At 41.3% G+C, this 144179-nt stretch overlaps 1 protein-coding gene across 2 annotated transcripts; it reads left to right on the top strand.

The window, feature by feature from the left end:
- The first annotated feature begins 52782 nt into the window (after positions 1–52782).
- Positions 52783–116892, top strand: LOC126198923 (septin-2). 2 transcript variants are annotated; one of them, XM_049935556.1, is made up of 9 exons: positions 52783–52855; positions 53098–53215; positions 72662–72804; positions 72877–73070; positions 73157–73268; positions 73350–73542; positions 93341–93468; positions 103576–103749; positions 114446–116892. In XM_049935556.1, the coding sequence occupies exons 1-9, from the start codon at positions 52814–52816 to the stop codon at positions 114623–114625; spliced, it is 1284 nt and encodes a 427-aa protein (XP_049791513.1). In that variant the 5' UTR covers positions 52783–52813; the 3' UTR covers positions 114626–116892. The 2 variants fall into 2 exon arrangements, with proteins under 2 accessions (XP_049791513.1, XP_049791514.1); XM_049935557.1 differs by having other exon boundaries at positions 52793–52837.
- Positions 116893–144179: the final 27287 nt, after the last annotated feature.

The raw sequence follows: 144179 nt of genomic DNA on the forward strand, positions 1-144179 counted from the left end.
AGGTAGATTTCCTGCAGCATTTTTAGGATTTGCATCGCTGTGCTTTGTGGACTGATATTTGAATTCTGAGGTTCACGTACCTCAAATTTAAAAACTTACGAAACTTCAATAGCCGTTTGGTCTCGCTGTCAGTACAGGACAAGCACTCGACTGAGAGGCCGGCCGCGGTGGTCTCGCGGTTCTAGGCGCGCAGTCCGGAACCGTGCGACTGCTACGGTCGCAGGTTCGAATCCTGCCTCGGGCATGGCTGTGTGTGATGTCCTTAGGTTAGTTAGGTTTAAGTAGTTCTAAGTTCTAGGGGACTGATGACCACAGCAGTTGAGTCCCATAGTGCTCAGAGCCATTTGAACCATTTGAACTCGACTGAGACACCAATGTCGCTCGTGCAAATGGGAGCTTTGGAAGACGGAACGGTACGAAATCTCATCCAGAAAGTTATGTCCGTAGCGTTAATATACACTGAGGTGACAAAAGTCATGGGATATCGCTACGCGCACACCCCGTTGTCAGAAAAGTTCCAGGACAGGATTTTTTTATTTTTATTTATGAGTTTGAAATACTAAAAAGGAACAAATGTTTTTCTGTTACACGGTAAGTGTACTTTCTTGAAATAACCTTGGCCATGTTTCCGCGCAAACTCGCTATGCACTTTAAAGAAGTCGTGTTTTCGAGTGGCAGAAACGGTTTCGTGAAGGCACAGATTCAACGCAGGACGATCCCGGAGCTGGTCGGCCGTCAACAGCACATACCGACGCAAACGTGGAGCACGTAAGGCAGTTACTGCAGGGAGACCGTCATGTAACTGCGCGTGCGATATCACAAGAACCTAATTTGAATCGTGATGTGCCTCACAAGATTTTACGCGAAGATTTAGGGAATGGAAATATAATGCAAAATTTGTCCCTCACACGCTCACAGACGAACAGAAACAGAAAAGTCGAAAAATTTCTGCTGAACTACTGCATACCCCCACACCCAAATCCACGTTTCCGTCAAAGTTGATGATGATGAAGTCCCACAATCATTCACAGAGCGAAGGGGAACGAGGCGGGAGACCCGCACCGCCGTACTCATCAAGGTCCTAGTGGAGGTGGTTTGCCATTGCCTTCCTCCGACCGTAATGGGGATGAATGCTGACGACGAAGACGACACAAAACCCAGTCAGCTTGTGGCAGGTGAAAATCCCTGACCCCGCCGGGAATCGAACCCGGGACCCCGTGCTCGGGGAGCGAGAACGCTACCGCGGGACCACAAGCGGCGGCCTCTGTCAAAGTTAAAGGGGATAAAAGTTGGTACTACCAGTATGACCCTTACATGAAGCGCCACAGTGCTCAATGGCAGAATCCTGGATCACCAGCCTCGAAAAATAAGTAAGACGATAGCCTTAGAGAACAAATACAATGTTGATCGCATTCTCTGACAGTAAAGGATTAGTTCACTACGAGTATGTTCCTTCAGGTGAAGCAATGAACCAGACTCTTTACTGCGAGGTCTTGAAACGTTTGCGTCATGCAATTCGACGTCGTCACCCTGATCTGTGGAATTCTCAAGACTGGTTTTTATAGAATGACTACGCACGACCCCACATTGCTTTATCTACACGTTCTGTTATTGCCATCCAGCATCTGCTATATTCGGCCGACCTCTCGTCTTGCGATTTTTTCCTGTTTCTGCGAGTGAAAAGCGATGGAAAGGAACGCTTGATCAGGATATTGCAAAAAGCCAACCGGCTGTGACAAATGAGCTTACAAGCATCGCAGATGAAAATTTCCATGCTTGCCTTTAAGACGTCCATAAACGTTGGCAATTACGTACAGATAGCCAAGGTGGCTACTTGGATAGGAGCTGGGATCATTACTTGGTAACTGCACATTTCTATTTTTTTAAGACTTATCTGGAACTTTTGTGACAAAGGGGTTTACGGATACCGATAGTATCGCGTATACAGGGTATAAAAGGATAGTGAACTGGCGAAACTGTCATTTGTATTCGGGACAATGCGAAACGGTTTCTGACGTGATTTGGCCGCACGAAGAGCAATGGTAGTCGGAGCTACACGCATGGGACATTCCATTTCAGAAATCGTAGGGGAATTTAATACTCCGAGATCCACAGCGTCAACTGTGTGCCGAAAACACCAAACTTCAGGCATTACCTCTCAACGCGGACAGCGCAGTGTCAGACGGGTTCACTTAACGACCGAGAGCAGCGGCATCTGCGTAGAGTTGTCATTGGTAACTGACAAACAACAATGCGTGAAATAACCGCAAAAATCAATGTTGGGGGGGGGGGGGATACGACGAAAGTATCCGTTAGAGAAGTGCGGCGAAATTTGGCGTTAATACGCTATGGCAGCAGGCGACCGACGCGAATGCCTTAACTAACATCACGAGATCGCTGCAGCGCCTCCCCTGGACTCGTGACCACAGCGGTTGGACTCTTGACGACTGGAAAAACGTATTCTGGTCAGATGAGTTCCGATTTCTATAAAGCCACGGAGCCAAGTTGTGAACAAGGCGCTGTGCAGATTAGCAGCGGCTTCACAATGCTGTGGGCTGTGTTCACATGGAATAATGGACTAGGTCCTCTGGTCCAGTTGAACTGACCATTGAATGGATATGGTTACGTTCGGTTACTTGGACATTATTTGCTGGTTGCCCTTCATGGATTTCATGTTCCCAAAACAACACTGCGATTCATATGGATGACAATGTGCCATGTTACCTGGCCACATGATTCTGGTGAACTTAAGCGAACGATTTTGCCCCTCACATCAGCAGATATGAATCCCACCAAATATTTATGGGATATAATATTAAGATCAGTTCGTACACGAAATCCTGCACCGGCAACACTTCCGCAATTATGCACGGCTACAGGGGCAACATGTCTCGATATTCCTTCATAGGACTTGGAAAGAATTGCCGAGTCCAAGCGACGACGCGTTGCTGCACTACGCCGGACAAAAGAACGCCATGAGGTACCCCGTGGCTTCTGCCACCTCACCTCACCTCAGTGTATGCTTGGTCGTCTATTACGCCACTTTGCTGCAGTGGCCTACTAGCCACCGGTCTACGTTATGGCGACTTAACGATCTCGGGCTGCGTGGTGAGGAATTATTGACGAGGCGCCCCGTAAGCAGGTGGGACGGGGACGGGTCAGGTGACGCAGCAGGCGAAGCCCGCGCGCTGCCGACACGTCAGGTGGCGTGGCGTGGCGGCCTTTCCGCTTCCGGCTCTCGCCAGCGCTGCGCACCCAGCCTGCCAGTCCAGCCATTCAGCGCGCCGTATCGCCCACGCGACCCGCCCGCGGCGCTGCAAGGCCGGTAGCCGCCGCAACCTGGCGGCGCGGCGCCGTCCGCTAGCCGACTGCTTGCCGCGCTCTGCCCCGTGCACCGACTGCAATTTGAGCTCCCCAAGCATTTCTGTTACTTTAGTAAGCTATGGCGATCTGTTACCCTCCCTAGACCACGGGTTTACAACCAAATTTTCTCGAGGACCCCCTCATCGGGCACGATTGGTACCTTGTCGTATCAAGTACCTAAAAAAGCCAAATTAAGAGCTTTTTACACGTTTTCTATTTTTGGCACTTACAAAAAACATTGATATACTCATTATTGAAAAAATATTGAGCTTAAAACTTTTTCAATTTAGCCATCATTGTTACTGTTAAATTTTTATTATTGCTCAAGATCTTTCTCTTCAAACGTGGGTGTTTAGTATAACAAACCCCTTAAAAAAAATTGAGTATGACCTGAAAGTGACAGGAAAAATTAAAACTGAGTGTTTGGTCTTGAGATTGCACTGAGTAGACGTGTGTGAAAAATAAGAAAACACTAATTTCATACAAGGTATTTCTTATTTGAAAAAATACAGTTACAACAGAGTACTCCGTCAGTATACAGTTAGTTTCAATTGTCAGTTCTTAATGAGATGAGTCGATTATTTCTGAGATATTAGGTTCCAAACTTTAAACTTTCACTCTGAAATCCGACCGCATGTTGAGCCGATTCCTATATTTATTTTTCATGAAAAATATGGAAGAAAATGCTTGCTCACACCGATATGTGGTCGCAAATGGAAGGATTTTTTCCATTGCCTTATCTCCAAGTTTCTTATAGTCCTTGCGTGCTGATCCCCAAAAGTCTGTAATTTTATCACCGATGAAAATGTTTACCATCGTACCACAGCTGGACACATCCACAAGTTGATCTCGCTCTTCTTCAGTGAGGCCTTGGATTTTGACTATTTCTTCACAGCTGAAGGGACTTCAGATCCATCTGTCGTCAGGGTCAGGTTCAGGGAAATACTCTCTAAAAGTGGTGGCTGGGCTGCGTAGATGCTCGGCTACATTGATCTTGATCTGGTCAGGCAAACTCTCCTCTGATGACTCCAAGAATTGTTTTAAAGTAGGAAAGTTAGTTAGTGACTAGTTTTCTATCCTTGACGCCCAGATCTGACACTTTTTGACCATAGCACTAATCTTACCTTAACTTTAAACATGTCTACATTTTTTCCTTGTAAACTCAAGTTTAACACATTCAGAAACACATGAGCTAAGTAGGCAAGTGGGCAAAGCCAAGTGAGAAAATCCGCGTACTTTGTGTCAAGAAGCAAGACACGAACCTCGTCTCTAAGTTCAAAAAATCTTGACAAGATCCGACCTCGAGAAAGCCATCTTACTTCCGTATGAATAAGAAGTTACTCATGCTCACTGCCGATCTCTCTACACTCTAGGAAGACGCTAGACGCAGAAGTTAGCTTTCGCTAAAGCTCTGCTCATGCAGGAAGCAGCCAAAACAAAAAATCTGTTATCCTACGAAATATATTTAATATATATTTTTTATTCTAATAGCATCTTGAGGACCCTTGTGGCATAGCTCGTTGGGAACCACTGCCCTAGACTGATAGCCGCTCCAGTCTGTGTCCGGCATATGTCAACAATACCGTACTCAATTACGATATTATTGCACTTGGTCGCTATCGGAAACACGAGGTGACGCTACAGTAAACAAGTACAGTGGTGACTCAGGAAAACGTATTGCACTATCAGCGGTTTCACGTCAGTTGCACATATACCAACAAGCCCGATTAGGCGCTGACTCACAATAGGCCGGCGGAAGAGCCCTCCCTCACTTCCAGGTTAAATAATACTGTGATCGACTAATACATGACGATTTACATCTATTGTCCAATTAAAATTACTTTATAGTCGGCACTTCACGCGCTGTTTATAGTCGGCACTTCACGCGCTGGACCTAGTTTCCTCCAATCAGAGCGATCAACGTCACGCCCGAGCCGTTCACCATTGCCTAATAGCCACAACGACTGGTCAGATGACTTTCAATTCCTTTTCTGGCATTCCTTATTGATGTGTTTGGACCCCAAATTATGGGTCCGGCACTTTTATTTCGTATTTCATGACACATGATAACCACGCCACAAACAAAAAACACATACAACGATGCTAATGAAATACGCACGTTTCATACGTACCTCAAACGAACACTACTGGATACTTGCGCACAAGACGCGATTCAGTGTCACACGTAATCATAAACACGGAGATAGCCTTACATTAGATAAGATTCGCACGACGCTGCGTGATTCCGAATTTTCGAAGGGTGCAATTCACCGTTGCGACTAGGTCACAACAGTCATGGATGTAACTATGTAACTCAGCATTTTGGTATATCCCAATGGTTAGCGTATTAACCTGACGTGTAAAAAGATGGTAGGTTCGAATCTCGTCAAATAATACATTTATTATTTTTAAATCTAGTCAAATGAACTTCCAGCATGCTGTAGTAGCCGTGGATCAGCAACTTCTCTTGATCAGTAGAATGAAAAACCAGTCCAAAGTTACCAATTTTACTTCTTTATTCACCCGATGACTAGTTTCGGGCCGAGACCTATCGTCAAATCATCGTAACATAGTCGAAAATGGCATTTCCGAAGAAGAGAGAACCATGTCAAAAATGTGCAACTAACAGTCACAGCGCAAACGCGTTGTAACTGTTCGTTGCACATTTTTGACAACTTTGGACATGTTTTTCGTTCTGCTAATCAAAAGAGTTATTTTTATTCAATTAATTGGTTTAAATATAATTTTTTTATTTCTAATTCTTTGCGTCGTAGTCTTCATCATTATACCGACTTTTTTATTTGCTCTTATTTTGCTTCCTATCGTTCTTTTTTCGTTTGGAATCTGCCTGTGTAGCCTGTAATCTGTAACCAAGTGCCAACCAGGACTGCTCATGGGTAGGTAAAAAGGCAGCTCCCGTATCTAGTGAGTGGATAGTTTTAGGTAACCAATGAGAGGGAGAAATCACAGTTTGCTTTTACCGCTGAAGCTGAACTTGTCCCGTCTTGACTTTGCTTGTAAAGGTTAGCTTTAATTTCCGTGAACAAAGCAATCGTGATTTTAGTTCTGCCGCAGACTGATGACCGCTGTTTTCTCGGATGCATCCACATCACGAGATTGTGTTTAGCTTAGGACACGAGTTTAAAGTCAAGTCTACAAAACGAGTCGCCTGTCCCAGTTCAGTGATTTGTATTTAAAATCAGCTGTCGACAAAGCGTCTCGTATTTCCGACACACATCGCGGCGGCCGCTTCCAACACTGCTTCGCGTTGCACTATTAACAGCATTTCCGAAGCGTCCCGAACGGTAGCCGGCAGCAGATGTTGCAACACTGTATCGTCACGTGACAGACGTCAACTATCAAGTAATTTTAAGCGGGATGTACATCTACACTCATACTCTGCAAAGTACTCTGGGTCGCGAAGTACTTGGCAGACCTTACTTTCCACAGTACCAGTCGCGGTCTCTTCGCGTATGAAGCACGGGAAGAATGATTGCTTCTGAGCATGCAGTAATTCTTATAATCTTATCCTCACGAACCCTATGTGAGCACATTCCTACAGTCATCGTTTAAGGCTGGTTCTTGGAACTCTGTTAATACAATTACTCGGGATAGTTTACATCTATCTTCAAGAGTCTTCCAGTTCAGTTCCTTCGGCATCTCTGTAACACTTTCCCACGGCTCAAACAAACCTGTGACCATTCATGCCGCCCTTCTCTGTATAAGTACAATATCCCCTGTTAGACCTATCAGGTATGGGTCCCACATGCTTACGCAATATTCTAGAACCGATCGCACAAGTGATTTGTAAGCCTCCTTTGTAGACTGAATGGACTTCCCCAGTATTCTACCAATACAGTGAAGTCTACCACCTGTTTGACCCATGACAGAGTAGGTGATCACTCCATTTCATATCCCTGAAAAGTGTTTTACGTAAGGTATTTGTATCAGTTGACCTATTACAACAGTGACTCACTATTATAGGATACTACGTTTTTTTCGTTTTGTGAAGTGCACAAATTTACACTTCTGAACATTTACAGCGAGTTGGCAAATTTTGCACCACTTTGCTATATTATGAAGCTCTGACTGAAGAGAAGCTATGACTGAATATTTACACGATTTCTTTCATTACTGGTAACTCCATCATATGCAAAACTCTTATGTTACTATTGTCTGCAAGGTCATTGATACATATAACATGAACAGCAAGGGCCCCAACACACTCCTCTTGGGAACACCCGAAGTTACTTCTACATCTGACGATGACTGTCCATCCAAGATAAAATGATGCGTCCCCCTACCGAAAAATCCTGAATCCAGTCACAAATTTCACTTGGTATACCATATGATCGTACTTTTGACAGTAAGCATAGATGTGCTACTGAGTCGTATGCTTTTCGGAAACTGAGAAGTACTGCATCTACTTGACTGCTTTGATAAAAAGCTTTCAGTGTGTCATACGAGAAAAGTGCGAGTTGGGTTTCACATGATCGACGTCTTCGAAATCCATGCTGGTTGGCATGGAAGAGGTCATTCTGTTCGAGATACCTCGATAGGTTTGAGCTCAGAATATTTTCTAAGATTCTACAACAAATCGCTGTCAAGGATATTGGACAGTAGTTTTGTGTATCACTTCTTGTACCCATCTTGTAGATGGGAGATACCTGTGCCTTCTTCCAACTACTGAGCAATATTTTTCTTCCCCGAGGGATCTACGACAGACTGTAATCAGAAGAGGGGCTAACTCAGCCGCAAATTCAACAAACAATTTGATAGGAAACTTCCTGGCAGATTAAAACTGGGTGCCCGACCGAGACTCGAACTCGGGACCTTTACCTTTCGCGGGCAAGTGCTCTACCATCTGAGCTACCGAAGCACGACTCACGCCCGGTCTCACAGCTTTACTTCTGCCAGTATCTCGTCTCCTACCTTCCAAACTTTACAGAAGCTCTCCTGCGAACCTTGCAGAACTAGCACTCCTGAAAGAAGGGATATTGCGGAGAGCTTCTGGCTTTTGCTTAAAGCGGAGAGCAAATTACCCTAAGTATACTCATCTAGTGTTTGATACTGAGAGCACTTAGCGACTTTCAGCAAACTTTGAACATAATTTCAAAGCATGAGTACACGCATCACGAGCTCAAGAATCATCAGTTAGGGGCTGGATACTTACGACGGGGAACTTCAGGATGCGGAAGAACAAAACGAAGAGACAGAAATGCCAGAATTTAAGAGTGTCACTGAAGCTTCCTTACAGTTCTGGAAAATTTTGTACAAGTCTTTTTCTCTTGAATGTTACAACTGAGCACGATAATAAAGAATCTGCTTACTGTCACTGTAAAGAACTCTCTCTCTCTCTCTCTCTCTCTCTCTCTCTCTCTCTCTCTCTCCTGCGCGTGCGTGCGTGTGTTTTTCTTTCTCTGCAGCGGAGTACTGGCTGTTTTGAAACTAAACTGTGTGCCGGACCAGGACTCTAACCCGAACTTTGCCATTCGTAGGCAGCGGTCAAGCGTACTGACAAGGGAACCTCCCCATCGCACCCCCCTCAGATTTAGTTATAATTTGGCACAGTGGATAGGGCTTGAGAAACTGAACACAGATCAATCGAGAAAACAGGAAGAAGTTGTGTGGAACTATGAAAAAACAAGCAAAATATACAAACTGAGTAGTCCACGGGCAACATAGGCGATATCAAGGATGATGTAAGCACAGGAGCGCCGTGGTCCCGTGGTTAGCGTGAGCAGCTGCGGAACGATAGGTCCTTGGTTCAACTCTTCCCTCGGGAGAAAATTTTAAATTTTTATTTTCAGACAATTATCAGAGTTCAGGCACTCACACATAATCAACTTCGCTCTCCAAAATTCCAGGACATGTTCAGATTTGCTTGGACAGATGCAGGATTTCACGGTCTACGCACGGAAAAATTTGAAAGCGTTAAAAACATATGTTTTGACAGAGCACAGAGAAAACTGTGCGACTGTGAAACTGTTGCATTCATTTGTTGCAGTTTATGTGACACACTCTTATGTTTTCATCATTTTTTTGGGAGTGATTATCACATCCACAAGAAAACCTAAATCGGGCAAGGTAGAAGAATCTTTTTACCTACTCGCCAAGTGTGCAAGTTAGGTGGGTCGACAACATATTCCTGTCATGTGACGCACATGCCGTCACCAGTGTCGTATAGAATATATCAGACGTGTTTTCCTAGATCAAATGTTTTCGGTTCCCATTGGAGAGGCACGTCCTTTCGTCTACTAATCGCACGGTTTTGCGGTGCGGTCGCAAAACACAGACACTAAACTTATTACAGTGAACAGAGACGTCAATGAACGAACGGACAGATCATAACTTTGCAAAAATAAAGTAAGCAAACTTTTTACTCGAGGGAAGACTTGAACCAAGGACCTCTCGCTCCGCAGCTGCTCACACTAACCACGGGACCACGGCGCTCCTGTGCTCCGATTGTCCTTGATATTACCTATGTTGCCTATGGACTACTCAGTTTGTATATTTTGCTTATTTTTCTCATAGTTCCACACAACTTCTTCCTGTTTTCTCGATTGATCTGTATTCCGTTTTTCAAGGTCTATCCACTGTGCCAAATTATAACTAAATCTGAGGGGGGGTGCGATGGGGAGGTTCCCTTGTGAGCTATCCAGGCACGGCTGAAACGCAGGGTTGTCGGTCACGCCTGGGTAGCTCAATCGGAAAGAGCACTGCCCGCGAAACTTAAGGTCCGGGGTTAGTGTCCCGATCTCCCATATAGTTCTAATATGCAAGGAAGTTTCAGCTCATTTTGTTTTGTTATTATTTTACCCATAAAGTTTATTTATTGACCTTAATTTAATAATGTTTAAACAGCTGTTCATAAAATACACTGACTGAAAAAAAAAAGCGCAGCATCAAGGAGGAGGTTCAAATGGCTCTGAGCACTATGGGACTTAACATCTGTGGTCATTAGTCCCCTAGAACTTACAACTACTTAAACCTAACTAACCTAAGGACATCACACACATCCATGCCCGAGGCAGGATTCGAACCTGCGACCGTAGCGGTCCCGCGGTTCCGGACTGGGCGCCTAGAACCGCGAGACCACCGCGGCCGGCCAAGAAGGAGGTGTGGAACATAAATGGTAGATGGTAGGCGTGTTATACGTCTGAAGGACGATGGCTATTCAATTTCGCACCAGTCGCTGAAGAGTGGCCGCTAGTAACGCCACTACGAGGAGGCAGACCAGGGCTGCTTTAAATACACGCGTCGTGGTGTTAGGTACCTTTGAGACTGGGCGTGGTGAGCTGATGTTAGTCAAGAATACCTTTCAGGTGACAAAGACGCCATTATCAACATGTCACTGAGTTTGAACGAGGTCCTTTAATAGGGCTACGAGAAGCTGGCGCAATACTGCGATACCGCAGAAAGACTTGGAAGGAATGTAAACAATGTACCTACGGGTTGGCAGCGGTGGTCACGAGAATGTACGCACGCAGAAAGACTGGGCTCCTAACTTGTGGCAGTACCAAAAGGGCTCTGGTGCATCGTACTGCATTTGCAGTAGCAATTTGGGCATCAGTTGGCTTCACAATGGCACAACGGACTGTTACAAATTGGAAGACGCCCTGTACCGTGCACTCCACTGACCCCAAACCACCGTCATTTGCGACCTCAGCAGTGTTAAGCTAGAGCTCACTGTAGGGCAGGAAGGGGGTCTGTTGTGTCCTCTGATGCAAGCTGGTTCTGCCGCTGTGGCGGTGATGGCTGTGTATTGGTTACAAGAACGCCAATAGAGGGACTGCAACCAACCTGTCTACGTGCTAGACTCACTGGACCTACACCTGGAGTTGTGGTCTGGGGTGCGGTTTCGTACGACAGCAGGAGCACTCTCTTTGATATCCCACGCACCCTGACTGCAAATTTTTGCGTCAATATGGTTATTCGACCTACTGTGCTGCCATTCATGGACAGCATTCCAGGGGTGTTTTCCGAGAGGATAACGCTCGCCAACATACCGCTGTTGTAACGCAACATGCTCTGAAGTGTGTCGACATGTTGCCTCCGCCTGCTACACCACCAGATCTGTCTCCAATCGAGCGCCTATGCGACAAGAACTCCAACGTCACCGTCAGGCAGCGTTAACCGTCCCTGTATTGGCCGACGATGTGCAACAGGCATGGAATCCCACACCAAAAACATCAACCGATACCTGTACAACACAATGGATGCACATTTGCGTCCTTGCATTCAACATTCTGTCGGTTACAACGGTTATTAATGTACCAGATTACAACGGTTATTAATGTACCAGCATTGCATGTTTGCAATGGTTCATCTCGCACGTACATCAACCTATGATCCTGCAACGTTAATCACTTAACTATCTTTTCTAGAGAAAATTTATTCCCAAAATTTCGTCGCCCTGCATTAATTATTTTTTGGTGTTGTGGTTTTTTTCCCGTCAGTGTATCTCGATTCTGAATAGAACAATTATTAGGTCTACCGCATACAAACACTTGAATTCATCAGGTTACCTTCCATTCAGAAGGCTGTTGCACTCAGCGACTGTTATATTGACTTGTAAATAATAGATTTCAGCTATCAGTCGCCCTTCTTAATTTTTTTTAAATTTTATTGGCAGATCTAGATTTCAGCTAGAAACTGGTCCCATTATCAATGCACTATCTTTTTTTATTAATGCATGTAATGGCTGTTGGTCGCGCTTCATCCACAATTCACTGAATGTGCCAGATTACAAATACAAAGTTCTGGATTTCGATGTCCGGTTAGTCCTAGGACTTCTGAATTGTGACTTCTCGCTTCTTTCAGCCCTGGCAATGGTTAATGTGAAACGCTCCTAATTGCATCGAGATTGAAAGTCAACTGCAGATCCTTCTGTAACTGGCTAGATAAGCAAATGTCTGAGGAAGACGACGGCGTACCTCCTCTAGTACAATCATACCTATAGTGAAGCACTGCAGTGTTCTAAGCGACGTTCGAGTTGACGGCAGCTTTATTACCGTAGGACTCGTCGTTTTCTCCAAGTATGGATCCATCGTGAGTTTCGTCAGAAGTGCCTCCCACATGGATTAATGGTTCTAGACAATCCAATACGCTGCCTCCACTGTTTTCCGCCAACAGCTGTGAACTACTGCTCCCTCCGGTACGACTCGCCGGTAACGCTAGCGTCCACCTATATTAGCTCGACTTGGTAGAGGAACACAAGCGTTCCTCAACCAGTAACAACTCCCAAACCTTTCCGTCAGGGCTTCGTCGTCGTATCGATGCGGAACACCTCAAGTCTGTTTTCCCGAAATACCCTAAACAAACCGATTCGCTGAACTGATGACGAACACACCAACCTGGCTGCCTCTGCATTATACATACAGCGAGCTGTTCGATTGTAGCCAGTCGATTTGGCCACACGCCATCTGGTCGTCGACGGCGCCGGACACACTGCGACGGTTATTCGCAGTGCTCTCATTTGCCCAATCGCGGAGGCACGCTTGAATTCCGCTGTTTCAGTAAGACTGAAGAACCCGCCCCCCCCCCTCCCCCGCCGCTCCCGCGCCCTAATCGCGCACCGAGAACACCACTTCTTGGAACGCAGGAAAATTTCTTCCCTTACCAGTGAGCTCCTTGCGTACCGAGACAGCCCTTTAGTACCCGTATCGGTTTACGGAACGGTTTCCTATGTGCGAGAATTTCCCGCAACGTGCTGGGTAAAACGCGTGCGACGGCGCGCTCCCCACTTGAACAACGCTAAACGCAGCAGACCGTTTTCCTAGGGTGCGGGCAACGCAGTGGCGCTAGTGGAAACGCTTGCATGCTACGGGAGGAGTTCGTCCCACACCACACGTCGCAGCGATTTGCTTTGTTCGGGGAGTGGGGAAAGTCGAACCGAGCAGCAGCGGCAGAATAGCTGATTCTTCCCATCTAATTACTGAAACAATTCGCTGACGGCTTCTCTGCTTCAGACGATCAGCAGCGTATCGAGTTGGTATCCTAACACCATATTTCGTGGAACACGGTTGACACCGAGCTTGAAAAACTAAATGTTAAAGGGGTTAACTTGGACAGAAATTGCAAGAAAAATGAATGAGACATGTAAACAGAAATGTCTTTGATAATGTCCAATGTAATACATTTGTACTGAGCCTTTAACAAATCATTATGAGTTAGGAGTTGTTATTGTGGTCAGTAGTGTGAAAGACGATTAGAATTCGGCCCGTCGAAGCGCTCTGTAAATCGGCTCCTCTCACAGTGAATTCCTCAGCTCTGGCGTAACCACTGACACGAACCAAGGGTATCATTGGTTTCTGACGTCTGATTTATAAGGCTGCGGGAAGTTGCACTCCTCCGCATCGTCGAGCACCTGTTTTGTTACTCAAATGTTATACGCTCGTTCTTCTTCACGATGTAAGAACATCTGTGAGACTGCTTTGCGCTTCCTGAGTACTCCTTTCAATAATATACAGTCTTCCTCCTCTTCCCTAACTTCCGTGTACTTCCGGAGAGCCAAAATTGACAGGTTTTTAGATCGATCACTGCGCTGCAAGTTCTCCCTTTGCTGCCTTCAGTACTACTGCCACGGCCGCGCGGGATTAGTCGAGCGGTCTAAGGCGCTGCAGTCATGGACTGTGCGGCTGGTCCCGGCGGAGGTTCGAGTCCTCCCTCGGGCATGGGTGTGTGTGTGTTTGTCCTTAGGATAATTTAGGTTAAGTAGTGTGTAAGCTTAGGGACTGATGACCTTAGCAGTTAAGTCCCATAAGGTATCACACACATTTGAACATTTTTTACTACTGTCACGCCGCACGTGCTTGGAACTCGCGTAGCGCCAATGAACCACACAACACTGTAGCACCCTACGACTTCCATCAAACCGAAAAAAATAAATTCAAACCTTTCCGAAACTTTTTGCCCCTGTGACCCCCACAAAAATGTAGAATAGAAAAAGTTTGTCGCTTACTACATTTCGGATATTGGTCTGCTAAAAGTTCGGTGTCATACATGAGACTTTAATTTATTACTTCACTGTTACTGACTTCGTTGGCCAGAAAGCTCGCACGTTATGGACATGTACTACTGAAGCCAACTATAAAATTGTGTTGTTGTACGATAGAGAGTTTAGCGGACACGGCGTGATACATGTTTCGCAGCGCGAAAAATCTACTTTTCTTTTGAAAGCTTAAACATTCCTCTATTTCAATACCACAAAATTTTCATTGAACTAAAACAAGGTGTGAGGAGGTAGTTCTCGTGTCAGTCTATCACGTACAGTTGTCAAATTGTAAGAAAACATCACTTTCCTTTTTTGTGCGTTCTGCTGCGGCACGCACCGTCCCTAGGAAAACGTTCCACGCACCGTCCTGAGGCCCGCATCATCTGTCAGCGAAAGACGCAATCGTATTCCGCAGCATGCTGCTATAAATTTCCGCACCTGGAAAAGCGTAGCGTCAGTCACGCCGCCTTCCGCTAATACCGCGTAATGCCGCTTCTAGCTTTGATAATGCCGTCAATTCGTCGAGGAATAGAGTACAAGTTTTTTCAGTCACACACTGATGACTACATACCGCAGAACTACCGGAGCGCGGGAATGACTACTGCTACGTGCGACCGGATGTTCCAAATAATCCCAGACATCTGACATCGGGTGAACCAGCGGGCCAGTCGAGGTGTCACAGGATGCGGGAGCGTTCCCGTAACAAGGTATGTAAGCCCTATGGCCACGGCTGTCATGAGCTGGAAAGATGGGATTGACCAGTTCAAACCCATCATTGAAAAAGCAACACTTGGTCAACAAGAACGCTGAAATTATCATTCTCCTTTGACGTACACGCTAATTGGAACGAGCTGGCTAAAGTGAAGATACGAAGAACACCTTCAGTCCATCACGGAACCACCTCCGGCCTGAATTCACTACACACGCTGTACGTTAAACGCCTCACGCTGTGATCACTGTGTACACTCGACGCCTTGCATCATTTGAAAATTGCGACTCGCTGTTCCTCTGGAAACATTTCATATATAATGAGCAGCTCATTATGAAGTGCAATCGCGAAGGAGAATATGCAAGATCAAACACTATGGAGAAAAGCGCAATGACATTTCCATGTTACATAATTATAAGAACAGCAAAGAATTCAGCACAATGTCAGAATGAAGTCTGAAATGTTGTCCATAGTGAAAGTTTTAAATGTGAGCATTTGCAAGGTTCTCATCATAAACAAATTGCGACTTAAGTCTACATAATGAAAGAAGATTATGAGCATAATATCTGTGTTTCTATTTTACGTAACCAAGGGTTTCGTACTACAACCTATCATAAGAAAGGCCTATAAAACTCATTTTCGTACTACAATGTCAACCACTCTAATTTCGAAATTGGACAAATCTATTAAATGCTCTGCTTTAGTTTTAAACTCTGACAAATCCCACTGAAACACGTACAGACAACTCCTAAATTTATTCACAAAAAATCTAGCACTGTTATTCTCTCAGTGACAAAAAATAAACTTTTAAGGCATCATAATCATCACCGGAAAAAAAAAATCAGTATATACACATATTCTGCAGATATACATGTGTTTGGTTTCTCCTGTGAAAATTGGAGTTGTCGGACAACGAGCTCCATTATTCAGAAAGAATACACGTCAGTAAACGGAGGGCACCTTCTCGGGCAACGCCGCCCCACACCCCCGGAATGTGGAGGACAATTGATTCAATATAGAACTCACACACACTATTCGACGTGATTTCCCGAGATTCTGATAAATATCTTGTTTAGCCAATTATAGTATTACGTCACTTGTAATGCCACAACGAAGCATAGCCAAGGTGCAGCAGTTGATTAAGTGAACGCTCATGCCATTTGTTGGATAGTTGCGCAAACAAAAGCACAGGTGCTTCCGCTTGGCGGCAGTCAAATGAAATAGCGCTACGAGTAAGACAGTATCTGAATAGTGCTGCGCTCGGACGACGAAATAATGAAGCATTAAACTAGGATAATATTATTACGTCTAGTAAAAATATTAATTTAATATATATGTATATAATGACTGTAATTGAATATAATAATGTTATGGTATGTCCATTTGTAAACAGAGAACTTGGCATAGTGTAAATTAATGTTCAAATCTGAGGGAAATCCCCGAGAATGCGGACAATGCAGGTTGGGGCGTGAATTTGGCAATAGAGAGAGATGTGTTCTGGAACTGTTCAGATGCAGAACAGAGATTACACGACGCGAAAGTGACGGTTTTAGTACGGTACGGTAACGTTGCTTATAGACAGTTAAAACTGAGCTTACAACAAACACGAACTGGATTTATGGTGTGTCAGCAAGTCAAATGCACAATAACGCTTGCAGGATGCAACATTTCGACGGAGACGGCTTGTGAGCGATATCGTTGCTGTTCCCGTTCAAAAAGCACATGGCACGCCTTGTGGAAGTCTGCGTAATTTACGACGGACTGCAGCGACCAGCAGCAAGGTATGAATTGGCCAGTGTCTGCAGCTAATGTTGCAATGTGATCTTACTACCATATGAGATCCATTGATGACCTCACGCCAGCACAAGCAACGAACTAGTAGTTATCGTACGACAGTGTTTATATGAACAGTGCATTTTATACCGCCGCCATAACAAGTACATTTATCCGTAGCGAACCAGTTTGTGTATTTATCAAGTCAAGTTCTCCGCAGTGTAATGTCTGAGTGAAGTAATAAGTTTGTGATTCAAAGTGGATTCCACGAGTGTCATCAATTATTTACAGAAAATAGTTCATTATTATCCCAAATCCATCACTATGTGTGCAGGAATACCACTTAAAGGCTATATTACGTATCGGCGTATTAATGCAACAAGAGGATATAATCGGAGTTAACGCCGAAAATTTCCGACAAACGCCGGATTATACAACTGACAGAAGACGCCAGGTACTGTGCTACATTAATTACAGTTCAACTCGATGTGGTGGCTTTTCAGTACATTATCAACGTAAAAACTCATGCAGTTTCATTAGAACAAAATTATTCTAAAGTAATGTTTTTTAACATCTCTAGTAACCATCAGTTCTATAGTATTCATTGATTATTCAATTAAAGAGTTTATTGCCACCACAGTACTCATTGTACCTTCAGTACAATGCAAATTCAGTAACATTAAAATCATTACTGACAGTTGGTGTAGATCAATCTAACTTACAGCAAGTTCAAGTGTTTATCATATGTGTGTGTATACTGTATTACGTAAATGTTGTTCGCCTGCTAGGCGTGATTAACGTACACCAGTGAGTGCATTCTGTTCAGTCACTTCAAAGAGGTTATTTTTGTTAATGAAAATCAGAATTTATTTAACATTCGATTTCTTGTACGCCATCGCCAATATTTATTCAGTAATTCCGTGTAGTAGTCTGAACTACATAGCAAAGCTATTCAGGCTTATTACACGCGATAGCCGCTTTCCATACGTCCGATGCCGCACGGTCTAAAAATATTACAGTACATTCGGATAGTGGCATTGCACACTGACAGCTCTCGGGCAACACTAGGGCTTTAGCAACTACTGTATACAATGGCACTTTTAGAGTTTTGCTCTCTCACCCCGCCATCAGCCTAAATTTCTGTGGATGTCCATGTCAGAAAGTCACTCGAATTTGTTTACAGCAAAACCTAAGTAACTGAAGCAGTTTTGTTCTGTCACCGATGGGCGCCCCATTGAAGGTTAAGATCTGATAAGGTATTCAATTTGTATTTGTGGCGTCTGAGGGTGAAGGAATTTTAAAAAAACAGGTCACAAGAAAGATTAGCGGGATGCTTCTCCATGCAAATCGTTGCCGCCGTCCGTCGTCTTTAATATGCTTAGCGAGAGCAAGAATGCAGTACACTGGATCTGCGCCAATATTATCAGTTTCGTTTTTCGCCCGATTCCTGGCGGCAGCGTGAAAGAATGGGTGTTGTAAATCTCCGGAGGTGACCTCATTCCTCGTATCTTGTCTTTACGATCCTTTGGAAGTATTGCACCACTAATGTAACCAAAGCCGCTTCTGTCTTCAGGAGCAACACAGCGTGCACTAGAGCCGCATCAAAATACGGCGTATCCCGTGCTTAACCTACAACGCCAACGATGCGCCTTTCCCTGACTGGCGGCAACATACATACAGGCCGTGAAAACCTGATGGCGTCACACGCAGCGGACAGCGCGTTATGCTTATGTCTTCACTTGAAGCACGTTAGCAACTGAAATGAATTACTGAAAACCGAGTAGTGACGTTCAAAACCGAACGCAAATGTGTGCAGAGAAGTATCCGCAAGCCACAATACACCCACAAGATTACCATAAACAGACACGGTTTGCATTGTCTACGTGTGTATCTCGTAACAACGGGCAGCTGCGACAAAGTGTGGAATCATTCTCTAGGTCCAGTCACGAGGAATAAGAAACACTGAAATACCACTTCGCTGAGGCAAAACAGGAGAACATGCGTCACACATTTAGAACATGAAGCTTTCGTAATAGCTGTTCCTGTATTCTCATTATACCACGGATCGTGGCTAGCGTGAGCGATGCGATGCGCTAAATCCATTAGACCCAGAGAGAAACTTAGTGATATCCTTGTTTGGTAAATTTGTAAAATACGGATATCTTTAGAGGCTTAACTGGAGAATAATCTGCGTACACACTGTCCCGTTCCATTTACGTATTGGTCGACGGAAAGAAAGACAGTCTTTATGGTTCTCCAAGTGCCCTAATCTTGGTTATTCTCATTAGAGATGGGCAAAGTCGTTCATCCTTGCTAACTACTTCGCCGGTGATCGCCCATTTTTATGAACCGTTCATTTTTACTCGTTCACTGTTCATTGTACTTGCTGTATGGTTCTTATGAAAAACTGAAAATTAGTAGCATACGTGCCTGAAGATGGAAGGCGCCAAGAGGGGGCACTTGCCTCCCCCTGGAGTACAAAGTTTTTATTCAAAACAGAACTCTCAGACACTTGTAATTTTCGTGATTCTGCAAAACATCTCGTTTAGCCAACTGTAGCGGTATGTGGCTGATCGCAATGAAATAATATAAGGTGGCGCACGAAAAACCGGCCCGAGTACAGACTGCTCGCGAATTACCCAAGATTTGTTGACCGCTACAAGTAGAATAGATAAAGATAGGCAGTGAAGAAATAACAAATAAGCTAATGCAAACAACTTCGAAACAATAGATGACGACTGGTAAGCGACAACGGGGCGTCTAGTACTCGGGGCCGATTTTTTGTGCGCCACCCTATACCACTGAAATAATATTGGAGGAGTTATCATATTCTCTTTACAAAAGGTGACACCATACACTCGATTACGAAGCACGGGCTTCATTCGATTGTTAGTCGGTCTGCCTTCCATAACAATGAACATGCTCTTTTGCCGGCCGGCCGAAGTGGCCGCGTGGTTCTGGCGCTGCAGTCTGGAACCGCGAGACCGCTACGGTCGCAGGTTCGAATCCTGCCTCGGGCATGGATGTGTGTGATGTCCTTAGGTTAGTTAGTTAGGTTTAACTAGTTCTAAGTTCTAGGGGACTAATGACCTCAGCAGTTGAGTCCCATAGTGCTCAGAGCCATTTGAACCATTTTGCTCTTTTGCCTTGAATCAAAAACAGGCGGAAAATGGCCATTCGCGTGTGCTGTGCCGACGTCCTCTGCATGTGTAATAACAAAAAATCTTGCCTTTTTACAAGTATTTCTTCTGCTGTTTATCGAAATAGTGAAGGAAGCTGATATGCCGTTTGTTACCTGAATTGATGTATATATTATATACTACGTAATTTTTATGTAATTTACGTAATTATAAGATACATTTTAATTACCGGTCGTAGACGCTGAACAGAATACTAAAAGAACCAGAAGTTAAGAGTTCAAAAAACGTTTGAAACAGATCTAGAATGGGCGTGCAAAGCGAACGAAACGAGCAACAACTCGATACTGAATTACGAGCAGTCGGCAGAGGAACTGCGACGAGTGATCACGCGAAGGAGGACGAGTCCGGCCGAGCGAGACCGAGACAGACGGGAACGAGACCGACCGTTTCCCGCTCCCGGGAACTGTAAGTAGAAAGCCGCGATCGAAGTGAACTACGAAAGACCGTCCCTTAGAATTACTTCCTGGCTCGTTCCGTTCATCTCGGTGAACCGTTCCTTTGGACCCGTTAGTTCGCAAACGACCCATCTCTAATTCTCATGATACCTCAGCGAGATATAGAATAGTGATAGCATGGCGGAGAAATAAGTTTTTTTCGGATACTGTGTCCCTAAATTACCCCAACAGGTTTACACAATAAGTACGTTGTTTTCTCCCAAGGGTTACAATTTGAGCTCCCCAAGCATTTCTGTTACTTTAGTAAGCTATAGCGATCTGTTACGACCCATCAACGCGTTTCTGAATCCATTTCTGTCTACTGTCATGCCTGCTTGATAATTGCTCCAAATATTGGAACCAACTCATACGAATATTTGCATGCACGTAACTGCCATTACTCTTCTGAGGCGATGGGTGTTTTCAGAACTTTAATTCCCAGAGCACATAACATCGCTCGCGAGGGCAGTCTGCAGGATGAGCTTCGATACTGTAATGGAATTCCTGAAGCAAACGAGTACGGTTCACGAGACATACGTTAAGTCACTACTGATAAAACCGGGGAGATGACAGAGATTCAACTCCATGGCTACGTTACCATATGTGGGAAGCCCGTCATCAAAAATAGGTCATAACCCCACGAAGCACAAAATGAAAGTGATTTTTCGCCTTCACAGAAGGTAGCAAACATTTTCTGGGTTTCGCAAAAGATGCAGCAATGCTCCGTACGGCTGAGGTTTACAAGATCCCTTGCAACTGTCATATATCGGACAAACAACAAGCACTGTCCATGAAAGATTCATGGAACACCAAAAGTACACACGGCATGTACAGCCCAATACATCGGCTGTGGCGGCGTGCTATATCGACACCCGACAATTAATGGCAGTGGTTCCCGACCTATAGCCGGGTCGGCCTAAGCTTATCGCTGACATTTACTACGGGTTGGGCGCGGCAGCTTCGCGGTCCTACCTCAACCAGTAACGTCACGCGATTCCGTAAACGTCTCCACGGCAACGCCTCAGTGTTGTCACAACTCTGTGACTGCTACTGCCTGCAGCCGCTGGCGCTTCGCAATTGACAGCTGGCAACATCGCTGTGTGCTGTTAGGAACCATGTAACACCGTATGCCGTCTGGGCTAGAAGGTGATTACCCATAAGGGATAAAACGAAACGTTGTGACGGGCAAAACCAAAAGGCTTCAATTGTGTTTCACGAAACTAAATTATTTTTAAAAGATCACTGTAATACTAATTACATAAATTGCCAATAACTACTTTTTTATTTCAAATACTAGTATTAACGCATCAGACCACACCATATCTCTTGAAAATGGTGTCGCTGAATTATAGGTATCTCCCACAACAGACCAGACATTGCTTCATTATTCGCTTCGCAAAATTAGCGAACTAAATCGCATTATTATTATTATTATTATTATTATTATTATTATTAGTGGCAGTAGTCAGACACAACGCGTTGGCGGCCTGAAGTCCCAATTTCTACTATTTCAGAAGTGAAGAGTCTAGCAATGAAGTAATTTACAAACAGCAAGAACAGTGCACACATTTTAACTTGGTGATTTTAAATGGTGATGTAAGTGTCGCTAGAATAGGGTGACCAAACGTCCCGGAAAACCGGGATTGTCCCGGTTTTCATCCCTGTGTTCCGGTGTACCGAAAATTTATTTCGGGACGCTCAAAAGTCCCGGAATTCAGTTTTTAAATACATTTCGTGAAACTTTCTCAAATTTTTGGGATTTCGCTATATTAAAGGAAACACAACACAAGAAATTAATGTATTTTAACTTATTTGTCTAAAACCTCCATTGTCCCATACTAGTAATCACAGTATCAGTATTGATACACTCAGGCAATAATTTACTTTGAGCGGTACTTTGGCCAACAAGTAGCAAGTTCTATTATTGTAACAGAGCTATGAAACCGTCCGATTGTCGCGCCACTTACACACTCATTGTCAGAACAGTGTAGTAGTTGATGTTTCGTCAGACAAACTGCAACAGTTTTTTTCTCATATTAGTGGTATAATTGCTGCAGTACTGTCAAACGCAATGCCGAAACGTGCCTGCAAGTTCAGTGACTGTTATTCCAAGGAATGGAATTTCATTAAGAGAGGTCGTTTTGATTACGAAGCAGAGTGTTCCGTATGTAACTGTTTTATTAGTGTAAGTCATGGTGGACGTTCCGACATAGTTGATCACTTCACGTCAAAGAAACATATTAACAGATACAGTGCACTGAGCTGCAGTAAAACTCTACAAAATTATTTTGTGAAACATCAGTCAAGTGAAGAGACGAAAATTCGAGCAGCCGAGCTTACACTAGCCTAACACACGGTAAAACATCACCAAACTTACAGATATAGTGACTGTACTAATAAGCTTAACAGCATTATGTTTGACGATTCTTCCATTGCAAAAAAGTTTAGTTCAGCAAGAACTAAAGTGTCAGCCTTAGTGAAAGGAGTTATTGCTCCCCAGAGTGTAAAGGAAAGCCTTGAATACATCAAAAAGTCTTCTTTCTACGGGATAGCCACTGATGCCAGCAATCATAAGGCCACTAAAATATTTCCGTTTGTTGTTCAGTTTTTTGATATTAATCAGGGATTTCAGACCAAACTTTTGAAGGTGAGTTCCCTACCTAATGAAACATCTGACGTAATTTCAAGATTTTGTATGAATACTATCGAAATGTTTGATCTTGAGAAAAATAAATGTGTCGCATTTTGTGGAGACAACACCAACACAAACTTTGGTGGTTTAAAAAGACAAGGCAAATGCAACGTATTTACCAAATTAAAGGCAACATTGCATGAAAACATTGAAGGCATAGGGTGCCCTGCACATGTTTTACACAATAGCGTGCAGACATCTGCTGACAGTTTAAGCTGTGATGTTGACACTATCGTCATGAAGTTATACTCACACTTTTACATATATACTGTTAGAACAGAGAGGCTTAAGGAGCTCTGTGATTATGTGGGAAATGAATATATCAATGTAATGTGTCACTTGAAAACTCGCTGGTTATCACTGTTTCCAGCAGTTGAAAGAGTAATCCGGCTGTTTGAACCGTTAAAAGATTTTTTCCTAAATGAGGACAAAGCCCCCAAAATATTGGTTCAGTTTTTCAGTAACCCCTTAAGTGAAGCCTACTTATGGTTGATTCACAGTCAGCTTAGCACTTTGCAGCATGGGATAATGGAAATTGAGGGAAGTACGAAAAGTGTAATAGAGGTAAAGGGTGAAGTTACTAAGAGGAGAGAACAGCAGTTCATTTCTTTTAATGTTAAATCTGTCCTTAAAAGAGCAGAAGTATCAGAAGCAGCGGAAAGGAGTTTTAGAGAAGAAGTTAACAAGTTTTATGACACTTTTGTAGAATATCTCAGCAAGTGGAGCGCCTCATATTTACCCTCATCGCCGGTGTTTGATTGGATGTTACTGAAGAGAGTGCCAAAATGGGAAAGTGTTGAAGAGACAGTTTCTTATTTGAAGAGTAAAGAGATTGAAATCGATGGTTCCATTCTCTTTGATCAGTTCGGCATACTGACAAATTTTGTTGAAGGAAGTCTTCACAAGTGTAATGATGAAAAAAAAAAACACCATTGGAATGTCATGAGAAGTGGGTGAGTTTTTTTAAAAGCTGTGACTGTCTTCAGCACTACTCTGAGTTTGTAATAATTGCAAGGTATTTATTTGCAATCCCAGCCCATAATGCCAATGTGGAAAGAATATTTTCGTTCATGAATATCCAGTGGACTGACGAAAGAAACAGAATGGAGTTGGACTCTCCTGAAGCAATCCTGCAGATCCTGTACAACTACAAAATGTATTGTGCCGAGTTTTATCACTGTGTCTCAAAGAACAAAGACATGATCAAGAAGGCTGGAGGCAGTGAAAAATACCCTTTTCTCCAAGGACAGTCAATTCCATTTACAAGTGCTCGGTAATATTAAAGCTCAAGTTAATATTAATTGATTAAAAGTTGAATGGTTGTAAAATTTTGTAAAATCGTAATACATTTCTTTATTACTGTATACGTTTATAAAATGTCATTAATTATACAGATAATCTAGATTACATCAGTCTTTTGTATCCTCTTATTAGTTATAATAATCGGGTTAACAAAATGTATCAACAAAACATTAATATTTAGAATTAAGAAACCTGGGTACATGTGGAATGAGGTGTCCATTGGCACCCGGGTGAATGTGCCCCGGTTTTCACCGAAAATAATTTGGTCATCCTACGCTAGAAGAGGGGCGGTGCCGAGGAAGGATGTTTTGCGGACAGTCAGCTTTATTTTCTGAGGAGGAATTGGGGGTAGCACTCATGATGCGCTGAGGATTGCTTTAGTCCCCTTTAAAAAACAAGTTATTAGAAATAAGCAGTACCATTTGCTCACTGACTGCATTAGTTCGTGATTTAATAAAATAAAAGCAAAATATCATTTATCTTCAGCATTCTAAAAATAAAAATTTTGACAGAAAATACTTTTTAGTTCTAAAATCTAGTTCGGCGCTTATGTAGACGATAATGTGTGTTGAGGAAGTGGCGGGGGGGGGGGGGGCAGGGTACTGGTAATATCCGATTTCACTCAGCGGTAGTGGGAGGCTGTGTATCACAGCTCTATGCGGTGCGGCAATGTCGATATTCTAGCGTCGACCTAATCTTTTTGGGATTCGGTGGTGAAGGAAATAGAAGAAATCCTTTTGGCGTAGAATATAATTAACCGAAGTAATAGTTTCATCTCTGACAAAGCATGGGATCCGCCGCTGTCTTCAATGAACTCTCAAGCCCGTCGCTACAGTGCAGCAACCAATGATACATCAATATCCCAGGACTGATCCATCAACTGGTCACAGGTTCAGTTTATGCAACTTTATTACTAGATCTGCTTCCTGTACCAGTCATAACTGGACATGCTACGTCAAAAATACATAGGTGAGTCGTTTAAAGTTTTTCAGGTAATATATAAATACCATTGTTCACAGTAAGGACACACAATGATCCGCCAAACCATTATGACCATCTGCGTAATAACTTGTCTGTCCGTCTTCGGAACGAAATACATCACTGACTCTGCGTAGCAGGGATCCGACAGCTCGTTGGTAGGTATGTGGCATTAGATGTCAACGCACAGGTCATGTAATTTTCCTAAATAACGGGCCGCTGATTTGCATACATGGTATTGGCGCCCGATAGTGACCCAGATGGGTTCCACAGGATTTACACCAGGCGAATTTAGTTGCCGAGACATCAACGCGATTTCAGTATAATTCTCCTCAAACCACTGTAGCACGGTTCTGGCTCCGAGACACGGACAATTGTGTTGCTGAAAGATGACGTCGACATTGGAGAAGACATCAAGCATGATGGGATGCAGGTGGTTGGCAGCTGCCAGCAAGCACACGAGAATGTGTCCCACAGCATACTGCTGCTCGCACCAGCTTGCGTCCGTGACACGCTGCATGTTTCGAGCCGCCGTTGACCTAACGGCGTTTGTGAAAATGACGATAGACCAAGTGTTGCAAAAATGACTTTCACCCGAAGAGCAGACACGTTTCTACTGATCGACAATCGAAGAATCCCGGTGGTCCCGTGCCCACTGCAATCGTAATTGACGATGTCGTTGGGGCCGGCCAGGGTGGCCGAGCGGTTCTAGGCGCTACAGTCTGGAACCGCGCGACCGCTACGGTCGCAGATTCGAATCCTGCCTCGGGCATGGATGTGTGTGATGTCCTTAGGTTAGTTAGGTTTAGGTAGTTCTAAGTTCTAGGGCACTGATGAGCTCAGAAGTTGAATGCCATAGTGCTCAGAGCCATTTGAACCATTTGATGTCGTTGGGTCAACAAGTGAACACGTAGGGGTGGTCTGTTGCGGAGTTCCATGTTCAACAATGTACGATGAAGAGTGTGTTCCGAAATGCTTGTGCGTGCACCTGCTGTTCCCACAGAGATGTCACACATCACCATCTGCCCTGCCTTACAGAGCAGACATACCTACGAATCCCACGTTCTGTGAAGAGTCGTGGAAGTGTCCTTCCTCTTCCCATGGATGCTCACTACAGTAGCACGTGCACATTCCTCTAGCTTCGCCATTTTCGAGATACTCTTTCACAGGCTCTGCTTAACAATAATCTGCCCTTTGTCAACGTCACTTATCTCAATGGATTTCCCCATTTGCAACCCATATCTTCCTTAGAGTGATCCCTTGTCCGCGTCTGCTCCGCTTCCATAGCTTTGTTAATTTAAGCCCGCAGCGGCACCAGGCGGCATCCAATGTCGCGGTGGGCAGTGGTCGTAATGTTTTGGCTTATCACTGTATATAGCACATTAAACCAATACTATTTTATCAGACCACTTTGGTCACTCTTCAAAAAATGTTAACGAATTATAATGGGTGCTGTTTCAAGTCCTGTGCAATTCTGCATTTGAATAATTCTGGTGGCAGACGCTGCGCTTCTAGAGGCAGTGTGTTCAACTTTTTTAGGGTACTCATAGGTCCTTGCCGCCGAACATTATCTCTTGTGGCTGTGTATACGTGGCCTAATGAACAGCGGGTTTAAAAGGCCGGTGCGAGCGTTGTAGCTTCTTCCTCCGAGTTGTGGTGTAACCCTCTACGTGGTCTTGGTTGCCCCGCGTTGGAGTACGCTGCCGTCGTGTGGGGGGAAGCTGCTTCAGCCCACACCAAGGGTCTCCAGACGATTGCAGAGTTTTTTTTTCCCTACCCTACAGCTCGACCTGCACCTCCCATACGACTACTCTATTTCACCAGCTTCACGTGGACGCCGGCATCGCCCCTCCTGAACGAGCGCTTCCGTCAAACTGACCGTCTTTTCTGACAACATATTCATCCGACAACTAGGAAATCGGGTGCATCTTTGGGTGATCCCGTGATGGCTAGACTTTTTGTGGGCGTGGAGGCATGTGCAGCATCTGAGGAAAACTTCTTGAACGACTCCATACAGTGATGCCCTTCCACAATCTGATGTCTCAAATGAACGTCATACGCTCCCAGGACCGCAGGAACAGCACCGCACTGCTTAGCCCACTTAGCATCATTCCCGAGGGGGCTTGCCCTCCCTTCCTGCCTCCTTAACTACTTCCCTTCCTTCCTTCCTTCCTTCCTGAGTGTAGTTTCTGTCAGTCGGTTCTATCCGAAGATGGGCGAAGATATACGGCCGAAATATCAGGGGAAGAAATAATGTATCAGTGGCGGCATGCCCGAAATCTAATGGGACATTGGAACAATACTCTGAAATTTTTCGCACAAGTCTTGAATGGTATTTCCTGCACTGTACTTTCCCAGAACCCTTCCAACAAATCCAAGTCTCCCATTCGCCAAATTAATGCGACTGTTTTTACATGATGGCCCCATTTCATGCCGCCTCTTGCATGGAAAGGTTCTCAGCGGTGGGATCCACTTTTTGAAAGCATCTATACGGTGATGTAGTTTAAAGTCCCACATATCACTGCTTGCAGCCATTCACCCCGGTGGACTGTCATTTGCGAGTAATCGACGGATATATATATATAATTTCTACTCCATTGTGACTTCATTTAAACCACTGTATTGACTTTTTCATTTGGTCTCATTTTTCTTCCCATCGTATTTTTTCCACTTGGAATCGTTGTTCAAGTGATTGTAATTGTTTTTATGTATTAATTTCGATTTAATTTCTTCCGTTCTATCACCTATTTCTTCCGTGTTACTGGATTAATTATTTCATTCCTCATTTTGTCTGAATTTCGTTTTACTCGTAATTCCTTCTTTCGATTAAATTTTCATCTGCATTATTTTGACAATAGTGCAATAAAGAGTTCACGTTTTAAATGTTTGTATGACGATTACAGTCCAAAAAATGTACTGTCTTGTAACGAAATACACATACCTGACACCACTTCACAGTCAATATAAACATTCTGTCGCCTTTCGTTTTTTAACCAACAGATCGGCATTTTCAAATGTTTAAATATTATGATAAATAAATTAAAATAATTAAATTCAAATGAACAAAGATTCCATATGGATTGCGAATGACCAGAAAAAAAATCAAAGCAACTGAAAAAGTTAATACAGTTATTAAAATGTGAGAAAGGAACAGAAATAAATTACAATTACCACAATTAATTGAATAGAAATAACAACGAAAGATTCGAACCCACAACATTCTGCATGTCAACCATTACGCTACACAACCAGTCCCCAAAACGGTTTTTTTCTAAGCTGTAGTGCATCATGTGAAATTCCGAATTTGTTTCGCCCAGTAGTCACCAAAGGGGGCCCACCAGCGTGAACGGTGCCTCGTGTGATACCTAGGACTTCAACCTACATCACGATACACATCGTTTCCAAAAGTCGATCCCACCGCTGGGGACCTCTCCTGGTCAGTATTATGCCTAACTAAATACCTACACTATGCGACGTGATAAAGATGCTCACTACTGATCTTGTAGTCGGCTACTACACCGTTCTTTTACCCTGGTAGACACATTATCTTAAATTTACCCTCATTTAAAGAGAGCCATCATTCAAGACACCACGTGCGACTTTCGACCATTTGCTTACCATCGTCCAACGACGACGGTTCCCTGTAGACAAAAACAAGTCAGCGAACAGCCTAGTGCTGATGATTCTGTCTGATAAGCTGTTTGTGGGTATTGGGAACATGTGAGCTCCTACTAAGCATCCTTGGGGCTCACGCGATGTTAATATTGTTTCTGTGAAACATTCGCCGTTCACTACACCGTACTGGTGCCTATTAATCAAATATTCATCGAGCCAATAACATTTTTCTGAAGAAAAATGGTTCAAATGGCTCTGAGCACTATGGGACTCAACTGCTGAGGTCATTAGTCCCCTAGAACTTAGAACTAGTTAAACCTAACTAACCTAAGGACACCACACACATCCATGCCCGAGGCAGGATTCGAACCTGCGACCGCAGCGGTCTCGCGGTTCCAGACTGCAGCGCCAGAACCGCGCGGCCACTTCGGCCGGCTTTTTCTGAAGATACTCCGTGTGTTCCTGTATTGGTTAACAGCACATTTCTTCACGGTAAAATCTATCAAGAAACTCTGATGACCAGTCCTCGGTGATTACGAGCTACCGTCGCTGAAAACTCAGCAAACTTCCAGCCCGACAGCAACAATTAAGTTCTTGAGCAACCTTCGATGGAAACTCAGCAAACTTTGCACCAGACAGTAATAATTAAGTCACGCACAATAGCAGTGGAAAAATTGATGTCGAGAATCTTGCTGAAATTACGGTACTTGGTAAGGCTCGAAAGAATAACTTGCAAACATCTACTCTGCTTGCAATGTGTTAGCCCTGAAAATTTACTCGTGGGATTAAGAAGCGCCGGTCGTCATGTGACCAAGGACGCAGTCTGTCGGACAATTCCTCTACTACTCACAATAGCTGAGACGCGGGTTCGCTTTTAGTTCGCAGGCACTGCCGTAAGAACCGATCGCCGCCTCCACCGAAAAGAGCGGAAAAAAGAGAATAGAAGCAGATAAGCGCGGCGCGTAGTGTCCGGTCGGCGAAGAGCCCATTAAAAGGTTGAGTCTCGTTGCACGCTGGTACAGCCACGTGTGACGTCACTGTGCACGCTGTATCGACGACAGCAGCGGCCGTTTACCGACCTTTGTGATCGTTCGAGACGCTAAACTGCGGCAGCCATTTTTGCAGGCGAATTAAAGGAGCGGCTCGCTATATCTTCAACTGGCATATTCAGTGCAATTCTGGAAGCTATTGGTGTCTTTATTTTCTATGGAAGTATGAATGTGCCAACCTTTTCATAAAAAAAACCCACAATAGGCTACTAAAAGGGTTTTAGCTGTTGTCCAAGTATGGTCAACGTGGCTCAGTCAGTTAATTGCAGATGTAAGGTGTCAGAGGTCCCGTGTCCAAAACTACCGAGAAAATTACTTTTCTTTTTCAAAAACGAGAAAACTGGCGCCAAGCGGCAGCGTTGTACGGAGATTTTCAATGTCTGTCATCAGGGATGATATAGGTGACAGCCTGACTCATTGGCCGTGAGCGATCGGGGAAGTCATTAGCAACACCTAATGTTAAATTTGACTTCTCGTTTCGTTTCTGTGTAGAAGATATGTGTAGCATTTTTCCTGAAAATAGGTGACCTAAGAGCTTTTTTTTTTTAAATGCCAGTTACTCATTGCAATCCTAAAATGACCGATGACAATGTATGTAACCAAAGTAGTCTTATAAACGAAAACTAACGTCTCCTCTTAGACGTAGAAGGGCACATCATGCCAGAGATTATTTTTCCAGGTAGTTTAATATCTTCGTCCTATTTTAGGGCGAAGTCAACATGTACAGAATTCTTCAATTCAGTACACATCAACATTTAGAAACTGCGATTGAAGTACTGTTGCAAATTTGAAATGTGTTTGAAGTGTCAGATGGGTAACGTTAACAAATCTTTGCAGTTTACTGATACAAAGAACTATTTGCAAATATTGTCAGCTTAGTACAATCACTTGAAATCGGCATTTGGGAAAAATGCTCCTTGGTCACCTATTTTCAGCAAAAATGCTGTACCTATCATGTAAACAGAAACGAAATGAGAAGTTAAATTTAACATTAAATGTGACTAATAACTTCCCTGAATACATCAGCCCGGCACCTATCTTTCTCCCTGGTGAGATCGAAAATCTCAGTGTATTTTTGGTAGTTTCGAACACGGGACCTCTGTCATCGTACATCTGCAATTAACTGAGCTCCAGTGGCTATGCTGTGACAAAAAGCCAATTTTACCATTTACATAACCTACTGTGGGGTCTTTTTCCCAATGTTAGCAGGTACATACTTCCCAAGAAAATACCGACATCAATAGCTTTCAAAATTGCAGAGACTGTACCAGTTGAGGATATAATGAGTCCCTTCTTTAATTCGTCTGTAAAAATGGTTTCCGCAGTTTGGCGTCTCGAAAGATCACGAAAGTTGTCTTCGATACAGTGTGTATATATCACATCATAATGACGTCACGGGTGACTGTGCCAAGAATGGACAAGGAAACAAGTCGTATCCTTTCCAGAGGAACCATCCCGGCAGTGGTCTCATCGGTTTAGGCGAATCACGGAGAAACGAAGTCTGGCTTTCCGGATAGAGCTTTGAGCCTCGCGCCTTGTGAATGCATGTCCACTGACGCCTCGCTAAGGTAGCTTAATTTGAGATCAACTGCCCGCTGTAATTTCTGGAGATATATATAGCTCCAGAAAAACTTCGCACAGCCTCCTGAAAAATCGAATCTGTATTATGTATGCCGGCCAAGTGTTTTCAAACAAACAGGTTTACAAACTGTAATACCGAAGTAAACAGAGATGCATTTTTAATCTTCTGGTTAACAGGTCAATTTTATACTACAACTGTACAGCAATTTTTTCGCGAAGAAAGTATCACTTATTACATTTTAAAAGTGGAACAACACACATTGTTGAACATGAAGCTGTTACGTAAGCCAACTCTGGTATTTTTCACTACACATAGTGAAACCTACACAAGAGACTTAGCAAGCTGCCACTGGTCTCTTGAGTTCATCACAAATGTGCCTTGACGAAACAGGGACAAGTTTACGACTACAGATCCGAAGGTTTGTGGTTCGACATGCTCCCTCCCCTCCTTCCCCCGTTGATCCTAGTATTCTTCCTGTAAATAATTACCTCTTATAAGAAGCGTCTGCAACTAGCTGGGTGGCCCAGTTACCAAGTCAGTGGGATTCTATGCCTAATAAAGCACTGTGATCTCTGCTTTTAGGGCTGTATTTTTTTAATTACTTCGTAAATTACATTTCGGTATATGACCTAATTGACACGTGTCTATATTGTTCATTCCTGATTTGCGCTTTATTTCAGTGGGGTATTTCCGACACTATCGAAACTTTCAAGACAAACACGCTTAAGATTAAGCACTTACTTTCGTAGTAAGACATTCCAATGACGCGTTAACACTGGTAACCACTGCGACGTGCAGTCAAAGAACAATATTCTGATGCTACTAATTTTATCACTGGCTTATTAACATTTGTTGGCAGTCATTCAAGTGTGTGCTTCACTCTCGTGCAAAATTAGCACTACGACACAAAGCTTTTCGCAGTGTATCGCTAACAGCTGTAAATGAGAGGGTTAATTTAAATTAAATTCATATTTCCAACACAGCTGACAGTTTTTGGAATTAATATTTCCGCTATTTTTAATTTAGTCATGAATACCACAGAGTTGCTGAACTCATCCAAATGTAATGTTTACAGCGAAAAAAACTGAATAACGAGACGGGGTAGGGGAGAAGAGGTGCTCAAATGCGTGTCGATATTCTCTAAACCCTGGCCTGTGAAGTTAATGACAAGTAATTTCTTTCATTCTAGTGCCTGATTTGAACCCACAATTAGCATTCTTTCTTTGAAAAACATATTTTAAATTAGAAAAAACTCTTCTAAAAGCCTGTTTGGCTCCCCTCTTACGATCGATTTCAAGCAGAGCAATCACTATTCCAAAGATTTCTTTACATTTCATTGCTCTACCAACCATGGTAATTCTGGAAGCGATATGTCCTTGTCTTCAGACAACCTGGGGACAGATGCACACACAGTTATGACGATCTATAGGCTAACGTGGAATCCGAACCACGGTGCAATTTATTATTCCGTCAAACACAAGGCGTTGGCACGGTACAAGGCGTTGGAGATGTTAATGGCTGGTGGAGCAGACTAGATATCGATACATGAGCCGTTGGATATACACTCTAAAAAAAAAAAAAAAAAAGGCGCATCACGAAGGAAATATCCGGATGGAACGGAAACTGATACATGTGATGTACATGTACAAACAAGTGACTGAGATTTTAGAAAAAGAAAAATGGAGTTATCCAAGAGTAAGAGCTTCAGAAACTGATCAAGTTAACAACGCCTTGGTCCGTTTCTGACCAGTATGGAAGCAATTATTCGGTTTGTCAATGATTGATAGAGTTGCTGGATGCCCTCCTGAGGGATTTCGTGCGAAATTCTGTCCAATTGGTGCGTTTGATCGTCACAATACAGAACTGGTTGGAGGGCTCTGTCCATAGTGATCCAAATGTTCTCAATTGGGGACAGGTCCAGCGACCTTGCTGGCCAAGGCAGGGTTCGACAAGGACGATGACAGGCAGTAGAAACTCTCGCCTTGTGCGCGTGGGTGTTATCTTGCTGAAATGTACGCCCAGGATGGCAATGAAGGGCACCAAAACGGGGCGTACAATATTGTCGACGTACCGCTGTGCTGTAAGGGTCGCGGGTGACTACCAAATGGGTGCTGCTACGGAATAAAATGGCACCCCAGATGATCACCCTTGCTTGTTGGGATTTACGGCGGGCGACATCCCACCGCTGTCCGGGCGTCTCCAGACACGTTTTCACTGGTCATCGGGGCTCAGTTCGAAGTGAGACACATCATTAAAGACAATTCTACTCCAGTCTATGGGATTCCAGGCCGAGTCTTTTCAGAGAAGGGCCCCTTTGGTTGTCATCCACGGCACCCTTACAGCGCAACGGTACGTCGACGATATTCTACGTCCCGTTTCCTTGCCCTTCGTGGCCAGCCTTCCTGGGCTTACATTTCAGCAAGATAATACCCGCCCGCACAAGGAAAGAGCTTCTACTGCTTGTCTCTGTGCTCGCCAAACCCTACCTTGGCCAGCAAGGCCGCCACGTCTCTCAACTGAGAAGTTTTGGAGCACTGTGGACAGGGCGCTCCAACCAGCTCGGGATTCTGACGATCCAACGCGCCAACTGGACAGAATTTGGCGCGGTATCCCGCTCTAGGACACGCAACAACTCTCCGAGTCAATTTGAAGTAGAATAACAGCTTCCATGAGGGCCAGAGCTTTACTAACACGCTAATCGCCTGCTCAAATTGTAAAGCTCTTTCTCTTGAGTAAGTCAACCAATTTCTCTGAAGCTTTTGTTATTTATCTGTACATGTGCATCACGCCTACCGATTTCCGTTCTATTCGGACAATTCCTTCACGGGGCGCGTTCTCTTTCTTAGATTGTATAATCTGATATCTATCCCCATACCAAACCCACAGAGTAAGAGTTGACTGAAGATATGAATTCCAATCTCAAAACGTGTATGTAAGTAACATGGCAAAAAAGGAAAGACTGTATGGGCGTTCTGCGGCCTCCTGGATAGTTGCGTCAGTAAACCGAAGCATGACATTTTCTCGCTTACACAACGCACTTCCAGAGAAGGTGTCAGACAGTACATGTAAAACGTTCGTGATTATACGCGCGATTGACCACAGGGTTTTTCTTGCCGTTCGCCTCCTTTCATTTTTATAAACATATTAAGCTATAGGTTCCACAGCCAACTCTACGAGCTGGTTCACAGGGCGGAGGAACACCGACAGGCATCAGGCTCTTCCAGCCTGTTAAGGAGGATCAGCAAGTCTAGCTAAAGGATGACGACGCCCACCCAAGCACGGCGGTGCACCATCAAAATCTTCACAGTTGATAAATGTCTCACATACGGTTTTCAACTTAAGCCTGCCTCACTGAAAACTGTTATTTTGTGAATGACTGTTTATCAGATTAGTTCATATACTTATGTAGAAAGCAATAAACAGACTTCTCCGATATTATACGTTCAATAAGTAATACGACACGTTTTTTCTTCGCTAATATCGGTTGCAAGAATGCGGAATTTTTTTCTGGCACATCGTAGAATATTCTCGCTTCAGCCCCATGGTTTCACGGAGTTCCGATAGGTGGCGGAGCTACATGTAGCCTTCAAAATGGCGTCTGTAACCAATGTGCGTTTCCAAGCAGAGAGCTTTAACTGAGTTTCTTTTGGCGGAAATGCAGATAACCGCAGATATTCACAGGTATGTTCGGAGTGTTCAAGGAGACGTGACAACGGAAACAAGTACGACGAGTCGTTGGGCGAGCCGTCTGTCATCACCTTCCGCGTACCTGTCGGGCGCACACACCTGTCACTTCCGCAGTATTGGAACGTTCGGACACACTCACTCGAGGTGATCGACGGATCACAATCGAACAACTTGCTGCACAGCTGGACGTCTCTGCTGGCAGTGCTGACACACTCGTCCGTGAGGTGGTGGGGTACTCAAACATGTGTGGCCGCTGGGTTCAACGCCGCCTAACTGACCACCATAAAGAGCAACGAAGAACCATCTGTGAGGAACTGCTTGCAAGTTATCGCAGGTAAAGAAATATGAACCCATCATCCTGAACCGCAAACAAAATGGCAATCCGTGGAGTGGCGGTTGCACACCACTTCCCTTCCCAAGTTCAAAGACGCACCCTCAGCCGGTAACGTCATGGCGAAGGTCTTCTTGAGCTCTGAAGGGATATTCTGTCTGATGTCCTCTCTCAAAGTGCAACGATCAATTCTGAAGTGTAATGGGCTACCTTCAGGAAACTGAAGAAGCGACTTCAGCCTGTCCGTCGCCACAAAAATGGAAGCGAACTTCTCCATGACAATGCAAGGCCTCGCACAAGTCTGCGCACACAAGAGCAGCTCATGAAACTTCAATGGACTTTTCTTCCTCGTCCATCCTACAGCCTGGATCTCGCACCTTCCGACTTACATGTGTTTGGCCCAATGAACGATGCACTCCGCGGAAAGCAGTACGTGGATGATGCGGAGGATTTGATGCGGCAAGACACTGGCTCCGACATCGAGCAGTAGTGTGGTACCACGCGGGCATACAGTACCTCGTGTTAGGTGAATTAAGACCGTAGCACTGAACGGAGATTATGTTGAAAAATAGGGTTGTGTAGCCAAAAGAGTGAGGAATAACACGATGTGTTGCAATCCTGAATAAAACCAACCTGCTTTCATATTTTAACTTCCCGCATGGCACCTTCGGTTACGTCGAATGTGCCAGGTATTCCCCGCGGCTAGATTTACGCACAACTAAGGGACGCCAAGATAAATAAAGACACTTTTCATTGCGCAAGCAAAGACCGTGAGCTATCTCTTTATCTATAGAGATAAATTGAAAGGTGCAACTCCGGATACGATTTACAACATTCTCGTAGATACATATCAACACAGTGGAAACTAATCTTTAAAAAGATAAAAAAATGGAAGAATTTAGTACGTCTGAAAAACCAAATTATGCATAATCGAAGTAGAACCACTTGATGAGGTATTTGATTTTCAAAACTAAGCTACAGAAGTAAGATGGTAAGTTTGCAGTCCAGGTGTACGAGGTGTGAGAGAAAAGTAATAAGACAAATTCTTTTATCTACCATAGTAGTTGTTTTTTGTTTTTGTTTTTTTCCAACCAACAATATCGTCCTCTTCAAAGTTCTTCACTTCGGCATCTATACACCGGCAGAGTCTTAGTTACCACTCTTGGTAGCAGCGCTGAAAGGCTTCAGTTGGTAGGGTGTTCAACATGTCAGTCACATTGTTGTGAATGTTCTCCAGAGTCCCAAAATGTACATACTTTTAAAACATTTTTCAATTTCGGAAAAGAAAAAAGTTACAAGGACTCAGGTCTCAGATGAAGAGGGGGCCGTGTGACAACAGGAATGCCTTCTGAGGTCAAAAATTTCGTGATCAAAGCGGCCGTGTGACATGGGGCGTTGTCATGATGGAGCATCCACTTGTCTGCAATGTCCGATCTCACTCGATTCACACTGTCCCTGCTTCTTTCACGGTCTGCTTTGTAAAACACTTGGCTGACAGTCTGTCCTGGAGGTACAAGATCTGTATGCACCATACCCCTACTGTCAAAAAGTAAATAAACTTTGTTTTGATATCCGTTAGCGAGTTTCATCATCAACGTGTTCTCGTCCTTCCAAAAATACTTTGTGCCAGCGAAAAACTTGTTCTCTTGATAAGGAATTTTCCCCATTGGCCTGCTTCAACTTTTGAAAGGTTACACTAATGGATTCCTCGAGTTTAACACAAAACCTGATCGCATAACGTTGTTCTAAATTCCGCTGTTCCATTTTCGTAACAAACAACAAAAACACTACTCACTGGTGGCTCTCTAAAAATTATTTTATGGCTGCATGGAGACAAAACTCCGATTGAGCATCTGGATGGGATGAACACACCCGTCTACCCAAGCAGAACAACACAGCGTTGCCCGATCGCTCTCAGCGTTGTCAGTCTCATTACCATTCTCTACATCTCGTATGACAAGTTTTGGCTTATGATAGTGACACATGGACTTTTAGTGTGAAACTATTCAAATTAAGGGTCTCCAGAGAGCGCATCGAGAGTTGCATGTTGGAACTGATGGGAGACGGGGAGGGGGAGAGAGGGGGAGGGAGAGAGAGAGAGAGAGAGAGAGAGAGAGAGAGAGAGAGAGAGAACAAACAAACGGATCAGGGACAAAATGGTTCAAATGGCTCTGAGCACTATGGGACTTAGGTTCTGAGGTCATCAGTCCCCTAGAACTTAGAACTACTTAAACCTAACTAACCTAAGGACATCACACACATCCATGCCCGAGGCAGGACTCGAACCTGCGACAGTAGCAGTCGCGCGGTTCCAGACTGAAGAGCCTAGAACCGCAGGGTCACTGCGGCCAGCGATCAGGGACAGATACAGAAGTAACTTCAGGCGTGTGTTGGGATCCTTCCTATTCATGTAATGTACTCGCACGCACTTTTAAAATTAACCTCAGTTTTTTGCAAATGACGCAGTTATCTATGACGAAGTATCGTCTGAAAAGCTGCACAAATACTCCATGAGACCTTGATAAGATTTCGAAGTTGTTCAGAGATTGGCAACTTGCTTTAAATGTCCGGCAAAGTGCAACTGTGTGATTCACATAGACTCAATCGTAGGTGAAGCAGGTGGTAGACTTCAGTTCATTAGTAAGATACTGGGAGAATGCACAGAGTCTTACAAAATTCGTGTGACATACATCCAACAATATTGTTTTAGTGTGCGTGCCTCATTCCAAATACAAATAACAGGGGATATTGCAGATACTAATACCCAACGAAGGGCAGCACGAATGGTGAATGTTTTGTTACATTCCGTACGTGACGGAACAGGAACAAGTCCTAATAACTGGTGAAATTAATAATAGCCGCTGTCACACACTTCACAGTGATTTGGAACGTCTATATACTGGACTGAAAGACTTACACTGATGACTCAAAACATTATGACTACTGCCCACCGCGACGTTGAATGCCACCTGGTGGTGTTGTGGCCACGTGACGCAGTAAGGAAAGAATGTGGGCAGAAAGGAGAGGGTTGGGCAGTCATTATAGCGAAGATTCGGGCCGCAAATGCGGAAATCCACTGATATAAGCGGTGTTCACAAAGGGCACGTTACTGTGGCGCTGCGGCTGGAAACGAGAATCTCTGAAACGGTGAAGGTGGCCGGATCACGTCTCATCACGAAACACAGAGGTCGAAGGATCCCCCATTGTATAAACGACGATAGGACGCGATCTGTGGCAGATCTGACGACGGAGTACAATGCTGGTGCGGATACAAGTGCTTCGGAGCACACCATCCAGCGGCCACTGCTGAACATGGGGAGCTCCGCATTGCAAGACCCCTACGTGAGCCAACGAAATCTCCAGTTACGACTGCAGCGGGCACAGCTTCGTGTATTTTCATCGTTGATCGATAGAAACTTGTCGCCCGTCGAATGAATCGCATTTCTTATTACACCAGGTCGATGGTTGGGTCCTTACACAATTTCATCCAAGTGAAGGGTGGCACAAAACATGCACCGTGCCAGGGACGCAGGCCATTGAGGCCAGAATTATGCTTTGGGGTACACTGAGTTGGGCTTCCATGGCGCCTGTGGTGGAAATCGCAGGCATCGTGACAGCAGTGAACTGCGTCAACATTACTGCGGACCACCTGAGTCGCTTCATCCTTGAAGTCTCCCACTACGGCGATGACATCTCTCAGCAGAATAACTGTCCGCGGTGCAAGGGCACAATCGTGCTACAGTGGTTTGATGGACATGGTTGTGAACTCAGACTGATGTCTTGGGCAGCAAATGTGCTTGATCTGTATCCACTGGAACATACTGGACGCCAGCTGCGCGCCCAAACCACCATCCCGTAATTTGTGGGAATTTGTTGACCTGTTTGAAGACATCTCTTACCACACTCTTACCACATACTTCTCGAAGATATCGAATTGTCCCCAATGTCCGGGATGATCGGAAATGGGTCTTAATCCTCCGAGTCCAGATTAATAAGAGTTTTCGAAGCGGAGAAAACATATGGATATATAAAATAAACTGTTGCTATCTTCACTTAATGCGTTTGTTAACAAAGTTACAATCCGGGAAAAAGACGAAGTGTTAAGCCTGGAAAGGCCTTAGTGCATTCTGGAAATAATGATGCCCAGAACGCCTTTGTACCTCATATAGTGTGACTAGCGAACCCGGCAATGCTTCGCAACTGCTGAACGTTTATGGGAGTTCGATATACATCCTAATCTCCTTCCCTCCTCCTCCTCTCTGCCAATCTCCTACTCCTCTATCTCTTCGTCTATCCCCCCCCCCCTCTCTCTCTGTCCTTTTCCTCTCACCCACACCCTCTCTTACCCTCTCTCTGACGCTGAGTCTTATTAATTCTGAGAGCAAAGAAACCTTCATTGGGAATTGAGATAGCTTAAAACGGATGGGTAAAATATACGAAATCAGTATGTCGTTGTAAACCTGTTTTACTGTCATTGTAATAGTACATTACAAACTGCGCGCATATCTTGGCGAACTCTGAGCCATTGTGCGGAGCAGGCTTTCGAACACGTGAAGACATTGCCACAGCCCTGACACGTGAGATCGACGATTCGCTCATGGTGACGCCACGGGTATTCGGCGTCTTCCACAGCGTTGGCAGTGTGTGGCGGCTTCGTTGGGAGACAACTGCGAGGGACTACAAGGCGCCAGAGGTCCGCGTTCCTGCCTTGTACTGTTACTACTGAGTACTGTTGCAATTGACAGCAAAAAATGTGTGAAACGAGTAAATTTGTTTCGTCTTAACCTCGTACTGTATCTTTATGGCCATGTGTTGTTCATCCATCTTCCTACACGTAAAGTTTACGTACGAACTAACGCCAATAGCTGCCATGACTTTTGCAATGACCCTCGTATATTACATATATATTTATACAGGGTGTTTCAAAAATGACCGGTATATTTGAAACGGCAATACAAACTAAACGAGCAGCGATAGAAATACACCGTTTATTGCAATATGCTTGGGACAACAGTACATTTTCAGGCAGACAAACTTTCGAAATTACAGTAGTTACAATTGTCAACAACAGATGGCGCTGCGGTCTGGGAAACTCTATAGTACGATATTTTCCACATATCCACCACGCGTAGCAATAATATGGCGTAGTCTCTGAATGAAATTACCCGAAACCTTTGACAACGTGTCTGGCGGAATGGCTTCACATGCAGATGAGATGTACTGCTTCAGCTGTTCAATTGTTTCTGGATTCTGGCGGTACACCTGGTCTTTCAAGTGTCCCCACAGAAAGAAGTCACAGGGGTTCATGTCTGGCGAATATGGAGGCCAATCCACGCCGCCTCCTGTATGTTTCGGATAGCCCAAAGCAATCACACGATCATCGAAATATTCATTCAGGAAATTAAAGACGTCGGCCGTGCGATGTGGCCGGGCACCATCTTGCATAAACCACGAGGTGTTCGCAGTGTCGTCTACGGCAGTTTGTACCGCCACAAATTCACGAAGAATGTCCAGATAGCGTGATGCAGTAATCGTTTCGGATCTGAAAAATGGGCCAATGATTCCTTTGGAAGAAATGGCGGCCCAGACCAGTACTTTTTGAGGATGCAGGGACGATGGGACTGCAACATGGGGCTTTTCGGTTCCCCATATGCGCCAGTTCTGTTTATTGACGAAGCCGTCCAGGTAAAAATAAGCTTCGTCAGTAAACCAAATGCTGCCCACATGCATATCGCCGTCATCAATCTTGTGCACTATATCGTTAGCGAATGTCTCTCGTGCAGCAACGGTAGCGGCGCTGAGGGGTTGCCGCGTTTGAATTTTGTATGGATAGAGGTGTAAACTCTGGCGCATGAGACGATACGTGGACGTTGGCGTCATTTGGACCGCAGCTGCAACACGGCGAACGGAAACCCGAGGCCGCTGTTGGATCACCTGCTGCACTAGCTGCGCGTTGCCCTCTGTGGTTGCCGTACGCGGTCGCCCTACCTTTCCAGCACGTTCATCCGTCACGTTCCCAGTCCGTTGAAATTTTGCAAACAGATCCTTTATTGTATCGCTTTTCGGTACTTTGGTTACATTAAACCTCCGTTGAAAACTTCGTCTTGTTGCAACAACACTGTGTTCTAGGCGGTGGAATTCCAACACCAGAAAAATCCTCTGTTCTAAGGAATAAACCATGTTGTCCACAGCACACTTGCACGTTGTGAACAGCACACGCTTACAGCAGAAAGACGACGTACAGAATGGCGCACCCACAGACTGCGTTGTCGTCTATATCTTTCACATCACTTGCAGCGCCATCTGTTGTTGAAAATTGTAACTACTGTAATTTCGAAAGTTTGTCCGCCTGAAAATGTACTGTTGTCCCAAGCATATTGCAACAAACGGTGTATTTCTATCGCTGCTCGTTTAGTTTTTATTGCCGTTTCAAATATACCGGTCATTTTTGAAACACCCTGTATATTATCTATTTTAGAAATATATAGCCTGCGACCGTCCGAATGTTGATCATAGCACAGTATAAAGTCTGAAGTAAATTTGTTACGAACTAGTTGAGATTTTTGGCGACGTTAAGCGCGACTTGTCTTTATACAGACTGATAGTACAGAATACGAGTAGAGGAGCCAAAACATTGTGAACATTACCCACTGCGAGACTGAATACCGACTGTGGCGTTGTTGACACGTCACGCGGCGAGGAAAGTATGTAAGCGGAGCACAGACGAATGGCGATTCTTTCTTGGGTCATTCCATGGTTACGGATGTAACATCTGAAAAATTTACGCCAAACTATTAACATGAAAATAAAAAAAAAAAAAACCAGACCGACTTGAATATGACGCTATATACAGCAAAGGTTCGATGAAGCTATCTGTGTTGTTTGCTCACTACACAAGGGAACAGAAAGTGTCACACGCGCAACAAAACCTTCACTTGTCACGGCGACAGGGGCAGCAAATGGAGAATTCCACTGACCTAAGCTACCGACGAAATTCGTCTGCCGTTCGAGTGCTACGATCATGAGCATCGATGAGAAGTGGTCGAAGGGCAGTGAAACCACGAGCAGGCGACAGAGTGCTGTTGGACGTCCACGCTTCGTCGCAGAACGTGGACGCCGGAGGTACGCCCGCTCTGTATACTGAGGTGACAAAAGTCGTGGGACAGCGACGTGCACATACACAGATGGCGGCAGTATCGCGAACACTAGGCGTGAAAGCGCAGTGCATTGGCGGAGCTGTCATTTGTACTCAGGTGGTTCATGTGAGAGGGTGTCCGACGTGATTAAGGTCGCACAGCTGGAATTAACAGACTTTGAACGTGGAATGGTAGTTGGTGCTAGACGCATTGGTCATTCCATTTTGGAAATCGTTACAGAATTCAATATTCCGAGATATGCAGTGTCAACATCGTGCAGAGAATACCGCAGTTCAGGCATTACCTGTCACTACAGAAAACGCAATGGCTGACGGCCTTCACTTAACGACCGAGAGCAGCGGCGTTTGCGTAGCGTTTTCAGTGCTAACAGACAAGCAAAGCTGCGTGAAATAACCGCAGAAATCAGTGTGGGTCATAAGACATATGTATCCAAGAGGGCAATGCTGCGAAATCTGGCGTTAATGGCCTATGACGGGAGACAACCGACGCGAGTTGCTAACAGTACGACATCGCCTGCACCGCCTCTGTTGTGCTCGTGACCGTATCGGTTGGACCCTAGACGACTGGAAAACAGTGGCTTGGTGAGAGGAGTTCCGATTTCAGTTGGTAGGAGTTGATGGTAAGGTTCAAGTATGGCACAGACCCCACGAAACCACGGATCCAATTTGCCATAAAGGAACTGTGCAAGCTGGTGTTGGCCCCATAATGGTGTGGGCTGCGTGTTTACATGGAATGGACTGGACCCCCTGATCCAACTGAACCGATCATTGACTGGAAATGGTTATGTCTGGCTACCTCGAGACCATTTGCAGCCATTCATGGAATTTTTATGGATGACAATGCACCACATTACAGGGTCATAATTGTTCGCAATTGGTTTGAAGAACATTGTGAGCAATTCGAGCGAATGGTGGGACATAATCGAGTGGTCAGTTCGTGCACCGCTAACTCTTTCACAACAACGGACCACTACAGAGCAGCACGGCTCAATATTTCTGCATGGTCTTCCAGCAACGACTTGTGGCGTCGATGCCACGCCGAGTTGCTGCCTACTCTCGGCAAAGGGAGGTACGGCACGATACTACAAAGTATCCCGTGACTTCTATCACCCCAGCGTAGAGCAGGATAGGCGGCGATCTGCACTAGATCTGACCACAGAGTACAAGGGGACCCAACAACATTGTCAATTACGATTGCAGCGGGCACGGGATCATTGAGTTAGGCTGTGGAACATCGGAAATGTGTCGTCTGATCGCACGAATCGCGTTTCTTGTCACAGCAGGTCGATGGTCGCGCTAGAACAGGCCACTATCCGGGCGAGCGGCTGCTCGAAACATGGAGCTCACCACAGACGCAAGCCGCTGAGGATAGGAAGTATTATGCTGTGGGGCACATTCACCTGGGCTGACAAAGCACCGATAGTAGTAATCGCAGACACCATGCAGCTGTGTACTACGCGTCCCTTAACGGTTCTGCCCACGCACCAACCGACCGACCAATTGGACGTGTTTTGGCCGACCGACTGACGAACTTATCGTTGTAGGACGTCGGGCGATTAGGACCACCCAATAGCTTCCCCCTCCACCTCCACTCCACCCAACAAATTATGTCGCGTCGCGTCGTGTGAGGGGGGGGGGAGAGTGGGGGTGGAGGGGGGGGGCGAGGGGGCGCGCTGCCGTGCCAACAGCCCGACAAGTTCATGTTTTGTCACTGCGCAGGATTAAATACTGTACTGATGTACATGAGAGGGTGCGAGGCGGACGAAACTTTAAGGGCGGAGTTTAGCACTAGAGACGCATTTGAACAAAAGTCCGACGACATTCTGCATTTCGGGTTTTACCTTTCACTTCGTATACTTATCGGAATGAAATCTAAAAACCGAATGATCGACATTCCCTGGACGCTAATGCATAAAATCTACTTGCTTCATTGTTGTAAGCGTTCAAGAAAGTCCAGCCTACACTACTGGCCATTAAAATTGCTACACCACGAAGATGACGTGCTACAGGGGCGAAATTTAACCGACAGCAAGAAGATGCTGTGATATGCAAATGATTAGCTTTTCAGACCATTCACACAATGTTGGCGTCGGTGGCGACACCTACAACGTGCTGACATGAGGAAAGTTTCCAACCGATTTCTCATACACAAACAGCAGTTGACCGGCGTTGCCTGGTCAAACGTTGTTGTTATGCCTCGTGTAAGGAGGAGAAATGCGTACCATCACGTTTCCGACTTGGATAAAGGTCGGATTGTAGCCTACCGCGATTGCGGTTTATCGTATCGCGACATTGCTGCTCGCGTTGGTCGAGATCCAATGACTGTTAGCAGAATATCGAATCGGTGGGTTCAGGAGGGTAATACCGAACGCCGTGCTCGATCCCAACGGCCTCGTATCACTAGCAGTCGAGATGACAGGCATCTTATCCGCATGGCTGTAACGGATCGTGCAGCCACGTCTCGATCCCTGAGTCAACAGATGGGGACGTTTGCAAGACAATAACCATCTGCACGAACAGTTCGACGACGTTTGCAGCAGCATGGACTATCAGCTCGGGGACCATGGCTGCGGTTACCCTTGACGCTGCATCACAGACAGGAGCCCCTGTGATGGTGTACTCAACGACGAACCTGGGTGCACGAATGGAAAAAAGTCATTTTTTCGGATGAATTCAGGTTCTGTTTACAGCATCATGATGGTCGCATCCGTGTTTGGCGGCATCGCGGTGAACGCACACTGGAAGCGTGTATTCGTCATCGCCATACTGGCATATCACCCGGCGTGATGGTATGGGGTGCCACTGGTCACACGTCTCGGTCACCTCTTGTTCGCACTGACGGCACTTTGAACAGTGGACGTTACATTTCAGATGTATTACGACCCGTCGCTCTACCCTTCATTCGATCCCTGCGAAACCCTACATTTGAGCAGGATAATGCACGACCGCATGTTGCAGGTCCTGTACGGGCCTTTCTGGATACAGAAAATGTTCGACTGCTGCCCTGGCCAGCACATTCTCCAGATCTCTCACCAATTGAAAGCGTCTCGTCAATGGTGGCCGAGCTACTGGCTCGTCACAATACGCCAGCCACTACTCTTGATGAACTGTGGTATCGTGTTGAGGCTGCATGGGCAGCTGTACCAGTACACGCCATCCAAGCTGTGTTTGACTCAATGCCCAGGCGCATCAAGGCCGTTAATACGGCCAGAGGTGGTTGTCCTGGGTATTGATTTCTCAGCATCTATGCACCCAAATTACGTGAAAATGTAATCACATGTCAGTTGTAGAATAATATATTTGTCCAATGAATACCCGTTTATCATCTGCATTTCTTCGTGGAGTAGCAATTTTAATGGCCAGTAGTGTGTATCCACGCCCTCTGCTGTGGAGAGCAAAGTATTGGTTTTCCTTTTCTGTTGCTAAATGATTCAAATGCTTCATTTATTACGTATCTGACGTGAGCCAACACCACTTATTCTTCGAATTTGAAATGAGGTTGTTAAACTTACATGTCATATTTTATGCTACATCCGTTAATAAGTTAATAACGTTTTCATGTACCTCTTTTGTTTCATTTATTTTGCTTTACCACGATGTATTTCCTCAGTCAACTACAAATCACGTAGCAGGGTTCAAGAATCAGTGTGGTTAATAAGTATGGGGATACGACAGCACTGAATGTAAGGTTCTCTTAACTTTTGCCAGTGGCTACAAATCGTGAAGTAGCTAAAAGCCTCTCTTCGCAGCTTACTGCCTTTCCCATGAATGTATCCTTTTTTATTGAGAGTTGTTTTATGATGTTCACCAAGTCCAAAATGCATTATTCACACATTCTTAAATAATTACGAAAGCCATCGGCTCCCAGATGCTTAAGTAACAGAACGAGGATGAATTTCTTTCCTTGCATTGGCCACTTCTTTGCCCACAGCTCTCTCTTGGTTTTTTTCTACCTTACTATCTTTGAGAACAGCCAACACAAACCCCCATTTATGTATCTGAGTAAAACCAAAGGGATTTCGTAATACATAAACAGAGCGCAGTCGGTCTGGACGCGTGCAGGATGCCTCGAAATTGGTCGCTCAGTCTGCCGATAAACTGGCGCGTGTGTGGAGGCCTTCAGTGTTTGACGTCTTCTCCGACGGCGGTGTCATCGTCCAGTTAGACAGTTGTCAAAGTCACACGGTAATAATCGTGCAACAATGGTTTGAGGAGCATGCCAGTAAACTCACATTGAATTCTTGGTCACAAAATTAGCTGGTCTGTAGCCGGTGCAACCCATCTGAGACGCTATCGGGCCCTAGCTCCGTGTCCACAAACTGCCGGCCAGTTATTTACGGCAATTGCGTGACATGCGCACACACGTCTGGTGCCAAATACCTCCAGAAATCAACCAATGACTTGAAGACTCCATCCTACACAGAACCACTGCTGTATCTCGTTCCCAAGGTGGGCCAACACGCTATTAAAGCTTAGCACGGTCAAGATCTGCTCTCATAATGAGGAATCAGAGGCAGTTCGAAAATAATAGAATTCATAAACACAACAGGAACAAATATGGACTTCTCTATCAACAACTCAACCATACTCTTGCACAGAAATTAGCGAAGTATGTTAACAAAAAATTTAGTACATACTGCGTCCGGTGTGAGTTACAGATGCTGACATATAATGAAACTTAGAAAAACAAACTAAAATAAATCCAGCTTGTCATACCGGCCTAGGAAATTTTGTTGCATCAGAAAATCAGATGTGTAAATGGACAGTGTGTAGCCATAATGAGATTTTCACTCTGCAGCGGAGTGTGCGCTGATATGAAACTTTCTGGCAGATTAAAACTGTGTGCCCGACCGAGACTCGAACTCGGGACCTTTGCCTTTCGCGGGCAAGTGCTCTACCATCTGAGCTACCGAAGCACGACTCACGCCCGGTACTCACACCTTTACTTCTGCCAGTACCTCGTCTCCTACCTTCCAAACTTTACTTTCAGGAGTGCTAATTCTGCAAGGTCCGCAGGAGAGCTTCTGTAAAGTTTGGAAGGTAGGAGCCGAGGTACTGGCAGAAGTAAAGGTGTGAGTACCGGGCGTGAGTCGTGCTTCGGTAGCTCAGGTGGTAGAGCACTTGCCCGCGAAAGGTAAAGGTCCCGAGTTCGTGTCTCGGTCGGGCACACAGTTTTAATCTGCCAGAAAGTATCAGTGTGTAGCCATGTTTCAAAATGGAAAACCTAATTTGTAATCCTACTGTCGCGTTCTGCATTATAATGAGCTGTTGCAATTGCGGTCTACTGACACGCAAAAACTAAACTTTAGCTCCTATCAAGCACGACACTGTATTCCCTCCTGTAGCAACTCCTGAGTTGTTCAAATAACAGCACAGCAGACGAGAATTATTTCCAGGAGATCGTTTTCATTTTGGGCGGGTGTATCGTAACCAATAATTCTAACATGATCCCGTACTAAGAAATCAAATCAGGCGAACTATATGGCAGCGAAACTAAATGACCTTTATTTTACAAGCCTTTCTGAGATCTCCCGAGCGAGATACGTAGAGTAAAATGCATTACCCTCATGCTGGAGCCTTGTAAGTCTATAAGACCAAGTAAGACAACTTGGGAAATATCACTCATAGAAAAAAATCATACAGGCTTACATTGGTGCAGTTCACTCGGCGGAGAACGGGGTGTTTGTAGGGGATACGTAGATACAGGGCTATTAACCATATAACTGATTATGTAACCCACCCTCCCCTCGCAAGTTCTCTGCAAATCTGTTGATGGCTCTACTTCATAATTTTATAGTGGACAACAGCAGCCTATAAACGACTATTGCGACTACTAAACATTCGATCTCAGGTGGAACTAGCTTCATCCGAAAAAAACTTATACATGCAGGAAAGTGAAGGTCAACCACACACCGTTGCAGTCCTCATTGGTTTAATCCTGTTGAGCATGTTTTTCACTGCAGTGGATAGAATGCTAACTTCTCTGGCATTTTCAATCAGTCACGACGTTGCGAATACATGCAAGGTACATCATCAATAGCAGGTGCTCACTGCAGTGGACTGACAAGGGAACCTCCCCATCGCACCCCCCCCCCCCCCCCCCCCATCAGATTTAGTTATAAATTGACACAGTGGATAGGCCTTGAAAAACTGAACACAGATCAATCGAGAAAACAGGAAGAAGTTGTGTGGAACTATGAAAAAATAAGCAAAATATACAAACTGAGTAGTCCATGTGCAAGATATGCCACATCAAGGACAAATGTTAGCTAATGAGCGCAGTGGTCCCGTGGTTAGAGTGAGCAACTGCAAAACGAGAGGTCCTTGGTTCGAGTCCTCCCTCAAATGAAAATTTTACTTTATTTTCGCAAAGTTACGATCTGTCCGTTCATTCATTCATTGACGTCTCTGTTCACTGTAATAAGTTTAGTCTCTGTGTTTTCAGACCGCACCGCAAAACCGTGCGATTAGTAGACGAAAGGACGTGCCTCTCCAATAGGAACCGAAAACATTTGATCGCAAGGTCATAGGTCAACCGATACCTCCACAGGAAAACACGTCTGATATATTCTTTACGACACTGGTGACGGCATGTGCGTCACATGACAGGAATATGTTGTCGACCCACCTAACTTGCACACTTGGCGAATGGGTAAAAAGATTCTTCTACCTTGCCCGATTTAGGTTTTCTTGTGGATGTGATAAACACTCCCAAAAAAGTGATGAAAATATAAGAGTTTGTCACATAAACTCCAAAAAATGAATGCAACAGTTTCACAATCGCACAGTTTTCCCTGTGCTCGGTCAAAACTTATGTTTTTTACGTTTTCAAATGTTTCCATGCGTAGACTGTCAAATCCTGTACATGTCCAAGCAAATCTGAACATGTCCTGGAATTTTGGAGAGCGAAGTTGATTATGTGTGAGTGCCTGAACTTTGATAATTATCTGAAAATAAAAAATTAAACTTTTCACTCGAGAGAAGATTTGAACCAAGGACCTCTCGTTCCGCAGCTGCTCACGCTAGCCACGGGACCATGGCGCTCATAAGCTGACACTCTCGTTGATGTTGCCCACCTTGCCCATGGACTACTCAGTTTGTATATTTTGCTTATTTTGTTCATAGTTCCACACAACTTCTTCCTGTTTTCTCGATTGATCTGTGTTCAGTTTTTCAAGGCCTATCCCTGTGCCTATTTATAACTAAATCTGAGGGGGGTGCGATGGGGAGGTTCCCTTGTGAGTGCATCTGCAGCCTCGGGGCTGACTGAAAATTCCAAAGACGCGACCATCAATAACTGTCTACTGTAGCAGACTCTATACGCCACAGGGTTAACACGACTTAACAATAGTCTTGTAAATTCGAGACTTGTGCCGAATGTCTCCTAAGAAGATACTTGTCCCGACGCAACGTTTCAGCTTCCTGACATTTTCGTTCTGCTTGGTTGTCAACGAAAATTGCACTTGCTTATTCCGCCGCTACACTTCAACCTTTACTATGGAGCTGCTTGTCAGGACAATACATCACGCCATCTGCTATGCATTAGAAGAATCCTGCCCACAAACTTCATGATGTACCCTTACATGTTGGGCAGGTCTGCTTAGCCAACAACGTTAGCAATTATGCGCATAATAAACCAGTTTATCACATGTTAAAAATAGCGATTCGTAGGCTATCGTATGCCACGCGCTGATTTATCCCACAACACGTTTTTGCAACTTTCGACTAAGTCGGTTTCAGCATTTGTTTCTTTACTTCAAACTGCTTTTTATCAACCAATTATTCGCAGCATGTTTATGGCATTAAGCTTGAAGCTATATAGTGCCACAGTCGGCATGCAGACTAAAAGGTGTATCTTCCACAAGGCCTAGTGGAACAAGCAATGCGTAATCATGGCAAGTGTTGTTTCAAGGAACGTGTGTAAAAGAAAGTCCATGAAAACGAAGCAAACCCTACATCATTAACAATGTTTGTTTTCGCAGCATTTCGCTGACCCACTAACACACTCACTAGTACGTAGATGCCGTTATCTACACGCTACTGCGTTGAATCACTCTCAGAAAGGTAAGAAAACAGGCTACTAGACATTCACGTGGACTCGAAAACTAGATTATGAGTGCTGTATGAAACTGCAATGTCACTTGTACTCAAATTTACTGTGGGTTGTCAGATGAGGGCCTGGTATGAGTAAAAGTAACACTTACGAAATGTGAGCTATCGTGGATTGTAGACGTGTATATTAAATTATATGACAAAAGCTGTACAACTGTGTAAATTCGAAAGCAGCACTTGTAAGGTGACGTACTAATAGAACGTTCGCGGACAGTAGAACGCGAGCAGTAATGGATGTAAACTGCACACAACCCGTGGAACAACTAGGTGCTATTGACACCAAAAAAGGTAAATGTTGACAACTCAAAATAACACGATGAACTACATTATCGTGTAGATGAACGCCAAAGTTGTCATTCTCAGACGACTAAGAACTGTTGTTTCATGCAGTTTTCAGTAGTCGTTTTGGAATAATTTATGTTGCTTTCCCCCTGTTCCTTCGCGGGTAAACAAAACCGCAATAAACGATCGTTAAGACTGCAGTAGCGCTTTACTATAGCGGTTCAGTATGTAAGCGGGCTATACTCGTACTTTGGGTGGAAAGCTACTGGTTCTATTTTAACCTTACATGAAGTATACGAGAAGTCAAGTACGTGTGTTTCTAGGTTATACATACGCTTCGCGACTCACTTTTCATTTTAATAGCGGTCAATGTATTTTCTTGATTTCCTGTTCGGAAAACCTCTTACAGCTAAAAAAGGAGATTATGTATGGACATTAGATCCAGTGACCAACCATCTCTGTGTAATCTTTTATCTATTCTGTTTCTCTATTGCTGCGAAACCTTCTATATAAGCAAGGCAATTTTACTAAGTCTCTTTATAAATAAGATGAAAACTGACACTGTTATTGCTCGCATAAAGATCATGTTTATAAGAGAAAAATAAAATCACTTCATACGTTCGTAAGTGCTTAAACGACCACACTTTCGGCAGAAAATATGTGAGATATCTGTTCTAAAACAAGCTTGAAACGACGATCGGAAATACTTAAGAGCAGAAGAGCGTCGCATGAAATGTCAGCGCACCGGCACTCAAGTGACAACCATTTGATGTAAGGTGTGCTTGACATTCTTTCTACGTCCACCGAAAGAAATTATAATTGCAAATCCAAAATGTAGTATGCAACGGTCTACTCACCAGATGAAGCACGGTGTTTACAACTTCTCTGTTAGACACCTGGCCAACTTCTATTAAGCCGATGAGGACGGCGAACTTCAAGCTGTCGTTCATAGCCATTCTAACTACTTCTTCAGGTCTTTTGATGTCACTAAATGGCGGACTTTGAAGGTCCGCCATGATTCTAGGTTTACTTTCTATTGTTCACCGATCAAAATATACGACACGTACACATGGAATTGTAGTTAAACAGCGTTTCCGTCACATCACATGATACTACAACATCAGCAGATCTGCCATGTTGGAAACTGATGCAGCAGGTTTGCCAACAACGTATGTTCAAATTTTAAGGTTATGTGTTACAAGTATAATTTTCCTTATATATAAAGCTCATTGTGGCGTTACTTAGATAAAAGCTAAAAACTTCTGCCTCTAAACCGCTAACAACAGGATAGGTTACAATATATAAACAAAAGTATTAGTGCAGTAAAGTAGTCAGTAATATTAGCGATAAACGTTATGGGTTTACTCATTATTTTTGTTTTTTTTGTTCTCTGTAAAATATGTATAGTCACTTCCATTAATTATTTACTAAGTTGTAGACGTCCTGTTACTTTTAATTAGATAGGTTGGTAGAACTCTTTTATATGTTTGCTTATTGGACCAAAGAAATTAACAAGCGCTCTGACAGCACACACCAGTTTATCGTTGGCACGATGGCAGCGGTTGATGTTGAGAGGGTCGGTAATAGTTTAAACGTAAATTTCGTTCCATGTTAATTATTTTTCTCAGTTTATTTGTCTCAAAACGTAATGTTTATAAACATATTGCCTTGTGTAGTTCACAATACTGCAGATTGTCGGAAACACTAGCGCAGTAACCTTTAGTCCAAAGGGCGTTGCAGTTAGGCGTGACCTTTTAACCATAACTGTCTGTACAGTTACAGTATTGCGTGTGCCTTAAATGCTGTAATAAAACAATGAATGCATATGTATTTCAGGTGGAGCAGGGTGTTAGAAACCTGAAGCTTGCAGGTCATGTCGGTTTCGATAGTCTCCCAGATCAGCTTGTGAACAAATCTGTACAGAATGGGTTTGTGTTCAATATACTATGTATTGGTAAGTTCGTACCGAGATAGACCTTACATAAATGTGTTTAAATCAATTTTTATTGATGGCATTCAAAGCCAGTCAAAGAAAATTTATAATATGCTGTCGCGGGTTTCCAAACTGCACTCCACCCTTCCATACTACATAGTCATTGCCATACCAGAAACGTGTTCTTTATCTAGAAGAAATGTGTCGTACTCTGATACTACAGTAATATCCATTGTATCAAGAGGTATCATTCTATTATTGACATGACAAATCTTTGTTACTATAATAACGTAATCTGTTATTTTCATTACTTCATTACCTCCATTGATCTGACCGTATTAAAATAAACTCGTAGCGCTTCGCCGCCCCCCCCCCCCCCCTCCTTCCTCCTGTTACAGGTTGTTTCACATCAAGCGGCCTCAACTGAAGATGCTTCGAGGTTGACATCAACACTTTTGTTGAAGATTGTACAAAATGAATTTCCACCAAGTTTCAGCTCAATCTGTAACTTTGTGTAGTAGTAGAGCCATTTTCACGAGTCCCACTTCCTTCAGAAATGAAAAGGTGCAAAACAGTCCTAAAGCTCAACAAGTCATTGTTGCTGACGTAATATATTAAGATAAAAAAACTGCCCATGGTACACCTTCAAATCTGCTGTAAGAACATAGCATGTGAAATTTTCCTCTGTATTTTGGTAATAGGTAGTGAATAAAGGGTAATGAAAACTTTCCTACTGGCTTCTGAATACCAAATTTTGCATACTAAAACACTATTCATCCTAAAAATGAAATCTCCAATTTTATAATTACTTGACGTGAGAGAGAAGAGTATATTTAAGCACCAGTGTAACTCCAGTTAAGGTGCAAACATTTGACTTTTTTTGTGGGGGGCGCACATGACATTTAAAAGTTAAACTTACCTTTGCTACTTTTGGTTAATAGTTCTCACGTACCCTTCCATTTACAAATAGTTATTGGAACTAATACAGTTTGGATATTCACTAATGGCAAGTTAAAAAGTTTGTTTTAATATATAAAATAAATTAGTTTCCACCTGTTGCACATTTAACAGAGAAGAGGCATGGAATAACATCTTTTTGGTTATGTGGAAAAATCTTATGAAGCTTTTTACGAATTTGATGCATAATATTTTGCTTATAGCGAGAGCCTTTAATTATGATTGCTTGGTAATAACACTTTCCCATGTTTCTACTACTTGTACTTTAGGGATGTGGCTCTTAGGCATGTGAGACTTTGTCCATTGGAAATTTGATGACCATAGAGCTTAAAAATTGCTAAAATATACCAAAAGAAAACGATAAAACTGCGATAAAGGTTTAGTCATTTTATGAATTTTAACAGGTAACAACTCGATGATGACTGCACTTTGGTACAAAATATTGTTGGTGTGATATCCACAATTACGTATTAGCCTAAATTCATAAACAACCATTAAATATCAAACAAGGCAAAGGTACACCTAAACCAACTACTACACACATTGTATCCAGAAAACCCGACAGCAAAAAGCAGTTCCATCACTCCTGCAAGGTGTTGGTTCAAGTGAAACAGACAATGTGTACCATTACTTAGAGTGTATTCATCTGGGACATCTGGCCACACTAAAATGGTGTTGTCTACTTCAGTTTTATGTTTCCTTGTAAATTTGCCATGTGTGATGCTGGTAATCTGACCACCATAATGATTCAGAGGTGTTTTTACTCTCTATAACAACAGAGATACCAAATTAGACCTGTATTAGCTATATTACTCTAAGAGTTTATACTTCCATGCATACAATGATAAACATACATAGTGATGTTTCCTGTAAATGGTGAATTTGAACTAAAACAGATATGGTGAGATATTTCAGTGCACTTCATATAGTGCAAGTATATTGATCCTGACCCTTTCTTCAGATCTTTCCCTTGTTCCTCGAAACTAATAGTAAGCTGAACAATTTCTTATGTAGGAACATACAAAATGCATAGTTATCTCACAACTCTTGGTACAGTTTCTGCAAACGTTTCTACACAGGTAACATGTTCCCATGCAGTATGCTGCACCATACCATCCTGTTCATGTCACCTCCAATTCCATCAACTGCACTCTTTCTGTGAGCTGTAACAAAGAAGCTACATTCAGCTGGAAATCATCCATGTTGCAGAAGATTCTCAAAAATTCATTTTTTTTTAACGGAGATGGCGCTGCTCAATCACTGTAGTAATGAAAGAAAGTAACTTTATGCCCCCATTGAGGAAAATCAGTTAAAATAGCCTTACAGAAGGCTGCAGCAACATAATTTTCATGATTTGTACAATGAGACAAAACACCATATGAAGCTGCCTCAATTCATTACTATCAGGACCTTGGTAGTGTATCACAGCTGTGAATAATGACAGTTTTAAAACTGCAGTGAGCTTGCATTTTTTTGTTTTCGAAACTTGAGGGATAATGCAGAATTGTTTCACCATACTCCAAAATTGCCTTAAGTGTTTGAAGTCTCTGTGCTGTCTAATTCTGTTGTAGATGTGGAGAGAGATCAGCATTTCAGAAACTTTTTTTTTTAAAGCGCAGATGCTTCTGTGATGGCCATCGGTTGAGTCATCTTTATTGGAGCTGATTTTCCACAAACCCACTGGAGGAATATAATGTTTTTGGTAACCCCAAATTCAGAAAGAAATTTTTCCATAGAGTTTACTCCACAGTTTTGGCATTCTCGCTTTATGCAGATAATATCTGCATTGTTTGTAAATTATAGTATCTTGTGAGGCAGTTTATGCACAAGTAACTGCACCCTCTCATGATATACATCTTCATCTTTCTCTGTTGTAGGAAGTGCATGAGGTGGTCAAATAAGAATGTTGCTGTGTAAATAATTTTTAAGCTTCTTTGATATGTGAAAAATATCATATTAACACATTGAGCTGCTGGTTAAATACTTTATTTATACAACCAGTTTCAGTCATCAGACCATCATCAGGTTCACAAAAGTATTAACATCATGTTAGACAAAATATAAAATTGTGATTGTAAGATGGTAAAACCATGAATAATACACTTTTATCATATCGGATATAAATTATGTCACCAGTCTATAAAAACTGTGCTAGGGAGGGTACATACTCATAGTAAAACTGTAAGTGGCAATAACAGTGTGAGCAGTCATACCACACAGAAGATAAATGTGTACACACTCTAGCACAGTTTTTATAGACTGACGATGTAATTCATGTTATAGTGTGATTCATTATTTTATCATTTGATGATGATGATGATTTTATGTTTCACCTAACATGATGCTGTGAATATTTTTATGAACTTAAGGATGGTCAGATGATTGAAACTGGTTGCATAAATAAAGTATTTTACCAGCAGCTCAACAGGCTAATATGACATTTTTCAAACATATGAGAGCTGTGGAGCACAACCTCCTGAAAATATACTCTTTTAATATGCATGTTAAGGTCCCTTTTCTGCATGAGAACTCTTTTTACCAACTTATATGGATTTGACACCCTTTGTGCTGGGAAACATCCTGCTAATATCATCACAGACGTGGGAACATTTAATGCCATCACAGATTGTTCAATTGTAGATCACTCCTCGCAAGGTGTTTCACAAACAACTATCTCTCTTCATGTTGGTGACCAGTGTATTTTTAGCTCAGCAGACTGCTTTTACAATGCTTGAGGAGAAATTTTATGAACATTTCTGTCCTGTTGCTATTTTTGAAGTTGTTCCTGCTCTTGCTGACATTTCCATTTTGCAGCTCTTTTGTCTTGGGCTTCATTACTTCTCTTTTGGTGACACTCTGCCTATCAGATGTTTCTTTACTTCATAATGTTTTTCTTCAACTGTTAGCTTCTTCCTCCAATTATGCACTCTTACTTTCCCAGGTGTGTGAGATGTGACTAATAGATTTAGCAGATACTGAAACGAGCAATCTTGTCACTTGCGTAACAAAATGACACACACTGAATCCTACCTCACATTTCAGAAACACGTATAATTACATGAGAATTGATCATTCTAATTTGGTAACGAAATTAGAGCAAATCAATTGAAAAGCCATTGCTTCACAACTTCAGCACAGAAAAATTTGCTTATATTGTTAGTCATGTGATTATGATGATATGTGCAAACAGATTGTTTGCAACCAGTTTGAATAATTTTAGCTTTGTTGTTAGGTATGATTCACAGGTACTAGGTGCAACTGTTAAAAGAAAGAAAAAAATAAGAAAAAATATTTCCTCTGTCTCTGGCAAGGGAAAAAAAATCACATGTATAACTGGAATTTTGCAGTTTGCATGTTTACTGTCACGCAGTCTTGGTGCATGAATTGCTGGTGGTTAATACGTACAGTTATGTTTCATTTCAAATGTCATTTTCACTAGTTTCTTAAAAGTTGAAATACAAATATCTTGTCCAAAGTAATGTGAAATGCCCCATGTACTCAAATGGAGAAAGTCAAACAGTGGAAAATCCAGGATGGACTAAGGACAATATTATGAAAAAGAAAAAATAAAAAGAAAAAAATTGATTGCCACCCACCATAAAGTGGAGATGCTGAATCACAGGCAGGCACTATAGCTGCAGTCTTTTTGTTGTGCCTTTCTGCTAGTCAGTGTCTCCACTGTATGACGAGTAGCAATCTATCCTTTTCATAATATTGTCAACTGGAAGAAGTCTTTTTTTTGTCTGGACAAACATGACAAAATTGTTGATTTTTCAAACATTTCCATGACCTTTTGTTTCAAGTTTTGTTAAAGTTTCTTTCCATCCTTTTTCGGTTCGATGATATTCCTTTTTCTGTGTCAACCTCATTGCTAATCTTACCATTCTTTCTGAAAAACAGACTTCTTCCATAGTCTTTACAGTGGGCTGTATGTGAGGAATTAAAGACCAACTTTGAATATTTTTTTTGTTTTTTTTTTTGTTTCACTATTAGGTTTCACTATTGGGTATGTTCAACATTTCTTTCATTTCTTTGATCATCTGGTTGTAATCTAAACATGTAAGACTTAGATGTATTTATACTTTAGCTCATCAGAGGGTGCCTTACCAAAGCCAGCAAATTTTTCATTCCCTTTTGTGTTTGCCTGTTGGTAATTCAACACTTCTGCTGCCTAGTGAATGGCCTCCTCTACTTCTACATTATTGGCATTAAAGACACAGCTTGCATTACGTTGCTTCAGTTCATCAGGTTCACCAACTATTGTAGAGTTCCTAATAATTGCTTCTTCAACTTGATGCATCTTTCACTTTACATAGTCTTTTTATCTCTTGAAGTATTTTTTTGAAATTTCAGTGGTGATGTTCTGACAATGGATTAACTGAAGAGTTAGATAGCATTTCACCAATTCAATACCAGACTGTCACCTTTCAACATAACCTAGATCTAGGGCTATATTACAGATCAGTATGTCATTACATCCAAGATTTGGTGTTGGGCCATTCCATACTAAGTACCCACGTGACCATCAGTGATTGTGCTGAAATTTTGTGTGAACATTCACTCATCTTCTAATGAAGATTAGTAAAGTTTTACTTTCGCCAATATAATACTTTTAAAGATACAGCCACTTGTGTGATCCGGTAGTGCAGCTATTGAAAGTGTGCCCCAGAATTTTCGTCAACTTTGAGATGTAATATCTCTGGCACTATTTTTGTGAAACAAACAAAACTAGACCATCTTATACAACTTTCTGCCCCCTGCTAAGCAAAGTAATTTAAAAAAATCTTGAGCAATTGTTATGTGTATAATTCAAAGCAAAAAAAGTAAGTGTAGTCATTTATATCTCCAGAAGTAATTGCAGGATAAACCTGAAGCTTTGTATGTAATAACTTATCAGTACAAGGTTTTAGAATATAAAGTTTCATTCTCCCACTGCTTTCCAATATTTCACAAATTGAGGGCAAAATTGATAATTTTCGTAAAAACACCAAAAATGGTAATTTTTAGCCCTCTTCCACAAAAAAGTCTTCTCCAAAGCCTTTTAAACCATTTGCATTAGAAAAACTGTGTTCTAAACCACCTAAAAAATTTTTGGTTTTTGCAATGCAAACATATAAGACGCTATAAAATGACGGCGAAGTGGAGATACATTTGAAATAAAGTCCTATACCTATTTTCCCCAAATTGAACCTGACTTTTTTTTATTATGTTCTAGAATTGTTTAGTACTCTCCGGGAAAGGTAATATTGAAAGTCCTGCTGACTGGGAAGTGAGAAAGAGTCAGAACAACTGAAAAACTTAAAAAGGGAGGGCAGGGGGGCATGTATCTCTTGTCACAACTCATCATGGCATACTTCAGCCGTTTTTCTGCTCTGATAACCACAGAATCAAACTGGTTATAAACTTCAAAAAGTTAGCTCTGCTTTACCACGGCACTGGACATCGAGGTAGTAAAATAGTTGTGTAACAGTTGCAACTCACACAATTTAAACTGCCTTCAAGTTTTACACCATTGTCACATTATGTAACCTTTGGGGAAGTTCATAGCAGTCTACCTGACATTTTGTGGAAAGGATTCATATTATAGAGAATTCTGAGTATGACTCTTCATTGTATGATGCTATTGACATCATAGTTTAATTCCAGTTTGAAGTATAGCATATTTTGGTTTTGCTTGTTTTTGCTTAGTTAACTGTGTATTTGAACCAATAAAAAATGTGTTGCTATGGTCCATGGTGGCTTAACCACTGCTGGTTTCTTGTGAAGTGAGAAAACCAGCATCTCCATCGCTGCAGGGCCCATACCTGATAGATGTTCAATAACAGACAAGTGGGTTTTTTACCACAGGTTCCTAAGCCTGATAGAGATTTTTTTATGCAGGTGTCCAAGCCTGATGGTAAATTTTTTAAGTGTCAGAGGACAAAGCTAGAAGAGGCCTTTTTAGGACCCTAAGTGTATGTTGTCTTGAAACTGCTTGAATTTGTTATGTTTCATTAATTTGTTATATGCTGTCCTGACAAAAATTGTATTGCTGGCCACATAATGTCACACAGAGTGCTGCAATAACTGCAACAATGAGCCATTCGGGAACCCAATACTTGTTACTCCTTGATAGCTAATAAAAAGGATTTTCTGGGCCATGTTGCTGCATAAAGCTTATTAAAGCATACATCTTCTTAGCGTAAGTCTCACAGATATTAAGTTTGTCAGATGTTACTGATCCACCCAACCCACCACCACTCTTTTTTTTTCCATAAACGCATGCTGCATATTGTCCTGACTGGTTGTCCAGTGTTAATATATCAACAGTGTAGGAAAAGATAAATTGCTGATTACCGTAAAGAATGCATATTAAGTTGCAGACAGGCACAGTTAAGACACATACATAAATCTTTCGACCACAGCCTTTAGCAACAAAAGAGAAACACAGACCGAGTTGCCGGAGTTCGTGGTCATGTGCGCATGAGGTGTGCTTTCTTGTGTGTATGAATCTTGTCCTTTTGTCTTTTGCTAATGAAGGTGGTTCTGAATGCATTATGTAAGTGCCTTAATTGTGCGTGTCTCCAATTTAATATGTCTTCTTGATGGTAAGTAGCAATCTATCTTTTACTACATTGTTGACATTCCTACCTGGAGTTGATTTGAAAATCCCCTGGCCTGAATAGTTGTTTCATTAATTGGCAAAAAAAGTGATATTCTCTGCTTCCTGCTACAGTATGTCCATGGTAAAAAACCACTCTTCTTTTAATGTTTTATTTCCTTCTATTTCTTCTTTACTGATGAAAGCAAGTTTATTGCCATTAATGTTGTCAATGCAAAAGCAAGAAGGATTAGACCTCCAGTGAGAACAATATGCTGCATGCATTTTTGAAAAAGAGTTATGGATAGGAAATATCTGAGAGACCAATTTCGAATAATGACTGCCATCAGCTGTAGTATGGAATGTCAACAATGAAAATTTGTGCCGGACCGGGAGAAGAACCCAGATTTCCTGTTAATTTTCATTGATGTCATTCCATTCTACAGCTGATGGTAGTCATTATTCGCAATTGTGAATTCATGTGATTTGTTTAGTAATGGCTGTGGTCGCTGCAGTACATCATCATCAGAATAACACTGGCTCTGCAATATCATATATATCTACAAGACTTCCGTTAAGGAGAAGGATGCTGTAATAAACTTTATGCACCCACATGGCCTGGAAAATTCATTTTATTTGCTGTCAAGGAGTGACAACTGATGGATTCTGGAATAGCTCATTGTTGCAGTTATTCCAGCACTGTCAGTGACACGTGGCTAGCAGTACAATTTTTCTAATGACAGTGTACAGCAAACTAATGAAATCTGTAACAAATTTAAGTAGCTTCTAAGAAACATCAACATAAGATCCTACAGAGACCTCTTTCTTGTACTCTGACACTTAAAGGAATTCATCATCAGACTTGGACACTTGTGGTAAAAGAACCCTCTGGTGGCTGTTGTTGCGCAGCTATTGGGCGTGGTCCCAATGGCAATGGCTATGCTGGTTTTTTCATTGTACAACAGACCAGCAGTGGTAAGCCACCGTGGACCATTTACACAGTTTTTCATCAGTTCACAGAAAACTTTGTACTGGTAAGTTATTACGTGCAAAATGTCAGGATTGTCCTGCAGTTGCTTCTGAAGATACAAATGGGTAAATTCTTTTGCAGGCATCTGTTTCTTTGGCTGACTTTGCTTCAGACCATTTATACGAAAATTGCTGGCTTGTGCAAACTTGTGCAAGATGGCCTAGTTTTATTTATTTCAAGAAAATATTATGAGAAATGATATGTCTCAAAGCATATGAAAACTCAGGGGTGCACATTCAGTAGTTGCCCAATGGGGTCAAACAAATGACTATATCTCTGGAATTGAAATTAAAACATAGCCAAAGTTAATTGGGGACAGTTGTGAATGTTCGCGCAAAAAAATCAGCAAAATGGTCTCATGGTAACATCTAAACCACTTAGTATAGAATGTTATTAACTCTAGCACAATGTTTTGTCAAGTAATCTCTGTCTTTGTTATTACCCTATCTTCCACCTTTAAGCTTTGGTTTTCAAATCTCATTTGGTGCAGTCCCCAATAATCAGTCTTTTCTTATCATACTGTCCAGTAAGTCTCCCCTGACCTAGGGTTCTGGGCAACTTTTCCGCAACTCTCCCCATTTCCTAAACCTCGCCAGTCCTTTCCCTTCATTCCTCTTCCTTCCTCTTCAACCCTTCTGCCAAAAGAAGGAGCCACTGACTCCAAAAGCTTGTACATTTCTTTAGGTTTCATGTGTTTTTTCTCCTGCTGCCATTTGGTGAGTAGATTTTTTTATCTACGAAATTCTTCTCATAGTATTGTAAATCCCACCTTACTTCAGTTTCTTCATGAGGCACTGTTGTAGCTTCTCTGTGATATCACTCAGTATGTACATTGAACAAGCAGTAAAGGAAATAAAGCAGAAATTTAATCAGGTGACTGCGAGGAAATTAGATTACAAAAGAGACACTAAAAGTACTTGATTTTTGCTATTTGTATAGCAGTATAACTGGTGATGGCAGAAGTAGACGACATAAAATGCCCACTGGTATTGAAGGTGGAAGCTTTTCTGAAGAAGAGAAATTTGTTGCTTTCGAATATAAATTTTAAGTGTTAGGAAGCCTTTGCTAAAGGTATTTCTGTTAAGTGTAGCCTTTTAAGAAAGTAAAATGTAGACAGTAAACAGTTTGGAAAAAAGGAAACAGAAGCTTTTGAAATCTGATGGTACAGAACAATACTGAAAATTAGACAGGTAGATCAGATAACTAATGAGGAAGTAGTGAATCATGTTGGAGAAAACAAATTTGTGGCACAACCTGCCATCAAGGAATTGTCAGTTTGGTAATACAGGGAGTTGTAGGGGGTAAAAATTGTCGAGGGAGACCAAGGCTTGAATAGAGTAAGCAGGTTGAAATGGATGTAGGGTGCAGCAGTTACGCAGACATGAAGAGGCTTGCACACGATAGACTAGCGTGGACAGCTGCATTGAATCTGACTTCAGGTGGCAGCGACTCCTACTACACTGCTGGCCATTAAAATCACTACACCAAGAAGAAATGCAGATGATAAACGGGTATTCATTGGACAAATATATTATACTAGAACTGATATGTGATTACTTTTTCATGCAATTTAGGTGCATAGATCCTGAGAAATCAGTACCCAGAACAACCACCTCTGGCCGTATTAACGGCCTTGATACGCATGGGCATTGAGTCAAACAGAGCTTGAAGATGGCGTGTACAGGTACAGCTGCCCATGCAGCTTCATCACGATACCACAGTTCATCAAGAGCAGTGACCGGCATATTGTGACGAGCCAATTGCTCGGCCACCATTGACCAGACGTTTTCAATTGGTGAGAGATCTGGAGAATGTGCAGGCCAGGGCGGCAGTCGAACATTTTCTGTATCCAGAAAGACCCGTACAGGACCTGCAACATGTGGTCGTGCATTATCCTGCTGAAATGTAGGGTTTCGCAGGGATTGAATGAAGGGTAGAGCCACGGGTCGTAACACATCTGAAATGTAACGTCCACTGTTCAAAGCGTCATCAATGCAAACAAGAGGTGACTGAGACGTGTTACCAATGGCACCCCATACCACCACACCGGGTAATAGGGGCCAGTGTGGCGATGACGAATACATGTTTCCAACGTGTGTTCACCGTGATGTCGCCAAACACGGATGCGACCAGCATGATGCTGTAAATAGAACCTGGATTCATCCGAAAAAATGACGTTTTGCCATTCGTGCACCCAGGTTAGTCGTTGAGTACACCATCGCAGGCGCTACTGTCTGTGATGCAGCGTCATGGGTAACCGCAGCCATGTCCCCGAGCTGATAGTCCATGCTGCTGCAAACGTCGTCGAACTGTTCGTGCATATGGTTGTTTTCTTGCAAACGTCCCCATCTGTTGACTAGGGGATCGAGACATGGCTGCACGATCCATTACACCCATGCGGATAAGATGCCTGTCATCTTGACTGCTGGTGATACGAGGCCATTGGGATCCAGCACGGCATTCCGTATTACCCACCTGAGCCCACCTATTCCATATTCTGCTAACAGTCATTGGATCTCTATCAGGGCAAGCAGCAGTGTCGCGATACGATAAACTGCAATCGCAATAGGCTACAATCCGACCTTTATCAAAGTCGGAAATGTGATGGTAAGCATTCATCCTCCTTACACGAGGCATCACAACAACGTTTCACCAGGCAATGCCGGTCAACTGCTGTTTGTGTATGAGAAATCGGTTGGAAATTTTCCTTATGTCAGCACGTTGTAGGTGTCGCCACCGGCACCAACCTTGTGTGAATGCTCTGAAAAGTTAATCATTTGCATATCACAGCATCTTCTTGCTGTCGGTTAAATTTCGCGTCTGTAGCACGTCATCTTTGTGTGTAGCAATTTTAATGGCCAGTAGTGTACTTCTCCTCCTCCTCCTCCTCCTCCTCCTCCTCCTCCTCCTCCCCCCTCCCCCCCTCCCCCCCCCTCCCCCCTCCCCCTCCTCTGTTTTGTATTGTGACGTTTGTGTTTGTGTAATTTGTGTTACGGAAATTTGATGTAGCTCCACGATTGAAGTATGGTAGTGCCCATTACCTCATATGTACTCCCTCAGTATATTGGTTTGCTGACTCCTACGCCACCTACGTGCAAACCCAATTTGTAGCTTTTAAAGAGCACCTGGAGGCTTTATTCCTCCCTGACAACTTTCACCAAACAGCATTTCTCCATTTGTGATGCCCAGGTAGAATACCTTACAAACATTACCCTTATTGCCACAGAACTTCCATTCCTCACACTTCCTCTTTATCATGGCATGTCCCGATCCCTTGGTGGACTGAGGCATGCCTTGATGACATTTGGTTACAGAGACAAGTTCTCCGTGTTCTTCACCGTCATCCTACAGTTGCATTCTCAGTGTCGTCACATTCTTTGGGATAGCAAAAAAGCCAGCTGGATTTTATTTACTAGTTCTTTTAACAGTTCCGCTCCCTTGTCCGTTGTGTGGGCCAATCTCTGGCAGGCCTTTGGGACCAAGGTCCATTCCTCAGTTTCAGGCCTTGACCATAGCAGATGATGTCATTGTGGATCCCATTGCTGTCTCCAATACCTTATGCCGCTATTTTGCAGAGATTTCGAACTCCACTCAGTATCTTTCTGCCTTCCTCTATCGGAGACAAGTGGAGGTGGTTCAGATGATAGTCTTCTCCTCTCAGGATTGTGAATGTTACAATGCCGCCTTAAAAAAAAATACTATGGGGTAGCTAGATCACGCTCTCACTTCATCCTGATCTTTCACTTCAGGGATGGACAATGTTCACATTCGGATGGTGCAGCACATCTCTCTTGTGGGCACACAATTCTCCTTCATATGTACAGTTGCATTTGGCCAGAGATCATGTTCTCCAGACACTGGTCTGAGCGACTTTATTACCCATACCTAGGCCCACTAAGGACAAACACCTTCCATTTAGCTACCACCCCACTTCTTTCACCAGCTGTGTTTTCAAGGTGATGTATGATTTATGCCCAGCTGGTAGGTGGTTCGAGTCTCACAATTTACTAACCACTGCACAATGTGGATTTCTTCAAGTGCGCCGTTCTGCAGTCGACCACCTTGTCACTTTGTCAAACTGTGTAAGAAGTCTACGGCACCTGCTGGAGGACCAGTATCCTCTGTACACTCTACATATAGGGCTTCCGACACCGCCTGCCCCATTTCCATCAGGAATTTTTAAAAGACAGAGTTTTCAAGGTACATGTGGGTTGTGCCTTGTCTGACACCTTTATCCAGGAAAACAGGGCACCTCATGGTTCCGTCCTGACTGTTGTCCTCTTTGCTATAGCCAGTAACCCTATTACGCCCTGTCTCCCACCACCCATATCTGGGTCTCTTTTTGTTGACAGTTTTGCGGTCTGTTGCAGTTCTCCCTTTGACTTATCTCCTTGAACAGCATCTTCAGCGATGCCTCAATCGCCTTTACTTGTGGAGCATCGGCAGTGGCTTTAAATTTTCCATTGACAAAACCATTTGTGTGAATTTCTGATGGTGCAATGGGTTTCTTTCACAATCTTCACATTTTGGGCCTGTTGCTCTTCTGTTCGTGTGAACTACAAAACTCCTTGGGCTTGTACTTGATAGGAAGCTCTGTTGGTCCTCTCATGTGTCTTACCTGGCTGCCCGCTGTACCCGGTCCCTCAGTGTCCTACGTGTCCTAAGCGGTACTTCCTGGGGAGTGGATTGGACCACTCTCCAACGTTTGTACCGATCCCCTGTTCATTCGAAGCTAGGCTATGGTTGTTTTGTTTATACATCTTCACGTCTCCATTTTTATATGCCTTCTAAATACAATCTACCATCATGGAATCTGTTTGGCCACTGGGACCTTTTACACTAGCGCAGTTGAAAGTCTCTAAGCAGATGTGATGCTCTACTCAGTGGATATGCGTGCCGTTTGTCTGCCATGTCCAGCCACCAATCCTATTCCTCCTCCTTCTCAACGTATGCGGCAGTATGGGGCACATCCTTCATGTCTGTTACCTCCTGGAGTTTGCTTTCGGCTATTGATCCAGCAGCTGAACTTCACACTATGTGCCACTTTCGTGACGGTTGTGAACCCTTCACCACTTTGGCTTCGTGCGGCGGCCTGTGTTCACCTTGGACTTCATTCACTTCCTAAGGTAACTACTCCAGATTCGACCTGTCATTGTAAGTTTCGTGACCCTCGCTCGGAACTTAGTGATTGTATCTTTGTGTACACTGAAGGTTCTTAGATTGACCAAGGTGTCGGGTGTGCCTTCATCGTTGGCAACAACGATTTTCAGTATCGGCTTCCGGAACACTTGATAGTGTTTATAGCAGAGGTTTTCATCCTGTATCAGGCCACTTAGTACATCTGGCGACACAGGCTTTTCAATTGTGTCATCTGCTCCGATTCTCTCAGTGACCTTCAGAGCCTCTGTGTGCTGTTAGTGCAATGGGACCAAGAAAGCTTCTACTTTCTCACTCTCGAGGAAGCTCACGTCGGTCTGATGGGAAATGAGGCTGCTGATGCTGCTGTCACGGCTGCACTCCTCCTACTTCAGCCCACTAGTTCTTCCATTCCTTCTGATGAGCCCAGTGTTGCCATCCATTAGCAGATGGTGTCACTTTGGCATCACCAGTGGTCTTCCCTTCATGGGAACAAGCTCTGGTGAGTTAAACCTCTCCCAGCAGCCTGGCAGATCTCTTCTCGACCCTCTCGCCACAAGAAGAGAATTTTAGCTATCGCCAGTTGTTAAGTGCTGACCCCCACTACTTTGTATTCATTGTCATCAACCTTTGACGGTTCACCATTTTCTGACCAGATGTTCTTTTTCTAACTACTTACGTTCTAATGTATATTTGCCATATGAGCTATCGGCCGTTTTAGCAAATGATGCAGGCTGTCCACCACATTTTCTTTTTATCCATCATAGCAATATTGTGAACCACAGTTAATTTTTAGTTTGGAACCTCCGTTGTCTCTACAGCATATTTTGTCGATCTTTCTTCAGGAGGAAGTCCTTGTTTTTAGCTCTATTTCCTTCTATCAATTGGGCTTAACGTGTAGTCATTTTTAACTCCTTTATCCTATGGGCACATATGACCTTACTAGTTTTAGCACCCTAAAACAAAACAGTCAGTCAGTATCTTGCTTGCACCAACAAATTGATCTGCAGTGTAGCTCAGGGGTCTACATTTGTCATCGGCAGTGCTTCCTCCATTTTCAGTACACATAGTTGTGATGACCTGTGTAACCTGTTTTGGGAAAATTTGAATATGCCGTTATCACATGTTTGCTTTGATTTATGATATCATAAAAATGATGAAAAACCCTTTCATACAGTCCCAGTATGTGTAGAATATGTACCATAATGAGGATTATAGTTACACTGATGACATCAAGTTTTGTACCTTCGCCAACTCAACCAAGCTGTGACTCCCCAACGTCATCTAGATTGTAGCAAACAATACAGATCAGTGTGTTACCAGATCCAATTTTACGTTCACATTCTTGGCTTCACTAACTCACAACTGAACTGTCACCTCTCAACCAAACCTGGTGTATGAGCTACCCAGCAGACCAGTCTGTCACCACAATCTTCACTCCAAAAGGGAATATAGAAGCAAAATAAATATTGCCAGTGCCCTTTTTCTCTCTCAGCAACATATGATCCCACACACTACGTCATCATTATGTTGTGAGTCAAACTGATGTCTGGTTGGTAGGTACAACCAACCACTGTTTTTTGAGTGGTTCAGCCATTTCAGATATTGGTATAAACATGTCGTAGCTGCACTTCTAATGTTGGTATAAATATTTCACAGCTGATATTCATTTCATGTTTAATTCGTGTTTCTGTATAAATGGCTAAAACTGTGAGGAAAATTCAGAAACACTGTACTGCATAGCAGGTGACTCTCAAAAAATGTGAATAGTGCAGAAGGGAGTTTGTTGGGGTGTTGGAGAGAGCACTGAATAACTTCTACCAAATGCAATATCTGTGTAATGAAGTAATAATAATAATTTTTATGTGTCTAGTTGTTTGTTCACAGTTGATGGTTATTTGTTCATGACTGCACAGAATTATGACTGTATTTTTTGTATGGTGGTGATGTACTGCTGATAGTAGATGTGGTTCTTCACTGTTTTTGTCTGATGTTTGGTAGATCAGTATGATAGAATCTAAATTATGTGTGTGTCATGTGATTTATGGCATCTCTTTTTTATGGATTACACGGATCCAGACATGTGCAATGATATTTCAAGCAGTTTCTCAGAAAAAAATATTTGGGACCTTTTTTCAACGGTTCTTGATTGTGAATAGCTTCTGAGCTGTACAAGGGTAATTCAATAATTAAAGAGACAAATTGGTCTGGGGAAAAAAACTGTTAATAGGGCAAGTTTGGTACTTTTATAGCTTTAAGTTGCCATCACTGCAATGAGCCCTGATCAGCTGATATATCAACAATGTTTTGTTTAAAGCCTCAAAAATACATTTCGAGGAGACGAGTCTGCTTGAAATGTCCACATTAGTTGAAGAATGTTCTGTTGTTTGTTTTTTACTTGCTGAAAGCAAGAAACCAGTGAATATATACTGTATAGAATGTTTAAAGTTAAGGTAGAGGTCGTATGAATCATGCAAATTTTTACAAGTGGATAGAGCAGTTCAAAACTGGTCGCGACTCGGTGACTGACAAACACCGTTCTGGCCAACCAGTTGCAGTTTCAACTCCCTCACTTGAAAGTCGAATTGTGATGACATTATTCGTGATGACCGCCATGTGAGGGTGGAAATGATAGTTGATAAGGTTTGAGTTAGTACTGGTACAGTTCATAACATTATCTGCAACAAGCTGAAGTACCGCAAAACGTGCTAGGTGGGTCCCAAAGGGGTTGACGTGGCTACACAAGGAAACAAGGTTGAGAATGTGCACAGAGCTAAAGGAACTTCCTCAACAAAATTTTAACTTGTGATGAAACTTGGGTTCACTATTATGAGCCAGAATCAAAAAGACAAAGCATGGAGTGGAAGCACACCAACTCACCTGTCAAGAAATAATTCAAAACCCAAGCATCAGCAGGAAAAGTCATGTTGATGGTGTTTTGGGATGCTGAATGTCCAGTTTTTTGTGATTATCTCAAAGTGTAGTGGACAATGAACAGCTAATACTACTCGGATTTGCTTTTAAACAGAGTGAAACCAGCCATGAGAGAGAAGACGTCATGGATCTCAAAAGAGGGGTGTGATTCTCCAGCAAGACAACGCAAGTCCTCATATTGCTCAACAAACCCATGAAACCATCGACAAAATGGATGGAAAGTACTGCCTCTTCCCCCTTAAAGTCCTGATTTAGCACCTAGTGATTTCCATTTGTTTGGTGCACTGAAGAAGGCATTACGTGGGATGAGGTTCCAGTACAAGTTTGTGGGAAATTGGTTCAAACATCAAGATAAAGAGTTCCTTGCATCCAGAATAAAAATCTTGTAGCCTGTTGGAACAAGTGCACAAATGGTCAAGGGGATTATGTTGAAAAGTAGAAAAAGTATTGTTTTTTAAAAGTAAATGCTAGTAAACGCTTTTTCCTGCACACCAATTTGTCTCTTTAGTTATTGAATGACCCCATATTTTACAGAATAAACCTTTAAGAAAACATTATAATAAATAATGTACATAGTAGTTTTGTGCCTTTAGAAGTTGAATTGCTTTTTCTCTATTGATCCCAATGTCTGTTCTTGACCGCTGTATGACCTTACCAGAATATCTGGAGGAGGGTCTCTGGCAGAGTTTTCTTGCTGTATGGGTGAATTGTGATTGATTATATACCAAACATTCTGTTTTGTTGCATGGGTATGTAAGAAAAATTTCATGTTCACTTGGTGTGGCTACATTTTCAATATTTCGTGTTAAATGAGCAGCAGTCTTGTTCAAAGAAATGAGAGTGCAACAAAATTAAGATATAGGGACAGAATATATCAATAATTTGTAGTAGAGAATATTATGCTGTAGTGCTCACCAATGAAATTGTGCAATAGTGCTCAACAGTGAAAAAAATTGTATTATTTAATAAATGGAACATAATACACTCCTGGAAATGGAAAAAAGAACACATTGACACCGGTGTGTCAGACCCACCATACTTGCTCCGGACACTGCGAGAGGGCTGTACAAGCAATGATCACACGCACAGCACAGCGGACACACCAGGAACCGCGGTGTTGGCCGTCGAATGGCGCTAGCTGCGCAGCATTTGTGCACCGCCGCCGTCAGTGTCAGCCAGTTTGCCGTGGCATACGGAGCTCCATCGCAGTCTTTAACACTGGTAGCATGCCGCGACAGCGTGGACGTGAACCGTATGTGCAGTTGACGGACTTTGAGCGAGGGCGTATAGTGGGCATGCGGGAGGCCGGGTGGACGTACCGCCGAATTGCTCAACACGTGGGGCGTGAGGTCTCCACAGTACATCGATGTTGTCGCCAGTGGTCGGCGGAAGGTGCACGTGCCCGTCGACCTGGGACCGGACCGCAGCGACGCACGGATGCACGCCAAGACCGTAGGATCCTACGCAGTGCCGTAGGGGACCGCACCGCCACTTCCCAGCAAATTAGGGACACTGTTGCTCCTGGGGTATCGGCGAGGACCATTCGCAACCGTCTCCATGAAGCTGGGCTACGGTCCCGCACACCGTTAGGCCGTCTTCCGCTCACGCCCCAACATCGTGCAGCCCGCCTCCAGTGGTGTCGCGACAGGCGTGAATGGAGGGACGAATGGAGACGTGTCGTCTTCAGCGATGAGAGTCGCTTCTGCCTTGGTGCCAATGATGGTCGTATGCGTGTTTGGCGCCGTGCAGGTGAGCGCCACAATCAGGACTGCATACGACCGAGGCACACAGGGCCAACACCCGGCATCATGGTGTGGGGAGCGATCTCCTACACTGGCCGTACACCACTGGTGATCGTCGAGGGGACACTGAATAGTGCACGGTACATCCAAACCGTCATCGAACCCATCGTTCTACCATTCCTAGACCGGCAAGGGAACTTGCTGTTCCAACAGGACAATGCACGTCCGCATGTATCCCAACGTGCTCTAGAAGGTGTAAGTCAACTACCCTGGCCAGCAAGATCTCCGGATCTGTCCCCCATTGAGCATGTTTGGGACTGGATGAAGCGTCGTCTCACGCGGTCTGCACGTCCAGCACGAACGCTGGTCCAGCTGAGGCGCCAGGTGGAAATGGCATGGCAAGCCGTTCCACAGGACTACATCCAGCATCTCTACGATCGTCTCCATGGGAGAATAGCAGCCTGCATTGCTGCGAAAGGTGGATATACACTGTACTAGTGCCGACATTGTGCATGCTCTGTTGCCTGTGTCTATGTGCCTGTGGTTCTGTCAGTGTGATCATGTGATGTATCTGACCCCAGGAATGTGTCAATAAAGTTTCCCCTTCCTGGGACAATGAATTCACGGTGTTCTTATTTCAATTTCCAGGAGTGTAGAGTTAATGGCAGACACTGTATCTTTATAGTTTTCAGTGCAACAATGTGTATAAAAAAAGTTTCTCACTATCAGGAAAATTGGTTATAACTTTTGTAAAGGAGCATAACTTTAAACTTATTTTAGCGGTTATGAAAAAAAATATGAATGCGTAGACATGTTAACTGTTATTTAGAGTGATATATTTACATTTTTGAATATTTAAATGAAACTGTATAAGTACTGCAAAATGCACAAACTACCGTACAGACGGTTGTATCTTCATCTGATGGCCCAGGAATAAATTTGAGAACTTGGACACTGTTGTAGCTTCTCATGTGTCATACACATCTTGGAAAAGATAAATATTATCTTTTCTTATGAATTGTTGTATTAATAAGTAATTGTTTTAATATACTAATAATGAGAGTTGCTTATTTTGTGTGTTTCTCCAGGTGAGACTGGTCTTGGAAAATCAACCTTGATGGATTCATTATTTAATACAAATTTTGAATCTACTCCGAGCCCTCATAATCTCCCATCTGTTAAATTGAAAGCTCACACATATGAACTACATGAGAGCAATGTAAGATTGAAGGTGAGTAAGAAATACCTTAAATGAAAATTTGGTGATGTGAGGATATCAGATAATATGTCACATATTTTTCAGCTCACTATATGTGACACTGTTGGTTATGGTGACCAAATTAACAAGGAAGACAGCTTTAAAGCTGTTGTTGATTACATAGATGCACAGTTTGAAGCATATTTACAAGAAGAGCTCAAGATAAAAAGATCCCTTTCGACTTACCACGATGGCAGGACTCATGTTTGCCTCTATTTCATCTGCCCTACAGGCCATGGGTATGTCCAAGTGAAATATAGTGTGGCGATTTTATTACATTGTAATATGTGTTCATAAATGTATTCATATTTCTTCTTTTTTCTAGATTGAAATCTATTGATCTTGTATGCATGAAAAAACTGGACACAAAAGTTAATATTATCCCAATTATTGCTAAGGCAGATACGATCTCAAAGACTGAACTGCAGAAATTTAAGGTATTGTAGGAGTGTTAGTAAGGAAACGGAAAGTATGTTTACACATCATTATCCACTTCAGACTTATTTTCAAATTTTCAGCAAAAAATTATGTCAGAGTTGACAAACAATGGGGTACACATTTACCAGTTTCCTGTAGATGATGAGTCTGTGGCAGAAATTAACACAACAATGAATGCTCACGTCCCATTTGCTGTTGTTGGCAGTACTGATTTTGTGCGTGTAGGCAACAAGATGATGCGTTCCAGACAATATCCTTGGGGTACAGTGCAAGGTAAGCAATAAATAATTCAGAATTCTTTGTTCACAAGTTACTCTTTCGTATTGTCACACTAATGAACTATTAATTTTTTTAGAGTAATGTATTAGTGATTTAAACTAAGACAACTTTTTAATTAAAAAAGGAGCAAAGTGAAGTAGTGGTTAGCACACTGGACTGTTCAAATCCAAGATGTTCATTGTGATTTAAATTGTCTGTGGTTTCACTTGATCACTTAAGGCAAATGCTGGGATAATTCTTCAAAAAGGGCATTTCACTAATCGAGTTTGTGCTCTGTTTCTAATGACCTCATTTTTACCATTTGAAAGTGAGATTTTGTGAACTAGATGGAAAGTGTATTCTGTATTTTTCTTTGAAAATAGAGTTATGTAAACACTACAAAAAGGCTTTTCAGAGACCCCTACCAATCACATAGTTTGTTCACTTAGGCTAATTAAGACATTTAATGAATCAAAATGTTTTGAGGTGCGAACCTTATCTTTAGGCTACTGTGGCTGTATAAAAGCATTTAACAAATGTACCTACAGATATTAATGATCTGTACAGTCTTAACGTATGTTGTGGTCATTCTGCAGAGAAGAAAAACCTAATGAACGAATATTCACTTTATTGGTCTGCTGTTCACATAAACATTATTGGATAATGATTCACTTTCTTTATATGAAATGACTATTATTTTTCGGTGTTTTCAGTTGCTCCTGTTTTTATGGCTTCTTGGATTCTGTTAACCGCTGTTCATAAACTTGCAAGGGACACTCAAAACACTACATGACAATAAACTGTTTTCTGCACTAAGGACAGGATGGGTAAAACAAAGCTTGTTTCTTTTAATCAGGGATGTGTCGATCCTGGTGTTATAAATCACTTGTAGTATCTTGTGCACATCTTGCTGTCACACTCTAATTTTGGTTAATGAAATAATTTATAAAATTACTTTAACAATTTGGTGTTATAAAATTATGACAGTATAAAAATGATTTTAAAGAATTGCAAAGGTTTTACCATTGGAACCCAGATTCGTATATATTTTTAATTATATTTTCCATTTTAACAGTACTGAATCTTTGTTGGTGTAGAATTGAAGATTTCTAGAAATCTGTAACTGGATTTAGGGTCTCGATTGTTCCTCTTTTAGCCATGGATGAGCATTTTCATTTCCTCCAAGATGTCAATTTCCCAGCTGTTTTCTAAATTCAACTTTGTCTGGTCCACACATGTGGGAATTTTCTCTCCAACACATCCTACAGAGCTGGATAGTTCAGTGGTAGTCACACATGTGACACAGCCCATACGAGCAAACCAGTTGCATCTTTACCTTTGGTTACAGAACTGTGCCTAGCTGTTTAAAAAGAACAGCTTCTTGTAGTCATAGGATAGGGCCGCACACGTCTGCTTTAATGCTCCGTAGCTGATTCGCTGCAAATAATAAACTGTAGCTGTGATCTTGCAGTAAAATAGTAGCTGTGATCTTGCAGTAGAATAGTCTGTGCATTGGCTAGAATTGCAAGTTAATAAAATATGCAGAAATACAAAATAAAAGTTAAATGAATAATTGAATAACAAAGGTTCTATTGTTGTATCTGTAATTGGTGTAGACAGCAGTGAGTTACATTGAGTAATGTTTATTCAAGAAAGGTTGTCTCACACAAACAGGAAGTGGTCTCACGATATTCAGATAAAATACAGACAGAAAGTGTCATTTTCAGATGGAGTAAAGTTATGTTGAGAGTGTTATAAGAATTATCAAAATTCCCAAACTAAATAGTCATCAAAGATACTTGAAAAACTAGGCCCATTTTGTAATCACAATGCACAGTCACCAGCTCAAAATAGTTCAGAATTAAACATGTTGATCTACAAATTAACACTCATGCTCAGAGAATAGTCAGCTGTACTCTGTCTGTTCTCAGTTCTGTATTACAAGCAGAAAAAGTTCGAGTCCTACTGTGGAGCACATGTAAACCTCTCAAAATATAAAGGCCTGTTGGAAGTTAAAGTATAGTAGCAACTGTTACGTGCTCAGACTTCGTCATTCGCTCGATCAAATATCACCTATACTACAGGCAGATCTGCCTTCTTCCAGCACAAACATCCAAGTGTCCAGAATCATTCCCTTGATCTCTTCATTTGAAAACTCTCCACTTGACTCCAGTAGTGTTCTGTTGGCTGCTGTCTGTTTTTCCTTTGGCTGAAGGCCATCCCCAAGTTCTACAGACATAATTTGACAGTCATGACCACTTCCTGGGCTAAACTAATGTATTGCAACAATATTTAAAGAAAGAAATGTTATAAATATTTTGTTCACATTTACATAATTCACAATAATTACAAGTAAAGGTTTGATCATAAATAAATAAGCTAGTATTCTTGCACAAGTCTACTCATATTAAATGACACTGAATTGTCATTGCATTTTGTTTAAACAATTATTTATGCTTTCATGACAGAAGCGTCTTTTCGTTCTCTTCTCAATTGTGATGTCTGCTAACACATGCAATCGACCACTTTTAAGTTCACACAGTTTCTTAATAGAACTTGTAATCAACTTTTAAGTTAAAAAAAAAAAAAAAAAAAAAAACCGCACACACAAGTATGAAAAAATACGAGGTATTAGTGCTGTGTTGATTTGCTGTGGTAATGTGGAGAATACTATGTTCTGACAAACATTTGCGTAATATAAATAATAAAAGATGTAATAAATCAATAAATAAAATGGACATATATATTTAGCTTTCATAGACAACAGTTATAGTGCATCACTATCAAATGAGATAACGTTTGTTGAAGCTGCGTGAAGCAATTAAGTTGTTGATTCAGAGGGTCATTGTAATACATTTATTCAGTGTGAGATATTAACTCCTATAGTCATGAGATGTACCTCATTTTTATGAGATTGTAGATGTATTCAAATTTGCATTAATATCTGATTGTAAATTATTTTAGACCCTTAAGGCGCTGTAAGAAACCATATTTCAGCTTGTCTGACACTCCACCATTTCTTGGAGCATTAGCTCCTGCACAGAGGTTGTCTACATTCCCAGATTTTGGGATTTACCCATTTTCGGAGACTGGTCGTCTCTGCAACTGGCTGACCAGAAGGTGCAGCCTACCCTGAATCCCAGGCCTTCAAGCATTCAGCCATACATTAGGTATGCCTTGCCTCGTAGCAGTTTTGGGCAGCCAATTAGCTCACCGAAGTACACGTAACGGCACACACTGAACTCGCGTTCAGGATGACGACAGTTCAATGAAACCTGCGGCTGACCATCCAGATACAGGTTTTCCATGATTTCCCTAAATCACTTAAGACAAATGTCAGGATGTTTCCTGTGATAGTGGCATAATCCAAGCTTGTGCTCTGACGATGACTTCACTGTCGAACACTAATCACCTCCTCCTCCCCATCCTCCCCCTCCTCCAGTATGTCCTGCACTTTCACAATCCTCTGGCCTAAACAACCCAGTGCCTCACCTTGCCTTTACCCTTCTCTCTTCTGTCCACACCACTCCTTCCCCATCCAGATCATGCACTGCCTTCTCCCACCATTCCCCGCCCCCATCCACCACCCAGGCGAACACTCTCCCTCTCCCCCTCCATCTCCCCCTCCATCTCCCCCTCCCCCTCCCCCCTCTCCTTTTCAACACATCTCCCTCTTTCTACACATCTTTTTGCTCTACCCCTCTTTTTGTCTTGTTGTGCAGCCACTGAGTCTTCTCTTCAAAGACGTGCCTCTTTCTGCTGCACCCTCCTTGTGTCCTTCGTTTTTGCTTCTGGTCAGCCATCAGCTCAGGCAACTGCTTTCAGTAATAGAGTATCTATAAGCAGTCTTCCTGTGGCCACAGGAGAGCAAGTTTGGGTGCCTGTGTGTTTGCATGTGCGAATGTGTGTACATATATAAGCATTTACTCATTGACGAGTATGAAATATCTTTTGATAACATTATCTGTGGATTCTTTTGTGGCTAAATACTCCTATTCTGAAGCTACGATTCTCTCACAGTATTGGCATACCCAGTTGGTGTTGGCTCTATGGTGTAACAGGTTTGATCCTCTCAAGAGCTCTTGTTCTCTTCTGTGATCTCTCTTCCTATTCTCCTGCAATTGTCTCTGCTTTTCAAAATTAAGTGTTCCTTGGTGAACAGTTTGTCGCTATTGGGGTCTGTCTAGGGCTGCAGTTTCCCAATTGTTTGTGTTGGACGTTTTGTCATATTTGACTTGAGGCTATCTTTATATCATGTTGTTTGCCCTCCATGATTGCATTGGTCATTCTTCAATAGGGAGAATACGATTTTCTTAGGGAGACGGGAGTTTGGCATGCAGACGATACAAGCCCAGTGAAGTTGGTATATGACGGTTTTTGCTTCAATCCTGGTGGAGTTTGTTAGTTTCTTCAAAAATGCTGTTGTTTGTTCACTGATCCTGCCACTTTACCTAAGGACTTCAAGTGACACCTGTAGGTGGTTCAGGTTTCACAGCCATAAGGAGCTGTAGGCATGATAATGGCATTGTAGAATGAAAGTGTAGTGTTAACACTCAAATCCTGGTTATCAAACACTCTTTTCAAAAGACAACCATATGCAGTACTTGCACACTGTAGTCGGTGTTGAATTTCTGCATCCGTGTTTGAATTTGCAGAAAGATAGCTTCCAAGGTATGGAAAATACTTTACCATCTCTAGAGGTGTTCCATCAACTGTGATAACTGGAGCTGCTGCAATGGAATTTGAGGCTGGCTGACAGAGGACTTTTGTTTTGTTTGCAAGACTGAATGCATTTAGGGTAGTTTGTAGATCCTGCTCTGTGTTTGCCAAGATAATGTTATCATCAGCATACTGAAGTTTGATGACAGCTGTTGTAGTTACATTGCTTTTAACTCAGAGTTTGCTAAGGTTGGATAGCTTGTCATCAGTCCTATAAGCTGTTTCAGTACCCAATGGTAGGTCTTCCTTAACAAGGTGAAGTATAGTTCCCACAAATATCGATAATAGGCTAGGTGCAAATAACACATCTCTGCTTGACTCCTGTGGTAATCTTAAAAGTTTCTCAGTGTCCATTGCTGACAAGGACAGTGGCATTCATGTTGTCATGTAGAAGCCGAAGTATTTTAATGTATTTTCCAGGACATCCATTCGATGCCAAAATTCTCCAGAGTGCTTCTGAATTAACAGAGTCAAAGCCTTTAACAAGGTCTATGAATACCATGTACAGGGGTTGGTTCTGTTGTTTAGACTTTTCTTGCATTTTCCTTGCACTGAGGATCATATCGAACATACCTTGATTAGGTTTAAAGCAGCGCTGAGTTTTAGGTAGGGTTTTTTCAGCCTGAATAAGTATTCAGTTGGAGAGAATCCTAGCAAGGATATTTCCAACTGTTCAGAGTATTACTCAGTAGTTTCCACAATGGGTCTTATCGCCTTTTTTGAAAATATTAATAATAGCGGTTTCACGCAGATCTGCAGTGTTCCATATCTTGGTAGTAAGGATGTGAAAGTTTAATTCCATATCTGTGAAAGTTTAATTCGGTGCTGCCCTTTTTAAATAGTTCAGCCGGGATTCCATCCAGTCCAGGGGCTTCATCTCTCCTCATTTGGATAGCTTCTTCAACCTCTTGAAGGGAGGGGTCATCACTCATATGGTCTTGAATGGGTTTTTGTGGTATTTGTGTAAAAACGTCCTCATGTACCTCTGAATGTCGGTTTAGAAATTCTTCAAAGTGCTGCTTCCACCGAGAGCCGATAGATGCCAAGTCTTTAAAGAGTTGTGTACCATCTTTAGAGAGAAAGAGGTGCAGACCGTTTTTGGAGGGGCCATAGATCACTTTAGTGGCAGTGAAGAAGGCTCAGGAGTTGTCAGTTGCGCCAAAATTTTCCATTTCAGGTGATTTTGTAGTCCACCATTGGCTTTTGAGAGCTCTGGTTTTTGTTTGAACATCAGCTTTGGAATGGAGATAAGCTTGTTTTTTGTGGACTGATTTTGGATCCTTTTGCCAGGTGCTGTAGGCCTTTCTTTTTTATCTAATGTGCTTTGAATTTTGTCATCATTTTCAGCAAACCAGTATTGATGTTTTCTTTCAATGATTCCAGTTCATTCTTGGTAAGCCAAAAACGTGATGGTTTTCGGTATTGACCAGTGTTCTTCAACATTGTCAGGATACTCAGCAGGCTACTTTTGCTTCACAGTGTTCTGGAAATTCTTTTGGGCCTGTTTATCTTTTAGTCATTCAAGTTTTAGCAGATGTTTTGCTTGTTTCTTTTGCTTACACCGTTTGGGTGGCACTTGTAGAGCCATTACTGAATAGACCATTTGATGATCTTTCCAGCAGTCACTAGCCTGAGCTACAGTTCTTGTGATCCTCACATCACGTTGATCCCTAGACTGCACCATCACATAATCTGTGAGATGCCAGTGTTTTGATCTGAGATTTTGCCATGTGGTTTTAAACTTATTTTTCTGTTGAAAGAGAGAGTTTGTAATGACGAGATTGTGTTCTGAGCATTTAGTCAGAAGAAGGGTTCTAGTGGAGTTGCCATTGCCTATACTCTCCTCACCAGTGATACCTTTCCATAGGTTGTAGTTTCTGCCAACTCGTGCATTGAAATCACCTAGTAGAATAATTTTGTCGTGATGGGGGTTGTAGAGCTCTTCCTTCTTATCATCCTATGAGTCTAGGGTTGGTGCGCATGCACTAATTATAGTAGCTTTTTTGTTGTCCACAAGTTTGAGACGGAGGGTCGTAAGTCTTTCATTTATTCCAGAGGGTGGTTCATCTAGATCATCGACAAGTTCAATCCTCACACCAAACCCTACCCCATGGTTATATGAGGCTCATTTTTGTCTTTCCCTTTCCAGTATAAAGTGTGGCCTCCACCTTGTTCTTTTAGTTGACCCTTGCCTGCAAGTACTGTTTCACTGAGGGCAGCAACATCCATGTTATATCGTTTTAGATCATGTGCCATGCTAGCTGTTATTCATTGTGGTCAGTTGCTTTTGTCTGAGTCAATGAGAGTTTGAACATACTGTGTGTACTGTTAAACAAAACGAGCAAGAACTTGAAAGCTCATGTTAACTGTTTCCTGTTATGTGTTTATAGGCTTCATGCACATTGTTCTTCTATTAAGAGTGGTTGCCTCACCTCTTGGGTCATTCCATGTCAAATCAACACACTTCTGAAACTAATTTTAACTCACCATCTCAGATCTTGACGAAACTTGACACAAAGCAAGCGTACATATAGATTAAGAGAAATAACCAATTTTATTAAAATCTGTTGACCCATTTTGAAAATGTAGCAATGTGAAGTTGTCAAAAATCACCACTACACTGCCATAATTTCAAATTGCTGTGGCAGCTCCCCTATTTAAGCGAAAATGGTGGGGGTGAGGTGTCATTTTGCAGCATTTTTCATGAGCTTTCCTATGACATACAGCACAATATGGGTTCAAGATGAATTTTTTTAAATTTAAATGAAAATTTAAATTTTTAATTTCTCAAAAATCCCATCTTCAAAACTTTTCAAACTTTAAATATAATGCTTCACATTATTGTTAATTAATTCACTAAGAATGAAAGTGGGACTGTCATGGGTTCACACCAATAAAAAAATTTAAGAAATTCACGTCTCACTAAAAAATGATATTTTTGTAAAATTTGTACATTTATTGGACATATCCGTAATTTAATGGTAAATAAATTTACACTTCTTCATAAATTTATTTGTAATACGTTTAAAATGTCACTAGTCACTGTGATGAGTGATTATTGTACCAGAAGTACTAAAACTAAGCTTTTTAATACAGTTGTAATCTGTAACTGTAAGTATTAAGATTTGATTACTGTATGTAAGTAGAATAAACTGGGATAGAAATTCCGATTGTTGATTCTAATAATCATAAATAACTAACTGCAATGGTTGTAGATGTCCAGGCCAGTTCAGGGTCAAGCCACCTGTAGCTGAGAGTCTGGAGCTCTTATGATTCAGTTACTTTAACCCATAAGTGTTCGTGGTAACTGAGTAGCAGTTGGATTTGAATGTTGCTGGTGATTAATGTGGTTAATGTTTTGTAAAGTGTTGATTTGCAAACAAAATCATTACCTAAGTCATTACACATTATTTCAGTATATTTTCATAGTGTTCTGTGCAGGAACATTTATAAACTTTAACTGCAGATGGTATTATAAGGACAAAGATATAGACACTACAATGTTGCAGTCCTTTAAAAAACACTCATTCAGTGAAAAACATAATGTGCCTGAAGGGATGTGCAATATGTTTGCTGATACCCCAAAGATATAAAAAAAATTGTGATAATTTTAGAAAACAGGTTGGTTCATTGAAAAATATTCAAGAAAATAATGATTGTAGAAAATCTTCGGATGATGATGAAACAAGCTATGTTCCTCCAACTTCATCTGTTCTAGAGACACTAATACGTCTCTTCAAGAATCAGCAGAGACCCCTGTACGTCGTACAGACCTTCAGATGAAGCAGTATTCCACCAAAAAATTAAAAACCATTGATTTAGCACTTAAAAAACAATTTTTTGCTAATGCAGAGGATTTATCTGAAAATTTATTTTTTCATTGGAACAGTCTGTAATAAGTAACCTAATAGCTAGTAGTTGAAAAAAAAAGTAATGCTACTAACTTGTTTGCCAGAATCTTGGAGTGATTATTTTTATGAAAATGACGAAATAAGCAGAGTAATGCCAGGGAAGTAAGGTTGTGTAACTGTGAGAGTGGAAGATGGAGATAGATCAGTATACATAAAATACTTATTTTGTTCAATTTAAAAGAAGCATATAAAAGTTTCAAAGCTAAATTTCCAGCAATGAAGATCGGGTTTTCTAAATTTGCAGAACTGCACACAAAACAACTGTGTTTTACTTGGTCATAGTGGACCACACTCAGTATATAACTGCATTACACATCAGTATGTCAAACTAATGATAGAAAATGCTAAGCTCCATATCTTAACCAATGGAGAATTGGCCTCATATAAACACTGTTTAGCAAAAGTGCTGTGGAACCCAGTATCATTCCACTACATCATGGGAAACTGTGTTGCTTCATTCAGCTTTCGTTTGTCAGCTGAGTTCTGATTTTCCTTGAATCTGAGATGAAGCTCTTTTTATTTACAGAGCAGTTTTCTAACACGGCTATTAAACCACAGTGGGTCCTTCCCACCCCTTAAGACCTTGCTCAGAACATACTTGTCTTAGGTATGTTGAACAACACTTTCTAACTTTTGCCATTTGTTTTCCACAGCTTTGTCCTCATCACTGAATATTTGATGTTGACTACACAGATACTCAGCAGTTTGTATCCCATCACTGCTGCTAAGCTAAAGTATCTTGCAACCATATTTAATATTCTTACATCACATTTATGAGAATCAAAGGATATGAAGGGAAGGAAGTAATTGAGCAGGGAGTGAGACAATCTTGTAGATTATCCCTGATGTTACTCAGTCTGCACATTGAGCAAGCTGTGAAGGAAACCAGGAGAAATTTCAAAAAGTAATTAAATTTCAAAGGAAAGAAATAAGAACTGTAATGTTTGTTGACAACATTGCAATTTTGTCCAAGATGGCAAAGAACTTGGAAGATCAGTTGAATAGGAAGGATAGTGTCTGGGAAAGGTGTTACAAACTGAATATCAGCAAAATAGCATGGGCAGCAGTTTAGCATGGATAGGGACTGTGACTGCTGTGTTAGGATGCGGGCTGAGTTGGCATCCCTTCGCTCCCAGCTTCAGGCAGTGTTGGCTTCGGTCACACAGCTTGAGGCTGTTGCCAATGGGCATCACTGTGGGGGTCCGGATGGGGGTTTGTCGGGGATGGCCAGCTCGTCCCACGCATCCCCCAATCGGACTACGGCTCTGGCTGCCCCGGATACTGCTCACATTGAGGCTGACCCCTCACCCGTGGTAAAGTGTAAGTTCGTCTCGAGATGTGGCAGGGTGCGAAAGACATTCTGGAGGGCTGAGCGGAAGGCCTCTCCAGTTTGTCTGACGAACCAGTTTCAGGCTATGTCTCTGTCTGATAATGTTCTTCGGCCGGACATGGCTGCTTGTCCTGTTCCAGAGGTTGCCCCTCAGTCTGCAAGATCCGGGCGGTCGCTGAGGGTGGGCTTACTCGTAGTTGGGAGCTCCAACGTCAGGCGCGTAATGGGGCCCCTTAGGGATATGGCAGCAAGAGAGGGGAAGAAAACCAATGTGCACTCCGTGTGAATACCAGGGTGAGTCATTCCAGATGTGGAAGGGATCGTTCCGGATGACATGAAGGGTACAGGGTGCACCTATCTTCAGGTGGTCACTCATGTCGGCACCAATGATGTGTGTCGCTATGGATCAGAGGAAATCCTCTCTGGCTTCCGGCGGCTACCTGATTTGGTGAAGACTGCCAGTCTTGCTAGCAGGATGAAAGCAGAGCTCACCATCTGCTGCATCGTCGACAGGACTGGCTGCGGACTTATGGTATAGAGCTGAGTGGAGGGTCTGAATCAGAGGCTGAGACGGTTCTGCGACCGTGTGGGCTGCAGATTCCTCAACTTGCACCGTAGGGTGGTGGGGTTTCGGGTTCCGCTGGATAGGTCAGGAGTCCACTACACACAGCAGGCGGCTACACGGGTAGCAGGGGTTGTGTGGCGTGGACTGGGCGTTTTTTTAGGTTAGATGGCCTCGGGCAAGTACAGAAAGGACAACAGCCTCAAAGGGTGCGGGGCAAAGTCAGGACATGCGGGGACCAAGCAGCAATCGGTATTGTAATTGTAAACTGTCGAAGCTGCATTGGTAAAGTACCGGAACTTCAAGCGCTGATAGAAAGCACCGAAGCTGAAATCGTTATAGGTACAGAGAGCTGGCTTAAGCCAGAGATAAATTCTGCCAAAATTTTTACAAAGGCACAGACGGTGTTTAGAAAGGATAGATTGCATGCAACCAGTGGTGGCGTGTTTGTCACTGTTAGTAGTAGTTTATCCTGTAGTGAAGTAGAAGTGGATAGTTCCTGTGAATTATTATGGGTGGAGGTTACACTCAACAACTGAGCTATGTTAATAATTAGCTCCTTTTACCGACCTCCCGACTTAGCAGCATTAGTGGCAGAACAAATGAGAGAAAATCTGGAATACATTTCACATAAATTTTCTCAGCATGTTATAGTCTTAGGTGGAGATTTCAATTTACCAAATATAGACTGGGACACTCAGATGTTTAGGACGGGTGGTAGGGACAGAGCATCGAGTGACATTATACTGAGTGCACTATCCGAAAATTACCTCGAGCAATTAAACAGAGAACCGACTCATAGAGATAACATCTTGGACCTACTGATAACAAACAGACCTGAACTTTTTGACTCTGTAAGCGCATAACAGGGAATCAGTGATCATAAGGCTGTTGGCAGCATCCCTGAATATGGAAGTAAATAGGAATATAAAAAAAGGGAGGAAGGTTTATCTGTTTAGCAAGAGTAATAGAAGGCAGATTTCAGACTACCTAACAGATCAAAACGAAAATTTCTGTTCCGACACTGACAATGTTGAGTGTTTATGGAAAAAGTTCAAGGCAATCGTAAAATGTGTTTTAGACTGGTATGTGCCGAGTAAAACTGTGAGGGATGGGAAAAACCCACCGTGGTTCAACAGCAAAGTTAGGAAACTACTGCGAAAGCAAAGAGAGCTCCACTGCAAGTTTAAATGCAGCCAAAACCTCTCAGACAAACAGAAGATAAACCATGTCAAAATTAGCGTAAGGAGGGCTATGCATAAAGTGTTCAGTGAATTCGAAAGTAAAATTCCATGTACTGACTTGACAGAAAATCCTAGGAAGTTCTGGTCTTATGTTAAATCAGTAAGTGGCTTGAAACAGCATATCCAGACACTCTGGGATGATGATGGCATTGAAACAGAGGATGATTGCACTGAAACAGAGGATGACATGCGTAAAGCTGAAATACTAAACACCTTTTTCCAAAGCTGTTTCACAGAGGAAGACCGCACTGCAGTTCCTTCTCTAAATCCTCGCACAAACGAAAAAATGGCTGACATCGAAATAAGTGTCCAAGGAATAGAAAAGCAACTGGAATCACTCAACAGAGGAAAGTTCACTGGACCTGACGGGATACCAATTCGATTCAACACAGAGTACGTGAAAGAACTTGCCTCCCTTCTAACAGCCGTGTACCGCAAGTCTCTAGAGGAACGGAAGGTTCCAAATAATTGGAAAAGAGCATAGGTAGTCCCAGTCTTCAAGAAGGGTCGTCAAGCAGATGTGCAAAACTATAGACCTATATCTCTGACATCGATCTGTTGTAGAATTTTAGAACATGTTTTTTGCTCGCGTATCATGTCATTTGTGGAAACCCAGAATCTACTCCGTAGGAATCAACATGGATTCTGGAAACAGCGATAGTGTGAGACCCAACTTCCTTTATTTGTTCATGAGACCCAGAAAATATTAGATACAGGCTCCCAGGTAGAGGCCATTTTCCTTGACTTCCGGAAGGGGTTCGATACAGTTCCACACTGATAAACAAAGTAAGAGCCTATGGAATATCAGACCAGCTGTGTGGCTGGATTGAAGAATTTTTAGCAAACAGAACACAGCATGTTGTTCTCAATGGAGAGATGTCTACAGACGTTAAAGTAACCTCTGGCGTGCCACAGGGGAGTGTTATGGGACCATTGCTTTTCACAGTATGTATAAATGACCTAGCAGATAGTGTCGGAAGTTCCATGCGGCTTTTCACAGATGATGCTGTAGTATACAGAGAAGTTGCAGCATTAGAAAATTGCAGCAAAATGCAGGAAGATCTGCAGCGGATAGGCACTTGGTGCAGGGAGTGGCAACTGACACCGTAATGTTTTGCTAGTACATAGAAAGAAGGATCCTTTATTGTATGATTATATGATAGTGGAACAAACACTGGTAGCAGTTACTTCTGTAAAATATCTGGGAGTATGTGTGCAGAACAATTTGGAGTGGAATGATCATATAAAATTAATTGTTGGTAAGGTGGGTGCCAGGTTGAGATTCATTGGGAGAGTCCTTAGAAAATGTAGTCCATCAACAAAGGAGGTGGCTTACAAAACACTCGTTCGACCTATACTTGAGTATTGCTCATCAGTGTGGGATCCGTACCAGGTCGGGTTGACAGAGGAGATAGAGAAGATCCAAAGAAGAGCGACGCGTTTCGTCACAGGGTTATTTGGTAAGCGTGATAGTGTTACTGAGATGTTTAGCAAACTGAAGTGGCAGACTCTGCAAGAGAGGCGCCCTGCATCGTGGTGTAGGTTGCTGTCCAGGTTTCGAGAGGGTGCGTTTCTGGATGAGGTATCGAATATATTGCTTCCCCATACTTATACCTCCTGAGGAGATCACTAATGTAAAATTAGATAGATTCGAGCGTGCACGGAGACTATCCGGCAGTCGTTCTTCCCGCGAACCATACGCGACTGGAACAGGAAAGGGAGGTAATTACAGTGGCACGTAAAGTGCCCTCCGCCACACACCGTTGGGTGGCTTGCGGAGTATAAATGTAGATGTAGATGTAGAAAATTAAAGCAAAGATGTTGCAATTCAGTCAAACTAAGTTACATGATACTGAGGGATGTAGAGAAAGAAATGAGATACTAAAGGTGATAGATGTTTCCCTATTTAGACAGCACAATAACCAATGATTGCAGAAGTTCAGAATGTATAAAATGAAGAGTGGCAATAGCAAGGGAACACTTTCTGGAGAGAAAAAGATTGTGAACATTGAATGTAAATTTTTATTTTAGAAGGTCTTCTCTGAAAGTATTGGTTGGATTGTAGCCTTATGTTGAAGTGAATTGTAAGAGGCAACTAATGCTAACCTGTTAAGTAGATTCAAATTGGTGTAGGCCGCACTAGTTACCCTGAGATAAAGAGACTTACGCTGTATAGACTAGCATGGAGAGATGCATCAAATGTTTCCAGGCACACTCATGACACTGAAAAACAACAGATGTTTGGAAAGGGTCCAGATCCAGGGAAGAGAGCATTGTGGGGGCCACCCATAGAACAAAAAGTATTAGTACTTTTACAGATTGGTTTACAAGTTTCTTAGCAAACATTTGGAAAATAAAGCCTTAAAACTGGCAAGGAATTCTAGAAAATTACGAACTATGATCAGTAATGTATTTGAAAATGGGATTACAACTCGAAACCTAGGTTGTGCAGTGACATCAATAATAAAATTGTGAAACAAGGCAAAAAACAGTGTTTGTTTAGTTAACTATGATTAGTTTGCAGTAGCTTTCAGTTGCTTACTTGCGGGTGGGGATGGATGGGGGTGGGAGGGGGCTGATGCATTTGCAGCCTGATTAGCTGCAGAGAATTTTCCAGCCAGAAAAAGATACCTATTTACAGGCTAAGTGTACCTGCTGCCAACAAAAAGTATGTTGCACCTCATGAGTCGTGCGGAAATGGAAACAACTGAAAGAAACAGTATATCCCCACTCCCCCATTTACATGATCCCAATGTCTGCAGACTTTTCGTTGTGACACCGCTAACTGAAATATTTGTCAGGGTGAATGAGAATGAAGTTGAGAGAGATTCAGTATAGTTCTGAAGGTTTAATCATTGTTTGCACAATTTTTGGAAATTTTAATCACACTTGTTCCTACTACTTTTCGTATTCGCACCATGCAGTTGAGCGCCCGTGAGCTGCGCGCGCACACACACACACACACACACACACACACACACACACACACACACACACACACTGAGATACTAATAATTGCGAGTGCGCACTTTGATTTTATATTGTACAAATTATGACTTTGCCAAAGTTGTGAGACTTTCTTGTTATATTTCTTAAAGCACTTCAATGACACACAATCCAAGTTTTCACATAAATGCCTTTAAAAGCATATATTTTTTTAAACTGAAATTTCTTGCAAGTTAAATGAAAGCAGTTTACGGAGAACTAGCATAAAATTTATTATTATTATTATTATTATTATTATTTATATTAATATTACTGAAGTTATTAAAATCCTAAGAACCTGTGGTACATTAAAGCAAATTACATTGAGATTGGAAGAGTGTGGGTGGAGGGGGTGGAGAAGTAAAAAAACTGTGACCGCTGAGCCCAACCCTGGATCCGCACCAATCGTCAGTATGTCATAACAAGAAACTGTCATCACTTGCCCTCTACTAGTTAGTAGGATAGATAAATGTGACTGTTTTGAAGACCAAGTAAAGTTTCAATCTACATCTTCCGAATTTGGAAAAATATCTGTAAATAAACTCAAGACGCTTTTTACAAGGACAGATTTATGTCTGCAAATTAGAGGTGCAACAGATAGGAAAAAATGTGAATTACACAGTAACACTTTACTCCAATAGTTCAGTGGTCAACATGACAGTTGCATTCATATAGGAAGTCCAGTTTTGTAGAATACACCTTGGAGTGTAAATAAATGATATTTAGTCAGTGGCATGCATTTGTAACTTTTTCAAGTAGGTGGAAAACTCATTCGTGTGAATATTTATACCTATTTACACTTGAACTCTGTTCCTGTAAAGTGTTCCAAAACAGCTCTCATTAGCCTGAAAATTTAAAATGTTCATACTACTCGCATTTCTTCTAGTGGAGACATTAATTTACAAATTAGAATAATCACCTTGCTAATCAAAAAAAAACTGATGTATTGATTACACTGAGAAAGTTCGACTTTCTAGTTTTTGATTGTGAGAAACATTTCATAAACAGCATATTTGAAAACAAATATCTTAATGAAAGCAGTTATAGCTTGCAGGGGAAATGGCGACTGTAGAAATTAAGTTTTTCAGGACAGTCACAGGTCACACTCAGTATGTTCTATAAACCAGGTTTGTTCTTTAACTTAAGAAGAACACCATCAGGAACTCTGGAATTTACGGTTATAAGTACAGTAGTTGGCTGCGTACATTTCCGGCAGTGTAATCAGCTGACTGCTGTATTTAAAACTGTAAATTCCCGAGTTTCTGATGGTACTGTTGTTAAATTAGAGGCAAACTGGTTTTAAAATATACTGAGTGTGACTCGTGGTTGCCCTTAAATTTTAATCCCTTGCTATGTGATATAAACTCCATAAAAAGTGCTTGATCACAATGAAAATCTTCATTTGGCAAAAATAAGTGTCCATTGGATTCAGAACAATTTGGAAAGAGGAATTGGGTGGAAGAGTTTGGATGGGTGAGAGAGGTGGGGCAGAAGATCTCAGCAAATATAAAGGAAAAACATGTCGGGGAGGTTGTTTTTGTCATCGTCATTGTTGTTGTGCTCTTCACTCTGAATAATGGTTTGATGCGGCTCTCTACGCTACGCTAACTTGTGCAGGCCCCTTCATCTACGAATAAATACTGCAATCTGCAGGGGTTGGACGTAAATATGGAAACACCATGTGAAACACATTTTCAAACATAAATGCAAATACTAGCGAAGCTTCAGGTGGGGCTGTTGTATTTGAGCACAAGCAGCACCATCCAGTGCTCTCAGTATGTTGCAAGTGTCAGTTGTGGTCAGAACAGTGCTCTGTGTAGTTATGAGTGCATTATGTTGACAGTAAGTGAATTTGAATATAGGCAAATTATTGATGATTGTATGGTGGGTGCTTCGATTGTATGGTGGGTGCTTCGATAACAAACAAAAGTGTGTGTGCTGAGTGATATGATAACTGCAAAAGTCAGTGCAGAACTGAATAATGCACTCGTGAACCCTGTGTGCACCGAAACAACATGAAGGGCGCTCCATAAATAGGGAATTGCAGGGCGAACTGTAATTCCAAAGCCACTCATAGTGATGCAAATGCCCATAACGGGAAAACGTGGTGTCAAAGCCATAAAACCTGGACTATAAAGCAATGGAAGAAAGTCATTTTGTCGGATGAGTTTTGTTGTTCAACATTTCAAACTTCTGTCCAAGTTTATGTCCCAAGCTTGACACATGGTGGTGGTTCGGTGATGGTTTGGCCAGCCATATCACAGAACTCTGTGGGCCCTGTGGAAAGGTCGCATAACTGCCAAGGTTTGTGAGACTATTTTGACTGATCAAGTCCATCCCATGGTCCGTTGTTTATTCTCCAGTGGTAATGCTGTGTTCAAAGAGGACAGGAAACTAGTTTACATGTCGCGCATCATCCAGGGCTGGTTTTGTGAGCACAAAGGCCATCACAGTCACCAAATCTTAATATGATTGAGCCCTTGTGGTCTACTTCAGAGAGAAGGGTGCACGATCACTATCTACATCCATCATAGTAAATTGAACTTGCCACTATTTTGCAGAAAGAATATTATAACAATGTCTTGAAAACCATACGGGACCTGTATTTACCCATTCTGAGAAGACTAGAAGCTGTTTTTTATACCAGTGGTTTTTGTACATCATGTTAGAAATGGTAATCTGTTGAGTTTTTGGTGTTCTCATATTTTTGTTTACCTCTTGTATGTCCCTTTGAATCTACCCATCCCCCCCCCCCCCACTCACTTTTCTCCCACCATACCATACTGAAATCCCTTGACGCCTCAGAATGCGTACTATCAACCAACCCCTTCTTGTAGTGAAGTCATCATATATTTCTTTTCTCCCCAATTTGATTCAGTACCTGCTCATTAGTTATGTGATCTATCCATCTAATCTTCACCATTCTTCCACAGTACCACAGTTAAAAAATTACTGTTCTATTCTTGCCAGAACTGCTTATTGCCAATGTTCCACTTCTGTGATGGGCTTCACTTCAAAGAAATACCTTCAAAATAGACATCCATAGACATATATTTGATCTTAACAAATTCCTCTTTTCAGGAATGCTTTTCCTGCTGCAACCAGTAAATATTTTATATCCTCTCTACTTATCAGTTATTTTGTTACTCAAATAGCAAATCTCATCCACAACTTTTTGTGTCTCGTTTCCTAATCTTAATTCCCTCAGCATCACATGATTTAATCTGACTAGATTCTTTTACCCTTATTTCTTTTTGTTGATGTTCATCTTACATCCTCCTTTCATGAGACTGTCCATTCCATTCAACTGCTCTTCCAAGTCCCTTGCTGTCTGACAGAATTAAAATTTTGTCAAGAAACATCAGAGATGAACTTTCATTCTTCCTCCAATTTTTTTTCCCCTTGCTTGCTTAGTATACAGATTGAATAAAATTGTGGATCCTTTCTCAACTTCTGCTTCCCCTTCATGTTCTTCGACTCTTCTAACTGCAGTTTGGTTTCTGTACAAGTTGCGCATGCTGTTCTGTTCCCCGAATTTTATCCCCGCTGCCTTCAGAATTTCAAAGAGAGTATTCCAGTATTCCAGTCAGCTCTGTCAAAACCTTTCTCCAAGTCTCCAAATTCTATAGGCATATGTTTGCCTTTCTTTAACATAACTTCTAAAATAAGTCCTAAGATGACTATTGTCTTGCATTTACCTGCATTTTTCAGGAATTCAATTCCCCAAGATCACCTTTTACTGGTTTTCCCACTCTTCTGTTAATAATTCGTGTCAGTATTTTGCAGCCGTGACCTACAAAACTGATAGTTCAGTGATATTCACTCCAGTGGGCACCTGCTTTCTTTAGAATTGGAATTATTACTTTCTTACCAATGTCTGATGTATTTCACCTGTCTCATATATCTTGCACACCAGGCAGAACGGTTTTGTTATGGATGGCTCTCCCAAAGATCCCAAATATTCTGAGGACTTTGTTTCGGTTTTGATCTTTCAGTGTTCTGTTAGATTCTTCTTGCAGGATCATATCTTCCATCTCATCTTCATCTGCTTCCTCTTCACTTTGCATAATATTGTCATAGAGTTTGTTTCCATTGTAGAGATTAGGCTATCAAAATATTGCATTAGTGAGTATTATGCTACGTTTATTTCAGACGTGACAAGAGAATGAGATATGGATTGGAAGAAGAAGGTGTAAATAATAACACAATTGAAGACTAAGAAGTGGAAAGAAAGAGAGAACGGTGAAGAAAGTGAGAAGAGCAAAAAATGGGAATAGTCACTTATGGTTGAAAATCGAATGAATGAATGAATAAATACATAAACAGTAAAATCCTGACAAATACCTATAAATGAAGGAAGATAGGGCAGGGAAGAGAGTAGCTAAGGGAGGTAAGGACCAGGAGGTAATAGACGGGGAGAGAATGCGTTGAGGATCCAAGAAAAATAAAAAGCACTGCTTTTATCACAGGAGCGTCAAACATCAGCTAGATAATAATCCAGTCTCCCTTTCTCTCAGTAGACAAACCAAATAGACTGCTGTGCCAAGTTACCAACTTTTTTCAAGTCAGGCTGTAAAATGATAATCTCTCCCTTTCTACCCCATGTCCTATTGTCAGCCACCTCCCTTTCCCCACTCTCCCACTCCCCTCCTTTCCCCACACTCCCACTCCCCCTCTCTCTGTCTCCCTCTCCCCCCCTTCTCTCTCCCACTCACACCTTGTCTCTCCCACTCACCCCTGTCTCTCTCTCCCACTCACCCCTGTCTCTCTCTCCCACTCCCCATGACTCTCCCATCCCCATCCCGTCCCTCCCACCCCACCCACCGCCTCTCTCCCACACCCACACCCCACCCCCTCTCTCCAACCCCCACCCCTCTCTCCCATCCCCTTTCTCCCTAGCCCTTCTCCTCCTGCCCCCTTATTTACTATTCTTTAAAGACTGATTTTGCTCACTGCTTGGTTCTAATTGTATATTTGATGAATAAATTTTTTGTGCCATCGCACTGGTACATGTATATTTTTACATGAATGTTCATTGAAATGTTAACATTTTTCTTTGCAGTGGAAAATGAATCTCATTGTGACTTTGTGAAACTTCGTGAAATGTTAATAAGAACTAATATGGAAGATATGCGAGAGAAGACACATATGAGACACTATGAATTGTACAGAAAAAAGCGCCTGGAACAGGTATGCTAAATTTATTTTCCCTTCACTAGGTCAATTACTAAGAGAATAAAGCAATAAGTTGACTTTGAATCTTGCTGTTAAATTAATCAAGTTTACAAATTTAATCACCATGTTGGATTGACACCCTAAGTTTGTGGGCATGGTTTCCTTTTCGCTACCCCATTGTTCATCTGTATTATGAGGAGGTCCTACAGTTAAATTACTGTTAAGACAAATCATTATTGACAGCAGCAATGTAAACTGTTTGAGTTGCAAAGAGAAGAAAACGAGGAGAAATTTTTAGCTGGGTGCAATAAGTACAATCAGTATGCACTCTTGGTACAAATACTTACAGAATTATAATTTGCTTTCAGACTTCGGCGTATGTATAGTGTTCAGTTAAAATGAGCATTGGTAAGTAAAATACTGGATGCAGTGATTTAAACAGCAAAGTCTTGTACGCTTTTATACAATTGCAATAACAGATTAAAATGGCCTATTTTTCAGTGGTGGTTTTATTTCAATCTCAGTAAACACCATTGTGTGTCTTGTTCAGTGTGAAAGATTCCACAGTGACTTACATACTTTCTAAAGTAATCTTTGAAAGCTGTTAACATCTTTCTGAGAGCTTTTTGGTTCTTATTTCCTTTATCTATTTGGATGACTTTGCTTTATTTATGTTTTATGTAGTGACTGCAATTGAATATTTAGGCTGAAATTTCATAGACAACTTTGTTAGCTAATTTATCACAAACATGAACAGTAAATAAACCTGTAAAGTCCCAAGACCCTCTTCAATGGAGAATTATTATAAGTAGTGACGACTGAAAAATGAAAGTCCTGATAAACAACTTGGTTTTCTAGAAAAGTTAGTTCTTTGATAATTAACAGCAGCCTGTTCATTTGCACAATATTATAATTCTCAATACAGTTACCCAATGGAACCTTCACTTCTTTTAACCATTTGTGTGTACAGATAGTACGTTTATGCAGAATGGTTAAATGGGTAACTTACAGTGAAAGGACTCCCAAAAGATTAATTTTCATTCCAATTGAAAGTATTTTGACTTCTTCCTATTGGAGATGATAGTTGAGGATTGATTGTATAGTGTGGCTAGAGTTGGTTAGTGAACAGTAGAAAGTTAATTTACAGGATGAGTCAAAAGGACTTCACAACTTTGGAGAGATATAGAATTTCATTGTGATTATGTACAGAATCTGTAGATGTGTTACTTTGTAGGAAATAACTTCAAGTTTGACTCATGTTGTGCATCAGTACCCCGTCCACCACCAGGAGACCTGGCATAGCGCAAAGTTAAAATAGCTACTTTCATTGGTCCGAAGCATGCTCGCTGTGTGTTTTGGCTTCATGAAACAGACTCTGCAACAACTGTTCGGTGTAAATTACTCACCGAATATGTTAAAGCACCTCAAAGTGTCCCTACAATTTACTCTTGGCACGAGAACTTTGTTGAGTTGGGTTTTTCATTTTAAATCACCAAGTCGCCCGCATGTTGATGATTGTCAAAAAGGTTCACAAAAATCTGCACGACTTGCATCTCACAAGACTGGCATTCCACAAATGACTATTTGGTGAGTACTGTGTAGATGTTTACACTTGAAACTATACAGATTCTCAATAGCACAGCACAGTAGTGATGCAGATAAGGTTACCTGTGGGGAATTCTTTGTGGAAATAATGCATGAGAGAGAGGACAGTGAGACATTCCTGAATACAATAATCTTCAGTGATGAGACACCGTTTTGTATCAGTGACAGAATATGGGGCAGCGAAAATCTGCATGCAACCATGGGATACATTGGTGACAGCCCTGAAGTTAATGTGTTTTGTGTGTTTAGCAAATTGAAAGTGTAAGGCCCTTTCTTCTTCATGGAGAAAACTGTCACTGGTATTGTGTCTCTGGATATGCTTGAAAACTTTTTAATTCCACAGATCGGTAAATGTGACTAAGATCGGATGGTTTACTACGAGCAAGATGGTGCACCACCTCATTTCTTCACAGAAGTTCAGAAGCTCAGGGTTTTCTTGATAATCGCTTCTCAGGTCAGTGGATTGGCTGTGAAGGGTCAGTCGAATGGCTACCTTGCTCCCCAGTATTGACACCACTGGAGTTCTTTCTCTGTGGTTTCATTAAAGACTGTGTGTATGTTCCTCTCCTACCAAACAGTTAGCTGACATGAAAAATGCAATCTAAGCTGCTGTTTCACAAGTTACACCTCATTTGTCGCAACGAGTGTGAGAAGAAATTGATTACCCATGGGATGTTTGCCGCATCACAAATGGTAGTCTCATCAAACTAAAATGACCCTTGGCACTGTGGTGTAAAACTTGAGGTTGTTTGCAATAAAATGACACATCTACCGATTCTGTTAGTTATCTCAATACATTTCTATACCACTCCAAAGTTGTAAACTCCTTTTTGACTTGCCCTGTGCTATTAGTAGTAAAGAAGGGAGCCAACTGTAAATTTGATGCTTAATTTATACCTAAAGCTCTTTTGTTACTTTTCAGTTCTTATTTAGGAAACTACATCGTGTTATGGTGAAATAAGTCTATTTCTTCTACTGCTCTTCCACAGCTACACATTATTTCTGTATTTATTCAGTCACAGCTAGTTCCAAGGGTTAAGTCTCATTATTAAATGTTTGTGCATGCAAATCTCAGTGAGCTTGAATGCTTCATAATGAGGCTTCAGCATTAAAATTGATACCGACTAAGTATATAAAGAAGTAATGTGTAGCTCTAGCTCTGGAAGAGTTCTTTTCTGAAACATTATCAGCAAAAAATGGAAGTGATTATGAATAATTATGAGCTACATTCTCCAGAGTTTTGTTCATGGTTTGTCGGTAATGGATCCCTTTCAGTTTAAGGGTCATTCAATAATTAAATAGGCAAATAGCTATACAGTAAACATGGTTTGTTAAATCAACACTCTTTTGTCTATTTTTCCTCATAATTCTCACAAACTTTCTGTACTTGTTCCATCTTCTTATGTGTCTTCCTGTCCCCTCAGAGAAATATTTCTTTACTTCAGGCTTGTACTTTTTCCTTAATCTGTTTGTTGCTGTTCCACTCTAAATCCCACACAAAACTTCCTTCATTAAATTAAATCAATAAAAATCCAAAGGTGGAAGGTCAGGGTCATAAGAATGATGAAGTAGTAGCTCCCAAACCAATTTGCCAATAGTTCCCAGTGTCAGTTGTGCCACGTGAGGTTTAGTGGTTTATTTATTTGAAGAAGTGTGTTTCCTTTTGCGTCATGGACATCCGCTCCTCAGCGCAGGCTTGATCATCATCTTGGTTGTGCTTTAGTAGTATAGGTTGATGATAGCGCCGCTTAAAAAAAAATTAGGTTACAGGCACTCCTGTAGGTGGTTAACATGATATTACCAGCAAATGATTGCATTTTGATTTTCTTGTGGACAGCCAATTCACGGTGCTTTCCCTGCATGCTTTCATGATTGGACTCTCACACAAAATGGTTTATCCAAGTTTCATCACGAGTTAAAACCCTGTTCAGAAAATGCTTTACCTTGACTTTTGAAGTGATTTTTGATCTCAGTGCAAATGTGAAATCTGTCTTCTTTGTGAAGAATGGCAAGTTCAAGTCTTAACAGTAGTTGTCTTTGTTCAGAGTGGTTGAATGTGTTCTGTTAACATTTGTTAGCAGCTTGTTCAGTTGTAAGTTACTGGTCTTCTTGGATAAGCGAATTTACAAGTGCTTGCAATGCCATGGTTGATACGCTTGACAGATGTTCAGAATAGTGTTTTTCAGTTATCCTTTTGTGACTGCTTTTAAACTTTTCCACCCACACATAATAACTCAGATGGGTCATTCCATGTCAATTCAACCAATTTGAGAAAATGTTCAAGCTGATAGTCTCAGATTTGGCTGAAATTTGGCACACCAGTGCTACCAAGTGTGGAACACTGCCAATTAGTTCCAGAATTATGGCTTGTGAAAGAAGGTGGCGTGACCCGGAAATTGCAACCCGCATCTGGCAATCTAACTTCAGACCCAACTTCAGGTCTTAATAACTTTGGAACTATTCCGCACAGTCCAGTGAAATTTTTACAACCCAGTAACATCCACGTAGAGAACACACTCTATGAATCAAAACACCAACAACATATTTCTGAGGGAAAATAAAAAATTCCAAAATGTGATTTAAAAAATGTAATACCTTAAAAGGTACATATTGTAAGCGCCCTCTGTGCCAAATATAATTCATTCAGAAAGGGTATAACTTTTTTTGTGGTAAGCTTAATGTGGCCTAAACACACACAGAACTCATCTTGCCCATATCAGTCACACAAACAAAGTTACATGCACACGAAAATACAAAAATTTGAAAAATTAGCTGAAAAACATAGATTTTCTAAGTGTGGTAGCACAAAAGGGGCAAGTGATATCCAAGCCAGATTTCAAACACTGCATAAGTAGTAGACCATAATATAATAAGTGGCAAAATTTCAACTTGTTATTGCAAGGCATTTGTGTACAAAAAAAGTTGACAGAGATGTATTTGGTTACGTTTAACATGATTTAGCAAGTAATAGTGATGATGCAGACAGCTTGTTTCAGATAAAGCTGCAGCAATTGTTGGGAACCATTAGGCAACAGAAAGTTAAACAATGGTAGTTTTCAGGGACAGAATGAGTCATTGTTAGGCAGGAACAACAAAGGAAACAAGCAACAATTACAGGTTACACATGTTTTTAAGATTCTAGATCAGACTGCTCAGTACTGTTGTGGAAAGTCAGTATGGAGGCAGAAGAGTGTACTAGTGGTGCTTTTGTTCAACAAGTTGCAGTATTGGTAGAGCACAAGCATCTGAATGTCATAAAACAACATATGGAACAAAATGTGGCATTCGCTTTGTACTGTATGATCAGGATGAATCGGACCAAGATTTGTTGCCATGGAGATCCGGAATACACCCTGTGGCCACAAGAAGTACAGTTCCAGGAAACTTTAGTGTTTGTTGGTTGGTTGGTTGGTTGGGGAAGGAGACCAGACACCGAGGTCATCGGTCTCATCCGATTAGGGAGGGATGGGGAAGGAAGTCTGCCGTGCCCTTTCAAAGGAACCATCCCGGCATTTGCCTGGAGCAATTTAGGGAAATCACGGAAAACCTAAATCAGGATGGCCGGACGCGGAATTGAACCGTCGTCCTCCCGAATGCGAGTCCAGTGTCTAACCACTGCGCCACCTCGTTCGGTTTAGTGTTTGTTATCATCATATGAAAGTGTTTCTGGATAAGTATTCTTTCCTACGAAGAAGTTGTTTTGATTCATTTTGGATTCATAAGAAAACAGTGATGTGTAGCCTCAGAGAAATTGATATAAAATCAGTATTGAAAGTGAATCAGTGCATGGGGTTTAACATGAAACCAGGACAAAAGTTATGTTCCAGCTGTGTTACACTGCTAAAAAATGAAGAATATTCTGATAATTTACATGACAGGGATGAAGAGTATCAGCCACCTACTACCACAGCGGATGAGCAATTAAATACTTCGGTGACTGCTCTTGGTTTCTCTCTCATGAAGACACACAAAGTTGGGAAAAGAGACAGACCCAGCTATGGTGGAAGAAAACTATAAGAAGCTCAAATGGAATTAAAACACAAAATAGCTGACACACTAATGGTGGAAGAGGAATAACTATCTGCTCCAAAGGAACAGAAATCATGCCAGAAATGCTCTGATTTGGACAAAACTGTGCATGATTTGAAAGAAAAATGTGCCATATCCACATGCCAGAAAAAAAGTAGCTATCCTTACTCTTGCACCTTCCAGCTGGTCTATTGGTCTATTGATTACACTGCAAAGGAATTCAATGTTCCTACATATATGGCAAAGCAAGCTAGGAAAATAAAAGCAATGCAAGGAGTGCTTCCACAACTTCAGCAGGCTCAGGGTAAGCAATTGAGTTCAGAAATAAAGGTGCTAGTGTCGGAGTTTTATGAAAATAATGACTACAGCCGAATAATGCCTGGAAAAAAAGACAGTGTTATGGTGAAAGTGGGAAATGTACGTGTACAGTTGCGAAAAAGACTGTTGCTATGCAACGTATCAGAACTATATGTAGAATTCAAGGAAAAAGTATCACAATACCAAAGTAGGTTTATCATCTTTTTTCAATCTTCGGCCAAACTGGGTTGTGCCTGTAAGTGCAAGAGGCACTCAAAATGTTTGTGTATGAGAGACCCATCAAAATGCTAAGCTGATGTTTGCTGCTATAAAGGATTCTGGTCTGGATTACAAAGGTGCAATGAAGTTGCTAGTGTGTGACATCAGTTCCTACTAGTGCATGACACAAAGGTGTCAAAAGTGTCCTGGTAAGGCAAATCTTGCAGAACACATGAATAACAAACTATATGGTGAACTCTTTATGGATGACGATGAACTTGTTTCTTATAAACAATGGACACACATGGATCGCACAAGTCTTGAAACAAAGCAAAGTACAGTGGAAGATTTTGTTGAAATGTGTTGTCAAAAAATGGACAAACTGACCCCACACACAGCTTCAGAGCAACAGCACAATCGGCTTATCTCCAGTTTTGTAAGGATAATTTGAAATAAGATGAAATTATAGTGATACTAGACTTTTCTGAAAATTATGCATTTATAGTTCAAGATGCCATCCAACGATATCACTGGGACAACAGTCAAACAACTCTCCAGCCATTTGCGATTTACTATAGAGGTGAATCAGGTGATGTGTCTGTCATGAACGTGTTTTTAGTGACTGTTTAATTCATGATGCCATTGCAGTTCATGCCCACATTTGCACTGTCATGGCATATGTGAAAAACAAGCTGCCTCACATACATTTTGCGAAATACTTCAGTGATGGGGCAGCTAGTCAGTACAAAAACTGTAAAAATCTCAAAAATTTATGCATGCGTTACCATGATTTTCAGATTCACACAGAATGGAATTTTTTCGCAACAAGTCATGGTAAAAATGTATGTGATGTTATTGGTGCTACCGTTAAGCGCATGGTATCACGAGCTAGTCTGCAGCACCCTACAGAAAGTCACATTCTAACACCTCTTCAATTATTTACCTGGGTACAGAAAAATATCTCTGGCATACGATCATTCTATGTTTCGAAAGATGAGGTGAAATCAGACAAAGAGTTGCTAAAAGGCAGACTAGAACATGTTAAAACTGGTGCAGGCACAAGGAGCCATCATCACTTTTCTCTAGCGGACTCTGACAATGTGCAGATGAGCAGACTGTCCGGTTATAACTATAGGTTCATGCACAACATGTGTGTTCACAGTGTGTCTGACTCAGGATTCAGAAGCAAAAGCAGCAACATACAACCAGGTTGATATGTTATTGCTGTTTATGATGACAAATGGTACTTAGGATGTGTTACAGAGTGCTGTGAAGCAGAAGGTGATGTATTTGTGAACTTCATAGCACCAGCAAGATCATTTCATTGGCCACGTTTGGCAGACAGGTGTTGGATTCCTTTTGAACATATTCCAGTTCCAGTTCCTACCACAGTGTCAGGAAGACAGTAAAATTTGCCACTCAATGTACATAGTACAGTAGCTAAAGTGTGGGAGAACTTCTGTTCGAAGCACAATCAACTGGTTTTTAGCAGTTAAGGTGCAGTAAACATTAGTGATAGGTTGTGTTAATCTGTCTATATCTTGTTGCTTAGTGATTAAACAGTTGTGGGACAGGATAAGAAGAGGCAGAACAGTTTACGATATCTGTTTACAAAATTGTGTTGTGGAACAATGGCCACATCAGCAAATACGTCTGTCAACTTCAATTGCACACAAACGTCTTGCAATAACATGCTGAAATTTTGAGATATATATCATTATGGTCTACTTATGCAGTGTGAAATTTGGCTTGGATACCATTTCTCCCTTTTGTGCTACCACACTTCGAAAATCCATGTTTTTCAGCTAATTTTTCAAATTTTTGTGTTTTTGTGTGCATGTAACTCAGTTTTTGTGACTGATATGGGCATGATGAGTTCTGTGTGTGTTTAGGCCACATTAAGCTTACCACAAAAAAATTTATACCCTTTTTGAGTGAATTATATTTGGCATAGAGGGCACCTACAATATGTACCTTTTAATGTATTACATTTTTTAATCACATTTTGGAATTTTTTATTTTCCCTCAGAAATATGTTGTTGGTGTTTTGATTCATGGAGTGTGTTCTCTATTGGGTTGTAAAAATTTCACTGGACTGTGTGGAATAGTTCCAAAGTTATTAAGACCTGAAGCTGGGTCTGAAGATAGATTGCCAGATGCGGGTTGCAATTTCCGGGTCGCGCCACCTTCTTTCACAAGTCATAATTCTGTAACTAATTGGCAGGGGAAACAAATACTTTGTACACGAGTGTTCCACACATGGTAGAATTAGTGTACTGAATTTCAGTCAAATCTGAGACTTTGAGCTGGAGTGCCTGGTTGAACTGACATGGAATGACCCAGATGGTTCATGCAGCTAGCACCATATTGTTCCTTCATCTGAGAAAATATTTCTAACTGTTGTACACCTTCCAAAAATAAAAATCTGATCATAGAACACGGTCCTTCAAAAGTACTTTTTTCAGATACATCATCGTAACTAAGAGCTTAGACGTTATGTTTATGTAAGTTTTAATCAAACAAGATTTGCAACTTATTCTTACAAAAGTTTCAGTACTTTGCTTTAGGTATTGCCTTAACTATATGTTTTCGTCTTTTCAACAATATTCTGAAAGGTTATTACCCACTGTAAAGATGACCTTTTGAGTTGCAAACAGGTTCAGTGAGAAGACTGTTACATATAAGCTTTCAGCGAAAGCCTTCTTCGGTAAAGAAAAATACGCACACATTCACACAAGCAAGCACATCTCACACCTACGTGACCGATACATCGGCCACTCTGGTCAGAATGGGAGCAACAATCTGGAGTGGGACTAGGAAGGGGCAGGGATAGTAGAATGTTGGTGGGGGAAGAGGAATCAGCACTGCATAGGGGGACTTCAGGTAACACAACAGGACTGCTAGGTGCTGTGTCGGGAGGCTGTGGGGGAAGTGGAGGGGGAGAATGGGGAGTGGAGAGGAGAGGACCAGACAAAGGGAAAAGTCCAGTGGGTTCACCAGCAGAGAGCAGTGCCCAGTGAGGGTGATGGGAGGTGAACTGCGAGGTGGTGCCAGTACAGAGGGATTGGAACTGTTGGGTGGAGGCTGTTGAGACAGTATGTTATCACAGGTTGACGCCGGAATGGTTTTGGGAGCAGAGAATGTCTTATAAGGATAACTCCCATCTGCGCACTACAGAAAAGCTGATTGTAGAAGGGAGGATACAGATGGCCTGGGTTGTGAACCAGCCATTAAAATCAAGCATATTATGTTCAGCTGCATGTTGTGGCACAGAATGGTCCCCTTTGTTCCTGGCTCATTTTTGGCAGTGGCTGTTTATCCTGATGGACAGCTGGTTGGTAGTCATACCAATATAAAAAGCTGAGCAATGATTGCAGTATAGCTGGTACGACATGGCTGCTTTTCACAGGTCACCCAGCCTTTGATGGTGCTGCCCTCTGCCAGTGTACTCCCCTTCTGTGTCCCTCTCCTTCCTTTCCACTCCCCCCCCCCCTCCTGATGCTGTCTATGGCAACCATGTTCTGCCTCGCCTAGTCCCCCCCCCCCCTCCCCTATCGGTGTCCCTCCCATTCCATCGCCCACTCCAGATTGTTGCTCACATTTGATACATTTGAGTTGCATTCTGGCTGGAGATAGTGGTCATCTTTGTGCAAGGTGTGCTTGCTTGAGTGAGTATTTGTGCATTTTTCTTTTCTGAAGAAGGCTGTGGGCGAAAGCTTATATATAACGGTCTTCTTGTTGTGCCTTTCTGCAGCTCAAACGTGTCATCTTTATGGTGAGTAGCAATATATCTTTTCGTAATATCTTTGCTATTCCGACATGGATTTCACACTGTTTGTTTTTATCTATTTCATTATTGAATGACCCTTGCATTTCCTTTTCTCCTTCACTTTTCTTCAGTAGCTATAAATCCAATTATTCCTTAAGAATTCACAGTGCAATATATAATAACAAATTCTGTCATGATTCCAGATGGGCTTTAGTGATGTTGATTCTGACAACAAGCCTGTAAGTTTCCAGCAAACATTTGAAACAAAACGCAGCACTCACCTTCAAGAACTACAACAAAAAGAGGATGAGATGAGACAGATGTTTGTGGTACGTGTAAAGGAGAAGGAGGCAGAATTGAGAGAGGCAGAAAAGGAGGTATGCAACAAATCTTTTGCACTATGCTAGACATTTCTTAATTGCCTGCCATGTAAAATCCAGGACCTTGCCATATTTATCTCCTTCCAAACCTTTAAGTTACGACTGTTAACTTTTTTTCCAACTTTGTAATAATGCAGAGTTATACAGCTTGTACACAGGTATGTACTGGGAGCAATTGGGTTAGTGACGGTATTTTGCAAGTAGGTCCAGATTTTGACTAATCGTGCCACTCATTCATTTTAATAACAAAACTGAGCATCTGCTTTCCAAAATGAAGTTTATCATATAAAAAAATTGTGTAATTAATATTTCAAAGATATTTCAGTGCATCGAAAGTTGTTCAGACTTCATCCATTTAATTTGGAACAGCCAAATATTTTTGTTTTGTTTCATCATCACAGTGTCATCTGCCTTCTGGGGCCTTAGATTTCTTTATACTTCTCTACCCCGTGCTTTCCTCTTCATTCTGTAGTAGTGTCCTTCTCATGTCATCCACCATTTTCTTCTGTCCTTCCCTTTATTCCCCAGAATGAAACCTTCAGTTGCCTTTATCAGAAGGTAATCTTGTCCCAAATTATGTGCTATTTAGTTTAGTTTCCTGTTTTTCATTGTTAGCAACACCCTCCAACTGTTCTCTGTAGCTCTTCATTCCTGACTTCATCAGCCGAGCTAATCTTAACAATTCTGCACCACATCCACATTTCACAAGCTTCAGTTTTCCTCTTGTTCTGCTTTCTCAGTGCCCATGTTTCTACTCCATACAATGCTACACTCCACCTCAGGCAGCCGGCCGAAGTGGCCGTGCGGTTAAAGGCGCTGCAGTCTGGAACCGCAAGACCGCTACGGTCGCAGGTTCGAATCCTGCCTCGGGCATGGATGTTTGTGATGTCCTTAGGTTAGTTAGGTTTAACTAGTTCTAAGTTCTAGGGGACTAATGACCTCAGCAGTTGAGTCCCATAGTGCTCAGAGCCATCCACCTCAGGCATTTCCCTAGTCACTTTCTTAATTTGGTATTCAAACCGCTAAGAGTCTTTACTTCTTCTGAAATGCCTCTTTAACCAATGCCATTCTGACTTTGATGTCCTGTTTACAATGCATGTCTTCCGTAATCCAACTTCCAACCAAATACTTGAATACTCCCCCCTGTTCTTTGGTTTCACACAGTCGACAACAAGCTGTACTTGTGTAACAATTTTTACTTTTTCCATTGAGGACTTTATTCCTTATTTTGATGTGAGCTCTTTTGCTCATCATGTATGTTTACAATTTTAACATCACGCAGTTTATGTAACTTCCTTCTGAAGAAGATACTCATATTGGTACTGAAACCTGGTCAAGGTCTTTTACATTAAACTTATGCAGCCGGGTAGTTGTATACTTTGTGCATTGAAAAACAAGCAGTGGAAAATGCAGGAGGAAATGTAACAATATTGTGAAAAGGATAGTTTCTACTCACCATATAGCGGAGATGCTGAGTTGCAGATAGACACAACAAAAATACTTTCACAAGAGCTTTCAACCATCAAGACCTTTGTCAAAACAAACACACACACACACACACACGTGCGCATGCGCAAATGTAACTCGCACACACGTGACCACAGTCGCTAGCAGCTGAAGCCAAACGATGAGCAGTAGTGCGTGATGGGAGAGGCAACTGGGTGGGGGTAAGGAGGAGGTTGGGGCAGAGACAGGGAGGCATAACAGGTTGCTGCTCTTCCCCCTCCCTCCCCCCCCTCCCCATTCCAGCCTCCTCCTTACTCCCACCCACTTGTCTCTCCCATCTCTCCCATAAGGAGGAGGTTGGGGCAGAGACAGGGAGGCATAACAGGATGCTGCTCTTCCCCCTCCCTCCCCCCCCCCTCCCCAATCCAGCCTCCTCCTTACTCCCACCCACTTGTCTCTCCCATCATACGCTGCTGCTCGCAGGCTGGCTTCAGCTGAGAGAGATTGTGGTTGTGTGTGTGTGGGGGGGGGGGGGGGGGCTGTCGCACACGGTTTGTCTTTTTTCAACAAAGGCCTTGTTAGCCGAAAGCTCTTTTGTCGGTCTTTGTGTCATGCTTATCTGCAACTCATCACCTCCACCGTATGATGAGCAGCAACTACCCTTTTCATTATATTCTTATATATTGAAAATTTATTTACAGTTATGGGTGTCAGCCATGTTTAAAATTGTATTCTAACTCATTTTATTGTATTCCCCTTTGGAAAATGTATGCAATGATGGTTCACTTCACCTGACACAAAAGGTTTTTGAAACCAGCGTGTGTTTAGCTTCAAAGAACATTGTCCAAAAGGTCAGCACCATTTCCAGTCTTGTTTGTGAGCCTGCTAAACAATCGCTCAGTGCCTCAGCTATATGAGGTGTAGTCACCTTTACTTGTGTTTCATTCAGGACTTACCAGTACAATATTAACATATAAAGTGACATCTATACTTAGGAGCCTAATGGAAGATTCTCATACTTCATCATCCACTGGTTAAATCAGTCAAACAAGAAAAGTCGTTATTGGGTTGAGCAGCTCTGAGCAGCATTCCTGGTGATCTGCTTCATTCTGTACTTAGAAGTATCTTCCAGAATGACAGTGTTCTTGAGATCTTGTAATTATCAGTAGTTGACTGCAAAACTCATCAGTGGTACAGTTAATGGGAAAAAGACAAAAACAAGAACTGGAAGCAGATATCAAGATGAAAATGAAATTAACATTACACTTTCCAGTGACATTCTAAAATGTGTTTCAAATGTGACTGTAAACAGTGAATGTAAAATTTATTAGTCCATTTCTGGGTTGGATTATCTGTAAAGAAAACTTTGTTAACAAGAAGAAAATTTCTTGATATATTTGTCAGAAAATGGGATGCGGAAGAAAAGAGAACAATATAACACCAAGGAAAAAACCAGAAGATTAATAAAAAAATGTCTACCACCCATTTCTTCATCAGTAAAAGAGGAAATAAAAAACAGATCAGTCATTAACCATTTTACAAACCTAGTAGACATTCATAGCTGCCTTTTACATGTGGATTATAGTAATTAGCAAGTTTGAACACCACTCATCAGCTTTGAACTAATTTACAGCTTTAGCATTTGCTATGGTTCAGTTATCATTTTGTCGGGTAAAGTCATTTTTCTGTAATTTCTCTTTTTAATGTTTCATATCATTATACGGTATCTGTACTACCTCGTACGGTAAGCTACACATTTGTAACCTACAAGGGAAACTCCCTATCATGCCCCGTTCAGATTTAATGGTAAGCTAGCCCAGTGGATCCTCCTCCCATGAACCATGGACCTCACTGTTGTTGAGGAGGTTTGGGTGCCTCAGCGATACATATAGCCGTACCTTAGGTGCAACTACAATTGGGGGGTTATCTGTTGAGAGGCTAGACAAACAAATGGTTCCTGAAGAAGGGCAGCAGCCATTTCAGATGTTGCAGAGGCAACAGTCTGGATGATTGACTGATCTGGCCATATAACATCAACCAAAACCATATTGCTGTGCTGGACTGCGAACGGCTGAAAGCAAGGGGAAACTACAGCTGTAATTTTTCCTGAAGGCATGCAGCTTTACTGTATGGTTAAATGATGATGGAGTTATCTTGCGTAAAATATTCCGGAGGTGAAATAGTCCCCCATTCGGATTTCCAGGCAGGGACTACTCAGGAGGACATCGTTACCAGGCGAAAGAAAACAGACACTTTACAGATCGGAGCGTGGAATGTCAGATCCCTTAATCGGACAGGTAGGTTAGAAAATTTAAAAAGGGGAAATGGATAGGTTAAAGCTGTAGTGGGAATTACTGAAGTTCGGTGGCAGGAGGAACAATATTTCTGTTTAGGTGAATACAGGGTTATAAATACAAAATCAAATAGGGGTAATACAAGAGTGGGTTTAATAATGAATAAGAAAATAGGCGCACGGGTAAGCTTTTATGAACAACATAGTGAACGCATTATTGTAATTAAATAGACACGAAGCCCACACCTACCACACCCACACCTACCACAGCTGTACAAGTTTATATGCCATCTAGCTCCGCAGATGATGAAGAGATTGAAGAAATGTATGATGAGACATAAAAAATTTTCATATAGTGAAGGGAGATGAAAATTTAATATTCATTGGGGACTGGAATTCAATAGTAGGAAAAGGAAGAGAAGGAAAAGTAGTGGGTGGGGATAAGGAATGAAAGAGGAAGCCGACTGGTAGAATTTTGCACAGAGCATAACTTAATCATAGCTAACACTTGGTTTAAGAATCATGAAAGAAGGTTGTGTACGTTGAAGAGGCCTGGAGACACTGGTAGGTTTCAGATAGATTATATAATGGTAAGACAGAGATTTAGGAACCAAGTTATAAATTGTAAGACATTTCCAGGGGCAGATGTGGACCCTCTCCAATCTGTTGGTTATGAACTGTAGATTAAAATTGAAGAAACTGCAAAAAGGTGGAAGTTAAGGAAGTGGGACCTTGATAAACTGAAAGAACTAGAGGTTGTAGAGAGTTTCAGAGAGAGCATTAGAGAACGATTGACAAGAACAGTAAAAGAAGAATGGGTCGCTTTGAGAAATGAAATAGTGGAGGCAGCAGAGCATCAAGTAGGTAAAAAGTACAAATCTGTGAGTAACAGAAGAGAGATTGAATTTAATTGATGAAAAGAGAAGATATAAAAATGCAGTAAATGAAGCAGGCAGAAAGGAATACAAACTTCTCAAAAATGAGATCAACAGGAAGTGCAAAATCGCTAAACAGGGATGGCTAGAGGACAAACATAAGGATGTAGAGGCACATATCACTAGGGATAAGATAGACACTGCCTACAGGAAAATTAGAGAGACATTTGGAGAAAAGAGAACCACTTGTATGAATATCAAGAGCTCAGATGGAAAACCGTTTCTAAGCAAAGAAGGGAAGGCAGAAAGGTGGAAGGAGTATATTGAGGGTCTGTACAAGGGCGATGTACTTGAGGGTAATATTATTAAAATGGAAGAGGACGTAGATGAAGATCAGATGGGAGATACGATACTGCATGAAGAATTTGACAGAGCACTGAAAGACCTACGTCGAAACAAGGCCCCAGGAGTACCGTATTTACTCGAATCTAAGCCGCACTTTTTTTCCGGTTTTTGTAATCCAAAAAACCGCCTGCGGCTTAGAATCGAGTGCAAAGCAAGCGGGAGTTCTGAAAAATGTTGGTAGGTGCCGCCACAACGAACTTCTGCTGTCGAATATATGTAGCGCTACACAGGCATGGTTTGTAGGCACAAAGATAAATACTGGCGCCAAAACCTCTGCGTCAGTAAAAAAATTTTTTTTTTCTTAAAAAAAGGTGGAAGACGAGCTTTTTTTCTCCGCCCCGAGTTTCGACCACTGCATTTTCATATATTATCCAACGAAGTAAATACAAACTCCGTATTGTTCATCTTCGAATGTAGCAGAATTTCAATGTACTACGAAAATCCGACTGGCAAGACTGTTTGGGATGTTTGTCAATATGGCCAACTCTACGTTCTGAAATTTTTCCTATCTGTGAGAAGAGATGGTTGCTAATAGGAACTTTTATGAATTGTGAATCACATGCAGTATTCACTTCACCATAAGAATAATACGAATATAAACATTTTGCCATGTATTCTTTCGTGTTTGCTGCTATCTCATTTAAATTCTGTCTGCCTAATAAACTACGAAACTAGAGTGAGACAACAGCAAAAGCGGAAGAATATACATATCATGTCATGTTTATATTCGTATTAAGTGATACAGTCAGAAATGAAGCATGGCAACTGACTAGATTTTCAAATCTAAGATGACTCTAATTTCTGTGCAGAATTTGAGGTACTAAAGAAGCGGCCGCAAAGATTTTCAAACGGAGAAAAATTTTCGCTAAACTTTCGTTCAGAACATGTCTTATCATACGCAGTCTATTATTTGGTTCTTGTTGATCATTATCACAGAAAGCAGCAGTGTAAGTAACAACAAATAGCAGTCTCTTGCCATTGTTTCGCTAATGAGACGATTCCTCTCTTTTTTTTTTTTAATTGTAAGCGGCGGTAGCGTGCACAAAAGCAAGCCATGCCGCGAGCGGCGACAGTCCGTAAACACGCACTATCAGAATGCGACAAACAATGCATGACACAGTACAGTAATGTATTTTCAGCTTAGAGTGACGTAAACACCTATAACAAAGAAAACGGAACTTATCAGATCGAAGCAAAATAAGCAATAGATTCAAACCAGACGAAGCACGTGAAAAAGGAAGAGTACCCGTATAAATACGGACGGAGCGCCTGACGCATAGCAATGGCTACCTGGTAAAGCTTAACTGCTAAGCTTACGACTCGAACCAAACTACTGTAGCTGTATCGTCATTCATTCGACCTAAATTGTGTCTCATATTACAATGGACCAACTTTGTTTCGATTTGGAGGTGCGGCCTAAACCTCTTCTCTCCCCTTGAATTTCGAGTCTCAAATTTCAGGTGCGGCTTAGATTTGGGAAATTTTTTTTTCCTTGATTTCGAGTCTCATTTTTCAGGTGCGGCTTAGATTCGAGTGAGGCTTATATTCGAGTAAATACGGTAGACACCATTCCATTAGAACTACTGATAGCCTTGGGAGAGCCAGCCCTGACGAAACTCTACCACCTGGTGAGCAAGATGTATGAGACAGGCAAAATACCTTCAGAGTTCAAGAAGAATATATTAATTTCATCCCAAAGAAAGCAAGTGTTGACAGATGAGAAAATTATGAAACTATGAGTTTAATAAGTCACAGCTGCAAAATGCTAACACAAATTCTGTACAGATGAATGGAAAAACTGGCAGAAGCCGAACTCAGGGAAGATCAGTTTGGATTCCGTAGAAATGTTGGAACACGTGAGGCAACACCGACCCTGCGACTTATCGTAAAAGATAGATTAAGGAAAGACAAACCTATGTTTCTAACATTTGTAGACTTAGAGAAAGCTTTTGACAATCTTGACTGGAATACTCTCTCTCAAATTCTGAAGGTGCTAGGGGTAAAATACATGGAGAGCAAAAGGCTATTTGCGATTTTTACAGAAACCAGATGGATACGAGTCAAGGGGCATGAAAGGGAAGAAGTTGTAGAGAAGGGAGTGAGACAGGGTTGTAGCCTATCTCTGATGTTATTCAATTTGTATATTGAGCAAGCAGTAAAGGAAACAGAAGAAAAATTTGGAGTAGGAATTAAAATCCATGGAGAAGAAATAAAAACTTTGAGGTTTGCTGACGACATTGTAATTCTGTCAGAGACAGCAAAGGACATGGAAGAGCAGTTGAACAGAATGGGTAGTGTCTTGAAAAGAAGTTATAAGGTGAACATCAACAAAAGCAAAACGAGGATAATGGTGTAATCAAATTAAATCAAATGATGCTGAAGAATGTGATTAGAAAATGGGACACTTAAAGTAGTAGATGAGTTTTGCTGTTTTGGAAGCAAAATTTATGGTCGGAGTAGAGACGATATAAAATGTAGACTGGCTTTGGCAAGGAAAGTGTTTCTGAATAACAGAAATTCGTGAACATCGAGTTTAGATTTAAGTGTCAGGAAGTCTTGTGAATGTAATTGTGTGGAGTGCAGCCATGTATGAAAGTGTAACATGGACAATAAATAGTTTAGACAAGAAGAGAATAGAAGCTTTGGAAATGTGTTGCTACAGAAGATTGCTGAAGATTAGATGAGGAGGTACTGAATAGAATTGGGGAGACGAGAAATGTGTGGCACAACTTGACTAGAAGAAGATATCGGTTGGTACGACACGTTCTGAGGTATCAAGGGATCATCAATTTAGTATTGGAGGGAAGCGTGGAGTGTAAAAATCATGGAGGGTGACCAAGGCATGAATACATTAAACAGATTCAGAAGGGTGTAGGTTGCAGTATTTACATGGAGATGACGAAGCCCAGTGGATAGTCTATCAAAAACTGAACACAGATCAAACATGAAAACAGGAAGAAGGTGTACTGAGCTGTGGAAAAAAAGTGAAAAGAAACAGTGAAGAGGCCAAAATTTACAAATCCAATATTGAGAGGCATTGTACAGCAGTAGTGGCATCATGGTCATGTGGTCATGTTGTTGGACTGCAAAGCGGACGAGCTGTGTTCACAACTCCCTTGAACCATGTATTTTTATTTTATTTATTTATTTTTTCACAACATTATGAATAGTGCATCCAGTCATTGAAATGTTTGTTCTCTTTCTGTAGTCTTGGCAGTTGTCATACTATACATTGGTTATAAAGTATGAGTCATGTGGTAAGAATATGTTATTGTCGCAAGTAAATGAGATGAATAGTGAGAGCGGGTGAGGTACCAAATACATGTCTCACGGAAATGAAAACAACAAATAAACAGGTTTGAACTATATTACAGCAAAAGAATTCAAGAGTCAAAGCTTTCATAATGGAACACAATGTCAAAAACATTAGAAACGTGTGCTTTGACAGAGCGCAGAGAAGCTCTGTGATTGTGAAACTTTTGCATTCATTTGTTGCAGCTTATGTGACAAACTGTTATTTTTTCATCATTTCCGTGGGAGTGATCATATTCACATTCATACAAACACTGAAATCTGGCAAGGAGGCATATCTCACTCACTTTACCAAGCGTACAAATTAGGTGCATCTGTAAGAGATTCCTATCATACGACACATGTACTGCCCCTAATGCAATGTATGATACAGCTGACATGTTTCCCATGGAAGATTCAGTTGACTTGTCATCAAATGTTTGTGGTTATTATTTGAAAGCCACTTCCTTTCGGATTCTAATAGAGTAGTTGTGCAGAATAATCATAGGTCCCTTCTATATACTTCGCTATTGCAAACGCACATTACATTGTGACACAGCCACAAATTTGAAAAAAGCGAACAGTAGGGGGGGGGGGGGGGGGAGATTGACACAAGGGAGCTTTAAAAGGGCTCATCCTGCATGGCAGTTCAGCACCGTGACTGCTTAACCACGATGCCATTGCTCTTGCATGCTGCCCCATGTTGCATGCTTGCCCTTGGACCATTCACTGTTTTTAACTTTTTTTTACAGTTCCGTACACCTTCTTCCTGTTTTCATGCTTGATCTGTGTTATGTTTTTGATGGGCTGTCCACTGGGTCCTCTTACTACTAAATGATTCCCTTGTTAGTGTTGTGAAATTTGAGTTGTCTGAATCAGTAACAGCTATTTTCAGTTTTGTTAGGTGGAATTTACATCTTCATTGTATTGTGAATATAAATCAAATACGAAATGGCTTTCATCTTTCACCCTGTGACAAAGATGAAATTTTGTTTATCATAACAAAATTGTCCAGTACCTGCTCCTAAACAACCTTTATTGTTTGATGTCATACCTTTGCTTACTTGTAACTATTATTTATGCTTGCATAATTTTCAGTATACTTCTTGCAGGTGTATCACATTATCTCTCTTGTCTACGTGGGAGAATTCATTTCATGCATTGTGAATATCATGCATACAGAGTTCATGGTGTTAATGTCTATAGTCAGTAGTATAGTAGTACTAAGAGGTGCACAGACAAGAGACATGGACATAGAAATGTGGTCATATTGAAAGAGATTCTACAATGCACTATTACAAATTATTTGTTTATTATCTGTTTCTTAACTGCCACTGCCTTCATGTAAAGAATTGTATTGGTGATTTTGTGCCTTGTTTAAACTGACTGGAAAATCCATTGTGGAAAAGTACACTTCTACTACAGCTTATAGAAATTGAAATATAACGTCTCCTTTGAGTGTGTATCACAGTTATAGCAAGTGCTTCATCCAGATATTTGAATTACTGGCATTACCCCGTAAGGAAGGTGGAGTGCAATTTTGCTATCCTCAGATGTCTAGACTAAACACTGAGTGCACCATATGTATAATATATTGGCTGAATTTATTGCTGCGTCAGCTGCAACATCACCAGCTGCATCACCACTGTTAATCTTCAAATTTTTGTTATGGGGTATAATCCAGTGGATGAAGGAGACTCACACCTTTAAGTATCCTTCGCACATTTCTTTATAATGAACAGATTTACCAAAGCTGTTGCAGAGTATTTTTAAATGTACAGTTTTAATGTTATTTCCTCTATCCATATATTTTAGGCACATGATTACAAGTAAGTAATCCTTGAATTGGACTATGGAATAAATAATTGTACATATATTTTCATATTGCTAGAGAATGATGAATATGTAGCAGGTTTCTGGTGTGTCATTCTAGTTGCAACTCTTCAATTTCTTCAATACTCACTTCCTTTGGTCTAGTAGTCTTATAACTTGTTTTCCATTAATGTTGGTCCATTTCTTCACCCTTTGTACCTGTTTCCTGTGTGCAGTTTATTTCCACTATTCTGTTCAACATCAGTCACTGGAACTACTCTAGGTAAACATTACAAAAGATACAGAGTCGGGTGGTGAATTAAGTACTTAACATCAGTTTTTCGTAATTGAATGTGTAAAGCATCAGACTTAATAAGACACAAAATGCAGAAAATATATGATAAGGTCACTATTTGTGTACTTTTTCCATTTAAGCAAACCCATAATTCTTAACAGTGTTTAGTATCCATTGATGGAAATGTATCTTTGATTTATATGTTGTATTTTATTAAGTTATCAGCAAACACATTTCACTTTACATTGTTAAATACTTTTTTCCTGTATGTTTTAGCTTCATGCAAAATTTGATAAGTTGAAGAAGGAGCATGGTGAAGAAAAAAGGAAACTGGATGAAACCAGAAAGAAGCTGGAAGATGAAATAATTGAGTTTAACCGGAGGAAGCAGCAGTATCAGCAGCAGATGTCTTCCAGTCACCACACCCTTACTCTTGGGAAAAGCAAGAAGAAATAAGTTACATGACACGTTACCTATAATTTTTATAGCATATACAATGATTTATTTATGCAGAGATATTTATATGTGGAATTTATGAATTAGAGTTATTTTATTAACATTAGTAGTTTTATATGGATATTGTATTGCCTACTTCTTCAAATTGCACTCAGAAATAAGTGCACATCATTTATAATATAAATTTATATTCAAATATTGCACATTCAGTATTTTCATACTAATTTCTTTGCCTACCTATCTGTGATATCTGCATAGAAGTTATCATTTTATCATTCCAGATGATTATTTATTGAACTGTAACAGTATTTTATTCTGATGTCATTTTCTGTAGTATTTACTATTATGTTACTGAAAAAAGTTGTTCATTTTTACCTTTATATCAGTCTCAAATAAAGTCATAATTTGCAGTTGTAGAAATAGTGTACCTAACTACAAATTTCGTTGTGTTGGTAATAGATTTTTGGAGGGAGGGATAGGAATTCTGTATGCATATCTTCTTGACCACAGTGAACAGAATGACACAAATTTAAAACTATTTATCAAGGAACTATTGTCTAAGTGTAAGGAAATATCATGCAAGTGTCTACTAGCAATGGGACAAAATACTGTGACTGCAATATAAACTGTGTCTATCAAAGACACCCTGAAACTGCTGGCAATCAGTGCACACCAGAATAGTTACCAATAGAATTTTATGGCATTCTTCTCAAAGGAGGCTATCCAATTCCTTGCTAGTTCCTGAGAGGAGGTAAAGAACTGTAAATTACCATATTTACCCAAGTATAAGGTGGCTCTTATTATAAGGCAACTCTCTCTCTCTCTCTCTCTCTCTCTCTCTCTCTCTCTCTCTGTTTTTAAGAGACTTCTGGAGAAAAATTTGTTTTTGATGTATTCTGACTAATGACAAACTGTTTTATTGACATATGGGGGACATTTGAAAAGTCTGTGCAAGAATAAAAACTACTTACATGTTTGGGGTAAACCTTTTTTATTTTTAGACATATTCTCCTTTTAGACTTGTACACTTCATCCAATGCTGTTCTAATTTGTTAATCCCTTCTGAAAATAGGAATTGCCAAAGTCTCCAAAATAGCTATTACTTGCTGCAATCACCACCTCGTTTGAATAAAATCTTTGTCCCACCAGCCATTTCTTCAAATTGGGAACAAATATTAGTCTGAGGGAGCCAAGTCTGGAGAATAGGGGGGATGTGAAACGAGTTGGAATCCTATTTCTAATACCTTTGTGAACACAGCTGCTGAGGTGTGTGTTGGTGCATTGTCGTGATGGAAAAGGACTTTTTTGTGAGCCAATCGCCAGCGTCTTTCTTCCAGCTCGGTTTTCAAATGGTCCAGTAATGATGAATAATAGGCACCTATAATAGTTTTACCCATTTTCAGATAGTTGATGAGGATTATCCCTTGCAAATCCCAAAAGACAGTCACCATAACCTTTCCGGCCGAAGGAATGGTCTTCACCTTTTTTGGTGCAGATTCTCCCTTGGTAACCCATTGTTTACATTGTTGTTTGGTATTAGGAGTATAGTAATGTATCCATGTTTCATCCACAGCGATGAAACGTCACTTAAAGTCCTGCGGCTTCTTCCAGAACAGCTGCAAACCATCCTTACAACACCTCACGATTCAGTTTTTGGTCAAGTGTGAGCAGTCGCAGAACACATCTTGGGATAGCTTTCTCATATCCAAATGTTTATGCAAAATATTATGTACCCGTTCATTCGAGATGCCCACAGCACTAGCAATCTCACGCACCTTAACTCTTCTGTCATCCATCACCATATCATGGATTTTATCAATGATTTCTGGAGTCGTAACCTCCAAAAGGCGTCCAGAATGTTCAGCATCACTTGTGCCCATATGGCTACTAGGAAAATTTTGAAACCACTTATAAACTGTTCTAATCAGAGGTGCAGAGTCTCTTGAGGCATTTTGCCTTTCATAAAGTAATGTTTAATCACCACACGAATTTCTTTTTTGTCCTTTATTTGATAATCACTCGACTTCCTTGAGTCACACAAATGCAAAACAAAAAGAAATAGACTAATATGGCTGAACCTTGGTGTGCGTTCTTTCCAAAGATGCTAGTAACTAAACATGTCCTTCGATATGCGCCAGACTTTGCACGGACTTTTCAAATTCCCCCCGTAAAGTATCTGCCTAAAAAGTTTGCATTATACCTATTCTAAATTTGTCTACATTTTGATAAGACAAGAAGAAATAAAATAAACAAATGGAAATAGTTTACATTATTTCGCAGATTGTTTTCTTTTCTAAATTTTTTGCTTACTAACCATGTCATATGTGACGTCACTATTTTTAATAATATAATAATAATAATGGCACAGCTGTGAAATTTACATCTTTGTTGCTACAAATATTTGGCTGTTTCTTGCGACAATTTTGTGATTTCTGGGGTCGTGGTTACCACGGGACCTGAGAATGCAGCTATTTTTATGCGAATACATATCGGATTTTGCTTCTATACTAATGTGAGAATGTTACAATGTCACCTGCTTCCAAACATATTGTCTTCCTGCCGCTCTGTCATTGGCTCTGTACAACAGTCTCTCTTTTTTCCCATCACGTCACTATGAACACTGACAACATTGTAGCACAAAATACGGACGTACGCCACTGCCCCTATCAAGATTTTTACTGTTTCCTGCAGAAATGAATACTACTGTTGAATATTTAATCAATTTTGAAGCCACTTCCATTCTGACTACAAATGGAGTCGGGCAAATTGCAGTTTAAATGTGGTAGATGTTACTAAAAATACAAAGTGGGCAGTATGCATTCCCATTGCTGGCGACATGATGTGATTTTCTACCAGTTCACTATTGCCCTCCCCACTCTCATCTAGTTCTCAGCCAAGATGGTATCACTGTTCCCTCTCCAATCCTTCCATAGTGTGTTGCTTGAACAACTGTGAAACACGGATTGCAATATCTTCCAGGGTGCAAGTCATGAGACAACAGCAACAAATAGATAAATAAAAGATTGCAATCATGATTTAGTCTGAGTCTCGAACATTTGCTCGTCCCGTTGTGACGTTCACTTGCTTTATTTCTTCGATGATAGTCCTAGGTGTCAATGTACTGCGTTGTTATACAGGGAGGGGAGGAAAAATAGGGGAGGGAGGGTGGAAGTTAAATACTGACTACTTTAAATGATGTAGCTGACAGTTGCATTTCACAGTTTTGTACTTTCACAAACATCAGCATACTGCTACAATAGTTTACTGTCGAATATCTATTAACAGTAAAAACTTAACCACACAGTTTACAGTCCTTGCAGAATAATACTTTAAGTATTGAACGGATACTGTCATTGTTTTAACACACGGCCTACTGTATTACAGTCATTCCACTACTAAGTTGATGCATTATTGTTGTTCTAACCAGCACAGATTCCTTGTCTGAAAATCGGCTGTGGACTGACTGACTTGAACCCAAAAATAGGGCGTTTATATATCATCTCAATAATATGTACTGAAACTATACTTTGTTTAATATTAAAGTTACATAAATTACAGTTAAAATATACCTCATTCAATTAACTGAATACATTGAAAAATTCTATCTTTCTAACAGTTTCTTCTACTGCGCGGGTTAAGCCAAATTATTTGTTTAAATGATGAAATTAACAGATATAGTTACACAAACAATACTTTTGACAAACCTGGTAATTACTTTGGAATTAATTAAGGGCTGACTTTGCTAACATCCTTAGGAATACTATTAGTTGTTCCTCCAAATGTTTATAATTAGTGCAGAATTTATATTTGTTTATAAGTCAACAATAGAATTTAAGTTACGAAACAATTACTGATTTCACCCTATAACAAAAGTATTAACTAGGAATAGTAGAAGTAAATTAGAAAATCAATTACATACATAAAACTAAGCACAAAATTAGATCTGGCGGTATATTCTTTAAGACTGAGGGCCAACCTTTCTCTTTTATGAAAATGCAGATTATACTCGCGTATGTTAATGGTAATTAGTTAAAAAATGAATTTTAAGGAGGCAAAAGGTAAAAAGGAGAGGAAGTAAAAAGATCCCAACTTGCTTCGTCACACTGATCTACTGACGTCTGCTGGTACTATCTTCATGATGAGTTTTGCCACTGTAATTTATTCTCACAACAGTTACAATCATTTTAATATGGATGTTTTCATTTGTTAGACATTTAATACTGGATTTATGTCTCTTCTAGTTTCATGTGACTGTCACCGTTATGTTCTAAAGCTGATTAAGAGCCAGGAATATTTTTACCCAGTATTCCAATACGTATGTGAACAACGACTGAATTTCTCATTTGCAACCGCCGGCCGGTGTGGCCGTGCGGTTAAAGGCGCTTCAGTCTGGAACCGCGTGACCGCTACGGTCGCAGGTCCGAATTCTGCCTCGGGCATGGATGTGTGTGATGTCCTTAGGTTAGTTAAGTTTAATTAGTTCTAAGTTCTAGGCGACTGATGACCTCAGAAGTTAAGTCACATAGTGCTCAGAACCATTTTTCTCATTAGCAACCTGCTTAATAAATCATTACAGTCCCTCATAATCAAATAAAATATTGATCTGGGTCAAACTCAAGTAATATATTTTGAAGAACGACATTTCAACTATGGGATGTGTCTTTATATAAAAAGCAGCATTAATAATCCATACATGTATGAGAATTTTGTTGCAAACCTACTCAGATCCAACAACCACTTGTAAGGTGATAGGATATACTGCTGTTTCCATCTGTTTTTCAAAACTCTGTCAAATTTTAAGCAGATCATTAGAGAACTGTTATGGCTAATTCATAGTTTATTGAATATATCTCATGCACTAGTGTTAAATGAGTTAAATGTCATGTGATTGTTCAAGCTACGTTAATACTGTATGGAGCACTTTGGTGTATCGGAAAATCTTGAACCTGTTCGAATGCAAGTATTATTTGCCCGGCTCAGCCCTTCTAAATTTTTCAAAATAAATCTCCATGTGAGATCAGTATCCAAAGCCTCATATGAAAACGAACGATAACCTGTACTTGCTATGTTAAACAAAGTACCTATATTAACCTTGGTGGCAAGAGTTTAATTTGCGAATATAAGACAGCCCTGTGTTTTTCGAATGACAAATTTGGGAAAAGAAAACTCTTGTAAGTGGGTAAATATATGGTGATTGTGGAGGTCAGAGAAGACATTGTGTAATTCTCTCTCCCATCAATCCAGCTTAGGCCAGTTATAGCTCTATGTCCTTAGGTTATTCAGTTCATTGCTGGGAAGAATTGCTGTGCAGTTGAATGAAGGTGAACGTGGTCACCTAAAATTGTTTGGTTATCTTTACACCTGGTAGTACTTGGCTTTGAACATTAATACAAAGTGCTCCCAACAAGTGAATGCAAAGCAGTATGGTACATTATCCACCAAGAAAATTCCCAAACCCTACGCAAATGCAGTGTTGGACCCAGGAGGAGGAAATAATAGAGGGAAACATTCCATGTGGGAAATATATATATAAAAAACAGATGTTTTAACTTACCAAACGAGAAAGTGCTGGTATGTTGGCAGACACAATAAAATAAAAAACACACAAACACACACACACAAATATTCAAGCTTTCGCAACCCAAGGTTGCTTCATCAGGAAAGAGGGAAGGAGAGGGAAAGAGGAAAGGATTTGGATTTTAAGGGAGAGGGTGAGGAGTCATTCCAATCCCGGCAGCGGAAAGACTTACCTCAGGGGGAAAAAGAACAGGTATACACTCGTGTGCGCTCGCGCACACACGCACGCACGCGCACACACACACACACACACACACACACACACACATATACAGACACAGGCAGATTTCCCCTTGAGGTAAGTCATTCCGCTCCAGGGATTAGAATGACTCCTTACCCTCTCCCTTAAAACCCACATCCTGTCATCTTTCCCTCTCCTTCCCTCTTTCCTGATGAAGCAACCATGGGTTGCGAAAGCTTGAATATTTGTGTGTGTGTGTGTTTTTTTTTATTATTATTTTATTGTGTCTGTCAACATACCAGCGCTTTCTCGTTTGGTAAGTTAAAGCATCTTTGTTTTTTATATATATTTTTACCACGTGGAATGTTTCCCTCTATTATTTCCTCCTTCTGGGTCCAACACCGCATTTGTGTGTGGGTTTGAGAATTTTCTTGGTGGATAATGTACCATACTGCCTTGCATTCATTTGTTGGGAGCACTTTGTGTTAATGTTCAACCACCACCTACTGCAGTCCTGTAACCCGGAAGGTGTACATGACCAAAGGCAGAGCCACATGTGAAAGCACCCACATGATTTACCAACTGACCTGTCTACACTGTGAAGCTTTCTATGTGGGAATGACCAGCAACAAACTGTCCATTCGCGTGAACGGACACAGGCAGACAGTGTTTGTTGGTAATGAGGATCACTGTGTGGCTAAACATGCCTTGGTGCACGGCCCTATATCTTGGCACAGTGTTACACCGTCTGGGTTATCTGGATACTTCCCACTTCCTATCAGAACTCCGGAGATGGGAATTTGCAACCCTTCAATATATCCTCTCTTCCAGTTACCCACCAGGCCTCAACCTCCGCTAATTTCAAGTTGCCGCCACTTCCAACTCACCTGTCATTCAATAACATCTTTGCCTCTGTACTTCCGCCTCGACTGACATCTCTGCCCAAATTCTTTGCCTTTACATATGTCTGCTTGTGTCTGTATATGTGCGGATGGTAGTTGCGGGATGCGAAAGCTGTTTTCAGGATGTTGGTGTAATGATTCAGGGATTCAGGACTGGAGCAGATTCGTTTGCCACGAAGACCTAGGCTGTAGGGAAGGGACCGTTTGATATGGAACGGGTGGCAGCTGTCATAATGGAGGTACAGTTGCTTGTTGGTGGGTTTGATGTGGACGGATGTGTGAAGCTGGTCATTCGACAGATGGAGGTCAACGTCGAGGAAAGTGGCATGGGATTTGGAGTAGGACCAGGTGAATCTGATGGAATCAAAGGAGTTGAGGTTGGAGAGGAAATTCTGGAGTTCTTCTTCACTGTGAGTCCAGATCATGAAGATGTCATCAATAAATCTGTACCAAACTTTGGGTTGGCAGGCCTGGGTAACCAAGAAGGCTTCCTCTAAGCGACCCATAAATAGCTTGACGTACGAGGGGGCCATCCTGGTACCCATGGCTGCTCCCTTTAATTGTTGGTATGTCTGGCCTTTGAGAGTGAAGAAGTTTTGAGTTAGGATGAAGCTGGCTAAGGTAACGAGGAAAGAGGTTTTAGGTAGGGTGGCAGGTGATCGGCGTGAAAGGAAGTGCTCCATCGCAGCGAGGCCATGGACATGTGGGATATTTGTGTATAAGGAAGTGGCATCAATGGTTACAAGGATGGTTTCCTGGGGTAACAGATTGGGTAAGGATTCCAGGCGTTCGAGAAAGTGGTTGGTGTCTTTGATGAAGGATGGGAAACTGCATGTAATGGGTTGAAGGTGTTGACCTACGTAGGCAGAGATACATTCTGTGGGGGCTTGGTAACCAGCTACAATGGGGCGGCCAGGATGATTGGGTTTGTGAATTTTAGGAAGTAGGTAGAAGGTAGGAGTGCGAGGTGTCGGTGGGGTCAGGAGGTTGATGGAGTCAGGTGAAAGGTTTTGTAGGGGGCCTAAGGTTCTGAGGATTCCTTGAAGCTCCGCCTGGACGTAAGGAATGGGATTACCTTGGAAAACTTTGTATGTGGTGTTGTCTGAAAGCTGGCGCAGTCCCTCGGCCACATACTCCCGACGATCAAGAGTACCACGGTCGTGGAACCCTTGTCCGCCGGAAGAATGACGATGGATTGGTCAGCCTTCAGATCATGGATAGCCTGGGCTTCAGCTGTGGTGATGTTGGGAGTGGGATTAAAGTTTTTCAAGGAGGATTGAGAGGCAGGGCTGGAAGTGACAAATTCCTGGAAGGTTTGGAGAGGGTGATTTTGAGGAAGAGGAGGTGGGTCCCACTGTGACGGAGGAGGGAACTGTTCCAGGCAGGGTTCAATTTGGATAGTGTCTTGGGGAGTTGGGTCATTAGGAGTAGGATCAGGGTCATTTTTCTTCGTGGCAAAGTGATATTTCCAGCAGAGAGTACAAGTGTAGGACAGTAAATCTTTGACGAGGGCTGTTTGGTTGAATCTGGGGGTAGGGCTGAAGGTGAGGCCTTTGGATAGGACAGAGGTTTCGGATTGGGAGAGAGGTTTGGAGAAAAGGTTAACTACTGAATTGGAGTGTTTTGGTTCCAGATTGTGTAGATTAGAACGAGAAAGTGCTGGTAGATACACACAATAAAAAACATAACAACAACTTTCAAGCTTTCGCAACCCCAGGTTGCTTCATCAGGAAAGAGGAAAGGACGTGGGATTTAAGGGAGAGGGTAAGGAGTCATTCCAATCCCGGGAGCGGAAAGACTCACCTCGGGAAAAAAGGACAGGTATACACTCGCTCGCGAGGCAAGGACATGAAGCAGGAGTGGAGTAGGATAGGTGAGGATATTGCCTGGGATTGGTAGGTGATGGAGTACCACTCTGGGAGGGGTGAGAAGGATAACAGGTAGAATATTTCTTATTTCAGGGCACGACAAGAGGTAGTGGAAATCCTGGAAGAGAATGTAATTCAGTTGCTCCGGTCCTGGGTGGCACTGTGTCATGAGGGGAATTCTCCTTTGTGGCTGCACGGGGGGGAATGTGGGAGGTGGTAGGAGACTAGAGAGAAAAGACATGGTAGACCTGTTTCTGTACAAGGCTGAAATTCCTGTGAAGGCAGTGGTCTGCATGAGTGGCTGCCATCATGCTGTGGCCAAGAGACAGCTGGACCATCCACTTGCTGCACATGCTGCTCAACAAGCCCAACACAGTGTGCTCCACTTCAGTGACTGCCTCACACCCTACACCATCTGGATCACTTGTACCAATACCAGCTTTTCTGAATTGTTCAGGTGGGAACACTCCCTGCAGTATATCCTTTGTCTCTATATCCCCCCCCCCCCGGCTAAATTCGCAAATCTCTGATCTTCGCCCACCTATCCCCTTCCTTGCTTCCACACAGCCTTCTGTTCCCCAAACATGCCTACTAGCCTTTTCCTTTTCCACTCCACCTCCAAACACCACGAGTGCACCTAGCAACCCTACCCTGTTCCCATCACCTTCCTGCATGCTCCCTCAAGCAGCACTCCACCCTCCTCCACCCCTACCCTGCTACCCCTACTCTTCCCCAACCTGGCCTCTTCCTACCCCCTGGACCCATGGATTTCTTCTCACATCAGGTGCTGTTGCTTGTAGTCCAGCCTCACTGGATAGACAGTGGTCCTCTATATGGTGAATAACAATCTAACCTTTACAAAACATTATTGTTATTCCATCCTGGATTTTCTATTCCCATATTCTTACCTGCTTAGTGCTTAGACTGGAATTATACAGGGCTTCCAAGATGTTCTGTACAACTTTGATCATGTATGGTTCACAAATGGGAATAGGTAGAAGGAAGTTGTGGCACATAACGTTCACACACTCCTAAAGCTTTAGTAGTAATTTAACAGACTTCAATGTGCATGGCATCTGTAGCGTGCATGGTAACTAAGCGATATTCCAGTTCTGGGTTGGCATGCCCCCATTAATGTGTGCAATTGCTGCTCTGATGTGACCTCACAGCTCCTGTAGGTCCCAAACTGGGGTCTGGTAAACAATATTTTTCACAAAGCTTCGAAGAAAAATAATCTAATGGGGCTATTTCTGGAGATCTTGGTGGCCAGGAAATGAGTCCTCCCCTATTAATGCAGTGACCTAGAAATGCGTCATCCAAAAAAGCCTTCCAAATTATCAAGACCCTATAAAGAAGTGCGCCATCCTGCTGCAACATGATGTGATGTTTCAGTTCCTTGTCCCATGGAAATGCAAACTGTTCCATAAGGTCCAGATGCACAATTAAGGTTACTGATGCTTTTGCAAAGAAAAATTGTTCCACAAACTGTTATGAAGCAGACATCACCATACATTTACCGTTGGACTGTCAGGAACAATTTCTAGGTGAAAGGCTCAGATCCTCATGTTGTGTCGGTTTACCTATGTGGGCACATGGCAGCAAGCTTTGCAGATAGTTTGGGTCATCTTCAATGTGATTCAGAATCTCAGCTGCAGAGGCTAGCTGTTTTGGCCCATCATCTTGTTGAAGCACATGCAGCAGCTGAACCTTCTAGGCATGAAGCTTCAGTTACGCTTCAGGTGCTTATGAATATTAAGCCACATGCCACACTTTTCTTCCAATTCACATTTCTGAAATGTACATTATCAAACTTATAAAGATCATTTTGGATCCCTCTGCACTTCCTACAGTCACAATATGTCACTCGCCACTGCAGCTGCAACTCCACTCTCCACGCTGGCCTCCATCTGATTCTACTCACATCAACCAGAGAATCTCCAAAAATATAGATATCTTACTATTGTAACCTTACATTCCACCACTAAATCTTGTATCAAATTTAGCAAAAATTTTGGGAACGAAAGAAAACAAGAAAACCCTTCAGCACATGAAAATATAAATCACACAAATTAACACAATGTTAATGATCTACCCCATAACCATGGACTACTATTATAGCATTGACAGTCATTTATCACACACCTGCTCCAATATATTATGTAACATCTTAGGAAAAGTATATGTATTATGTAAATTGAAGGTGGAGGGGGAGAAAGTAAAGAAAGAGGAGGAAATAATTACATTGGCTGCATCATGGCTTTATGTGGAATCAGTGGAAACGAGTGAAAATGTGTGCCGGTCAAGGACTCAAATCCAGGATGTCCTGTTTAGTAGTCAAGATGCATTAACAGGTGTGTCACCGGGCACACTGTTTATTGCAAATGCGTGCACTATCTCGGTACACTCCTCAGCTGACTTACATTCCCACATAGCATCACCTACCCGCAGTCCCCATCCATGTCCCACATGCTCACTAATTTTACAGTCCCACTGGGTGTCCAATGTAAATGTGCATCTGCGTTGAAGGTTGTGGGTTCATTTTCCATTGAGGTGAATCAGTTGTATATGGATGAGTGGTGTCTGTTCTTTCAGACATGCCCGAAAGAACAGACACAACCTGGAATCCGCAGCTGTGATACATGTTAGATAAATGAAGGTGGAGGTGGAATAAAGGAAAGGAAGAGGAGGAACTAATTACATCAACTGCACTGTGACTTTATATGGTAACCTTCAATTTACATAATACATATCACACCTGCAGATTCCACATTGTGCCTGTCCCCCCCCCCCCCCCCCCCCACCCACCCACCTGGATGTGAACAGACACCATGCATTAATATATAACTAATTTGCCTTGATGGGCAGTTCCACAACCTTCAGTGTGGAATCTAAAATTTGGAGAACATGGAAGGGGCCTGTGAATGGTGGTACTATGTGGGAGTGTGTCAGCCAGGCAGTGTGCTGAGATACTGTGTGCATTTGCTATAAAACACGGTGTCCAGATGGTGCAGTGGTTAATGGGACTACCTAGTAAGCAGGAGATCCTGGATTTGAATCCCGGTCCAGCGCACATTTTCACTAGTCACCACTGATTTTGCATAATAGTGGGAAAAGCAGGCGCCAGGTTGAGATTCATAGGAAGAATTCTAAGAAAATGTGACTCATCGACGAAAGAAGTAGCTTACAAAACGCTTGTTCTTCCGATTCTTGAGTATTGCTCATCAGTATGGGACCCTTACCAGGTTGGATTAATAGAAGAGATAGACATGATCCAGCGAAAAGCAGCGCGATTCGTCATGGGGACATTTAGTCAGCGCGAGAGCGTTACGGAGATGCTGAACAAGCTCCAGTGGCGGACACTTCAAGCAAGGCGTTACGCAATACGGAGGGGTTTATTATCGAAATTACGAGAGAGCACATTCCGGGAAGAGATGGGCAACATATTACTACCGCCCACATATATCTCGCGTAATGATCACAACGAAAAGATCCGAGAAATTAGAGCAAATACGGAGACTTACAAGCAGTCGTTCTTCCCACGCACAATTCGTGAATGGAACAGGGAAGGGGGGATCAGATAGTGGTACAATAAGTACCCTCCGCCACACACCGTAAGGTGGCTCGCGGAGTATAGATGTAGATGTAGATGTAGATGTAGATGTAGATAAAAGTCCTGATGCAGCTGATGTCATCAGTTCCTCCTCTTCCTTTCCTTTGTCCTCCCTCCACCTTCAATAAAAAAAATACGTATACTGCTGCAGATTTCGAACACATCTGAAAGAACAGACACCATGCGCATACACGCGCGCTTGTGTGTGTGTGTGTGTGTGTGTGTGTGAGAGAGAGAGAGAGAGAGAGAGAGAGAATGCATCAAATAATTCAAGCTAACACCCAAAATTGTCTCTACATGGAAACATGGCCGTGTCTAATGACAACAAGATTAATACTAAACAAATGCAAATATATTCAATCATAATTGAACCGTCCACAAATTTAAGTGACAGTACTGAAGGTATTAAACTACTACATTTTCCAAAAATGCATTATGTTGGGTTTAAGTAATCGCTACCTCCTCATGTTTATATATTTTGTTCCAGCAAATGTTATTTCAGTAGTCTGCTGAAAAATAGAAAATAAATAAACAAAATGTATATTGAAATTCACTTCACATTACACACACTCTCTCTCTTGTTCTTTTTTTCCCTTTAAAAATATAGGGGACCTTGTATAACAGCCAGGCATAGGTGCTTTGATCAAATGAAACTGTATGGTTCAAGTCTCAAAGATCTACTATGTACCGTAAAATGGGGTAAAGCAGATCAAAAATTGATTTTTTTAAAGAAAAGATTACTTAAATGATTAACAAAACATTGTCAGGTATTTCACATTTATCATCTTTCAGATTCCACTAACATTACATTTTTACGGAAAAAATTATAAAAATATGATCTGCTTTATCCCACTACTTGGGGTAAAGTGGATCACCTATATATTTTCATAGTTAAACCACCTTACCCCATTCAAGGTGGAAAGTGGACGACTACATGTCTTTTTAGATGAAATAATGGTGTACAGTAGTATATGTTTTTAAAAAAGACATTTAATGTCAAAATTACGATTGAAAATACAGTTAAGTGAGTACTACTGTTAAGAACTTGAACACAAAACCAACATCATAAAAATGGTATCATGTCACAAATGGCAATTCTATCTACTCCACATTGTTCACATTAATGTCTGAGACTGCGTACAGACCCCTCCTTAGATCTTTCACCTTTACCTTGCAAATAATGTTCAATAAGGAAACTGTTTGAATGTCAGCAACATCAGAATACACAAAATGTGTCTCTTTTTTTGCCACCTTTTTTCCTTAAAAAACTGACCATAGCAGTGTCTTTATCTGCTTCCATAATTTTTGCTACATAACATCTATCTCTTTTTTTCGGTATTGAAGGGAACGAGGACATGATCACCTTTGTCATAATGCATTTCAGAAAATCCATTCCCTTCTGCTTTCACGACATCCACCATATCAGCATCATTAACTGCTCTCTCTGCCTCATCTGTAACAATCAAATCTCTGCACTGGACACTTTTTCCTGGCAAAACGTTGAGTCATTTCCCAACTTTACGAGAGCTTGCTGGTATTTCATGAGTTTTCTTCAAGTGCTCAATAAGTGAGTCTGTCCAAGACTTTTCCATATCTGCAATGGATGTTATAAATGTTTAACGCAGTTTGCTCAGAACTCTCTGTGAATCTAGAGTGAGTGTGCCACAAGTTTTAAAACCCGATTTCACGTTTTCTGCTGAAGTAGAATTTATGGCTTTGAATGCAGATTTCAGTAATCTCTGAAATTCTGTTTTAGGAAGTGGTCCCCTGTTTTTCATCTTCCACACGCCAAGAACTTTTCGCTATGCTCTCTTTAAAGGACGAAAATATGTCACTTACAGAAGCTGGCATATGTGAGTTGAGTTAGGTGGAAGTAGCACAAAACGAATTTCGTTTGCTTCACAATCTCGGATAACTTGTAATGTTAAATGGCTTGAGAGATTGTCACCAAGAAGTACTTTTGGACCATCAAGCCTCCTGCAATATGGCATAATTATAGTGGAGAGCCACTCACAGAAAATGTCTGCATCAAGCCATCCACTGGAGTTTTGGTTGTACCGGTATGCACACCACTAATTCCACCTTCAGTCCGTGCTGATAAATGTGTTTTGCCTTACGTACCACATAAGGGGGAAGAACATGTCCATCTGCTGCTACAGCAACCATGACGCTGGTGTTACTTTTGCTCCAGTCTACAATTCTCTCAGGATGTTTTACACCCCTTTTCACAACTACTTTGACTGGTCCTGGGTCATCTGTAAAATTTGTATCGTCATACTTTATAATGTGAGACAATGGAACTCCTCTTAAAGAGTTCTCTAGGTATCTAAAATAAGATACAATAACTTCCTGTGATATCCCAGACGTTGCTCTCTCTATATTCTCTGAACATTTCAGTCAGTTCGCAGTTTCGTGACATAAATGACTGAAACCAGTCCACACCTGGCATATTGTCTGTAAATCGTGACTCTGTTACTCCCTTCCTGTTTAGATACTGCTGTGCTGCAATCCTAATGTCTGTACTTCCAAGTGGAAACCCCCAATGTGCACATAGAAGAAGACCTTCCACAAGACATTTCCTCTCATTTTCACTTAACACAGTCACCTTCCATATTTCATTAATTTGTCACATTCTTTCACCCATCTTTGAAGTGTAGTATAAGGCACAGCATAAATGTCTGAAGCTTTTCGCAAAGTCATTTCATTGTTCTTTACTTTTTTCACTGCTTCGCCCAAATTAGCTTCATCATAATTCCTTTCTCCTTTTGCTTCAAGCTGCTTTATGTATTTTAGGGGCATGATCAACTTTACCCCTGAAATTACAAAAAAGTCATGTTTGGCACAATAACTAAAAGATAACTTATGCTAAGAAATTGAATTTCACGTATATTGTAGATATAGTAGTGCTCTGATAGAATTCAGCTGAAAAATAGGTGTAGCTATTAACCTGTGGACACTGCAACAGTTTGTTCTTTTTGAAATCACAAATCTTTAAATGTACACTAAGATGATAATTGCCGATGGTTGTCACAATCTTCGTTTCTCATCTTATGACACAGGTAACAAATATACAGGTCACAGCCTTTTTAATATTTTTTTTTTTTTTTTTGTGGAATCTTAAATTTAAAAACCTCTCTCACGCCGGCCTGATTTAGCTTCACTTATCAGGATAGTAAAAACATGCGTATATTAAGGGAATTTTCATTGACAAAGCAGGCTTATCACATTCACACAGTTCAATACTGTTCTATTCTGATTAAATTGAGCTTAACTTAAATTTCATAAGGCAGTGAAGCAATTTCGAAGTCTCGGTGCGACGAAAATTGTCAGTCGATCTCCTGGAAACATTTGTAATAATTATTAACTTTCGGTGATCACGTGGGGAAGACCGGAGATCTGCTGGTAAGACCGTGTTAGCCTATTTATTTGAAGTAACTGGATATCTTGAGCATACAAAACGGCAGGTTCGTCCAGTGTAAATCAGACGTTCCCCACTGATCCCGTGCAACACAGCGTAGTAAGCAGACACTGTCAATAATAAACAGTTAAATAATACGCGAACACACTTACTTTAGTTCATGTATTAAATTCCTTCTCATACAGAATCTCATCAAGATGGCGACTAGCTCAACAATACATACATATACATCCTCCTTTCACGACTAATCGGCAAGAAGTCCTCCTCCTTTTCATAATAGAAAACATGGATAGCAGAGAAGCTATTCCATGGAGTAAATGGACGCTCCAAGGAATAATTGGGCTTGAAACTACTTTGCATTGATAATCGGTAAGATAAGAAGAGAGATTTCGAGATAAGTACTGAGTTATATAATTTATAAAATTTCTGAAAATATCGCGGAGAGACCGCTGCAAGAGACATCACATCGCCCCTCGCAGCGAGCTAAAGTGCGCCTCATATATCTTGGCGGCCGAGTTTAGGTTCGTTCTGCGCATCTGACGTCACAAAACACAGTCAGCCAATGAACAGAGAACGACGTTGCCAGATCTCGACTGCAGTGCAGAGCACGGACGAGTGTCTTCAGATTTAGAAACGTTCAGTCATAAATAAAGTAATAGAACAAAAGCGATGTCTTGATAGCAGACTTTCTTTTATAGAAAGTTTGGAAAAAGCATTCTTTATACCAATTGCTTCATATTCTATTAATTAATTAAACCAAACAAGCAATAAGACTCCTAATTCAGGCGATAGCAAGGAAAGGTGTTTGTTTCAATCTCACGAACTGCTTTTTCGCAATAAAGAACAGCGGTAATTGTTTATTTCCTATTGTACTTCGACGAAGCGTGAGTAATTCATAGTCATACCAACAGTGTTTATAAGTAGTTGCGTGAGGTGTTAAAGTCCTTATGGAGTTATGCTGTTCGATGAGCTGAGGTAGCGTAACGGTTAAGGTGTTGGGCTGCCTAGTGAGAGGTTATGAGTTTAAACCTTGTGCGGTGCTTAATATTTTCTTTATTTAAAAACAATATTGGAGTGCCTTACTTCACGAATTTTATTCGTTTGAATGAAATTTCTAGTGCTTTGCCTCTTCATTAACTTTTTCGCTGCTGCAGACACGTGCTCCCCGCATTCCGCGCTGTGCGCGATTTTGTCACCACTGCACTTCTCGCCTGTGCAGGCACATGGTGTTCCCACTGCTTTGACACACTTATCATTCGATTTCACAAAAACTATTTGGCCAAAAAATTTGATTTTTACACGTCTTCTTGACTGATACCTTCCCCCCATAAATGACTTAATTTTGTTTTGATGCGCAGCATTAAATGTAGTAAACCATTGCACGAAATTTTGAAGAGTTAGCGTATACTTTCCGTATGGTCGATTTTAGTTGCCACAATGTTGAGAATGAAATGTGGACAAGATACCTAAATTTCATATAATATTTACTGTATAACAATATCTCATTTAAGTACCACATAGGTGTCGTATGTAATATTGAGATATATTCCGTCTTTCGCGACTGTAATAAAAGTTTTATTTACACAGGGCGCGTTTGGCTTTATTTTAAAGCACTTCCATCGGTGAAAGGAATGGCACATACACAATGGTATTCATGTTCTATTTCTTGTTTTTGTTCCACAGTCGCAGTTTTACCAATGGTATTGAAATATATCCCTCTTCTGCAACTGTAATAAGCGACTTATTTAGACCAGACGCGTTTCTCTCTTTTGAAGCATCATAAGAGGACTGTATTTTGTGTCCTCCATTGCCAAGTCACCTTTTGTAGTTCTGTGCTGCGGTAGCACAATATTCAACGTTTGTGTTGGCTCATCAATGTTTTAGCAAATAAATGCTGTTTGTGTGTGCCACACACAAAATTATATTTGACATAGCTCTGAGCACTTCACTTCACTGACATACGGTATATTCAAGTCCTAATGTTTTTGTAAGTCCACAGTTTTGTTTAATGTATTTTGTCTACTTCCTTTTGATTGATTGAAGTGCTTTAAAATAAAGCCAAACGTGCTCAGTGTAAGTAAAACTTTTGTTACAGTCGCGAAAGGTGGAATATTTCTCAATATTACATACGACACTTATGTGGTACTTAAATTAAATGAAATATATATGTATCTTGTCCACATTTCATTCTCAACATTGTGGCAACTAAAATCGACCATCCGGAAAGTATACTCTATGGACTTTACCTCTGCAAACTCTTCAAAATTTCGTGCAATGGTTTACTATATTTAATGCTGCATAATAACTGCGTGGAACATCGAAACAAAATTAAGTCATTTATGGGGGGAAGGTATCAGTCAAGAAGATAGGTAAAAATCTAATTTTTGAGCCAAATAGTTTTTGTGGAATCGAATGATAAAGGGTGTCAAAGCAGTCGGAACACAATGTGTCTGCACAGGCGAGCAGTGCAGTGACAAAATCGCCCACAGCGCGGAATGCAGGGAGCACGTCTTTGTAGCAACGAAAGAGTTAATGCGGCCGTGGTGGCTTTACTTCATGAACTGCGCGTTCCCCCTAAAACGTAAGCTTGCGAACTATGCTATACTATGGCGCTGCTTCTCTTGGCGCGTGCGTCGTGTGCAACTGGCAACGCAGCAATCTCCCGCGTCTAGGCGGGCATGCGCGAGCCGCCAAGATAAAAGAATTGAACTATAGTGGTGGGCAGGAAATGGCGTATGTTAGAAATCACAGTGACTGACAAGTCACAGATATCACAGTAGCAACTTTCCAGAATCTAACTGCGATTTCAGTCACAGTTAGCAGTCGCAAGTAGTATTTCACATTCAAAGACGTGAGCCATCTATTGGTCGAATTTAGCACTGCTTTCTGCGATTTCAGTGACAAGTCGCAACTAAGAGTCGCAAGTAGCAACTAAAAAGCGCGGTTAACAGTGGCATCTGTTGGTCAAAGTTCGTACTACGTCCATCTCTGCGGTACGCTATGGAGTCCAACTGCGATTTCCGTGACAAGTCACAACTAAGAGTCGCAAGTAGAAACTAGAAAGCGCGGTTAACAGTGCCATCTGTGGGTCAAAGTTCGTACTACGCCCATCTCTGCGATACACTATTGAGTCCAACTGCGATTTCCGTGACAAGTCGCAACTAAGAGTCGCAAGTAGCAACTAAAAAGCGCAGTTAGCACTGCCATCTGTTGAGCAAAGTTCATACTACGCTATTCGCTACCGAGTCAAACTGCGATTTCTGTGACAAATCGCAACTAAGAGTCGCAAGTAGCAACTAAAAAGCGCAGTTAACATACTTTTCCTAGTGTCATCTGTTGACCGACCTACGTACTTCGTTATGAGAGCCTTGTGCCTCACGAGATCGATGTGCTGTGTGTGCATATGAAGGGCTTATTTCAATAGTGGTACAAGTCCATTTTTGTTCATTTTGAGATGCAGAGTCGTAAAGTTAAATGAGCGCTGAAAAATCTGCAGTTGAGATACCAGAAATATTCAAGCATATGGCTTCTTGCTAGAGATGAACCTTTATTTATGTTTGTTTGGATCACTAATTTCAGAAGCATTATAGACAGAAAAGTGGAGGTAATGGACTTGTACCACTATTGAAATAAGCCCTTCATATTATATGACGACATGCACATTCAGCATCAGTTATGGTTGGTCAAATACTGCTGTGACTCAATGTATTATATTAATAAGAAGCAACATTGCCTTTTTCTCCTGAAAATATCAAGTAACGTAACAAATGTGTTTGATTCTGCTTCCAATATGACAGTTTTTGTTAATACTCCACATGCCTACAGGACTTTGCAGACATCTGTATAAGTGTAGTGAAATGAAAACAGTATTATTGGGTCATATGAATGCTTCACTTTTGTTCAGACACAGTTCAAGACTCAGGATAAAAGTTTTACACCTGGTGTTCTACATGGCAACTTCACACACAAGAACTTTTTGCCGACACTACTACCACCTACATAAGTAAGCTTTTCCTGTGTTACTTTCAAGTAATGCATTTAACCTATTCCTGATTTAAATGGAAGATTTCTACTTCCCACTTTCATATCAACAGCCTCAAAATGCATATTGTAGACTTTGGGATATATTACAGGTCAGTGTCACACCCATGATTGTGGACACGGGCAGGGGGGGGGGGGGCGGCAGGTCACTCTCCAACTAGTGTTTACCAGTAAACAAGTGGCGGAAAATTACGGGTGGGACGGCTTAAACATGTGGAAAATGAGATTTTCATTATTTACTCACTGTATTTAACATTTTTTATTCCTTTAAAATCGCACAACAACTTCAATAAAACACAGTTTAATCACTCATCTGCACACTTATTTCACAATTATGTCACTTTTAAACTGCAAAATCTTCTAAGAGCTGTCTTGAATCTTCACGAGTCTCTCTCAACAGCCTTGATGTGGATAGATACGTACAGCAACCAGTAATCAGAGTCAGAACTGTGTCTGCAAAATCACAAGGATTATTAAACAATTTTTGCTGTCACTAATTACAAGTAATATAATTGACAGAGTAGATTGCTAAAATTTGCTCTAATGAAAGCCACTCAATGGGGTATATTTCACATTTGCAAGAACGGTCTCACTGAAGTAATTAAGTCCATCGAAACACTTAGAAATTAACCTCTCATTTGACGAAAACGGTCTAAAGATGCAGTGGCAATTTCTCCAGATCTGTTGACAATGATATTTTGAGTTATCACTTTACTGAGTGACTAAAATGTAGTTCGCGTACCTGTGAACATAACAATTTGGTATAATTCATTTTATAAACACGAACTATTACGCTACTGTATGTCTACTTACATATTAATTACACTATTAATATTTTCACAGTTGTTTCTTCAATACAAGATTAAAGCCAACGGAAGAACAAACATAAAACATACTTACCAATGACAGGTTTGTTGAGGTGCAATTTTCTGTGTGGACAGATGTAACTTTTTCATACGGTGGTAAGTCGCAGAAATCGCAGGAGTCACAGAAATCGCAGAAGTAGCAGAAGTCGCAGAAATCGCAGCAGTCGCAGAAATCACAGAAGTCGCAGAAGTAGCAGAAATCGCAGAATTAGCAGAAATCACAGAAATCGCGGAAGTAGCAGAAATAGCAGTGGCGGAGGGATACACGACCTAGGTTCCTTAACTGCGACTCTTAACTGCGACAAATCACAGTTAAGAATAACAGATACTGAAAAGTAGCATTCACAGAAATCACTGATATCAGAAAATCGCAGTTTAGCCCATCACTACAGCGAGCAAAGTTGATATGTATCCACTTTGCGAACTAACTATTGACTTAGCTAACTCGTTAGAATTTGTGGAACATACATTCCTATAAATTTTAAGAAGTTAGTAAGATTTTTTTTTATTACAAGAATTGAAAGAGATTTTGTATCTTCGTTACTGGATACCTAGTTGTTGCTTTCACGTGTACTGGGGCATACCTGCATCCCACGTACACAACCAGGGAAGATTGACTTACATAGTTGTTAATCAGGTCTACCCATTCAGGAACTGTCCTTCACAGGGAAACCCCGGAAAACCTGGGGGCTTAGCCCCCAACTAGGTATCACAGATGATAGGAAAGACAGAATAATTTAGAAATTTGAGAGATATTCTAGAATTCATAGGAAAGATCAAATCTGCCTCATAGCCAAAAAAAAAAATCTTTACACATGCAAATTTTTTACAATCTTCTGAAAAGTTTTCTTCATCGATGTCCTGCTGAACTGCGGTGAAACTGATAGAACAGGAACATGGAACACGGCACGGAGGACAGGCGTCGCATTGGCGTACCGGACAGGAGACGTAACGGATTTGAGAGACCAGAAGGAACCTCAGGAACATGTACTCAGGATTGTGGCATGAAACAATCGAAATTCGTCTAAGGAATGGTCAACTATTAAAGATTCCTGGAAGAGAAGGGTTAGTCGAATTTCTCCAGATTCATTTTGAACTCAAATATGGATCTGATCCATCCAATCTTCCATCTGAGGAATGGGAAAATCCATTCGTCTTATACTTTCCACACCTAGGTGTCTTCATCGATACTGTAGTTGCACAATATCACAACTTCAGATCGGAAAACAATTTTTGAAAACATGGATAATTTCATTCATCTTCTTGAGTAAGCCGAAAGGTTCTAATCCTGGTTTTAATTTTTTTTTTGGCTTTTCCAGGTGGAAGTAGATCTCAATCTTTCCTAATTTTGTTTCAAGTACGAATGTGGATAGCATGTCAGAATATTAAAAACTTTATTATTTGAGACAATTTCCAAAAAAAATTATATCTTACTCATACATGATTAAAATGAAATTTTGCTGAAAGAGAACGTTTAATTAAGTCTTGCTGCATGACCTCTCCAGCTGAAATTAAGCTTAATTAGTATTTATTGACGATCAAATTTTTCTCTTTTATACTCCAAATGCCACATTTTCTCATGAACATATATGAATGCAATATAACAATAAACAAATCCAACTGGAAAATGACACATTATTACAAATTCAATGAAGAACTTTCTTATTAACTCTAATTTTATAGACACACACTAAGCTGGTTAATTAAATTCTCTTGAATAGAATTTAGCTCGCGCCAAAAAAAAAAACAGCGAGTCTTTATATCTGCGGACAGTAGCAATCGATTCTAATTTCCTAACGCGGTTCATTTGTTCTCCTGTGAACTGTCAGTTTACAAACACTAACTTCACACGCAAGCGCCGTATTCGATCATATAGTTCCAGTAAATTTATTCTCACTGGAGATTAACACTCCCTGAATGTATATTATTTCACACGCTCAAGCTTCTTTGGTGATCATCGTGTAGACAGATAATCCGTAAGTCTTCACAGCAGCAATAGCTACAGTTCCACTTACTTTTCTAAATATTCCTATACTATCACAGAAGCAATCGCTTACTGTTCATTAAACTATCACAGATGCTTGGTATGCTGTCATTTAACCTATCACAGTAGCTGAGGCATACTGTCCTTCGCACTTCATTTTTAACACCCAAATACTTCATACAGACTGTTCATTTAATTTGAAACACTTTCCTTACAAGTACCTCTTTAGGTCTACATGGGGAAATAATCCTTTTATTCTTCCAGAATCCGGATATGCTAATAAATACGCACCAGGTTTCGGTATATCAACTATTATATATGGACCTGTATAAATTAGATTCCATTTTCTGATGGTCTTCTTCAACCTTGATGACTTGATGTGTCTTCTTCAAAGAATTTTTTGTCCGATATTGAAAGTCTGAATCCGTTTGATGTTTCTGTCATGGATTTCCTTTCGCTGTCTTGCTTTCTCCGTAATATTAATGAGAGCATTGCGAATTTTTTCTTCCCATGACATTTTGGTGTCCTCGAGTTTAGGCAAGTTATCTACCCAAAAGTTTCTTTCGTTATCTCTGAACATCAGTTCATTCGAGGTAATGTTTGTAGAACTATGAGAAAAATTATTATAAATCTGCTCAAACTCGGTCAAATAGTTTATCCAGGTAGTTTGTTTATCATGACAGTACGTTCTCATGAATCTGTTTAGTTCTCGAAAAACCCGTTCAATTAAATTCCCTTGTGGATGATAGCAAGATGTAAATATCTGTTTTATTCCTAGTTGTGATACTAATTTTCTCCATAAATATCCAGTAAATATCTTCGCATTGTCGGAGATTATAGATTTTGGAATCCCTGCATGAGGAATGTAGTCATTTACAAACTTTACTGCGGCAGCTCTTGCAGTTGCTGATTTTATAGGATATAGTTTAACATATTTTGTAAACACATCACAGAATCCAATAATGTACTTAACACCACCTCTGGCTCTAGGAAGTGGTCCACAAATATCACATGATATAAGTGATCTTGGTGCTTCAGGTATTATTGAGTGAAGCGCAATTTTATTTCCCTTGTTGTCCGGCTTAGCCTTTTGACAGAGAACACATTTCTGTATGACTTTGTGCACTTTTCGCCTTATATTTGGGAAGTAACAATAATATCTAATCTTATTAGCACACTTTACAACACCAAAATGACCTCAGGTCAAATGTGTAAACCAAATTAATCGTTCTTCATATTCTTCTCAGCCTTCCCAGATTTAAAAAATAAAACATTATTCACAAGCCGGTAGTATTCCAAATTGACCATAGGATTTTGTTGATTGAATTGTCGTATTATAGCATTCCATCGTCGATCCTTCTTCTGAAGCTGAGCCATTGTCTTACATAAATGAATATAATATAACTTGTAATTATTTTCTTGAAGAAGCAGCACTGGAAATTCTGCCTTATTATTTACATCCAGTTCAGGTGTTATTCCTTCTGGAGATCTTGACAATGCGTCAGCTATAATATTTTCCTTTTCGGCTATATGAATAATTTGAAACTGATATTCTTGCAGCGCCAGCGTCCACCTTGACAAGCGAGGATGCAGCAACTTACAAGTTTGTAAAAAGGCTAGTGATTGGTGGTCACAATAAACGGCTATCCTTGAGCCATATACATAATAATTAAACCTTTTCAAAGACCAAATAACTGCTAAAGCTTCCAATTCCGTAGTGGTATATGCTCTTTCACAGGTGGATAAAACTCTGCTAGCAAATGCAATTGGACAAAAGGTTTTTACACCATCGATGTACCTAATTTGAAATAAACAAGATCCTAATCCCACATCTGATGAATCAGTGGCTAAACAGAATCCGACATTCATATCAGGGTGGTATAATAACGGAGCATTTATCAGTTGATCCTTAATTTCACAAAAAGCCTTTTCACAATCACTAGACCATTGCCATCGTACATCTTTCCTCAGGAGCCGGTTTAGTGCTTCAGAGTTCATTGCTTGAGTTTTAATAAATCGACGAAAAAATGAAGCCAAGCCTATAAAGCCTTTCAGTTGTCTTCGGTTTCTTGGAGTTGGAAAATTTTTTATCGCACTAATCTTCGCTTCTGTTGGAAGAATGCCTTTTGCATTAATCATATGTCCTAAGAATTTAATCCTCTGTACAGAAAATTGGGATTTTTTTAGATTTGCCGTTATACCAGTTTGTTTGAATACAGCAAAAATCCTCCTAATAAGTTGTACATGTTCCTCCCACGTTTTAGAGGAAATTAATAGATCGTCCACAAAAATTGTTATTCGACTACGCAGTTCTGGTCCTAGGGCATAGTCCAACGCAGAAATAAAAACTCCAGAGCTTATATTGAGACCAAACGGAACGACCTTGAACTGATAGCTTCTCCCTCCATATATAAAAGCAGTATATTTTCTTGAGTCCTTGTCTAACTGGACTTGCCAGAACGAACTTCTCAAATCAATACTGGTTAAATAGGATACATCTTGAAATTTCTGTATTAACTCATCGATGTTCTCCGGATGTGTGCGCACAGGTACTATAATTTTGTTAATTTCCCTTACATCTAATACCAATCGAACTTTTCCTCCTGGCTTTGGTACAACAAGCAATGGAGAACAATATGGGCTGTTCGACGGTTCAATAAAATTCCAGTTTAACATTTTTTGTATCTCTTCCTGAACTGGTTGTTTTAATAGCCAGGGAATGGGATAGTGTGTGCGGCAAAATGTCTTATGGGGCTTAATCTGTAATGTACAAATATATCCTCTAATAATTACGGGCTTTTCATCGAAAACTGACTCATATACTGTTAATATATTGAATAATTGTTCCCTCTGACCATCCGTTAGGCAATCTGACTCAGCAATCTTCTGTTCGACTGTTTGTCTGAAATCCTCTTCTTGAATTGACTTGATTGGTAGTCGGTACATACTATATTATTTTCAGCACAAATCAACTGCATAGCAGCACCACGAAAATATCGCTCATACACTGCCTCCTTTCTCAGTAAGATCAGTGTAACAAATTGATCTTCGATTTTAAAATGCACCTTTCCTTCTACCAAGTCCAACTGCAGGCTTGCAAAGTTTCAATGCCAAGAATACAATCTTCTAACAACTTTTCCACTACAAGGAATGTGCATTGTTTAGCTACATTTCCCAATTTTATCTCTATAAGCGTTTGTATCTTGACGTTCCGGGATTTTGCTCCCACTGCACCTATAACTCGGCAATTTTGTACTGGTAGAACAGGGATTTTCTTAATTTTACTAATTCTGCGAAACAAAGTTCCGGATACTACGTCTGTAGATGAAGCTGTGTCCAATACAACATTGGTTAAAATTCCTCCCACTTGTGTGATGATCTCAGACACAGGAACCCTTTTATCTTCGACTACACGGGCCTCTCGTCAATTCATCTGTCATTAATTCGCCTTCATTATATCTCAACATTGCCACGGAATTAATTTCGTTTAAAACAGTTTTGCCCCTTTTGTATTCCCCGGCCGACTTTACGGAGCATAAAGCGGCCCTCTTCAGTTTAAATGTCGATTAGTATTTCCTCTTGAATCATCTATTACTTCTGTTATAACTGGTTGTTGTTGATGACTGGTTGTGTTATTTGCTTCAAATCTAGGGTCAGAATTTCTGTACGCATTATTATTATTTGAAGACCGCTGGTTCTGGTAATCTCTTCCATTTCCAAACATAGGGTCGTATCTGCGACCCGTTCGATTGTCTCTGAATCTGCCCCTCGCAGCACTGTTATTGAAATTTCCATTTCCGTTGCAATTGTTTCCGTTGAATCTCTGACTATTCCTAGTATAATAATTATTAAATCCGTTTCCGTTCCGGTTTGCGTTTGGCGCCTCAATCGCTCTCCTCTGCATAACCGGTTGTCTTGGCCGATGTTCATCTTCCTCGATCATATCTATAGTGTCAAGCGTAGTCATGAAAGAGTCAAGGTCATGCTCATTAATATACAGCATTCTATTTCTGATGCTGGCCGGAAGTCGAGATTTTAATATGCCAATCACGTCTTGTAGAGGCATAGGCTTATCCCAATACCGCGATTTGTTTATATATTTCTCAAAGTATTTCTTTAAAGACCCACGTGAAAAGGAAAAAGGTTCCGGGTATAATACCTCCTGCCTTAAACGTTCTTGTACTCCTTCAGACCGGTATTTGGATAAAAATGCTCGTTCAAAATCTTCATATGTGTCCCAAGTTGATATCATATCAGATGCCCATATAGCTCCTGACCCCTGAATATAACCGGTCACGAAACTAACCTTTTGCCACTCACTCCAATTTGTTGGCAATACTCCCCTAAAACTTCTTATAAACACCAGGGGATGAACATTTTTCCTGTCTGGGTTGTAGATCTGGAATTGACGTTGTTTCAACATTTTCTCCTCAGTATTGCTTTTACAATTACAGTCATTATGACTACCCTCATAGTGTTGTGATTGTTGTTGATTGCAAAAACGAACGTGTGCATTAATGTCCCTGTCTGTACTTGGTCGGGTAAATAATGTAGCTTCATTGATAGATCTTGTTATGGGTTTATTTCCTTGTGTGGAACACAAATCTTCTCGAGATGGATTTAAAGATCTCTCAGTGTTTTCTTTCCATTGTTTGGCTTCTCGAAAACCTTCATAAAATAAATTTTCTTCACAACTCTCGGTCATAGATTGTATAGCTGCTCTGACCGTATGTTCAATATTGTCTGAAGAAATGCTTTGCCTTTCTAAACTTAACTGCGAGAATTTTCCCGCGATTATGTTTACCTTATGATCAACCTCGTCTTGTCTCTCCTTTATGTTATTTATGGATTTATACAAATGTTGGATGTCCTTCGGGATCTTGTCTTGTGATTGACTCAAATCCTGCATATCTGCTGACATCTCATTTACTTGTTGCTTTAATTCATCTTGAACTTCAACTAATACCGGAATTACCGCCATAGAACATTGCACCTGTTCTTGTGCTTGAACTATCTGTGGGATTGACTCGACCTGCTCTTTAATAGTATCAAGCTTAGTAGCAACATACTCAGTTAGCTCTAGGCGTAACTTCTTCGCATTTTCATTACACTGCTGAGTGACTTGCTCAATTTGAGCAGCAAATTTTAATTCTGTCTTTTCATTCTGAATTTTCAGTTCTTCCGCAGTTTTATTTAATTTATCATCAAGTTTCTGAAAACTCTCTACTAATTTATTATTTAATTCCGCTTGATTAGCTTCTAATTGCTCCTGGGCTTTCACTTGATTGGCTGCTAATTGTTCATTCATTTCCCTTTTAATCTCTATTTGCGCTTTAGTTAATTCCCTTTTAGTCTCTATTTGCGCTTTAGTTAAGTCTGTTACATTTTGGCTAACAGTGTTAACTGCTGCATGATTACAGTCAATGGGTTTATTTCGTCCTGCTCAGATGACATCGAAACACTTAAGCTTTGTTGTGGGGCATGATTAATGCTGCCGCTCGGCACTACTTCAGTTAAGCTAGCGTCTAATGTTTCACTAACCTCAGAAACAGATGAGTGCTGTTGTGATTCGCTCTGCTGTTGCATTGCCATTTTATAAGCCGCCCTAGTAAGAACCATTAATACACAGAACAACAAATATATAAAGTCACTCGCATCTGAGTTATTAATGTCACTGACCTAAACTTTGCATAATAATCACTTATAATAAACACTTCCTGTCTAAAGTTCAACCCAACATTCACTTAATCAATCTAATTCAAACCGATAGACATTTAAATAGTTATTCTAAATTTCTATCTACAAAATTTTAATTGTATATTGTCTGGCCTGAACGACGTTCTCGTAGGTTGTGGCGAAATTGTGACTTCTGGAACAGGCCTTGTCTTCTTTTCTCTCGTGCACATGCAACATAAAATTCACACAATGTTTAAGTAACGCTCAAAAATGAGTCCTGTCACAGTGAAGCCAAATTTAATATATTTTTTGTGGGATCTAAAATTTAAAAACCTCTCTCACACCGGCCTGATTTAGCTTCACTGATCAGGATAGTAAAAACATGCGTATATTAAGGGAATTTTCATTGACAAAGCAGGCTTATCACATTCACACAGTTCAATACTGTTCTATCCTGATTAAAATGAGCTTAACTTAAATTCCATAAGGCAGTGAAGCAATTTCGAAGTCTCGGTGCGACGAAAATTGTCAGTCGATCTCCTGGAAACATTTGTAATAATTATTAACTTTCGGTGATCACGTGGGGAAGACCGGAGATCTGCTGGTAAGACCGTGTTAGCCTATTTATTTGAAGTAACTGGATATCTTGAGCATACAAAACGGCAGGTTCGTCCAGTGTAAATCAGACGTTCCCCACTGATCCCGTGCAACACAGCGTAGTAAGCAGACACTGTCAATAATAAACAGTTAAATAATACGCGAACACACTTACTTTAGTTTAGTTCATGTATTAAATTCCTTCTCATACAGAATCTCATCAAGATGGCGACTAGCTCAACAATACATACATATACATCCTCCTTTCACGACTAATCGGCAAGAAGTCCTTCTTTTCATAAGAGAAAACATAGATAGCAGAAAAGCTATTCCATGGAGTAAATGGACGCTCCAAGGAATAATTGGGCTTGAAACTACTTTGCATTGATAATCGGTAAGATAAGAAGAGATATTTCGAGATATGTACTGAGTTATATAATTTATACAATTTCTGAAAATATTGCGGAGAGACCGCCGCCGCAAGAGACATTACACCTTCCATGTACGTCTGAGTTGGTGTTGCTCTCTCCTGTCACCTAGATGGCAGTGATTTGGTACAGTAATGTGTCTTTGATCCTTTTTACCCCATGTGATCCGCTTTACCCCATTTTACGTTATATAAGCTGATTGAAGTGACGAATGAAAATTTGTACCGAGGCTGGGAGACAAACCTGGGTCTCCTGCTCTCTAGGCAGATGCGCTAACCAGTATGCTGCCGTGGCACAGTGGCTTTGCACAGCTGCGCTGGCTACCCTAGCACGCCTTCCTCCTCAGTTCAAATTCCCATTCGTGTTTCCTCCAAAATTTATGCTGTTCTCTACCCATTCTTTCCAA

This window comes from Schistocerca nitens, chromosome 8 (genome assembly GCF_023898315.1).
Source record: "Schistocerca nitens isolate TAMUIC-IGC-003100 chromosome 8, iqSchNite1.1, whole genome shotgun sequence".
Lineage (NCBI taxonomy): Eukaryota > Metazoa > Arthropoda > Insecta > Orthoptera > Acrididae > Schistocerca > Schistocerca nitens.

Coding starts and splice junctions, on each gene's coding strand:
- LOC126198923 (XM_049935556.1), top strand. CDS start 52,814: ATGGCAGCGGTTGATGTTGAGAGGGTCGGTAATAGTTTAAAC. Junction 53,216..72,661: donor GTTCAATATACTATGTATTG/GTAAGTTCGTAC, acceptor GTGTTTCTCCAG/GTGAGACTGGTCTTGGAAAA. Junction 73,543..93,340: donor TCCTTGGGGTACAGTGCAAG/GTAAGCAATAAA, acceptor TTTTCTTTGCAG/TGGAAAATGAATCTCATTGT.